General features: G+C 45.7%; 2 protein-coding genes across 5 annotated transcripts; one reads left to right on the top strand and one right to left on the bottom strand.

Annotated features, from left to right (window-relative positions):
* The first annotated feature begins 27,099 nt into the window (after window positions 1-27,099).
* Window positions 27,100-57,746, top strand: PPT1 (palmitoyl-protein thioesterase 1). Of its 3 annotated transcripts, XM_040974289.1 has the most exons (9): window positions 27,100-27,241; window positions 31,691-31,800; window positions 32,378-32,505; window positions 33,492-33,562; window positions 35,353-35,455; window positions 51,698-51,788; window positions 52,519-52,617; window positions 54,397-54,468; window positions 56,437-57,746. In XM_040974289.1, the coding sequence occupies exons 1-9, from the start codon at window positions 27,118-27,120 to the stop codon at window positions 56,557-56,559; spliced, it is 921 nt and encodes a 306-aa protein (XP_040830223.1). In that variant the 5' UTR covers window positions 27,100-27,117; the 3' UTR covers window positions 56,560-57,746. The 3 variants fall into 3 exon arrangements, with proteins under 3 accessions (XP_040830223.1, XP_040830224.1, XP_040830225.1); XM_040974290.1 differs by lacking the exon at window positions 54,397-54,468; XM_040974291.1 differs by lacking the exons at window positions 31,691-31,800; window positions 32,378-32,505; window positions 33,492-33,562.
* Window positions 57,747-57,829: 83 nt separating this feature from the next.
* CAP1 (cyclase associated actin cytoskeleton regulatory protein 1) lies at window positions 57,830-86,284 on the bottom strand. Of its 2 annotated transcripts, none has more exons than XM_040974288.1 (13): window positions 86,057-86,284; window positions 69,758-69,879; window positions 69,059-69,159; window positions 67,323-67,400; window positions 65,678-65,821; window positions 65,496-65,581; window positions 62,813-62,918; window positions 61,862-62,039; window positions 60,408-60,592; window positions 60,112-60,235; window positions 59,891-59,973; window positions 59,409-59,552; window positions 57,830-58,977 (listed from the first exon to the last, which is right to left on the bottom strand). In XM_040974288.1, the coding sequence occupies exons 2-13, from the start codon at window positions 69,867-69,869 to the stop codon at window positions 58,894-58,896; spliced, it is 1,425 nt and encodes a 474-aa protein (XP_040830222.1). In that variant the 5' UTR covers window positions 69,870-69,879; window positions 86,057-86,284; the 3' UTR covers window positions 57,830-58,893. The 2 variants fall into 2 exon arrangements, with proteins under 2 accessions (XP_040830222.1, XP_040830221.1); XM_040974287.1 differs by having other exon boundaries at window positions 86,076-86,284.
* Between the last annotated feature and the right edge of the window lie 57,352 nt (window positions 86,285-143,636).

The raw sequence follows: 143,636 nt of genomic DNA, 5'->3' as shown, positions 1-143,636 counted from the left end.
TCTAATGCTGATTCGAGTCTGTTGTCTATGTGTTACCAGTTATGATCCTGATAGGTTATGCTTCCCGTCTTCTTCACACCTTCTAGGGTGATGTAAGATTTCTCTGATCTCCCTCCCCATTTAAAATTTATTTATTCTTATACAAGGTCAGATATACAGAGAGGAGGAGAGACAGAGAGGAAGATCTTCCGTCTGATGATTCACTCTCTAAGTGGCTGCAACGGCCGATGCTATGCTGATCTGAAGCCAGGAGCCAGGGGCTTCTTCCAGGTCTCCCCACATGGGTGCAGGGTACAAAGGCTTTGGGCCATCTTCGACTGCTTTCCTAGGCCACAAGCAGGGAGCTGGATGGGAAGTGGAGCAGCTGGGATTAGAACCGGTGCCTCTATGGGATCCCAGCGTGTTGAAGGCAAGGACTTTAGCTGCTAGGCCATGGTGCTGGGCCCTTGTGCTTTCTCCTTTTGGTGTCTATGTTTCTTAGCTTCCCTTTCAACAGCATGCTTTATGATCTTTGGAGTGTGGAGATTGATTGGAAATTTATTTTCTCTTGGCATACTGCTTTAACTTGGGGAAGTGTTGGCCTTGTTGCAAACATATTAGGCATTCTATGGTATCTGTTTCATCAGGCTTGTGAGTAGGTGCTATCAGATGCAACATTACAGAATCCAAGGACAGTCCCCCCCCACCCCACCAAAGATGAAATAGTAAGAACCCCACTCCTTGCAAAAAACAAATCCCTGAGTTTGACCTACTTTGACAAAAATTACTTGCTTTTTCTCTCTCGGTCAAAAATTTCGACTTAGTACCAGTTGTATGCAACTTGTGTACAGACCCTGACTGCAGTGAAAAACAGGAGCTTGACCTGGTATGGTAGCCTAGCAGCTAAAGTCGTTGCCTTGCACATATCGGGATCCCATATGAGCATCGGTTCATATCATGGCAGCTCCACTTTCGATCTAGCTTCCTTATTATGGCCCAGGAAAGCAGTCAAGGATGGCCCAAAATCTTGGGACCCTACACCCGCATGGGAGACCCAGAAGAGGCTCCAGGCTCCTGGCTTCAGATTGGCTCAGCTCCAGTCGTTGTGGCCACTTTGGGGAGTGAATCGTCAGATGGAAGATCTTCCTCTCTGTCTCCCCTACTTTATGTATATCTGACTTTCCAATAAAAATAAGTATTAGGGCCTGGCACTGTAGCCTAGCAGCTAAAGTCCTCACCTTGAATGCGCCGGGATCCCATATGGGTGCCGGTTCTAATCCCAACAGCCCCACTTCCCATCCAGCTCCCTACTTGTGGCCTGAGAAGGCAGCCGAGGATGTCCCAAGGCCTTGGGATTCTGCACCCATGTGGGAGATCCAGAAGAAGTTCCTGGCTCCTGGCTTTGGATCGGTATAGCACTCACTTTGGATCGGCTGTTGCGCTCACTTGGGGAGTGAATCATTGGATGGATGATCTTCCTCTCTGTCTCTCCTCCTCTCCGTATATCTGCCTTTCCCATAAAAATAAATAGATCTTTTAAAAAAAAAGTCTTCATGCTTCAGCAAGGCAGCCTGTAGCCCTTGATAGTTTCCAGTCAGTGGCCCATCACCTGGTATTCTCATAATGTGCCCTAGTCCTACATGGTGCTCTGTCCACAATTGCCATCACCTATTCTTGTTCTTTTTATTGGAAAAGGAATGAAAGAGACAGCTTCCATCTGCTGATGAGAGAGAGAGAAAGAGAGACCCCACTTCCTTCTCTCCAAATGCTCACAACAGCTAAGGACTGCAGCCAGGAGCCAAGCGTGAATCCAGGAACCCAGGAGCAGGAAGCTGGAGTCAGCAGCCAGAGCCAAGACTCAAATCCAGGCACTGCAAGGTGGGTGCAGGTGTCCTGAGTGATAAAGTCTGGCTGTCTGCTCCTACAGTAAACTTTCAATTTGTGTTAGCAATAGAGAGCTGAAGTTTGCTTTCTCCTTTAGTTCTAGTACACTGACCTTTTCCATTGGAGATCACCTTTTAACTAATGACTTCCAAGTAGAAGGCATACTTGAGACAAGATGTAGTTTCCAAAAGTTTTCTACTGTGGTCTTTCTGCATAATTTGATTAAAAATTTAATTCACTTATCCAGTTCCTTTTTACCTGTAGACATTCCGCTCTCCCCCATGGCTATAATCAGATCATCTTAGTAACTGCCACTGATCATTGTAATTCAGTTCATCTGTTTATTATGAAGTGTCAATCAACTATTGCTGACAGTTGAGTTCTGAGATTCTGATAGCTGGCATAAAAATAACCCGGAGGGTATCAACCAATCATCAGGGATGGCTGAGAGCATGATAATTCAATTACCTTGAGAAGCCTGCATGTTTTAATAAGTGTTCTTATGGGGAAATAATCTTGTGAGCGTTTGGAAATTCTACTTGGAAATAAAAGTCTTTCTTTGTTCTAACTGAATAACTGATCCTGTCCACTTGAATAGATTCTGTTTATTCTGATGGCTTAATGTATTTAGCCAATATCCGAAACAACTGAGCTTTAAGCATCCCAGTGTAATTCATGGCTGAACTGCCAGCATTTTATTTTGCTTCTCAGCAGATGAGAGCATCCTTGTCAAAGAAAACATTTGTTAATACATTGGCATGCTTTGTTCTGAAAGGCTCCCGAGCAAGAGGGAAGAACAGCCTAGCAGCAATTCTAATTCTTAATCCACCCACTTAAGACAACTGATTAGAACCCTTCTACTGAAGCTAATCAGGGAAAAGGGTAGGCAGTCAAATCTTGCCTTGGAATGCTCACACTCCATATCAAAGTGCCTGGTTTGGGTTCTGGTTACTCCACTTATTTTCTTTCTTCTTTTTTTCAACTTTTATTTTTATTTATTTTATTTTTTAAATGTAAATTTTATTTTTTTATAATGATTAAATAGTGGATCAGCGTGGGAAGGATTGAGGTTTAGGGAAAACCATTGCTTCCAAATTTGCTATTTCTTCTTGTTTCTGGGGGAAGGGGAGAGACAAAGGGGGAAACCACTCATGACTTTCCACACATCCCAGTACCCAGGGATGAGGAACCGCCACCTCATATCAACCCAGAGTCTCAATGTGTACATACTCCGAGGGTTCTGTCCAAGTGGCTTGGATCGTTCTGAAATGCTGCTGATTCCACCATTACAGGATGATGTCACCCTCCCAATGTCCATTGGCTCCATTCACCAAGATTTTTTGCTGTCATCGTTTGGGGTAGTTGTCTAGTTAGTTCTGTTCTGCTATAACATCAAATGAGCTTAAATAGTTTCCTTTTATAACAGGGCCTGTGTCCACTGCTCTGCATTTTTCATTAAGTAGGACATGTTCCTGCAGTTGAATCCAGGCCAAACATCTCGAGCATCGCCAGATCTCCCACCATTGGGGCTCACAAACCCAACACCCACCTAGTAGGTAGGCCCCAGGTCCCAGGCCATGGGACCCAAGTCCCACTTGTTCCCCATCCCCGGGACTCAGGAACCCAGCCTCTACCATGCAGGTGGACCCCAGTACCTGAGCCAAGCTACCTGAGCGCTATCACATCCCTCATCCCTGGCACTCAAGAACCCAGTCCCTGCTGAACCCAGGCTGGCATGACTTGTCTCACCTCAGCATCAGCAATCTTACTGCACAGCCTGGCCTAGTCTAGTCTGCCCCCGTTCCAGCTCCCACTGGTGGGTGCTGCAGCCTATCCCAGCCCAGTCAGATTGCTGTCCCTCTCCTAATGTGAACTGGCTGGTGTTTCAGCCTGATCTGGCTCCTCCTGCCACTTACCTTGGTTCTCAGTGGATGTTATGTGCTGGCCCAGACTGGTGTGTCCCCAGACCTGACCCCCATGTATGCCGTCAGGTACTGTAACCTGGCATGGTCTGGGCTGCTCTTTGCCTTGCTTCCTGCGCTCACTTGCAGCAACTGCATCCCAATGAAGGAGTTTCCCAAGCTTCTCCATCGAGTCTCTTCCCAGTTGCAATTCTTGTGCACACAGTGGCTCGTTGGCCCTGGTTGACTTTGTCCACTCTCCCTGCCCGGGCAAGAACAGTGGTCTTGCTCAACCAGGCATATCCATTCTAGTTCTTGTTGGGTGTTGCAGCCCAGTGATACCCGGTCCATGCCCAGACACAGCTTTCACTTAGTTCAGTGGGAGTCAAGACCTAGTTTGACCTGGTCTATACCCAAACAGGCTCTCATGAGTACCAGTGGGGGCTGGAGTCTAGCTCAAACTAATGCTCCATAGTCCCAGTGCACACTTGCACCAGTGTAGGCTGTAGCCATGTTCAGCCAAGGCTGCTGCCCCCAGTCGTACTCTAACCTCACCAGTGTGAACCCCATACCCTTAGCTCCCCAGCAAGGCCTGTTCCCATCCGCAGTTCTTGGGTGAGCCAGCAGAGAGATTGCAGTTCCACAGGGGAGAGCCCAGATTGCCCCCACAAATTCTGCTACCAAACCCACTTCTCTCACTCTTGTTTTCCATCCAAACCATTTGCTCTCACTCCCCTACATACATACATATGTCGTGGACTTGTCTATGAAAGTCCCTCAGCTGTAATTCCTAACCTGGGCATAAAAACCACAGGTCATCTCTGGCTACCACCTGTGAGATCCCATCATTCATCATTCCCCTATATATCAAGACCCTGCAAACCGTGATGGTGGGCCTTCAGGCTGCCCTTCGTGGGGGAGCCACACAGTCCAGCTAGAAGTACCCATGCGGGTCAAAAAAAAAAAACCCGAAAAAACTACCTTCCAGGATGGGGTGGTCTTGGAAGCCCACTGAGCATCCTTCCTCCTCAGGGAGCCAGTGTGCTCAGTTGTGCTTACTTGCACTGTTTTTTTTTTCCAAAATAATCTTATTTATTTATTTATTTATTTATTTATTAATAATCTTACTTAGTTGATTAGGGTACAAAGGGTCAAGGGTTACAGGATGAAAGTGGATAATACCATTGTTTCCACACTAATATTATCATTTTTTCCCTGTATCTGGGGTCGGGGTGAAACAAAGGGAAAAGCCCCATTCAGCCTCCCGCCCATCCCAGTTCCCCAATGTGAGGCACACTCCGAGGGTCCTGCTCAAGCAGTTTTGATAGTTCAACAGTTCTGGATTGCTGGCAATCTCTCCATTCCAATCGTGATGTAACCTATTCAGAGTCCACTGGCTGACATAGTCTCTTCATGGTTGGGGTTCTGAGATCAGCAGTTCAGTTGGAGGGATCGCCAAAGAAACTTCATCTGAGATGATCCCAAACCTGATTCTTTTTTTTTTTTTTTAAAGACTTATTTATTTTTATTGGAAAGGCAGATATACAGAGAGGAGGAGAGACAGAGAGGAAGATCTTTTGTCCGATGATTCACTCCCCAAGTGAGTGCAACGGCCGGTGCTGTGCCAATCCGAAGCCAGGAACCTCTTCTGGGTCTCCCACGTGGGTGCAGGTTCCCAAAGCTTTGGGCTGCCCTCGACTGCTTTCCCAGGCCAGAAGCAGGGAGCTGGATGGGAAGTAGAGCTGCCGGGATTAGAACCGGCACCCATATGGGATCCCCGTGCGTTCAAGGCGAGGACTTTAGCCACTAGGCTACGCCGCCGGGCCCCCAAACCTGATTCTTGCATGAATTTGCCAGTACAGGGTCCAAACCGTCCATTGCCCCCAATCAGCTTACGCACATGCTGGTTGTTGCTATTGCCGGGTCAGTTCTGTTTCCAGCCCTGTCTTCCAAGTGAACCAATGGGTGTTGTAGTCCAGCTCGATCCTACCCACTTCTTACTCAGTCCTCATGTACACCAGTGGGAGCTGCAGCCTAGTTGGGGCTTGACCCCTTTAACCCTATTAACCCCCACCAGTTCTGCCCCCTACCCTGGTTCCCATGCTTGCCAGTATGTACTGCAGAGTTGTTCAGTTTGTCCCACATCTCATTTAGCTCTCATACATGTCAATGGGCATTGAAGCCTAGTTAAGCCCAATCAATCTACTACCACCCCTGCCCCTGTCCTGGTTTTTATGCTCTCCAATGAGAGTGGTAGCCCGGAGGGAGGTGTCCACTATTTCTCTACTAGGCCACTCCCACTCCCGGTTATGCACTCTCCAGGTGGTTCTGGCATTTGACTTGACAGAATTAGCTCCCAGTGCCAGCCCCTGCCTGCTGATGCTGTGGCTAAGCCCAACCAGTCCTCACACACTCTAATTTTTGCTTGCACCAGTTGGAACAGTCAGCCCACCCTGGCCCTTCACTTATCTAGCTCACATGAGGCCCATAGGTGTTGTAGCCCTGCCCAGTCTGGTCTGTCCCCATCCCGACTCATGCTTTCCAATGGGAGTGGTTGTCCAGCTGGGGAGCCCACATTCCCCTGTTGGCTTTGCCTCCTGCCCCTGGTTTTCACATGTGCTGTTTGGGCACTGCAACCACATCTGGTACAGGTCATCTCACCTTGGCATTCCTTAATGTATACTGGTATGCGTTGTAACCGAAGCTGGCCCGACCCACACTCTATTCTGGACTTGCACTGTTTTGAAAAGCCTCCAAGCATGGTGTCCTGAAGGCCTGTCGTGAGTGCCTCTCCCCCAAGGCAGCCATGTGGCCCAGCTATAGACACCCTTGCAGGTCAAAAACAAAGAAACAAACAAAAAACAACAAAACAAAACATTCGTTGCTCCACTTCTGATCCAGCTTCCTAGAAATGGGCACCCTGGCAACAACAGGTGAGAGCTCAAGTACTTAGGTCCCTGCCACCCATGTGGGATACTTGGATTGATTTCTGGGCTTCTACCTTTGATTTGGATATGCCCTTACTGTTGGGGGCATTTGGGGAGTTAACAACAGAGAGTTGATCTCTCTCTCTCTCTCTCTCATATTTCTAAATAAAAACTAAGAAAAAAAAAAGAAGAGGGAGGGGAGTGTTTATTTGTTGGGGGCCAGTTGGCAAGGACAGATGCCTTGACACCAAAAGCTCGTTCCTTCTCATTATCCATCCTACTCCCGATGGTGCTCTGGTAGGATGGGAGTGACTAGAGGTGCTGCCAGTGCTCTCCACCCTGAGTCACAGACTGTTCCTGGGCTAGTGTCTCTCATTATATATTCAGAACAAAAAAGCCAGGCGGTCACCTGAGGTCTCAGTCACCTGAACATGCAGTAGGCCCCCAGCAGGAATCCAACCTCAGAGCCCTCACTCCTTTTGGAGGGATTCCAAGCCTTTCCCAGGAAAAGCAGGCAAACATCCAAGCTCCTTTCCTCCTCTCCCAGGGCATGGTCACCGCCAGCATAACTTCTAGATAGCTTTTTGAGAGACCTGTGTGCATTTACCTGTTGCAAATCCACTTTTTTTGTTTGTTTGTTTGTTTTAATCTATTTACTTTTATTACAAAGTCAGATATACAGAGAGGAGGAGAGATAGAGAAAAATATCTTCCGTCTGATGATCCACTCCCCAAGTGAGTTCAACGGCCGGTGCTATGCCGAATCAAAGTTGGGAACTAGGAACCTCTTCCAGGTCTCCCACACGGGTACAGGATCCTAAGGCTTTGGGCCGTCCTCGACTACTTTCCCAGGTTACAAGCAGGGAGCTGAATGGGAAGTGGAGCTGCCAGGATTAGAACCGGCGCCCATATAGGATCCCGGCGAGTTCAAGGCAAGGACTTAAGCCACTAGGCCATGTTGCTGGGCCCGCACATCCACTTCCTGTGTGTGATTGTCACAGACAGAACTCTCAGATCCCGGGCTAGGAGGCCCCTGTTCAGGCTGTTTGTATGTTGTCTCCAACATACAAGATGGAACTGCAGGAGTTAAAACATTCTGCATCTTTCAATAAATATCACCATGATGGACAGAGGTGGAGGGGGAACATATGCAATTTCTTCTAGTTGGAGCTTTCACTGTCTCTGAACTGGTGGAATTTCCCAGTCCAAGTTTCCCGTGAGCATTCTGTGGAATTTTTCATAAAGAAGCAGCTTCTCAGAGATGGTCAAAAAGTCTTACAGTGGGGGGCATTGTGGTGCATCCCATGTAAGCATTCAATTGAGCGCCAGATGCTCTATTTTTAAAAAAATATTTATTTTATTATTTTTATTGGAAAGTCAGATACACAGAGAAGATCTTCCATGATGATTCACTCCCCAAGAGGCCACAATGGCTGGTACTGCGCTGATCTGAAGCCAGGAGCCTGGAGTCTCTTCCAGGTCTCCTACGTGGGTGCAGGATCCCAAGGCTTTGGGCTTTCCTCGACTGCTTTCTCAGGGCACAAACGGGAAGTTGGATGGGAGGCAGGGCTGCCAGGATTAGAACTGGTGCCTATATGGGATCTCAGTGCATGTAAGGCGAGGATTTTAGCTGCTATGGTACTGCACCTGGCCTGATACTTCACTTTTGATCAGCTCCCGCTGATGGCCCTGGAAAAGCTGCAGAAGAGGGTCCAGGAAGCTGGGTCCTTGTCTTACATTTGAGAGATATGGATGAGGTTTGCAGCCATTTGGAGAATATTTAGCACATGTAAGATCTCTGTCCCTCTCTCTTTAAAATCACGCAGTGTGTTTCTTTTAGTCTTAAACTGCACCACAGAGCCCTCCTGCCCTCTGATCTTCAGATATGGTTCTCAGCCTGCTCCTTTCTTAGGTTTCTCATTGGCCACTGTGGGCTGTGGAGCATCCTCAGCTCCTCATTACAGCAGAGGCACCAGTTCTGCCCTGAAGGAGCACTAAAGCGTGTTCAGTTTTATTGCAGACAATTCATTGGGTAGTGAGGCCTCTGAAATCTTGTGGCATACAAACCCTGAGTTTAGGGCTCGGCATGGTAGCTCAGCAGCTAAAGTCATTTGCCTTATATGAGCCAGGATCCCATATGGGTGCTGGTTCTAATCTGGGTAGCTCCACTTCCCATCCTGTTCCCTGTTTATGGCGTGGGAAAGCTGTAGAGGACTGCTTTGAGACCCTGCACCTGCGTTGGAGACCTGAAAGAGGCTTCAGGCTCTCTCCTCTCTGTATATCTGACTTTCCAATTAAAGAAAATCTTTAAAAAAATAAACCCTCAGTTTAAGTCCTGGGGTGCATTTCTGATCCAGCTCCCTGCTGATGTACCTGCAAAAGCAGCAGAAGATGGCCCAAGTGCTTGGTCCCCTGCCACCCATGTGGGACACCAGGAGACCAGAATGGAGTTCCAGGCTCCTGGCTTCAGCCTGATCCAGCCTTAGCCATTGTAATCATTTAGAGAGTGAACCAGTGTCTGTTCCTCTCCTCTGTAACTCTATCTTTCAAATAAATATGTATTGGGCCCGGCGCGGTGGCGCAAGAGGTTAAGGTCCTCACCTTGCACACCCCGGGATCCCATATGGGCGCTGGTTCTAATCCCGGCAGCCCCGCTTCCCTTCCAGCTCCCTGCCTGTGGCCCGGGAAAGCAGTCGAGGACGGCCCAAAGCTTTGGGACCCTGCACCCGCGTGGGAGACCCGGAAGAGGCTCCTGGCTTCGGATCGGCATAGCATCGACTGTTGCGCTCACTTGGGGAGTGAATCATCGGACAGAAGATCTTCCTCTCTGTCTCTCTCCTCTCTGTATATCTGCCTTTCCAATGAGAAAATAATAAAAATAAATCTTTAAAATAAATAAATAAATAAATAAATATGTATTTGTTTTAATTGCCATCCTTTGGGTATGGTTATTTTCTCCCCGGGGTTGGCAGCGTGGTCCTCAGTGTGGCAATGTTGAGGTGGTATATAGTGGGAGAATATTAGGTCACTGGGAGTGCTGTCCTTGGAAGATTAAGATAGTTTTCAAGGGGTCCTGGTTGGTTTTCACAAAAGTGAACTATTAGAAAAGAGCCTGATTCTTCCTGCTCCCTGACTCCATGTTTCATCATGTGATCCTTCTCACATGTGCTCCCGCTACCGCATGGTGATACCATCTTCAGGACACACAGATACAGCAGTAAATAAGAAAAACACCATGGTCTTATGCAGCTCACAAAGCAGATAATAAACAAATGCATATATTATGCAACTTCAATAGAAAGTTTAATAGAAAAAAGAGTAGAAAGAATGACAGGCATGAGCATTTTTTAAAAGATTTATTTTACTTTTATTGGAAAGGCAGATATACAGAGAAGAGAGACAGAGAAGAAGATCTTCCATCCGTTGATTCACACCCCAAGTGACCACAATGGCCAGTGCTGCGCCAATTCGAAGCCAGGAGCCAGGAACTTCTTCCAGGTCTCCCATACGGGTGCAGGTTCCCAAAGCTTTGGGCCGTCCTGGACTGCCTTCCCAGACCACAAGCAGGAAGCTGGAAGGAAAGTGGAGCAGCTGGGATTACAACAAGCACAAATATGGAATCCTGACACGTTTAAGGTGAGGACTTTAGCCGCTAGGCTACTGTGCCAGGCCCAGGCATGAGCATTATTTGCAGAAACCTTGGAGTGGGAGATTTTTGAAAATCATTTTAATAAAGCCAGGGTATAAGTCAAATACTTGGGGAAGAACAGTAGGAGCAGTAGGTACAGCAAGAAGCTTTTTTTTTTTTTTTTAAGATTTATTTATTGTTATGGTGAAGTCAGATATACAGAGAGGAAGAGAGATAGAGAAGAAGAACCTTCTGTCCGATGGTTCACTCCCCAAGTGACCGCAACGGCCAATGCTGTGCCAGTCTGGAGTCAGGAGCCAGGAACCTCTTTCGTGTCTCTCACATGGGTGCAGGGTCCCAAGGCTTTGGGTTGTCCTTGACTGCTTTTCCAGGCCACAAACAGAGAGCTGGTTGGGAAGTGGGGATGCTGCCATTAGAACTGGCACCCATATGGGATCCTGGCATGTTCAAGGCGAGGACTTAAGCTGCTAGGCCACCGCGCTGGGTCCATTCTTATCAAATTCAATGCATTTATTTGAAAGGCAGAGAATCAGACATAGACACCCATACAGAGTAAGAAAGACCACCCATCTTTTGGTTTACTGCTCCAACTGACTGTGACAGCCAGAGCTGAGCCACGCTTGAGCCAGGACCAGGAATTCGGGGACCCAATTGCTTGAATCATCCCTGCTGTCAGGCAGGGTGTACATTAGCAGGAAGCTGGATTGGAAGCAGAGCTGGGACTTGAACCCAGGTGCTCCAATATGGGATGCAGGTAACCCAAGCAGTGTTTTCCATCTGGTGCTTTATGCCTGCTCCAAGAACGGCAGATGACTTGAGAGCAGCATCTGCCTGGTGGGCTCATGGAGTAGCAAGAGACGAGGGTGTTGGAGCTCAGTGAATGAGGGGGAGCTAGGTGAGGTGCTGCCTGAGACAAGAGGTTGGAGGAGAGGAGCAGGTGTGGTAGGGCTTTTTCAACCATCATACCACTGTTGGATTTTATTCTGAGTATGATGGGAGCTTACTGGGGGTATGAGAGGAAGACAAAATCACTGGATTCACATTTTCTGAAAGCCACTCTGATTGTGGGGAATAAATTGTGGAGTGAAGGAATAGAAGCAAGAACACTGCCAAAGCGAATTGGCAGCAATTCATAACTGGTGAACTATCAAAACCACTTGAGCAAGACCCTCGGAGCATGCCCCACATCAGGGACCTGGGATGGGTGGGAGACTGGGTGGGGCTTCTCCCTTTACCTCCCCCTTTACCCCAGATATAGAAAAAAAATGTGGAAATGATAGTCTTACCTGCTGGGGTCCGTGCAGTAGGTGTGGATGGCACAAAGGTGTGAAGAGAATAGCTCCCCTGCTTGGCAGGGCCCGGGGGAGCTTCCAGCTGTTTGGCAAGGCCCAGTGGATTTCTCTCTGACCTCCTTGACGCTGTTTCACCCCCTGTTAGCATGGACACTCAAGCATCCCACTGAAAATTCTGTAATTATTGAGGCATTGTTTGCCCCTGTGGGATGGGTTTTGCCACCAACATGAGCTTGAGAGTTCATGTTATTGATAATGTGTTGGTGAGTGGGCCTTTAACTGCACACAGGAGCACAATTAAGCCCATGCCGTTTTTGGACACCTTATTGGGTACTTAACCATTGCCTCAGAATCTGGCCCAGACATGTAGCACACCTTCTGGGAAGGGGCTTGAAACTATCCTAAATATTAATATCCTAATATTAATGCAAGTGATGGGAGTGAAAGCTGAAACTGCGATGGCAATAAATATAGTTATTGTTATTTTAAAGGCTAGCCTGTCTTTGCAATTTTTTGGAGCATAGAAAATGTAACTGTTTTAGCCGCTTTTATAATTTTTAGCTAGAGGAATTAAGGATGCTTTTATTAAAGAAAAATGCTTTTGATTATTGTCTCATTGGTTTATGGGGTTATAGAGTCTGTAGTTGTAGGGGGATTTTATATTTGAAATTTCTATTTTGGATTTTAGGCTTTTTCCCTTGTAACTTATTTTCCCATTAAATGATGAGAAAATTGTAGAAGTAGAAATGTGGTGGGAAAGTACTACTGATTAGCAGGTAATCACATGTGCCTTGGCCTTGGCGTCCTGGCTGTTGCTCCATGGCTACTACTGAAGAATGAATAATGGCTTGCTTTGAAGCATATGAATACAGTATTTTGCAGAATTATCTTTAGGGGCACCTGCTTAGCCTTGAAGTGCAGACAGAGTGACCAAATGTCTGTACATGCCCCCCTAGTCTTGAAATAAAAAATAGAACAATTAGTTGCTTGTGTAGAAGCTTGAGAGGGGTTTTGAGTAAATAAAAAGGACAGCTTTTTCTTGAGCTGTGGTGAGAACACACCAAGTGTCTGTATTTGTGTCTTTCTTTATCGCTGACTCCATGCACCCTTCCCAAGCTCTGAACTCGGCTGGAATTGGACTCTGGCACTTACCCACTTTCTTTGAACCTAATTAACTATGTAAAGAATGTCAAAAATATAATAAAAAGTGAAAAAAAATGGAGAGGCACTGGCAAAGGACTTCTGTGGTAACTCAGGAGTAGAAATGGCAAAGGTGGTGGTAGGCCTGGGAAAGCAGGGAAGGACACCTCAAGCCCTCATGGTCCTGCACCCACGTCATCAACCGGAACGAGCTCCTGGCTTGTAGCTTCTAACCAACCCACTCTGGGCATAGCAGCCACTTGGGGAGTAACCAGGGGATCTCATTCTGCCTCTCCTTCTCTGTCTGTAAAAATATGTTTTAAAATAGAAATAAAAGTAAAACTTTTGAAAAAAAAATTTTAGTTTTCACATATAAGGGAGAACATGGAGTATTTGAGTAGGCAGTTGAAAATACATTTTGTTAAGATTTATTTATTTCATCAGAAAGGCAGTGTTTTAAAGATATATATATATATTTATTTATTTTTTAAAAAAGATATATTTATTTAAAAAAAAATTTCGTTACAAAGATATACAGAGAGGAGGAGAGACAGAGAGGAAGATCATCCATCCCCAAATGACCACAATGGCCAGTTTTGTGCAGATCTGAAGCCAGAAGCCAGGAACTTCCTTCAGGTCTCCCTCACAGGTGTAAAGTGGAGCTGCTGGAATTAGAATCGGTGCCCATATGGGATCCTGGGGATTCAAGGCGAGGATTTTAACCACTAGGCCACGCCACCAGGCCCTGTTGACTTATTATTTTTTTTTTAAACATTTATTTTTATTATTTTTTCATTGGAAAGGCGGATATACAGAGAGGAGAGACAGAGAGGAAGATCTTCCGTCCGATGATTCACTCCCCAAGTGAGCGCAACGGGCCAATACTATGCCGATCCAAAGCCAGGAGCCTCTTCCAGGTCTCCCACGCGGGTGCAGGTTCCCAAAGCTTTGGGCCGTCCTCGACTGCTTTCCCAGGCCACAGGCAGGGAGCCGGAAGGGAAGTGGGGCTGCTGGGATTAGAACCGGCGCCCATATGGGATCCTGGGGCGTGCAAGGCGAGGACCTTTAACCACTTGCGCCACCGCGCCGGGCCCTGTTGACTTATTTTTATAAGGCAGATCAGATTTACAAAGAGAAGGAGAGACAGAAAGATCTTCTATCTTCTGCTGAGTTTCCAGACACATTAGGAGGGAGCTAGATCAGAAACATAGCAGCTCGAACTGGTGCCCTTATGAGACATGGGTGCAGCATGTAGAGGCTTAGTCCTCTATGCCACTATACCAGCCCCCTAATTTGTGTGTATATATATATGTATATATATATAATTATAATTATTAAAAAGGCAGATATATAGAGAGGAGAGAGACAGAAAGGAAGATCTTCTGTTCACTGGTTCACTCCTCAAGTGGCTGCAATGGCCAGAGCTGAACTGATCCAAATCCAGGAGCCAGGAGAATCTCACATGCAGGTGCAGGGCCTCAAGGCTTTGGGCCATCCTCGACTGCCTTCCCAAGTCACAAGCAGGGAGCTGGATGGGAAGTGGATCTGCCGGGATTAGAACCAGCGCCCATATGGGATCCCGGCACGTTCAAGGTGAGGACTTTGGCCGCTAGGCCATGCCGCTAGGCCCAATCATCCTATATAATCTTGACATTGATGCTTTTTATATATTGAACTAGATTAAGTTACACAAAAGTAATTCAGAAGTTCACAGAAAATACAATTGAAAGATGTATTTATTTTAATAGAAAAAAATTTAAATTCATTCATTATTTTCACTATATGCATTTCCTTTATAAAGGCTTTAGCCATGATTTTCACACTTCTCTGGGCCTTGAAGGATTTATACATTTGCCGTGGCTATCTTTAATATTCATTCCATCAACAAGTGGTCATTTGTTGAGCACCAAGTTTGTGCCAGATCCTCTGAACCTTGAATCAGATCTAGTCTTTGCTCTTTTTTTTTAAAGCTATATTCTATTTTATTGAAAAAGGCAGAGTTAAACAGAGAGAGAAAAAGAGAGATTGAGAGATAGAAAGAGAGAGACAGAGAAAAGTCTTCCATTTGCTAGTTCGCTCCCCAAATGGTCACAGTGGGTAGGTCTGGGTTAATTTGAAACCAGGACCCAGGAGCTTCTTCTAGGCCTCCTCAGTGGTGCAGGAACCCAAGGACTGGGGCATCTTCGATTCTGGAGCTGAATTGAAAGTGGAACAGCTGGGACTCAAACCAGTGCCCATAGGGATGCCAGCAGCGGAGGCTGTGGCTTTACCCGTCACAGCACAGTGCCTGGAGTGTTCCTTTCCTCCCTCTCCAGCCCTCCCTCCCTTCCTCCTCTCCTGCCTCCTAAGCCTTTGCTCTTGAGAGCTTGCTAGTCTGGAAATGAGTGTAGACACTTTGAATAAGCTGAGCACAGGGTTGCTTAGGGAGGTCTAGGAAGAAGGCAGGAATGCTGGAGATAAGTATCCGTGGGCACCGAAAGTTCTGCTCAGAGTCAACAATTTATTTTACAATCAGCCAAAGTGAGGTTTAGTTAGTTACTGGGTAATTTATTCAAGGTTTACATTCAAAACAAACAATTCAACTGGGATCATTGGGACCATATTCCTCCATCCTTTAAGAGTATCTGCTCCTGGTACCTTTTGCAGAAAGCTGCAGTGTGAGAATGGCTGTAAAGGCAGCAGAGATTGGCCTGAGGAGGACTGCCAGAAAAAATGTTTGCCTGATAGAAAGCAGGTGTCACCAGACCAACCTCCCATGCTCCTCCCACACAACCTCCAAGCAACCTGCCTGGCACGCTCTTCTGGTTCATCCAGAGCCTCTGGGTAAGGTTCAGGCCTTTTAGAAAAAGCAAGAGTCCTCTGTATAGGCATGTGTGTGGGCAACCAAACATTCAAAGAAGAAAACAAACAAACAAAACAGAAGCACATCTCGTTCCCTGTAAAAGAATGAGGTTCGTCATTGTTAACAGTGACTGTTGTCACAGCTGTGAAGCATAATGTATAGAACTCTGGTGTTGCTCTATAGAAGTAGGTACTAGTCAAGGGCAGTAAAAGAGTTTTATAAAATAGTATGCTTTTATTTATTTACTTTTTTAATTTGAGAGAGAGAATCGATCTTCCGTTCTCTGGTTCACTTCCCTAATGACTGCAACAGTCAGGGGTGGAAGCCAGACTGAAGCCAGAAGCCAAAAGTTGCATGGGTCTCCGATATAGTGCAGAGGGCAAACACATGGACCATCCTCCTCCTCTGCTTTCCCAGGGACTTTAGCTGGGAGGTAAATCAGACATGCAGCATCCAGGACTCAAACTGGTTCCCATGTGGGATGCTGGCTATGCCAGAACGCTGGCCCCTGAGAGATCTTACTTAGTATTGCTTCAGTAAAGAAGGGTAGCTCAGGAAAACTGAGCTCAACTCAATACAGCAAAAATAACTGAATATGTATAGCCAATCTATGGGGTGAAGAGAGAGTGAATGGGAAATGGCTAAGTGCAGACAGCTGGACCAGGGACGTGCTTAGTAAACTGGCTTAACAGATTTCTTGCTAAAGATAAGCGAAAGGCTTGGGAATCAAGGGTGGGAAAAGAACATGATCAGCTAACAAAAATAAAGCTACGAAAATAAAACATGTGGGGGAATTCTCATGAAATTGAATTTAGCAGAATTCTTGCTCTAAAACAAGGCAATGCAAGGTAAGGACAGGGCTTCTCCTTCCAGAGGAATCCACCTAAGGTTTGGTCAGATAGAATCTATCACAAGTCTATACCTGCCCAAGCCAATCAAATAAGAGGGCAATATCAGAAAAAGGTAATGCCTCAAAATGCTTTACCCTACATGCTCTATATGAAAAAAAAAAAAAGAAAATCAGTCAGAAATACACTTCAGGAAAAATGAGAATAGAATCTGACAAACAGGACCATATGGGTTGTAACAGAGGTTCATGACCAAAAGTGGAAACAGCTTGGGGAAAAAAGATGATCCTCAGGTTTGAGTTCCAAAGTTTCAGTGACATAGGAATATATTCCCATCACTAAGGTCTAATAACAGAGAATCAAGATGGCAGACTAGGGTAAGGATGTGTTTAAACAGATAGAGAATCATTAGCCAGGGAGAAGCAAAGAGGGCACATTCCAGGAAACAGGAGAGGACAGGCGATGGCAGAGGGGCACCTGGAGACAGTGGTGTGGTGTTGCAGTGACAAGATACTACAGTGGCAGTCAGCAAGAAGCGATCTGAGGGGCCGGCGGCGTGGCCTAGCAGCTAAAGTCCTTGCCTTGAACGTACCGGGATCCCATATGGCTGCTGGTTCTAATCCTGGCAGCTCCACTTCCCATTCAGCTCCCTGCTTGTGGCCTAGGAAAGCAGTGGAGGATGGCCCAATGCTCTTGGACCCTGCACCCATGTGGGATACCTGGAAGAAGTTCCTGGATCCTGGCTTCGGCTTGGCATAGCATCAGCCGTTGTGCTCACTTGGGGAGTGAATCATCGGACAGAAGATCTTCCTCTCTGTCTCTCCTCCTCTCTGTATATCTGACTTTGCAATAAAAATAAAGTCTTTAAAAGAAAAAAATAAAGAAGAAGAAGAGATCTGAGCTCCACTGGCAGCCAGAGTTCCACCAGCAGCCAAGAGACACATCTCACCAACAAAGATCAACAGAAACTGTATCCCTTGGATTGCAATATTTTTATTTTTGTTTCTTCAAAACAGTTTTTTTCCCTCATTGAATTCTTCACTGACTCATAGGTCATACAGTAGCATAATTTTTGTCAAGAATGTTCTTGATTTTCTTTTTAATTTCTTCAGAGACATTTAGTCATTCAGTAGCATGTTATTTAACTTCAAGGCATGGTAAGTTTCTATTTTTCTTCCTGTTGTTGATTTTGTTTTGTGGGCTTTTTGCTTAAGGGGCTGTATATTAACTATGTAATGGAAGCTATCATATCCAGATGTGAGGTTATAATGCAGTAGGCATTTCTACTTCCACATCAAAGATGAACTACCAATGAAACTGTTACATATATCTTGATAATAGGATGCTGGACTCTCTGCCATTGTCCATGCATGCAATGATGGACTTATGACTATGGTAATGATATAGACAAATCAGTGTGGTGGGGAGGGGATTTGGGGAAGGAGTAAGGGAAATCCCAGAGCCTACAGAACTGTATCATGAAATAATAATAATAATAATAATAATAAAATGGAGGAAAGGTCTTATTAAACCTTTTAATAAGGTCACTGTGACCTTAATAAGGCCACTGTGAAGATATAAAGGGGCAAGTCTTTGGTGCAACCACTGGGGCACTGGCTTGGGAATCCCACAGCCCATTTTGAGTTCCTAGATTTGAGTCTGGATTTTGTATCTGATCTAGCTTCCTATTAATGCATACCCTGGGAGACAGCAGATGGTAGCTCAAATAGTAGGCCCCTGTCACCCATATGGAAGATTTGGATAGTTCCAGGTTATTGACTTTGACCACAAATATTTTTTTGAAGATTAATTTTATTTAGTTTTATTGCAACGTCAAATATACAGAGAGGAGAAGAGACAGAGAGGAAGATATTCCATCCATTGATTCACTCCCCAAGTAGCTACAACAGTCGGAGCTGCTGGAATCTGAAGCCAGGAGCCCGGGGCCTTTTCTGGGTCTCCCACGCGAGTGCAGGATCCCAAGGCTTTGGGCCATCCTCTGCTGCTTTCCCAGGCAACAAGCAGGGAGCTGGATGGGAAGCGGGGCAGCTGGGATTAGAACCAGCATCCAGATTGGTTTCTGGCGCATGCAAGGTGAGAACTTTAGCTGGTAGGTTACCATGCTGGGCCGTGGCCTTAAATACTTAAGGACAAACCAAAAAATATATAAAAAGTTATAGTACAATTTGAATGTTTATACTCATGATTTGGATTTTTTAAAAAATGTATTTATTTTTATTGGAAAGACAGATTTACAGAGAAAACAAGAAAGATCTTCCCTCTGGTGGTTCATTCCCCAAATGGCCACAACTGAGCCATTCCAAAGCCAGGAACCATGAGCCTCCTCTATGTTCCCCATGAGGGTGCAGCGTCCCAAGGTTTTGGGCCATTGCCTACTGCTTTCCTAGGCCATAACTAAAGAGCTGGGTGGGAAGGAGAGCAGTCAAGACATGAAAAGGCACCCATTATGGAATGCTGGCACTTGCAGGTGGAGAATTAATCAGTTGAGTCATTTCACTGGCCCCAGGATTTGGATTTTTAAAAATAGGTACACTTTTTGAAGATTTGTTTATTTTTATTGGAAAGGCAGATTTACAGAGAGAAGGAGAGACAGAGAGAAAGATCTTCCATTCTCTGGTTCATTCCCTAAGTGGCTGCAATGGATGAGCTGAGCAATTCTTAAGCCAGGAGCTAGGGGCTTCTTCCGTGTCTCCCATGGGTTCTGGGTTCCAAGGCTTTGGGCCATCCTTAGTTGCTTTCCTAAGCCACTGGCAGAGAGCTAGGTGGAAAGTGGAGCAGCCAGCACACAAGCCAGTGCTTATATGGGATCCTGGCACGTGCAAAGTGAGGACTTTAGCCACTAGGCTACTGTGCCAGGCCCCGGGATTCGAATTTTTAATTTCTTGTCAATCTGAAGCAAATGAAGATTTTAATTTAGTAACAGAAGATAATGTAATATTCTATTTTTTCATCTCAATTAGCAAAACCTTTGAAGAAAAGAAGCAAAAAGAGGGAAAAAAATGTTTTAGAGATTTATTTATTTGGGCCCAGTGGCATGGCCTAGCAGCTAAAGTCCTCACCTTGAACATGCCCAGGATCCCATATGGGCGCTGGTTCTAATTCTGGCAGCTCCACTTCCTATCCAGCTCCCTGCCTGTGGCCTGGGAAAGCAGTTGAGGACCGCCCAAAGCTTTGCGGTCCTGCACCTGCGTGGGAGACCTGGAAGAGGTTCCTGGTTCCCAGCGCAGCACTGGCCATTGCAGTCACTTGGGGAGTAAATCACCGAATGGAAGATCTTCCTCTCTGTCTCTCCTCCTCTCTGTATATCTGACTTTGCAATAAAAATAAATAAATCTTGGAAAAAAAGATTTATTTATTTGAAAGGTAGAGTTACAGTGAGAGGGGAAGACAGAGAGACAAAGATCTTCTATCTGCTGTACTTTCCAAACAACTACATTGTCCAGGGGCTGGGCCTGGCCAAAGTCAGGAGCCAGGAGTTTTTCTGAGTGTCCTTTGTGGGTACAGGGACTCAAACACTTGAGTCATCTTCCACTGCTTTCACACGTGCATTAGCAAGGAATTGGATCAGAAGTGGAGGATCTGGGACTTGTGCCGGTGCCCCTATGGAACAGTGGAATCACGGGCAGTTTTTTAGCTCACTACACCACAGCATCAGCCCCAAGAAGAAAATTGTTAATTTATTTTTCATTGTGAGAAGCTACAGCTAAAGTTGGAAAAATGGTGGTAAACCTTAGGAAAATGAAGCAGAATTGATAACAGAAATTGCTTCTAGAATACTCAGAAATGGGGTGGAGAGGAGACCTCATGTTTTCTTTGGTGATCTTAAAATCTATACATTGTGTATGTGTGTGGGTACATCTGTATGACAAACATTTTCAAAAACTTTAAGAAGTTGCCTCAGTTCTGCCAGAAAGAGAATGGCGTATTCTTTTTCATTTGGCAAGCAAACAGAAGCTTTTCTCAAAACAGTTTAATACTGTTATAGATGCTATGACCATATGTCTTTTTACTGTCAATATCACTTTCGCATCTCTAAATGATAAACGAACTGAGACATCTTTGCATTGTTTCTATCCCAATTACTGCTGCCAGGTAAGCGTGGAATCTTGGCATAGCCCAGGTGATAGAAAATGATTATATCTCAGCCCAAGTGGCTTTACTACACTGATCAAAACTAATCAAACTTATTTTCATTTATTTTTTGAAAACCTAGTAGGTATCTGGATCGTAATGCTTAATAAATGTCAGCAACACCCGCGTCACCGTGTATCCCCAGCAGAGCGGAGGGACTAGGGTTGAAAAGAAGACAACACGGGCCCGGCGTGGTGGCGCAAGTGGCTAAGTCCTCGCCTGGCACGCCCGGGATCCCATATGGGCGCCGGTTCTAATCCCGGCAGCCCCGCTTCCCTTCCAGCTCCCTGCCTGTGGCCTGGGAAAGCAGTCGAGGACGGCCCAAGGCTTTGGGACCCTGCACCCGCGCGGGAGACCCGGAAGAGGCTCCTGGCTTCGGATCGGCATAGTATCGGCCCGTTGCGCTCACTTGGGGAGTGAATCATCGGACGGAAGATCTTCCTCTCTGTCTCTCCTCTCTGTATATCCGCCTTTCCAATGAAAAAATAATAAAAATAAATCTTTAAAAAAAAAAAAAAAAAAAAAAAAAAAAAAAAGAAAAGAAGACAACACACACTGGGTCATTAGTGTAAGTAGAATGCCGAATGCTATTTATTGAAACTCCAGGCTGCCTTTTAGACTCTGCCTAGTTCCTCCCAGTGTTTATCCAATCCTCAAGTGGCCACCCTAAAATTCCCTGGGGACATAACTCGACAAACAAGAAGCAGGAACTTGTGGTTAGGCTGGGGGGCTAAATGTGTCATGCCAAGATTGCACGCCCTGTTACACCTCTTGAGAAACAAGCTAAGCTGTGGAGTTAACCCTTGGGAGACCGGGCCCTGCAAATAAATATGTTTGAACCCCAGTGGTGGAGGATGCAGAGCCTGCCTGTGGGGTGAGTGCTGGATCCATGAGCCCTAGTGGTGGGAGACCCCAAGGGGCCTTGGTCTCCAAGTCCAGATTGCCAAGCTCACCTGTGTGGTGGAGGCCAGTTCCGTGATCCCCAGGGTGGGGGTTCCAGTGGGTCTTGGGTCACATTACCTGGGGCTTTGGGCCTGCATGTGCAGTGGGTGCTGAACCCATGAAACTCAGGTGTGGGGGTCTGGCCTGACCCTGAGTCATCTGGCCAAGGTCCTAGAACCTACCTAGGAGAACTGGTCCTCTACAATGTAGAAGATAGAGTGCTGGATGACAGATCATGGTGCACATGGAAGACATGGTAGCTCATTGGGGTCTGCAGAGGACATCTGATACAATATCAGAGAATGGAGTACAAAACATATGGACAACTATCCCAGCCAAACAATAACAGCAAATATCTGGGCAATTGGAGACTCTACAGTCAATGAGTCAGCCAATGAACATTGGGAGGGATTCCTCATCCATAGGTCAGCGAGATCGACAGCATTTCCAAGCTATTGCATCCACCTGGGCAGAACCTTTGGAACATGCACCATTGTGACTCAGGGTTGATATCAGATGGCCTTTCCCCATGCTTTGGTACTGGGATGGTTGGGAGGCTGGGTGTGGCCTATTCCCTTATTTCTCCCCTCCCCAGGAATGGGAAGAAGAAATAGAAAGCTTGGAAACAATGATCATACCCACTTCTCCTTAACTCTAGATCCTTCCCACCCTGATCAACTATGTAAACATCATCTAAAATAATTTTTTAAATGTGTTTTTAACAGCAAAAAACTTTATTATAATTTTTTTCATCTAACAGAAATGCTTTCATTTCTCCCTTGCAACAAGAAAACTGAAACCTGAGCATATTCTGAGAATTCTCTCTGTTCCCATTGTTGCTGGAATTACAGCCTATTCAGGGAACTGATAGGTACCTTATTAGTTTTCAGTCCTCTTTGAAGTTACATTGAAATTCAGGCTTGGCAAGTTCTCACTTCCTATTATTAGCTTCATAAGCATCACAGGCTTATAAAACAACACTCTGAGACTGGCGGAACTTTAGAGAATTTGGTTTGTCTCCCACTAAATGGTTCCTGTTGAAATCAAATCCAGAGAAAGGCAGAACCTATTGGCACTTTCTATATGGACAATTTTAATTATTTGATGAAACACTGTGTGGGCTTTTGGGAGGTCACAGTAGAGATGGGCCATGGGCTGAACTACGTGGAATGTGCTACATTTGCTTAGTAGACCAAGGATGGCAAGTCTCAGATGGCAAAGTGATTTGGACAAAAGAAACTGAAAAAGGGATTTTCAATTATGTAAATGTGGGAATTAGAGAGAAAAATCTATCTACTGGTTTACTCCAGTGGCTGCAACACAAACAGCCCACTTGAAACCAGGAGCTAGGAGCTTCCTCCAGGCTCCCACCGCAAATACAGGATCCCAAAGCTTTGGGCAATCCCTCATTGTCTTCCCAGGTCACAAGCAGGGAGCTGGATGGAAAGTGGAGCAGCTGGGACATGAACTGGCTTCCACATAGGATGCTGCTGCTTGGAGGCGGAGGATTGGCTAAATCCTGAGGCCAACACACCAGCCTTCAGATGTATTTTTAAAAATGCTATCACAGTATATATATACATATTTTTTAAAGATTTATTATTTTTATTATTATTTTTTTTATTGGAAAGGCGGATATACAGAGAGGAAAAGAGACAGAGAGGAAGATCTTCCATCCGATGATTCACTCCCCAAGTGAACGCAACGGCCGATACTATGCCGGTCCGAAGCCAGGAGCCTCTTCCGGGTCTCCCACGTGGGTGCAGGATCCCAAAGCTCTGGGCCGTCCTCAACTGCTTTCCCGGGCCACAAGCATGGAGCTGGAAGGGAAGTGGGGCTGCCGGGATAGAACCGGCGCCCATATGGGATCCCGGGGTGTGCAAGGCGAGGACCTTAACCACTGCGCCATCGCGCTGGGCCCCACAGTATATATTTTTTACAATTAAAAATGTATAAAATACAAGTTTATTTGAATTAGTAGAAAAGCTGGACTTCGGGCCCGGTGGCATGGCCTAGTGGCCAAAGTCCTCGCCTTGAACACGCAGGGATCCCATATGGCTGCTGGTTCTAATCCCGGCAGCTCCACTTCCCATTCAGCTCCCTGCTTGTGGCCTGGGAAAGCAGTGGAGGACGGCCCAAAGCTCTGGGACCCTGAACCCAGGTGGGATACCTGGAAGAGGTTCCTGGATCCTGGCTTCTGATCGGCATATCATCGGCTGTTGTGCTCACTTGGGGAGTGAATCATCAGATGGAAGATCTTCCTCTCTGTATATCTGACTTTCCAAAAAAAAAAAAAAATAAATCTTAAAAAAAAAAAAAAGAAAAACTGAACTTTAGGATTTATCCTTTATATGAGTTTTTATTTCTGAAAACATAAATGAGTTTATGAAAAGTGCTTTGGGCGCTATGTTGTCCTGAGTTAACAACAACAATAAAAAAGTCTGATTTTGGGCTGGTAATGTGGTGCATCGGGATGCTGGCAGCATCTCACATTCGATCCCTTGTTGCACTTCTTTGAGTCCAGTTCCCAGCTAGTGCTGCCAGGAAAGCAGCAGAAGATGGCTTAAGTACTTGGATCCTTGTCACCCATGTGGGAAACCCAGATAGAGTTCTAGGCTCCTGGTTTCAGCCTGTCCCAGACTCTGCTACTTTTAACTATGTTGGAGAGTGAACCAGTGGATGGATGCTCAATCTCTCTCTCTTTCCCTGCTTTTAAAAATGAAATAAAATAAATATGTCTTTAAAAAAGAGTTTTAAATTTTTTTGATAACTTTTGTTTTGAATTTTTCAATTTTATGATACAATTTCGTAGAGATTGGGATTCCCTCCCCACCCACCCAAACTCTCATCCATTGACAGGTTTTCCCACGTTGCTACAATGGTGTAGTCCTTCACTGCTGGTGGGAGTGTAGGCTAGTACAAACACTGGAAATCTGTATGGAGAGTTCTTGAAGAATTGCAAATAAACCTGCCATGCTATCCCAGCTACCCTCTAAAAAGGTAAATTAGGTCTGAGGGAGAAGTCTCTGAAAGGACGCAGCATATCCGACTGGAAGAGTTTTGCATTCAACTGCTTCACGTTTCTGTCAGCGCTCCATTTTAAGGGAATCACAGATGATTCATTAAAGATAAGACACACACATCAAGAGACTTCAGTTAGAGTCTCCATAACCAAAAAGAACCTCCTGCAGAAGACTGGTGAAAGAATTCACACGTGTATGTCTGAAGTGGAAATTCACAATAGACTTCTTAAAATGCAAATCTGGACAGCGTGTAAGGCTTCATGATTCACCATTTTCACTGACCACTAAAGCAGCTAATCACTGACATGTGTGTTGGAGTCACTTTTTCATGTCACTATTTGCCTATCCCATCCTGTATAAAATTAGCCTCTATTCATTCTTTATTTTTAAGATTTATTGCAAAGTCAGATATACAGAGAGGAGGAGAGACAGTGAGAAAGATTTTGCGTCTGATAATTCACTCCCCAAGTGACCACAACGGCCAGTGCTGGGCCAATCTGAAGCCAGGAACTTTAGGTCTCCCTTTAGGTGTAGGATTCCAAGGCTTCAGGCTGTCCTTGACTGCTTTCCCAGGCCACAGGCAGGGAGCTGGATGGGAAGCGGGGCTGCTAGGATTAGAACCGGTGCCCATATGGGATCCCTGGGATCCCTGCGAGTTCAAGGCAAGGACTTTGGCCGCTAGGCTACCGCGTCTGGCCCTATTCATTCTATTTTCGATGTTTTCTTTAAAAATGGGAGCAGGAAGCGAGATGATGAAAGTAAATGAGCACTCCTCAGGAAGGATTTACCTGGTGTTAGATGAGGCCCACTGTCCTATAGCTCATCAGTTTGTACTTTTTTTTAAAAAGATTTGTTTTTATTATTTTTTATTGGAAAGGCAGATATACAGAGAGGAGAGACAGAGAGGAAGATCTTCCATCCGATGATTCACTCCCCAAGTGAGCACAACGGCCGATGCTATGCCAATCCAAAGCCAGGAGCCTTTTCCGGGTCTCCCACGCGGGTGCAGGGTCCCAAAGCCTTGGGCCGTCCTGGACTGCTTTCCTGGGCCACAGGCAGGGAGCTGGATGGGAAGTGGGGCTGCCGGGATAGAACCTGCGCCCATATGGGAACCCCGGGGAGTGCAAGGTGAGGAACTTAACCCCTGCGCCACCGCGCCGGGCCCAGTTTGTACTTTTTAAAAATTGCTTGCTTAGGGCCCAGCAGCATGACCTAGTGGCTAAAGTCCTCGCCTGAATGCCGGGATCCTATATGGGCGCCGGCTCTATTCTCGGCAGCTCCACTTCCCATCCAGCTCCCTACTTGTGGCCTGGGAAAGCAATCTAGGACAGCCCAATGGGTTGGGATCCTGCACCAGTGTGGGAGACCTGGAAGAAGTTCCTGGCTCCTGGCTTCGAATCGGCACAACACTGGCCTTTGCGGTCACTTGGGGAGTGAATCATCAGATGGAAGATCTTCCTCTCTGTCTCTCCTCCTCTCTGTATATCTGATTTTGTAATGAAAATAAATAAATCTTAAAAAAAGAAAGAAAATTGCTTGCTTCAACCCCACCAGTAATAGAAGCCTGCTAACTTGTTCTTTTTGAAAGTTAACGGTTAAACTGACCAATCATGACTGTATAATTATATAGAATTGGCCTGAAATGTATAAGAACCCTGTGCTGTTCAACCTTGCTTTTTTTCTGAGCTTCTGTTCCTGCTGCAGCCTCAGCTGCAGCTGTCCCTGCTCCCCTCCCCCAAGCCCTACTTGGCTGGGGAGGGTGGCTGGGAGACCCAGGTTAACCTGAATAAACTGCCTTTATGCGTTAGCATCGACTTCAGACTCCATGATTTTCTGGGTATCTCAAAAGCCGGCACAACAGAAGAAGCAGTGATAATCCACAGCAGGAAGTGCCGGTGAGTTCCCCTCTCATCCACAGCCAGCAGATGCTGTTGTCAGTCAGCCTGCTCCCTGACACCTCCAGAAAAATTGCCGGGCTCTCTCTCCTGAATTCCTTAGCTCACTCAGTCCTATCGAATTTCAAGTTTGCCTGATAACATTCCATCTTTAGGATCCGAGACAAACGCCACAACCCGCCATGATCAGCCCAGGTTGGGAGCGAGCTCTCCCGGGCGTTGTAAGAGAGCCGAGGGCTTGCTACTGCCCCAGACAGTGCACCACGGTGAGGCGAAGCGGCAACGTCCCACCCCTAGGCTCCTGGCCCCAATTCTCAAGCCTCAGGGTCCTTGGAAGGCAGGGCGCAGCAAGCACAAAGCTGTTAAGAGGCCTAAGTCCTTGCGCGCCGAAGAGGGCTTGGACCGGAGCCAGACTTGTGCCCAAGTGCACGACAAATGTTAGCAAACATGTTAATCCTGCCCAGCGGGCAGCTACTTGACTCGACCGGCGCCCGGGGGCGGGCATCTATCCTCCAGGTAGCCCAGTCAGACGCGTGGGTGTGTACTTGTGTGTGGGTGTGTGTGTGTGGGGGGGGGGGGTGTGCCCACGCGCCGGGAGCGCGGGTCCGCTGAGTCGCGCGCCGCGGTCATGTGACCAAGCCAAGATGGCGTCGCCCAGCTGCTTGTGGCTGCTGGCTGTGACTTTCCTGCCCTGGTCTTGCGCCGCCTGGGCGCTTGGGCATGTCGCCCCTTCGGCGCCGCTGCCGCTGGTGATCTGGCACGGGATGGGTGAGCACGAGAGGAAGGTCGGGAGGATGTAGCGACTCTTCCAGTTGGGGCTCGCGTCTGCCGGCTGCGGGTGCGGAGGGTGCGTACCGCAACCGGCTGGTGCAAAGTTCTAAGGGAAAAGGGAAGGAGCTGTGTTCGGTGAGCTCTCCTCGGGCTGTGCACTGGTTTGTTGACTCCTGGCTGCAGTGGCGTCTGGGTGCAGCGTTTGCCATGGAGTCAGGATAGCTGGGCTGAGCCCACCTGACCCACTTAACATCTAGCAGGTGCTGAGGATATAGCAGTGAACTAAGCAGAATCGGTTCTTTTACAACTTGTTTTCCCATGGGAGAGACCAACTCTGCAAGAATAAATAAGCAACTGATATAGTCTGTCAGATGGTGCTGGTGCAGTGGAGAAAAAAACAAGAAGGATAGAGAGTAGAGGTCAGGGCTGAGAAAGTGACAGGTCAATCAAAACCCGTAGGCGATGTGGGCAAGAAAGCCATTGGGTGATTGAGGAGGGACTGTGAGGCACAAGTATGTGGGTTCTTTAGAAAGTTTGTAAAAAGTAGAATTAAATCATGCATTTCTTTTGGTGCAAAAAAAAAAAAGGAATCCTTGTATTGTGTTTATAATACTGATTTCCAAGAACTTTGTGAATACTTGTGTGTCTGGTGTATTCAAGGAATAACATTTGGATCAGTTTGTCTAGAACTGAGTGAGCAAGCACAAAAGTAGAGATTTAGGCTAGGGAAGGATGTGAGGTTAGATATTGTTGGGTGTGCTGACATGAACAGATTTAAGCTTAGACTTAAAATGAGATGGGAAACTTTTTGAGTAGTTGAGTGATGTGGTTTATGTTGAATTGATTGCTCTAGTTGCTTTATTGAGAGTAGTAGATTGTAGGGGGTTTGGGCAGTTAAAGAAACCAGCTAGGAAGCATTCCTGTAATGAAAACAGCAATGGTGATGACTTGGAACTGTACAGTAACAGTAGAGGCATTGAGAAATAGTCCAAGTTTGAATATACTTTTTTTAAAAAGATTTATTTATTTTTATTGCAAAGTCAGATATACAGAGAGGAAGATCTTCCATCCTATGATTCACTCCCCAAGTGAGCGCTACGGCCAGTACTGCACTGATCTGAAGCCGGGAACCAAGAACCTCTTCTGGGTCTCCCACGCGGGTGCAGGGTCCCAACCCATTGGGACGTCCTCGACTGCTTTCCTAGGCCACAAGCAGGGAGCTGGATGGGAAGTGAAACTGCTGGGATTAGAACCAGCAGCCATATGGGATCCCTGTGTGTTCAAGGCAAGGATTTTAGCTGCTAGGCCATGCCGCCAGGCCCTGTATGTACTTTTAAGCTAGAATCTCTAGGTTGAGAGAGAAAGGACTGCACAGGTCTTAAACAATCAGCAGGATTAAGGGAAGCCTGTCCAGGGAGCTGCCCTGGGGATGGGAGGAAGATCAGAGTCAGCTTTGGGCTTAACCATTTGAGATCCTTGTTAGATACCCAGGAGGTGCTATAGAAGTGTTCGGGTGGGCTCCAAGACAAAAATCCAGGCTAGAGGGCCCAGCAGCATGGCCTAGTGGCTCAAGTACTCGCCTTGAATGTGCTGGGATCCCACATTAGAACTGGAATCCCGGTTCTAATCCCTTCAGCTTTACTTTCCATCCAGCTCCTTGCTTGTGGCCTGGGAAAGCAGCAGAGGATGGCCCAAAGCTTTGAAACCCTGCACTCGCGTGGGAGACCTGGAAGAAGCTCCTGGCTCCTGGTTTCGGATCAGCATAGCACCGGCCGTTGTGGTCACTTGGGGAGTGAGTCATCGGATGGAAGATCTTCCTCTTTGTCCCTCCTCCTCTCTGTATATCTGACTTCGTAATAAAAATAAATAAATCTTAAAAAAAAAAAAGAAATCCAGGCTAGAGATTTAAGGTGGATGACTTTAGTGTTTATACAGCCTTGATCCTGCCTAGGTGGGAGTTAATGTACATGGAGTGCTGAACCCTGAGACTGCCAAGCTGAGGTGGAGGTGTCTGTGAAGCAGACAGTGAGAAAACAATACGTGGGATGGGGGGGAAGGCAAGAGAGTCACGTGTTGTGGAAACCCAGCAGAGAGAATGTTTGAAGAGGCAGGGAGTGATCCAGTGCTTCCGAGTTGATAAGCAGGGTGGAGCTAAGGATTAATGTTTGGGTTGAGCAATGTGAAGACCATGAATGATCTTAGCACAAGCAAGTTTGAGGAGTGGTGAGAGTGGGTACTTCATTAGAATGGCTGAAAGAGAATGTTCTGAGAAGAGGGAGCGTCAGCAGTGTCAGAAGTCTTTGGGGCTTTGTGCAGGCTGTGGTTATTAGAGAGCACGCAGAGCCCAGGCCTGGGGTGGAGTCGGGGAGCTAAGTAACCAGCAATTACAGTTCCCGGGGTTAAGCTTGTTACCTGAGAAATGGAAGATTTTTCTAGACCACAGCTTTCCTTTGAAAAACTGGCCCCTGAGCTGGGTCTCAAATTGAAAATGGGATTATGTTGAAAACTGGAAGTCGTCGCTGCTTCTCCCACGCAGAGGCCAGTGGCTTTGCTTCTCATTCTTAGTTTTGTTTTCTGGATTAGCTGTCAAGTTTGTACAAGTTCAGAGTCAGTGCTTGCATAGACTTGGCAGTGAGTGACATTTTGTGCCCTAGGCGCTTCACTTGCCTTACCCTACACCTGGTCTGATGTTCTGAGTAAGGAGACGGTGAGTCTCTGCTTGCTTCTCAGCTGTCATTTTAGTGCTCCAGCGTGTCATGGATTTTTGAAGCTTGCTATTATTTGATGAACTAGGAGCTAAGCAAAAATGTTCAGATTTTTTTTTCTTTTTCTTTCTTGCGGTTTCTATCACATACAGTTAGTTAACCCGTCATAAAGTGACAATGTAATGTATTCACCACATTGGACAACCATTACTTCCCTCTATTTCAAAACTTTGCAACACCCAGAAAAACAACCATACCCGTAAGCCCTCACATGATGTGCTTGCCGCTCTCATCGTGGTACTCCCTGGTAACTTCCAACCTATTTTCTTTCTCTGTGATTTGCCCTTTCTGGATACCTCATCCCAGAGGAATCTGTACCACTTGTGTCCCATTTATTTCACTTAGCATAGCCTTTTCTGGGTGCATCCAAGTAGAGACATGGTCAGTAGTGTGTTCCTTTTGATGGATGGGAGATGCTGCGAAGTATGCATAGTCCACAATTTGTGTAGCCCTTCATCTTGTGGCGGTCACTTGTGTTTTTGCCCCCTTTTGGCCACTGCTGGTAATACAGCAGTAAACATACAGGTTTCTGAATGGAGGCATATAATTTCTCTTAGGCATATGCCCACTGGCGGAACTGGAGGGTTCTGTGGTTATTGGGCACTTTTTTTGAGGAACTGTCAAGCTGTTTTTCCTGGGGACTGTATATATTCTATCGCCATCAACAATGTATGGAGTTTGTTTCTCTCATGCTTGCCAGTACTTTTTAAAAAAAGGTTATTATTAGAACCATCCAAGTGGGTGTGTATTATTTCCTTAACAACCAGTGATAATTGTTGCTGGACATTTGGATAATCTTCTTCAAGCCATTTTCTCATTTAAAAAAAATATTTATTTATTTTTATTGGAAAGTCAGATATACAGAGAGGAGGAGAGACAGAGAGGAAGATCTTCTGTCCGACGATTCACTCCCCAAGTGAGCACAAGGCCAGTGCTGTGCCGATCCAGAGCCAGGATCCAGGAATTTCCTTCCGGTCTCCAACATGGGTGCAGGATCCCAAAGCATTGGGCTGTCCTCGACTGCTTTCCCAGGCCACAGGCAGGGAGCTGGATGGGAAGTGGAGCTGCTGGGATTAAAACCAGCACCCATATGGGATCCCGGCATGTTCAAGGTGAGAACTTTAACTGCCATGCTATCGCCCCAGGCCCCTTTTCTCCTTTCTTACTGAGGTTGTTTGTCTTGTTGAGTTGTAAGTATTATTTATATATGTTAACTATTAAATTCATACTAGTCCTATATCTTGCCAGTATTTTCTCTTGATGATTCCTAGAGGCACAAAAGTTTTAACAAATAGGGCCCGGCACGGTGGCGCAGTGGTTAAGGTCCTCGCCTTGCACACCCCGGGATCCCATATGGGCGCCGGTTCTAATCCTGGCAGCCCCACTTCCCATCCAGCTCTCTGCCTGTGGCCTGGGAAAGCAGTCGAGGAGGGCCCAAGGCTTTGGGACCCTGCACCCGCGTGGGAGAACCAGAAGAGGCTCCTGGCTTTGGATCGGCATATCATCTGCCGTTGTGGTCACTTGGGGAGTGAATCATCGGACGGAAGATCTTCCTCTCTATCTCTGCTCTCTGTATATCCGCCTTTCCAATAAAAATAAAATCAATCTTTTAAAAAAAGTTTTAACAAATAAATCAAACGGTTTGAATTCATTACTTTTCATCCTTGTTTTTGTTGGGCAGGAGACAGCTGTTGTAATCCTTTAAGCATGGGTGCTATTAAGAAAATGGTTGAGAAGAAAATACCTGGAATTTATGTCTTATCCTTAGAGATTGGGAAGACACTGCTAGAGGTAAGGCCCTTTGCAGATCTCTTCCTTAGGAGGTTTGCTGACTGATTTTTGTACTATTGGAATGCTTGGGATGGGGCTGCATCAGGTTGGGTCAAGTCAATATGTGGGATGCACATATCTGAGTGACTGGTTTGAGATCCAAGTCTGTCAGAGGTCCAGCTCCCTGCTGATGTGCCTAGGAGGCATCAGGTGATGGCTCACGCACCTCGGCTTCTGCCAGCCACCTTAGAAACCCAGAAGGAGTTCCTAGATTCCATCTTCAGCCTGGCCCAGCCATGACTGTTGTGGGGCATTTGGGGTAGTGAAGTGGTGGTTAGAATATCTCCGTGTGTGTGTGTCTCTCTCTCACTTAGCTTTTCAAGCAATTGAAAAGAAACGCTTTTTAAAGTAGAACAAGGGAATGCTTCACAGTATGCTTTCAGTAGCAAGTCATGAAGGGATACCTTCACTTGTGTCTGATGGCTTATGTGAGGTAACCACGGTAACCACTGAAGCAGGTTCACCTTTCAAGAAGATGCTGCTGGTGATCTTCAGTTCCTTCCTTTTCCTTCTCTTTGGCTTTTTGTATTTTTTTTAGGACATGGAGAACAGCTTCTTCTTGAATGTCAACTCCCAAGTTGCAACAGCGTGTCAGATTCTCGCCAAGGATCCCAAGTTGCAGAAAGGATACAATGCCATGGGCTTCTCCCAGGGAGGCCAGTTTTTGTAAGTGTCCTTCGTGTCACCATCATTTTACATGACAGATCTGATTTTTTTTAATCCCTGTAAATTCGCGCTGTTTATTCTTTTGAGTTCTTCCACCTGTCCTGGAAGAAGAAGTTATTCTAAAATATCCCCATATAAGAAACTAGTGGCTGGTGCGATGGCTCCACTGGTTAATCTTCTGCCTGCAAGTGCTGGCATCCCATATAGGCACCAGTTCATGTTCTGGCTGCTCCACTACTGATCTGACTCCCTGCCTATGGCCTGGGAAAACAATGGAAGATGGCCCAAGTCCTTGGGACTCTACACCCAAGTGGGAGACCTGGAAGAGGCTCCTGACTCCTGGGTTTAGATTGGCTCAGCTCTGACTCTTGGGGAGTGAACCAGTGGGTGGAAGATCTTCCTCTCTGTCTCTTCTCTCTGCAAATCTACCTTTCTTTTCTTTCTTTCTTTTTTTAAATTATTTTTTTTATTGGAAAGGCGGATATACAGAAAGGAGAGACAGAGGGGAAGATCTTCCATCCGATGATTCACTCCCCAAGTGAGCGCAATGGTCGATGCTATGCCGATCCAAAGCCAGGAGCCTCTTCCAGGTTTCCCACGCGGGTGCAGAGTCCCAAAGCTTTGGGCCATCCTCAACTGCTTTCCTGGGCCACAGGCAGGGAGCTGGATGGGAAGTGGGGCTGCCGGAATTAGAACAGGCACCCATATGGGATCCTGGCACGTGCAAGGCGAGGACCTTAACCACTGCGCCATCGCGCCAGGCCCTAAATCTACCTTTCTAATAAGAATAAATAAATATTTTTTTTAAAAGATGGTTTATAAACTTTAGTAATTTATTTTGTACAAAGGAATGGAGATTTGTATTTGCCTGAATGAGAGGAGACGCATGAGGCTCATTGGCTTTGCGTCACTTCTGTGGAGCAGGTGGTTGATGTTGCTTATTTCTGCATGTCAGCCAGAGCTCATAACCCCCTTCCCTCTCCCAGGAGAGCAGTGGCACAGAGATGCCCATCACCTCACATGAACAATCTCATCTCTGTTGGTGGACAACATCAAGGTAATGTTGACCCTTGTACCTCTTCTTTGAAACCCACAGGACAACTTGTTTAAAAACCCAAAAGCCAGCAGCCCCACTCTCATAGAAAATCAGCCATCCTTGCAAAACCCATTTCGTTGAACACAGCAGGATGAGCAAATCGAGGAAACTTAGGATTCCAGAGACCTGTAACGTAGGCCACCCACTCATCTTTCAGGTCATGGTCATGGTTCTTGTGGCTGTCTGAAACTGTGTGGCAGGTGTGCTGGAGGTGTTTAGCAGACTTTCCTGTTGTTTAGTGTCAGTGGCGTCCTGTTGAACTCAGGCTCACACAGGGAATAGTGTGGAAGCTTTTGTTGACACTAAAAGTGACAGGAGTTGTGAAACCCTTTGAAAAACAGCAGGGTTCCTGTTTGGACAGAATTGCCTACTTTGGGAAGAGGCTGGAGTTGGGGGACAGAATTTTACCTCTGTCAGGTGCAGGGGTATTTCCCAGCTGGTGGAATGCAGCCGTAGAGGATTCTGTTTGCAATCAGGAAATCCAGAGCCAGGGGCAACCTGTGAGTCACTGGGAAGTCATGGGGAATCTTACATCCCTTTCACAGATAAGGGAACTAAAGTATTTCCTTGCTCATCTCCTGGGGGTTTTTCCAGAGGGTGAAGTGAAGGGATAGGTGGCAAATAAAAACACAAATTGGTGGAACTTTTTTTTGATTCCAGAAGTGGGAAACTCCACCTGCCCCCATCAATGGCTATTTGCGTATTTGTAACAGGCTGTACAAAATCATCAACTTAAAACTTAGCCTTCTAGAGATAATGATCAGTAGTTTTGAATTTCAGGTCCCACCTGCAGTTCCAGTGGCAGACCCAGACCAAGTGACTGTGTAGGCGCTGTCTGGCCTGTGGAGTGCACATTCCCCACCCCTGATCGTCACCCTGCAGATATTCAGGGAGTGAGGACAGTGACTGTAGTTCTTAAGCAGGCTGCAGAGCCAAAGCGCATGCATTCAGATCCTGGCTCACACCCTTCCAGCCTAGCCTTGATGAAGTATTTAGCCTGTCTGTGTTAAAGTTCTCTCCCTGTGATGTGGGGCAAACAGCCTTCTGTAGCCTTCCTTCCTTCCCACATCGTGAATTTAACCAACCATGGCTTGAAGATATTCAAAGAGCAAATTACGACTGTCCTGAAATATACAGATATTTTTCCTTGTCATTATTCCTGAAAAATGCAGTGGCATAGCTATTTACATGTCATTTAAACGGTCTTAGGTATTACAGGTAATCTAGTGGTGACTTAAAGTAGACAGGAGGTTGTGTGTAGGTGTCATGCAAATATTAGCCCCTGCTTTACATAAGGGAGTTGAACATCACTGCAGACTGTGTATTCACAGGAGATCTTGGGCCCACTCCCGTGCGGATAGCAAGGGCCGACCTTAGAACTGTGCTTGACACTTCCAACAGTGTTAGCCACAAGGCTGCTTGAAAGAGGATGAAAGAAAGGGGAGGAGGGGGAGGGCCTGGGGCCAGGCACCGCTTGGTGTGAGTGGTCAGATGGGCCTCCCCTGATGTGCCCTGAGAGCTGAGACTAAGTCCAACTTAATGTGGAGGAAGCACATGCCCAGGAAAGAGCAGTTGTGCAGACCTGGCGGCAGCGCCAGGAGGAAGCTTGCAGTAACATCTATTCTCAGTGCTTTATTTTCCTGGATGAAAAACTGCAGGAAATCAGGGGTGGACTCCCAGTGCCTTCCGTACGGTAGGTCCTCAGTGTATGATTTCTCAAAGGAATGGATTTCTGTCTCTAACTGTTCTAGGTGTCTTTGGACTCCCACGGTGCCCAGGAGAGAGCTCTCACATCTGTGACTGGATCAGAAAGGTGCTGAATGCTGGGGCGTACTCCAAAGCTGTACAGGAACGGTATGTGCGGGCAGCTGGGCGGTGGGTGCCCTGTCAGTGTGGAAGGATGCCCGGCTCACATTAGCATGCCAGCAGGGCTACCAGGAGCAGTCATTACTGACATTTAAATGAGAGGCTTCTTAGAACTGCCCCTGTACTGTCTGCTCAGTTTTATTGTCAACTCAAAACTGTTCTAAAAATGGCTCATTAAAATTTTGAAAAGATTGATTTATTTTTATTGGAAAGGTAGCTTTACAGAGAGAAGGAGATACAAAATGAAAGATCTTCCATCCACTGGCTCACTCCTCAAATAGTCAGTCACAATGGTTAGAGCTGAGCCAATTTGAAGCCAGGAGCTAGGAACTTCTTCTGGGTCTCCCACAAGGGTGCAGGGTCCCAAGGCTTTGCGTCGTCCTTGACTGCTTTTCCCTGCCACAAGCAGGGAGCTGGATGGGAAGTAGGGCAACCAGGATATGAACTGGTGCCCATATGGGATGCCAGCACATGCGAGGCGAGGACTCTTTGCCACTAGGCTATAATACCAGGCTCTGAATTTTTTTAAAAGGACACTTTTCAGCGTTGGAAAAATGTAATGATAGCAGAAGACATTTCTGTACTTGAGAGTTATAGCCGGTGGATTCTGGAGAGATTTCATTGTGCTTGGAGTGGTGAGATCAGCAGTAATTCAGAACTGTTGAACTATCACAACCTCTTGGGCAGGACCCTCAGAGTATGACCCACAGCAGGGACTCTGGGGTGGTGTTGGATGTCTGTTCTCCATCCCAGGGTATGGCTTCACCCAGCTTCCTGTAGACCTTGACCCTTATCACCCTAATCAATTATGTAAAAATCCTCAAAAAATAAAAATAATTATTGTAATAATAGTAATTAAAAAAAAAAGTCAAGCAGGAGCATGCGCATGGCCTGGTGGTTGAGGTGTTTGTGTCCTGTGTAGAGTGGGTTTGATGCTGGTTCCACTCCTGACTCCAGCTTCCTGCAAGCATGCACCTGGGAGGCCCCAGCGATGGCCGCAGGGACGGCGCTCCTGCCATGCACCCGGGAGGCTTGAGCTGATCTCCAGGCTCCTAGCCTTTAAGCTCCTAGTGCTCCCAGAGCTTTGTTGGTGTTGGAGGAGTGAGCTAGCAGGTGGGAGCTTCCTCACCTGCATTCATTTCTGTCTCTGTTTCTGCTACTCGGTCAGTGAATGCAGCCAACAAACAAGGCTCCAGAAAGTTCTAAGCCCAGGGAATCACTCTTAGTGTTTGAAGGGTGGATTCTTTATGTTGTCAGCAACACTGGGTTTGCTACTTCTACATCAGGGTCCCCCAACTGTTCAAGTTTTCTTTCTTTCTTTCTTTTTTTTCTTTCTTAATTGGAAAGTCAGATATACAGAGAGGAGGAGAGACAGAGAGCAAGACTTTCCCTCTGTTGATGCACTCACCAAGTGACCACAATGGCCAGAGCTGCACCGATCCAAAGCCAGGAGCTAGGAAGCTCCTCTGGGTCTCCCATGCACGTGTAGGGTCCCCAGGCTTTGGGCTGTTCTCAATTGTTTTCCCACGCCACAAGCAGGAAGATGGATGGGAAATGGGGCTGCTGGTATTAGAACTGGTGCCCATATGGGATCCCAGTGTGTATAAGGCAAGGACTTCAGCTGCTAGGCTACTGCTTTGGGTCCTGGACTTTTAAAAATAGGTCAGGGTCCTTTTGGAGCATGTTCTTGCTCAGTTATTTCCCAACTTAATTATATATCTTAAGTGTTGGGAAAATTCACTAAAAATGGACTCTAAGCCTCTAAATTCTAGTTTAGAGAAGTTTAGTATTTTAGGTAACAACTGTGGTGGAGATCAACTAATGTGGCTATTGTATCCATCCTGTGAATTTCCAAATTTATCACTTTTTCTTTATTTATTTGAAAGGTTTATTTATTTGAAAGACAAGGTGGCAGAGAGAGGGGGAGACAGAGGAAGGGAGATTTTCCATTGGCTGATTCACTCCCAGATGGCTGCAGTGGTCAGGGCTAGGCCAGGCAAACGCCATGAATCAGGAGCTTTATCAGGGTCTCCCACTTGGGTGACAGGGTCTCAAGGATGTGGGCCATCTTCCACTGCTTTTCCCAGACCGTTAACAGGGAGCTGGATCAGAAGTAGAGCAGCCAGGACTTGAACTGACACTCTGGTGTGGGATGCCATCGTTGTTAAGCATTGGTTTAACTAACTGTGCCACCATGCTGGCCCCTACTCTTAGCCTTTGTAATCCATGTCCTATATATGCTCAGTGCTTGTGGAGATATGTAGCTTCTTTAACCTTGAATGTGTATTTCTTTGTTTTGTGAACTCAGCTCTTGGCAGTGATTGCAAATGCGGAGTCAGTGGGGAGTAAGAAGAGGAAGCTCAAGATGATTAAAAGCAGTAGATCTGTGGGCTTTTTGTCATTTCCTCTTTAGACTTCAATGTTTAAATTTTCATTTTATTTGGAAGGCAGAGAGACAGGGAGAGATCTTTCATTTCCTGGTTCACTTCCAAATGCCTGCAACATCCAGTGTGGACTCCGTTAGAGCCAGGAGCCTGAAACTCTATTCAGATTTCTCTGATGGGTGGCAGGGACTCACATGCTGGAGCCATCATCTGCTGCCTTTCCAGGGGGCTCATTAACAAGAAGCTAGATCCAAAGTGGAGCTGGGACTCCAGACCCTGCATTGTCCCAAGCACTCACCGAACAGCTGCCTCTTCTTAGACATCAATAAAGTAAGAATACATGGGGTCCGGCGCGATAGCGCAAGTGGTTAAGGTCCTCGCCTTGCACACCCGGGATCCCATATGGGCACCGGTTCTATCCCGGCAGCCCCGCTTCCCTTCCAGCTCCCTGCCTGTGGCCCAGGAAAGCAGTCGAGGACGGCCCAAAGCTTTGGGACCCTGCACCCACGTGGGAGACCCGAAAGAGTCTCCTGGCTTCAGATCGGCATAGCATCGGCCGTTGCGCTCACTTGGGGAGTGAATCATCGGACGGAAGATCTTCCTCTCTGTCTCTCTTCTCTGTATATCCACCTTTCTAATAAAAAAATAAATAAATAAAAATAAATCTTTAAAAACAAAGTAAGAACACATAAGACAATGGGACAAATCCTCAAGGACAAAGAGGACAGGAGAAGAGATAGGAGATAGTAAAAATATCAGCATGGTTTCCGAAGTCAGAAAACAGATAGGTGAGTAATGCTTCAGCAGAGAGAAGGGGTTGAGCTGTTTAGGCCTGCAGCGGGACATACTGATGAGGGGGCAGCTTCACTCTTTACAGTTCCACACAGCTCAGTAATTGGAGATGTGGGGAAGCCTTGGGAGGTGGAATGAAATGACTCAGGCTAGAAACCGGGATTTTGTTGGACGTTTGAAGAATGATCATACTGTTCATTTCCCTATGTGCTCACTCACATGTCTGCTGTGTCTCCACCCTGGCAGGAGAAACATGGTGAGAAACAGGGGAGCAGCTGATCTAGAGAAAGCCAGCTTTAAGGTGACCAGTCTGCACCGCACATTGAAACCCCTGCTCCCAGAATGAGAACAGCAGCTCCCCTACTAGTTTCTCTCACAGAATCCCAGGCACAGGCTGACTGTATAGAGCAGAGGGGTCTGTTTAACTCTCAGTTCTGGAGATTCAAAATTCTGATGAATCAGCACAGAGCCTGGCTCCCCACCGCCATCCATGGCATGACCCAAGCATCTACTAGACTCTGCCTTCTTGCAGATTCTGTAGCAGGGGTCAGTGTTGCAGTGTGAGTAAAAGCTACAGCCTAAAGTGCTGGCAGCCCCACTGGTTTAAGTCCTGGCTACTCCACCTTTTTTTAAAAAATAAATTTATTTTTGATGGTGTTTATTTAGTTGTGAAGGATGTCTGCCCGTATGGATCACTGGTTAGAATGGGAAGGGTCAAGGAATGGGGGAAAGTGGATGAGACCCTGATTTCCAATTGTGTTTTCTTCCTGTATCTGGAGGAAGGGAGGAGAGAAGGGAGAAGGCTGCTTCCAGCAGTCTAACTGCATCAGTACCTGGGATTGGGGGATGGCCACTCCCTGTCTTCGTGTGGTCCCCAGTGGGGAACATGTTCCAAGGGTACTGTCCAAGTTGTTTCAAAGTTCTGAGATGCTGTTGATTTTTTGCGCAAAGGTTGGAAATCTTCCAAGGTCCATTGGCTGACATAGTCCACCTTAGAGTCTCACTTGCTCAGATGCTTGCTGTCAAAGCTTGGTTGGGAGAGTTGTCCAATTTGGTCAGCCCTCCATCCTCTGCCATGATCCTAGATGTCCTCTGCAGGCCTCAATGAACGGTCATGTCCCTTGTGTGTATCAGCTGCTACACTTCTGATCCAGCTCCCTGCTAGTGTGCCTGGGAAAGCAGCCACTTGTTTGGGTCCCTGTACCCATGTGGGAAACCCCAGAAGAAGCTCTTGGTTTCTGGCTTGGATTTGGCCCAGCTTTGGCCATTGCTGCCAACTGGGGAGGGAATCAGGGATGGTAGAACTCTTTCTCTGTCCATCTGTCTCTGTGTATCTCTGTCTTTCAAAAAGCAAAACAAAATACACAAACAAAAACCAGCCCAGTACTGCCCTAGGAACCAGACCTTCAACACCCATGCCCTTGGGGGCACATCTATGCCTTTTCAAACCTGGGGCAGTTTATTTTCTGCTCTGTCTCTGCAAACACTGACCAAGGGAAAAGACCTTGACATTGATATTTCGGGATCTGACAAGCCAGGATGCCTCCTGTGACTTACTGTTGAAGCCACCGGTAGACACACTGTGCTATACCTCTGCCTTTTCCCAGTCTTCCCAGTATAAATACACACACTAAGGCAAAGGCCTTTGGACCTGGCATGGCAACTTAGAGGTTAAAGTCCTTGGCTTGTGTGCACTGGGATCCCATATGGGCATAAGCTTATATCCTGGCTGCTCCACTTCCACTTCCCTTCTAGCACTCTGTAGTGGCCTGGGAAAGCAGTAGAGGATGGCCTAAGGCCTTGGGACCCTGCATCCTCTTGGGAGACCCAGAAAAAGCTCCTGGCTTCAGATTGGCTCAGCTCTAGCCGTTGCGGCCACTTAAGGAGTGAACCAGTGGATGGAAGATCTTTTTCTCTGTCTTCTCTGTAAATTTGACTTTCCAATAAATTAAAAAAAAGTCAAAGGCCATCCCAGACAAACCTTTCAGAGTGAATAACTGACCAGAACAGACTGGATGAAAAGGAACGTAGAGAAAAGCAATACAAGGAGCAGAGAAAGACTTAAAAAAAAGAAACTTCAATTATTGTCTTCGGAGAAGTGAAAAGAGATCCATATCCATGGCACTAGAACAGAATGTGAATAAAAGCAGCAATCAAAGAGAGCTCTTAGAATAAAAGATACTCTAGAGGGGTGACTGTAATGTTAAGGAAATCCCCAATATTGGAACAAAAATCCACAGAATTAGAAAAAAAAAGGAGAGCAAATAAAGTTAGAGACGCGGCATAAGGAGGCTTATGTCTGATTAACAGGAGTTTCAGGAAGAGAACACGGGGAAAGGTGGCATGGAATCATCAGAGCCAGAAAAATTTCCTGCAATGGCTGGACATAAGTTTCCGGGTTGAAAGGGCTCATTGATTAACCAGGTCATGGATCACAGAAGGACCCACAGCAAGGCATAGTCATATCAATTTCAGGGGTTGGGAGCCATGAAGCTACACATAAAATATAACACACCTAAACACAGTGGAGTCTATAAGCACGACAATGCTGGCCAGAGGCAGTGAGGTAGAGCCTTGTCATCTAAGGGAAAGGAATTTCCAACCTTGGGCTCTCTGTACCTCACTTTCACATAGCAGTCTAATCTGCAAGAAAAATAGGATACCTAGAAAAGTTCATGGGGACAGGACTTGTGATGCCACAAGTTATGCTGCTGCCTGGGATGGGGTCCCAACTGCTCTGCTTCTGATCCAGCTTCCTACGACTACAGCAGATGATGGGGTTAAGAATTGCTTGCTGCTGCCCATGTGGGAGACCTGCATGGAATTCTGGGCTCTTGGCTTCAGCCTGACCCAGCCCTGTCTCTTGTTCATATTAGGGAATGGACTAGCAGCTTGCTATCACCTTGCCTTTCAAGCAGTTCGGTAATCATTTATCTATTTATTTGAAAAACAGAGAGAGAGAGGGAGAGAAATTTTCCACCCACTGTTTCATTTCCCAAGCAGCCACAATGGCTAGAGAAGGGCCAATCTGAAACCAAGACCTAGGAGCTTCATCTGGGTCTCCCACATGACTGCAGTGACTCAAATATTTGGGCCATCCTCTGCTGCTTTCCCATGCACATTAGCAAGGAGTTGTATTGGAAGTAGAGCAGCTGGGATATAAACCAGTGCCTATATAGGATACTGGTGTCATAGGCAGCAGCTTAACTCGTTACACTGCAATGCTGGTTCTAAATTATTTGCATTGGCTCAGCTCCGGTCATTGCAGCCATGTGGGGGGTGTGAACTATTGGATGGAAGCTCTCTCTCTCCCTGTCTCTACTTCTCTCTATAAATATGCCTTTCAAGTAAAAATATATATTTTTAAAGTTTATTTTATTTATTGATGGTGATTGCAGGGTTGGTCCGGGAGGGAAGGATCAGGGAAAAGTGGGTGAAATCATTGTTGCCTAATTCTCCATTTCTTCTTGTCTCTGGGGGAAAGGAAGAGATAAAAGGGGGAAGCCACACCCAGCCTCCCAAATGTGACAGTACCCAGGGATGGGGAACCGCCATTCAGTATCAACCCAGGGTCTCACTATAGCGCATGTTCTGAGGGTTCTGTTCAAGTGGTTTGCACAGTTCTGAAATGCTGCCGATTTCACTGATCCAAGGGTGAGGCAACCCTCCCAGTGTCCATTGGCTGCCATAGTTGACCTCAAGTCTCCATTCACCCGGATTTTTGCTGTCATCCTTTGTTGGAGTAGTTGTCTAGTTTGCTCCGTTCTCCTTCCTCTGTTACAGTACCAAACGGGCTGCTCCATTCTCCATGTGCATCAGTGTCTGCATCCACTGCTACTCCCTTTTCACTCATGGGCAGGACCAAGGACCAGGGCCAGGCGACTTGAGCCTCGCTAGATCCCTGCCCCAGGGGCTCATGAAAATGGAATAAATTGAATAATCAGAATGATTTGAATAATTTGAATAAATTTTTTTAAAAAAAGAGACAGTAAATGGAATTAATAGTATGAGTTTATTTTGCTGTCAAAAAATTGGAGATACAAAAATATACTTAATATGTGAAGGAATGCATAAATTTCAAAATTGTTTTTATACCAAAATAGCTCATATTTCATTTTTAAAGAAATTATCTTAAATGATTTCTTTTTTTAAGATTTTTTTTTTTTATTACAAAGTCAGATATACAGAGAGGAGGAGAGACAGACAGGAAGATCTTCTGTCCAATGATTCACTTCCCAAGTGGGTGCAACGGCCAGTGCTGCACCAATCTGAAGCCGGGAACCAGGAACCTCTTCCGGGTTCCTCACATGGGTGCAGGGTCCCAAGGCTTTGGTCAATCCTCAACTGCTTTCCCAGGCCACAAGCAGGGAGCTGGATGGGAAGTGGAGCCGCCAGGTTTAGAACCAGCGCCCATATGGGTTCCCGGAGCGTTCAAGGCGAGGACTTGACTGCTAGGCCACGCCGCCAGGCCCTATATCCAATTTTCTTAATCATCAGAATAGCCCTGTAGGAAAACTACATGGGTTTTAGCTTCCTGCTAACCACTCCCTGGGAGACAAGATGAGGGCTCCACTAACTGGGTCTCAACCTCCCTCAAGGGAGACCAGGATGTAATTCCCAGTCTCCAGTTTCAGCCCAGCTCAGATCAGCTGTTGCAGGATTTGAGGAGTGAACCAAAGGGTGGGAGTGCATTTTATCAATAAAAAAATCATTTAGGTCATTGGATGGAAGATCTTCCTCTCTGTCTCTCTTCCTCTTTGTATATCTGACTTTGTAATAAAAATAAATAAATCTTTAAAGAAAAAGAAAAGAAAACTGGATATAAGGCATTTAGTGCATTGCTCAGTTCATATTAAGTCATTGTGTTTTTGGCTCTGTTTAACATATTTATTTAATATTAGTTTACTGTGTATTAGTATTGTAATAGTTTTGTTTTTTCTAACTTGTGAAATATTTCAGCCATCATTTCATCAAACACCGGACTACTGCAACTTTCCGGGCCTTCCATAGATCCCACAGATACTGCAGAGCACAAGGCAGCTCAGGTTGCTGCTCCCTTAAGTAGCATCCTGGGAAGGAAAGGGGTCTCCAAGCGAACAGGTGCACTAGGTACTCTCTAGGAGGCCATGTGGGAGTAAATTGGGTGCAGTGATGGAGAGCAGCTGAGGGGGCTCCTGTTCTGGATAGAATGGGCTTTGAAGAGGAGGTGTTGAAGCTGGGGACCTGAGGGTGAGAAGGAACGAGCATGGGGGAGAATGAGGGAGAGAGGGATCAGGCAGGGGAACAAAGCACAGAGGTTCCGAGGCTGGGACAAGGTGACTGTGGTTCAGAGAAACGAGGGAAGCATCTGGCAGAGAAGCAGCAGGTGCATCAGGCTGGGGCTTGCATCGCAGGAGGGGCCGTGGTTTCCTTCTATATATCCTGCAAAGCTGCCAGGAGTCTCTTGTTTATTGTTATTGATGTTAATAGAGAGACAGAGACACAATGTGAGAAAGAGAGAGAGTACTTGCTCATTTGCTGATTCACTCCCCAAATGCTGTTAATGGCCGAGTTTGGGCTGAGGTCAAGGCTGGGAGCTGAAAACTCAACCTCGGCAGGAACCTAACCACTTGAGCCATTGCCTTATGCCTCTCATTAGCAGAAATCTGGAATGAGGAGCTACCACTGGGTCTTTAGCTCTGGCCTTGGGGTGTGAGATATGGGCATTCTGCCTGGCATCTTAACTGGGAGGGCAGGTACCCCTTTTATTGGGAGGTTTCAAGCAGGAGAATAGCAGGTGTGAGCTATCTTTCTGGAAGATCTCTTTTGTGAACAGTGGATTGTAAGAGGGGTGCAGGAGGGCCCAGCATGGTAGCCTAGTGGCTAAAGTCCTTGCCTTGCATGCACCGGGATCCCATACGGGCACTGGTTCTAATCCCGGCGGCCCTGCTTTTCATCCAGCTCCTTACTAGTGGCTTGGGAAGGCAGTAGAAGACGGTCCAAGGCCTCGGGACCCTGCACTTGTATGGGAGATCTGGAAGAGGCTCCCAGCTTTGGATCAGCGCAGCACCGGCTGTTGCGCTCACTTGGGGAGTGAATCATTGGACGGAAGATCTTCCTCTCTGTCTCTCCTCCTCTCTGTATAGCTGACTTTGTAATAAAAATAAGTAAATCTTTAAAAAAGAGAGAGAGGTGCAGGGGACAGTGGAAGCCCAGTTTGGGGCTACTATGGTGGTCTAGGTGAGAGGTGCCAGTGGCCTGGGCACCAGGGTGGTCACCAAGAGATGCAGAGAGGGTTGGCTTGAGATGCATCCTGTGGGGTTGTAGGTAAACTAGATCTATGAACCCACGTAGAGCTCCACATTTCTCACAGTTTCCGGGAGAAACATGTCCCAGTTTCCTAACAGAATCCCTTTCTGATTTTGTAGATTTGTTTGCCTTTTCTCTTTAAAATGCCTTTGGGAAAAAACTTTTGAGAATCAAAAATGATGGCCAGTGTTCAAGTGGTCCACGTGAAGTGGTGAGAAGGGGCTGGTGAGTGCTTAAACAGAGAGCAAGCAACTTCTCTGCTGTGCTGTCTCTGGTCGTCCTTCATGTTAGGGAGAATTCTGGCTGCAAGAGGGAAATCAGACTAAGCCACAGGCAAAGTCATGTGACCCCAGAGGTCATGGGAGTATTAAAGTGGGAAGCAAGGAGTCCTCGTGGCTGTCAGCGATTCCTCTCTGTGCTGCGGCTTCTCTTCTCTTCACGCAGCTCCACTTCTCTGGCTACTCGGGTGGTGAAAGGTGACCTCATGCCAACAGCGCCTAGCTGCTGCATCTTCCGTGTGATGATATTTGTTGTCTGGTAGTCCTGGGTCAGATTCTCCAGATGAGACATGGATGGCCCCACTCAGGCTGCATCTCTGCCTCTGCTGTCATTGGTCACAACCTGAGCAGTGGGACCACGCTGTACCCACCACGGCCACTGCTGTGAGCAGCAGGTGGGGGCTGGAAGGGCACAGTCCCAGAGCTGGTAGAATTGTTTTCATCAAGTTGAACAGAGAGGTTCCCCACCTGCTCCAGGTACTTTAACCTTCGCACAGCAAATGGGCTGTTCTGATCGCCTCTCTCTTGGCTGTGAAATCTGGCCTCCACTTCATTTCCAACTTTGCAGACCCTGTCAGCCCTTCCTGCCCTTCCTCTCCAATTCTCTCCCTGTTCCCCTTGCACTTCCTGCCACAGCAAATAGAATTGCCTTGGCCTTGGCCGCTGGTCTATCCCTGTGTGAGCTCAAGGGGAGCTAGAGGGCTGCACATCTTTTTATTTCTCACAACAGCTTGCCCTGTGGGGTCCCCACAGGCCTTGGCTCAAAGCCTGCACATCCCGTAGCTTGGTGGGGCCTGTGTCCCTCTCTGCCCTCAGTGGATGTCACAGTGCTGTTGCTCAGTTGCCCTACTTTCCTTCAGCTTTTGCTCTTGGCTGATGAACTTGCCAATGCTTTGCTGGAAATGTTGAGGCAGAGACTTCAGCAATGCAGAAGAGCTGGAGAGTAATGTAATGGATCACCGCGAGCTCAGAGCCTGGAATTAACGTTCCAACCTGTTTGCCTTTGCCTTTGGTGAAACCCTGGAATCTGTCAGATAACATTGAATTCTACAGCTCTCACGTCGATTCCGTTTTCTTGCTCTCCCACTAGAACTTTTTTTGTTTTTGCTTTTTAAGATTTATTTTTATTGGAAAGGCAGATGTACAGAGAGGAGGAGAGACAGAGAGGAAGATCTTCCATCTGATGATTCACTCCCCAAGTGGCAGCAATGGTTGGAGCTGAGCTGAGCCAAAGCCAGGAGCCAGGAGCTTCTTCTGGGTCTCTCACGCGGATGCAGGGTCCCAAGGCATTGGGCCGTCCTTGACTGCTTTCCCAGGCCACAAGCAGGGAGCTGGATGGGAAGCGGTGCCGCCGGTATATGTACTGGGGCCCATATGGGATCCTAATGTGTGCAAGGCGAGGCCTACTGCTGCAGGCCTCACTACAACATTTGTGAAGAAATTATAGCAAGTTCTTTCTGCATATTAGAAAAATACAGGAGTTATTCCTAGGAATTATCATATATAGACATATATATACACATATGTGGACATTTATAGTGTTAAGTTGTGTGTTTAAATTTTCTTTCTTTTTTTGTTTTTTTTTGAGATTTATTCTTACTGGAAAGGCAAATTTACAGAGAGAAGGAGAGACAGAGAGAAAGATCTCCCATCTGTTGGCTCACTCCCCAAATGACCACAAAGGCTGGATCCAAGCCAATCTGAAGCCAGGAGCCTCCTCTGAGTTTCCCACGCAGGTGCAGAGTCCCAAGACTTCTGGGCCATCTTTTCCAGCCACAAGCAAGAAACTGGATAGAAAGTGGAACAGCTAGGACACAAGCGTGCCCATGTGGGATGCCTGCACAAGCATGGGGAGGATCAACCAATTGAGCCATTGAACCAGGTCCCTGTATGTTTAAATTTTCACATTATGGGTATCTTTTTAAAGTTTTTTTTTTCCAAGATTTATTTTTATTTTCATTACAAAGTCAGATATACAGAGAGGAGGAGAGACAGAGAGGAAGCTCTTCTGTCCGATGATTCACTCTCCAAGTGAGTGCCATGGCCGGTGCTGCACCAATCCGAAGCCAGGAACCAGGAAGCTCTTCCAGGTCTCCCACGTGGGTGCAGGGTCCCAAGGCTTTGGGCTGTCCTCAACTGCTTTCCCAGGCCACAAGCAGGGAGCTGGATGGGAAGTGGAGCTGCCGGGATTAGAACTGGCACCCATATGGGATCCTGGCATGTTCAAGGCGAGGACTTTAGCCGCCAGGCCCACATTATGGGTATCTTATTGTACAAGCCTTTCTGAAGTTTATTTCTCACTTGATATTATGCCTTTGGGATTGGAGTCTATTTTTGCACATGCGTTCTTTCATGTTAGCTGCTGTGTGGCATTCAGTGATGTGGCTACACCACAGCGTGCTGATTCCCAGTTTCGCAAGACAACAGTTAACCTGAACAGGGTGTCTGCGTAAGAAAACAAGTGTGAGTAGAATCCACATCGCCAACAGTTAATTAGTTTCTGAACCAGCTCCTTTCCATCGGCACAGTAGGGCAGTGGTTATGGCGCTATGGGATGCAGCGAGAAATGAGCTCTGACCATGGAGCGATGAGAACATTACTTGAGAAACACTCTCAGCCACGTTAGCTGTGAGCAGTACAATACTCAGGAGTGCCCAGGCACCTCCAGGAGTTCATGCAAAGAGGGAATTCAAAGGTGTTTATTTTAGTTAAAAAAAAAACAACCCTGAAGTCTATACATAGTGTTTTCATATTACTCATTTCCCATGAACTTTTGAAGATCCCTCGAATGTGCATTTTAAACTTTATTCGGTGTTGCCAAAGTAGTTATCCCAAGTTTATATTCCCACCGACAGGGTGTGAGAGTTCCTGTTTGCGCCGTTCTTGCTAACCTTTGATCCTGGGCCTTTTAAAGCTGTGCCAGTCAGAGGCGTGTGGAATGGTTCCCCTTCCTGACTGTGTGGCCTTCATGTTTATTGGCCACTAGGGGTTTCCCTTTCTGGAATTGTCTGTTTATAGCCTTTGCCCATTTATCTCTTGGGTTCTTTGTCTTTTCCTCATTGGTCTGTGTTCCACACGTACACGTATATTTTGAAATTGACTTATTTTCTCTTGATTTGAAAAGCAGAGATACAGAGGCAGAGAGATCGTCCATGTATTGGTTTATTCTCCAAATGCCCACTGCAGCCATCACTGGCCAGGCTGGAGCCAGGAACCTGGGACTCACGGCGGGTCTCCTGGCTGAGTGGCAGGTTCTCAAGTACTTGGTCCATCAACTGGTGCCTCCCAAAGCACACGTGAGCAAGAAGCTGGAATTGGAGGAGCCAGGCCTTGAACCAGGCTTTCTAGTATGGGATGTGAGCTTCCTGTGCACTGACTTACCTACTGCACCATACACTTATCTCTCACTTGGGGCTTTTTAAAAAATTAAAAAAAAAATTTTTTTTTAAGATTTATTTATTTTTATTACAAAGTCAGATATACAGAGAGGAGGAGAGACAGAGAGGAAGATCTTCCATCCGATTATTGAATACCCAAATGACCACACTGGCCGATGCTGCGCCGATCCGAGGCTGGGTACCAGGAGCTTCTTTCCAGGTCTGTCACACAGGTGCAGGGTCCCAAAGCATCGGGCCATCTTTGACTGCTTTCCCAGGCCACAAGCAGGGAGCTGGATAGGAAGTGGAGCTGCCGGGTTTAGAACCGGCGCCCATATGGGATCCCTGCGCGTTCAAGGCGAGGACTTTAGCCACTAGACCATGCCGCCAGGCCCGTGGCTTTAAAAAAAAAAAAAAGACTTATTTATGTATTTGAAAGGTAGAATGACAGAGAGAAGGAGATTTTTCATCTGTTGATTCACTTCCCAAATGCCATAACAACCAGAGCTCATCCAGACTGAGGCCAGGGACCTGGAATTCAATCCAGGCTTTTTCCAGGTGTGATAAGGAAACCAACTAATTGAGCCACCACCTGCCACCTTCCAGGATGTGCACAGCAGGAAGTTGTAATTAGGACACAAACCTTAACACTCCAGCATGGGATGCAGGTGCCCTACGTGCGGTCTTCACACCTGCCCCAGATTTTGCATTTAAAGCATTCCAAATTGTACCAATCAGTGACATTAGTTCCAGTCACATTGTGTGTAATGTGTAATTGTGTGTAATGTGTAACTGCCATCCAGCACACTAGCCTTTAATCCAGGTTCATTCAAACTTACACCAGTCCTGATGCTTGTTGCATAAAGCTGGTCCCCTGTCTGTATTTTCCTATAGTTTTCTTCAGGTTCCAAATTGCATTCTCATGCTTTTCATCTGTCTGGGGGTTTCCTGTGTTGGAGTATCTTTCTGGGTCTTTCCATTCAATTGCTTTGTCTGTCTCTATCCCTGTTCCTAAAGTGTTCTTGTTACTATGGAAACTTCCAAGTCATGACTCTTCATGGACTTTTACAGTCTCATATGAATTTTACAATTACTTTTTTGTTTTAAGATCATTTAAAAATTTTTTATTTGAGGGCCCGGGGTGATAGCATAGCGGTTAAGGTCCTTGCCTTGAACGCACCGGCAGTCCTGCTTCCCATCCAGCTCCCTGCTTGTGGCCTGGGAAAGCAGTTGAGGATGGCCCAAAGCCTTGGGACCCTGCACCCGTGTGGGAGACCTGGAGGAACTTCCTGGCTCCTGGCTTCAGATAGGCGCAGCACCGGCCATTGTGGTCACTTGGGGAACAAATCATCGGACGGAAGAACTTCCTCCCTGTCTCTGCTTCTCGCTGTATATCTGCCTTTCCAGTAAAAATAAATTTTAAAAGTCTTAATTTTTTTTTATTTGAAAGGCAGAGTTATAAAAAGAAGGAGAGACAGAGAGCTCTATCTGCTGATTCACTTTCCAAATGGCTACAAGAGCCGACACTAAATTGATGTGAAGCCAGGAGCCAGGAGCTTCTTCTGGGTCTCTCACGGGAGAGTGCAGAGGCCCAAGCACTTGGGCCAACCTCTGCTGCTTTCCCAGTCTACAAGCAGGGAGCTGAATCAGAAGTGGAGCAGCTGGGACTAGAACTGGTGCCAATATGGGATGCCATCACCACAGGTGGATGCTTAGCTTACTATGCCATAGCACTGGCCCCTAGAATTAGTTTTGTAAATCCCATCAAAAATCCCCTTGAAATGTCTAGTGGAGTGTCTTTGGAGGGGTTGATATCCCTTGCACCTGCTTATGCATTGTGGCTCTGCCTGAGGGGGCTCTCTCCTCTCTCTCAAGCCAGGCAGCATTTTCCCATTCATACCACACCACATGGGTACCCGCACTCAAGAGGCACAGGAGGGGGACTGTGGAGTTGCCGTCGGAGGTTGAGTGTGTACCCCATGTGCACCCAGCATGGCAGCTTGACTTGTCTTGTTTAATGTTTACAGTACAGGCTCTGGGGGGATTGTGTGGCTGTGATCGCAAACCCAGGTTTGTTTGACTTAAAACTGGTTCTGCTCACATCATTGCACAAGCAGAGCGAAGATGACAGCCTGGTGGCAGTGCAATGCCGTCTGTCCCCATGCGCTGGCTCTGGAGCACAATGGGACCATGGTATACTGCTTGATCTCCCTGGCTGTCAATGTGAGGCCCATGGCGACACCTCCTGGGTGGAGGCTCCAGAGGACTGAGCAGGTGTCCATGTTGGTACATGCGGTGTGCTATGTTGGCATTGTGTTAGCACCTGTCAGAGCCATGCTGGCTGAACAGGCAGGTGGCGGCGGCCCTGTCACCATGTGTGGCCTGTGGTTGGGGAGCTGGGCCTCCAGACCTGTCCTTTCCCACTTGTCCCGCCCCCATGCTCTGTCTTCCCTTCCTTCCAGAGGCCAGTGGTCAGGGGGTCAGTTTCTGTGATGGTGAAGGATGGGACCGGAAGGGAAAGGGAAAAGGAGACTGGAGAGAAAGTTGCCATGAAGCCAGGGGCGGAGCCGCATCTGTCTGTCCTAACTGCTATTGTAGCAGCCACACATCCGCCCTTTGTTCTGGAGCACAGTGTCACATGCCAGGATTCTGCAAACTGGTGTCACCGCTCCATGCGGGGGTGAGTGCTTTGTGGGTGAGAAGGTCAGCTTCCTTGGCAAAATGACCGTAGGGACAGATGACCGGATGGAGCGACAGAGGCAGAGGTGAGGTTCTAGCCGAGTGCTGCAGGATGAGTAGGAAGCAAAGGGGAGTGAGGGCACCTGGGTTGTGGCCATGATGCACCAGAATGCAAGAAGTGAAACAAGGCTGCATACCACAGTGGAAGCAGGTGCCAGGGAGCCCTCTGTCTCTCTCAGGCTTTTTGCACCATGCTGACCAGCCTGTCCATGTCTTCACACACTACCTTGCTGATGAGCTGTTTCACAGGCCCCTGTCTTCCCTGTTAGTTTGCAAAGCCCAGGCCTGAGGGCTGTGGCTTTGGCCCTTTACAAGGTGACCTGCTCACTGCCGACTCACCTATGGCCTGGTCACCTCTTTCTCCCTGTGCAGCCTGGTGCAGGCAGAATATTGGCATGACCCCATCAAGGAGGACGTGTACCGCAACCACAGTGTCTTCTTGGCAGACATCAATCAGGAGAGGGTAAGCCTCCGGCCCCACGCTCAGTACTGTGTGTTTGTTTTTCTGCCCTGGGAATGGGGAACAGGTTGGTGGGGACTGCGTGCCTCGGCTGTGCCAGGCAGCACCCAGTACATGAAGTTCTGTTGTTACAAGGCAGGGCTTATGAGACTCGGTCTCTGTGGGGAGGCTGGCGCTTGCCTGGCCACCTGCCCTTCTGTCCGACCCCTTCCTTGCTCTGCCTCATCTGCATATGCTGGCAGGTTGGGGGTGAGCCTTGGGACTCACAGCTGCTGTCTTACATGGGGGAAGCCCTGTGGGGTTTTCTCAGAGAAGACAGACCACAAAGGACACTCACTGAACGTGGTCTGGCCACGAGCCTGGGTGCGAGGCCTCATTAAACTCTGTTGCTCCACTTGCAGTAGGCTCATCTAGAAGGTTCTTTTTGTGTTCAAACAAAAATTTTGAAGGGGAAAACAAATGGAGAACACAGACTAGGATGACAGAGTACACAAGTTCTTATTTTGCCATAGTGTCCTGTGGCTGGAAGCCTATGGAATGGGGTGATGGTCGTACCTGTGTGCCAGGGTGGGTGGCACATCAGCCTGATAGGAAGGGAAGGGAAAGTTGAGTGAGGCACTCTGTGGGCGGGAATGCCAGGGGAAGCAACATGGCGGCCTACAGCTGGCCTGAGAGTGCTGTGAGGCTCCCAACCCCGTGCTGTGATCCTGAGCCTCCACGGCCTTTCTTCCAGGGGGTCAACGAGTCCTACAAGAAAAACCTGATGGCCCTGAACAAGTTCGTGATGGTGAAATTCCTCAATGACTCCGTTGTGGACCCTGTAGAATCTGAGGTGAGTCACTGGCCTTAGGGCCAGGACACTGCAGAGGGGGACAGGAGCTGAACCACAGCTGGCTGCTGGGACAAAAACCCTCCGATCACTTTGCGTAGAGCTGGTTCTTTGAGATCCATCATCGGGACACTCAGTTGGCTATACCCTCCCAGTTCTACTCTCCATCCCCCAAAACTGCATGTATAGTTACATAATTGCATTTTTGGTGGTGGTGGGTGGAAAGAGCCCACAATTGTAATCAGATTTTTTTTGAAGACTTTTAAAATTTATTTGAAATACAGAGGTACAGGTGGAGAGAGAAAGAGCCAGAGCTGGCTCAGGGTGAAGCCACTCCTTTACCCCACATGGCAGGCAGGAACCCAAGTCGTTGGGCTATTGTCTGCTGCCTGTGACCATGTATTAGCAGGCACCTTGGTCTGAAGTGCAGAGTAGCCAGGACTCGAACCAGACACTCAGATAAGGGACTCAGATGTCTCAGGTTGTGGCTTAATATGTTACACAACAATGCTTGCTCTTGCCCCATTAGTTTCTTCATTAAGATTTACTCGGGGAGATAGTGTCATGGCATAGCAGTAAAGTCATCACAGTGCCAGCATCTTGTATGAGCTTTCAAATAAATAAATCTTAAGGAAAAAAAAAAACTGTTTGAAAAGTAGATAGAGAAGCAGAGGCTTCCACCTATTGGTTCACTCCCCAGATGATGTCAGTAGCTGGGGTTGGGCTGGTGGAAGCCAGGAGCTGCTTCTAGATTTCCCTTCTTGGGTGCAGGGACCCAGTGATTGGCGGGGGCATCTGCTGCGTTCCCAGGTATATTAGCAGGCAGCTCGATCAAAGTGGAACAGCAGCATTGGAACCAGTGCCCATAGGGGATGCCAGCCCTGCAGGAAGCAGCTTAGCCTAGCTTGCTGTGCCATAACACCATCCCTGCTTTGTTTTTAGTCTGCCACATTTTGGGATGGCCCATGGCCCATGAGCTAAGAATTTTTACATTTCTAAATGCTTGGTTGGGGGAAGGGAACATTTTTCAATTTATTTAAAATTTTAATTTCTCTTTGCAGTATTTTGGGGATTTCATTGTTGAATTCTTGCACACTTTTTCTTTAAAAGATGTATTTATTTTTAAAATCAGAGTTTCAGCAAATGAGAGAGAGAGAGAGATTGGCTGTGCCACAGTGCTGGCCCCTCATGCACAACTTTTTAAAAATTATTTCAGGGACAAGGTGGTGGCACAGCTGACCAAGCTGATGCCTGATACAACCCCAGAATCGACCATGTTTAAATGGTTGGGAAAAAGTCAAATAATTTTTGACATGTGAAAATTATTTAAATTCCTATTTGTGTGTCTGTGAGGTTCCTCAGAAACAGCCATGTTGCTTGCAGTGGCAGCAGAGTTGTTGTGACCACATGGCCATCAGAACCCCCTCAAGTTGTATGTGCTATGTACACAAAGCTTGCAGACTCCCATCCTACACCATGAGCCGTTTCTGTGCCTCACTAGACTGGGAGCTTCTTGGCAAGAGGGCCCACTCTTCATCCTTGAATGTCTAGGTTTTAGCTCAGGGCTTTTCACAGGGTAGGCCTGCCGTACACACAGATGGCAGAAAGCCCGGGGAAGGGCAGAGCTGCTGTCCTTGAACAGGAAGGGACCCAAGGGCTACCCTTTGCAGCTTGCCGTGCTGCTGTGGTTTCATGATAGTTTGTTAGTGGTCTTAGTGACTTAGCCAATTGCCAGTAGTTTGGTGGTGACCTTCTGATGTGACTTTTTTTCCTTTCCTGCAGTGGTTCGGCTTTTATAGAAGTGGGCAGGCCAAGGAAACCATTCCCTTACAAGAGACCACCCTGTACACACAGGTAACTGCAGAGCTGGGTCCTGGGGGCTTGGTGTGTTCTCATCCCCGCCCAACTTCTCGAAGCTGCCAGGTGTAGGCCGCTAGGTTCTCTTGTGGCAGATGTGCCCGATATGGTGCCATTTTATAGGGACCTCTACAGCTTGAAGGTACTGTACCTCAGTTTTCAGCATAAACTAGAAAAGCAGCATTTGATGGAAAGGTTTGGAACTGGCTTCCTTTGCCCAGGTGAAGTCTGCTATAGATTCAAGAAACCCCTGTGTGTAATGAAAACAAAGCAAAGGTTATGAGAGCCCCGGCATTAGGTGAATGGACTGGAGCTGTCAGTTCTGTTTAGCATCAAGTCTTGTCTCTCAAGCAGAGTTGCCCTATTTCACCACCCTCAATTCTAGGACCTTCTACACTTTAAGGAATTTCTACTGAAGACACCCTCAAAGGCACATGGGGTTACATCTGAATCAATCACCTTCTCCTTGGTGACCATCCAAAATATGAAATTCAAACTGCTCCAAAATCCAGAACTCCTTAGGTGCCCACATGATGTTTCCAGTGGAGAATGCCACACCTGAGCCCATATGATCAGCTGTAGTCAGAACACAGGCACACTCAAAATATTTTGGTAAACATTTCTTCAGTTGCTTCTTGATGTTTTGGCTAAGAACAAGTGTAAAGTGAGCTTTAGGCTGTGTACAAGGTGTATTTGAAGAATGCAGATTTTGTTTAGGCTTAAGTCCCATCCCTGAGATATCTATGTGTCAGCAAATACTGCAGACATATGAGGCCCCAGGCTTCTGGGTAAGGCATACCCAACTTATAATAACCTTTTCAAGTATTTTTTTTTTCTTTTAAAGATTTATTTATTTTTATTGAAAAGGTAGATATATAGAGAGGAGGAGAGACAGAGAGGAAGATCTTCCATCCGATGGTTCACTCCTCAAGTGACCGCAATGGCTGGAGCTGAGCCAATCTGAAGTCAGGAGCCAGGAGCTCTTCCGGGGCTCCCACATAGGTGCAGGGTCCCAAGGCTTTGGGCTGTCCTCAACTGCTTTCTCAGGACACAAGCAAAGAGCTGGACAGGAAGCGGGGTGGCCGGGATTAGAACCAGCGTCCATATGGGATCCCAGCACGTGCAAGGCGAGGACTTTAACCACTATGCTATGCCGGGCCCTCTTTTCTTTCTTTCTTTTTTTTTTTTTAAGATTTGTTTATTTTTATTGGAAAGTCAGATATACAAAGATCATCTGTCTGCTGATTCACTCCCCAAGTGACCACAATGGCCAGAGCTGAGTCAATCTGAAGGCAGGAGCCAGGAGACTCTTCTGGGTCTCCCACATGGGTGCAGAGTTCAAAGGTTTTGGGCCATTCTCAACTGCCTTCCCAGGCCACATTCAGGGAGCTGGATGGGGAGCAGGGCTGCCGGGATTAGAACCGGCTCCTATATGGGATCCCAATGTGTAAGAGGTAAGGATTTTAGCTGATAGGCTACCATGCCGGGCCCCTCTTCCCAAATATTTTCAAAGACTGTCTCTTTTCATTTGCTCTCAGGTTGGGTAAGGTAAAGAGAAAGGGAAGCTAGGGTCTGATAAAGAGTGGCGAAATTCTAACTTAGAACTTCCTGACTCTGTAACTCAAGCCAGTGGCAGCCAGGGCAGGAGTGGCTCTCTGGCGCTGCCGCGCCTGCTCATCTTCATGACCACAGGATGCTTCAAGCTCAGGGCTCGTTATCCGAGTGCTGGACGTGTTGAGTTACCTGACACTCCCATCTTTGAGAACAATCTATTTGCATTCACATTTCTTAATACTTAGGAAGAAAAACTTGGAAAGAGGTATCCTTTCTGGCATTTCCAACAATACATTTCAGTTTTAATACTAAGGAGAAAAAATTATACTTTGAAAATATAGCTCGATGTCACATGATGTTAATTTTACTGTTTGTAAAACTTTTCATTAAACTTATGGTCTTTCTCTGCAGGACCGCCTGGGGCTAAAGCAAATGGACAAGGCTGGAAAGCTGGTGTTTCTGGCTACTGAAGGGGACCATCTCCAACTATCTGAAGAATGGTTTTATGCTCACATCATACCCTTCCTTGAGTGAAACCGCTGCTGAGCTCTGGCATCCCTGGCTCTTCCAGACCACCTGGGGGAGTTCCCTTCACATCTGAGCTCAGAGCCTGCTTGCAACTAACCCTTCTCACCTGTCTTCCAATGTGCCCTGCTTGGAAAGATCAAGATGCGAACCTTATCCTTTGTGGCCTCCTATCACCATATGGTGTTGAATGAAGGTTTCATTAGTTAATAACCATGGGGATTGCTTTACAACCGTCTTGATGTGTTCAGGCTGTCTTGAAAGGGAGTTGCGCTATAGCTCAGTGCTGATGCTGACACTGAGCCCACTCTATCCCCGGAGACAGACTGTGAGGGCAAACATCCTTTATCAGTAGAGTCTTACCAAGCTTCATACAAAGCAAAAGCTGGTACCCAGGCCAGAGCACCCACACGCCACAGATGCTTTTTCAGTTCTGCTGGTAGGCTAGTGCCTAGATAATGTTTTTGCATCATGTGGTAAGGCTAGACAAACTCCCTCCATCCAGCAGCTTGCTTCTGCAGTACTCCCTTTGTCTCCTCAGGCAGAAATTAGCTGCTCTGTTGCAAAAGCATGGAAGCAACACCCATTTGGGTTGCTTAAAAGAGGAAGTGTACTTCTTGCCTCACCTAAGATGGGAAGGGGGCTGTGCACAAAGAAAGCACGGACTGAAGGTTAAACTGAGGCAGCTGGTTCTTGCCCCGCCATGCCTGACTAACCTGCCCTGCCCTGTGGACTTGTGTTCCGGATGCCCTGGCTTCCTCCGAGAACGGGAGGAACAACAGGACGAGTTCCTTCTGTGTAACCTCTGACCCACCGCCAGGGAGCCGAGATGGCATTGCCCAGCGCACTCCCGAGCTGTCAGAGAAGGGCTCTGTAGTCACAAAGCTGGACAGCAGGGCAATCCCTTTCTCGGCTGAGGCTAGCCCACATGAGAGAAGTTCTGTTAGAGAAAACTGACACTGGCCTGTGTTTCTCACACCACTCGAGCCTGGGGATCCTAGGCTGCACTGTGCAGAAACTGAGCAACACTGAGGAGTTCTGTTTAGAGAAACACATAGCTCCGCTCTGAAGCAGCACCTGCCAGTACTGCAGGGCTTACCCTGTGGGACTCCCCCCACCCCTTAGGGCCTTCTTCACAGTGATGAAGATAACGGCAAGAAGTGGAAGGATATGAAAATTTATGAGGTTGTCTAAAATAAAAAATAGTCTTATTCCTGGTGTCATTTTTCCCCCCCAATATTTTTATATATCTTTACAGCAGATATCATAGGAAAGCAAGTTTGGTATTAACTTTATTCTATTTTCTGTATAACTTTAAGTACATAAAGGTTTATTTCCACAGGCCTCAGGAAATGGGTAGAAGTCACAGGGCAATCTCTCTTCCCACCAAAAAAAATGTTGCATATTTTGGTAAGTGTTTGTTCTGGAGAGAAAAACTGAAATCTGCATTAGAAAAGCTGTGCAAGATCCTTACGCACACCCAGACTCAGAGCTGGCCTGCAGTGGAAGCCCGAGTCCTCTGCTCAGGGGCCCAGACAGTAGCCACACACTGTTGAGTATGGCAGGCAAACGAGGCAGTGAAGGCAGGTGACACTTAGTGGGGAGGGAAGAATGCCATGTTCCTTGGAATGGTGTGGTGGTCTTTTTCTTTTCTTTTTAAAGATCATCTGTAGGAAGGTGCAGGGCAGGGATCCCAGAGAAAGTAAGGGTCCAGGTGCCCTCAGCTGATACTGAGAACCCACTGTCCCGTGGCTGAGGTGGACTTAGAATGGAATGCAGGTTAAAGGGAATGCTTACAGGAAACAGTTTTGCTTGGAATGCTGGATGGCCGGGTCCCAGCCTGTGCTCCAGTGCCACCCTTGCCTCACTTGTCAACAGTGAAAGATTAACTTGGTTAGAAGAACTGTCTGGAATCAACGGCTTCTGCTACCTGTATGCTTGTGGTTAGGAAAAAAGGCTCGCTATTTTATGAATATTTAGAATATTTATGAATATTCTAGTCTAATTCCTGGGACTGTCCTTCCCAAAGGACCGTCATTGGTCGAATGACCCCAAAAGCTGACAGCAGAGCTGTACCAGTGCTGTGTGCGGTTCCTCGGGAAAGGCTCGGCGGAGTGGCTGCGCTGAGAGAAGCAGCTGCCCCGTCCGCAGGAGATCGACTGCCCTGCTACCCTACCCCGGATCTCAGCCTGAGGTATGCTTCAGTGGAGGCAGGTAGCTCTGCTTCTCAGCAGAGAAGCAGTGTAAGAGCAGAAAGGCGGAGGAAATCTAGAAAAGAACCGTCTTGATACAGAGTTATCCCATGGTGTGCGGGGAGAGGGCAAAGACCCAGTGGCACTTCACTTAACCGGCAATTTCTGTCACTGTGGTGACCAACTTCTGGCCGTTCCAAATGGTCTTGAACTGCTCTGGGACTGGGAACTCATTCTGCAAACAGAGAAGACAGGGTGGATCTGAGTCAGGGCTAGAGAAGGAACTGCGGCCAAAGTCCACACTTTGCTGCCAGTGCTTCCACTTACCCCTGAGAGCCAGGGAGGAAGTCGTGGGACAGACAGGAGGCAGGGAGTATACAGCTAGTCGCTGCTTGGTGTTCGGGCACCTTGCACTGACTGTACGTGAAAACGCAGCCCCTGCTCAACAGGGCGCCCGGACTATTTCTACCCTCTGGTCAAGGTAAGAAAGGCCAAAGCCACCTCCTTTGGAACTCCACCATGGGACATGACTCCATTTCTGCGAGCTTTTGGTGTGTCCTGGTGGATTTAAACTTCACAGTGCAAAGTGTCCCTCAAACAATGTTTTCTAATGCAGCCTTCCATCTCTTTCTGGTTTGAATACCAAACTACTACAGAGAAACTTACGAAGTCCCCGCCTTCTGTAGGAATGAGGATGTTCATCTCCGATGATTTGGCACTGACGATCTCACAGTCCAGGGAATTCTTGCTCAGGTAAGTGTGGCAGCCATCTGTTTTGTTGATGGAAATGGTTGGCACTTTACCCATTACCTGCAGAGAAAACCAAGAGAACTGAGTCCCAGCAGCTGGTGGAGCGGACAGTGGTTAAGTTGCAGGGAAGGCTCTCACAGGTTCCCGTGACTCAACAACTACAGGACAAGTGCCCAGATGCTTGACAGATACTGGATACCAGGGGCTGGGCAGGGATGGGCGCTATGCAGAGCTCCCTTGAAGAGCCAGCTCTCTGCTGCATCCAGAGCAGCTCAGCTTACATGCTTTGTAGAACCTTGTAGAATCGGATTCCCACCAAAGCGGCATCTGTGGGTCGGTTGTGTTGCTTTCAATTAGTTCCCCAGGGATTGAAAGACAGAGCCAAGATATCAAGTTACCTGAACTTTAACATCCCTACTGTTGATGATCTCCACAATGCCCACCACGTCATCGAACACCAGCCCGAGTTTCTTACAGTTATCTAGGAGAAGAGAGGCAGCAAGCAGGTCAACAGTATAAAGGCAGTATGTTTCAGAATCTTTAGGAAGAGGAGGGATAAAATAATTCTAGTGCTCTCTGGTTCTAGGGCAGAGTTTGCCCAGCAGCCACAAAGACTCACCTACTGTAATGGAGTTAATCTTGCCCTTGATTTGCAATGTTGTGTTGACACACTTGTATATGTAAGCCACCTGTTTCAGCTCTGTGTCCTCAATCACCAGGTTAGAAACATTCTCTTGATTTTCCTGTTTAAAGAGACACCCCGGGATACTCATGACCAAACACATGTCAACTAAAGTAATAGGCTTCCCCAGACATCTTAATAATCTGAGTCACAACTCTGCACTCATTTGAGCTCTATGTAAACCCCTCGCCTCCTTGACTCCTCGTTCCCCCGACCTGGGTATGTTAACTCACCACTCTCCATTTCTTGCCCTCCAGTTCAAGTACAGCTGGCTCTTTCTTTGTGGCTGGCTTGGAGGATGGGCTGGTTTGGGGTTTAGGCGCAGAGAATGGTTTGGGGCCACTGCGCACTGGACCACTCTGAGCCTTCAGGGCAGGGTTCTTGTGAGTCTTCATATCATCAGACACGTGTTTCAGGGCTGCAAAAGCAACAGCTGCCTCGCTCCTGTCCTTCGTACCCGGGCTCTGGGCTGAGGCAGTAACGGATCCCCCTCTGTGTCAGGGGATAAACACCTAGCAGAAAATTCAGAGCCCAAAGCCAGCACCTTTGAGATGCTGTGTTGCAGAAGTACTTATATAATTTCCTCCCCCAAGGTCCAATTAGGTGCTTCCATTTAAAAAGGAAAATATGAAAAATGTATTTGAGGTCAAGGATAGAATGGATATGTAAATGCACAGAGAAAGATCTGAAAAAGACATCTGCCAAATATATACTCACAAAATATGTGACGTTTTTAAAGCAATAGGAGAGGGGAAAAATGTGATAGGAAAGAAAAATAACAGGAAGTATCATGCACAGCAAACCCTCCCGCAGTCAGTGCCGGCATTTCAGTCTCTTAATGCTTGTTTTTAGTTTTATTCAGTCGTAACCATATACTATGCCAAGAAATTTGGCCCAACCAATTAACACTAGATAAAAACATTGTCATGTTAACCTAGTTTCTCAAGTTATTTCTTGTGCATTTTAAGGGAAAAGATCCCATCATTTCCTTCAGCAGGCTCGCACACACCTCACTCCTGAACACCATCAAATCTGTTTACTGCATAACCAACACCATGTGGCCTCTTTAGTTCTACCACCTATGTGCCCGTACTTAAAATGCTAGATTTTATTTTTAAGGCTATATGGGTCATTGTAGAAAAAAAAGTACAAATGGCTGCCATTAAGAGGACATACCATCAACAACTTCCAATCTCCCTCACTGTTGGACATTAAGGTGATTATACCATGTACAGCTACTACAACAATGTCTAAAACTCTTAGATGCCTGTATGGATAGACACCCTGCAGAGTACTTGCACCAGCTGCAGAGAATGGTGTTCACTTTCTCTGTAACAATTTTAGCTTATTCTCAGGCAAGTTTTCTATGTGACTGCTTATTTGTCTTCTAAGGAAGTAAACCCCGTGACACAATGACTTGCCAAAGTCCATGGAGACAACTGTCAGTTCTGTGCCTTGGTACAGTGTATATAGCACCTAAGTCACTATCTCATGGGACAGATGGGTTCCCCCAGTTGTACTCAATGTCCAGGTCAGCCAATTTTGCTGTCCCTCTGGGCAACCTGAAGGGACCTGACATGCAAATGAATTCTCTCCAAGACTGGTTTATACTAGCTGTTTGTGTCTCTGGCTGGGGAAGTCTACTCAAGTAACTTGTGCTGTCAACAGTTCAGGACAGAGGACTCACCATGTGTGATGCTCTCTCCCTGATTAATCTGCGCAAACAGTGCTGAGCGGGAGGCAGAATCATCAGCGCCTGAACTAGTAGGGACTGGTGGGGGAGGAGGGCCAGGCGGTGGGGGAGGAGGGCCTGATCCAGCAGAGGGTCCCGATGGCAGTCCACTCAGTTCTTTTGCCACAGGCCCCTGGAACAGTAAGTACAGGCAATACAGTCATGCTTTCTCTTCTCTGTGCCCTTCCCAGTGGAACCCTATAAGTGTCCAGCCATACCTGGGGTCCTCATGAAGGCAGTGCTTAATGCTTCTTACCCACGTTCAACCTGGCTTTATTCTCATTTTTTTCCAGGGATCCAATTCTCAACATCCCTCTTTTTGTGTGCCCTTACCTGACTGCAGCTGTAAGCCTGAATTCCGCAATACTTGACATCTTCCTTGCTCTATTACTGGTACCTCAGACTCAACAAACTCAAAAATGATTTCGCCATTTCCTGCATGCTCCCCTATCTGATAATCACCTCCTTATTTCTATTTCTGTGAAAGGCATTAGCACCCAGGCTTGAGTATTTCATCTTTGAGGCTTTCAGCTGCTCCAACTTTGTACACTCCTTCTATTACTTTGGTGATGATCTCCTACCTTCTTTTCTGTCTATAGCCAGCCCACAGTCACGTCCAGGGTTTGGGCAGCAGTCCTTCCCCCTCAGCCTCTAGACTGAGATTCTGTTCAGGACAGATTCTATCAGTAGCACTCCCTTGGTTCACATAGTCTCAGCCTATTTTGCTTCCTAGGCTTTTCTGTCCCCTTCTTGACAACACAGACGATTAATCTTGACATCGATGATTTATTTCCTCTCTCCTTTTCCCTTCACTAAGAAAACCCAGCATCCCTTCTTTGTGGTAGTAAAGAAACCTATGCCGCTGTCATGGATAAAAGGGGAAAGCAGGTGGGAGGACCCACTCACAGTTTTGCTCCAGGCCAGGCCGGTGGTATGGAACTCCTTAATGTAAGCCTGCAGCTCCGTCCATATACTCAAGTAAGCTTTGACCCAGTCCACATGCTTCTTATCCCTGGGGGAAGATACATGGAACTTGTCACAGCAGACATGTGATTTATGACAGCAAATGCAGAAGCCCTCCAGCCACACACTCTGGCTTGTGCCTTTCTTAAGCTTTGGTCAACAGCAGCTTTTCTATCATCACTGAGCTTTTTGTAAAAGGTCTATCCTATTACATCAGCTAGACCAAACTCCATTAGCACAACGACACTGGACTACTTCTATTGTAGCAGTGTTTCTCAAACTATTCTTAAGGACGAAAATAATTTTACTTAATCAGACATTCTGCATATCAAGCTGTTGTATAGACTTCTCACAAGGTGTCCATGTGAAATTTGTCAAGGGCCTCAGACATGACCTTCTGTCCAAATAAGCCCACCTTGCCCTTATAACTTGAAAATGTCCATTTAAGGGAAATAATCACTAATTACAGAAACAGCACTACACCATGATTCAAATTTCCTTCTCTATTAGCTGGAGGGTTTTAAGGTTATTAGCCTAAGAGTGAGTTTCGGCTACTGTAAAATGATGGTGCTAACCTGTGGGCCTCACGTGGACTACATGAGGGAAAAATCAGGCTGGGTTGATTGTTCCTACTGGTGCAAACTAAAATTAGAGTGGGTGAGGGTGGGTTGGGCTAACCTGCAGCATCAGCTGGCAGAAGCTGGTAATGGGGGCTAATTCTGTCAAATTAAACCACAGAACCACCTGGAGAGTGGATAATCCACGAGTGGGAGTGGCTTGGGAGGGAATTAGTGGGCTCCTCTCTCTTGGGTTACCACTCCCATGGGAGGGCACGAAAACTAGGACAGGGGCTGGGGTGGCTAGACAGAGAGGCACTTGACAACATCTGTGAGAGCTGGATAATTGAGCTGGTTAGATGGAACCAGGCTTTAATACCTATTGACATGTACGAGAGCCAAATGGGGCGTGGGACAGACTGGATTACTGCTACACATACTGGCAAACCAGGGTAGGGGGCGGGCCTGGTGGGGGTTATTGTGGGTCACTCTGACTAGACTGTAGCTCCCACTTGTTTATGCGAGGGCCAAGTATGTTCTGGGCAGAACCAGGCTGGACTGCAACACCCATTGGTTCCAGTGGAATTCCGAACTGGAAACAGAACCAACCCAGCAATTGCAACCACCAGCTGATTAGGGCAATGGACTGTGCTGGGGCCTGTACTTGCTAGTACATACAAGAATCTGGTCTGGGAACACCTCAAACAGTTTCTTTGGGGATCTCCCCAATTGAAATGTTGGACTCAGAACCCTAACCAAGAAAAGACAGAGGACAGAAGGAGTTAATCAACCACCTCAGCTATATGTTGGCAGTGAAAACCTGGGCAAATAGAGACTCTAAGATGGACTATGTCAATCAGTGGATTCTTCAACGACCTCATCGTGCTTGGAGTGGCGAGATTGGCAGCAATTCATAACTGTTGAACTATCAAAACCACTTGAGCAAGACCCTCAGAGCATGCCCCACATGCGGGACCAGGGGTGGGTGGGAGACTGGGTGGGGCTTCTCCCTCAATATCCCCCTTTACCTCAGATACAAGAAGGAAACAATGTGGAAATGATAGTCTTACCCACTTTCCTGTAGCCCTTGAACCTTTTTACCCTAATTAACTATGTAAAGATTGTCACAAATAAAAAAAAGTAAAAATTAAAAAAGTAAAAAAAAAAAAAAAAGATGGTGCTATTCAAGGACACGGTGATGCTTAACCTGAAGTCGCTAGAGAGGGCAAAGAAATGCCTGGTTCTTGGGAACATATTTCACTTGCATACAGAGACTCCCTGCACAGAGGAGTTACTCAATAAATGCTGGCTGCCTGACGGAGGGGAAAGGTTTAGGTAGCTATACAACTAAGCAACTGTTGCCTGCAGCTGCCCCAACTCACAAGAATAGTAATGGAGAAGTCAGGACTGGCAGGTGGATGTGTCTAGATATGGAATGACTGACTCCTTATTGACTCCTGTTCTAGTTATTAGTGGGTGATTTTACTCCCACTACCTGACTGGCCGATGGTGAGGGTCACAGGAAATTTAGTAAGTCCTACTGAATCTTTCTGACAGGGGAAAGTGAGAAATTCTCAAGAGAGGAGCGGAATTTTGCAAAAACAGACAAGTTAAAGGGATTAATACAAACAACCTTCAACTGAACTTCTTCAATCTGGAATGGTAAGAACCGGAAGACTAAAAAACAGACCTCTGCCAACCGGGGAGAAATTGCAGAGGTGGCTGCAGAGACGTTTCCTGCCTGTAAATATAGCTTCCCGGGTCACCCTCTATATTGTTTTTCCAGAAAGCCACCCTGAGACAGGAGAAGAGCCTAGAAGCTGAGCGCTGTCTTACTTAACCCAAAGTGCCACTCCAGGCAGTAGCAGTTAGCTGGTTTCATCCTTTCCCATTGAGAAAAGGCTACACTTACACTTTAAAAAAAAAAATGATTCAGTTCCATAGGTTCTGTGATTTCCTCTCCCCCCACTGATTTAAAAAACAAGTCCATCATTCTGCTATTTAAGTATATCCTGACTTTTTAGTATTTTTTTATGATACAGTTCTACAAGCTCTGGAATTTCACTTACACATCTTTATATTCCTTGAGGACTCGGTTTGTATAAAACATGGCAGCATCATTCATTTCTTTCACATAGGGGCCAGGCTTGGGAGCCTAGGGGAGGACAGAAGCAGTCACTCAGCGCCTCACCACCACATTCGTGTTGCCCCTTCAGGCTCCCTCCTCCCCCCTGGAGGCTGTGTCGCTCACCATTGCCACCCAACCCAGGGCCTGGATGCTCTCGCTGACAGCTGACAGGTGATTGAACAATTTGCTACCTCGGTTTTTCTCCCGAAATGTTATCACTTCTTGGATCTGCTCTGAGATGGGTGCCAACAAATCAGAGAGCTTATTCTAGGGAGGAATACAAGAGAAAATTCAAGTTAGAATCTTTCCAGTGAAGGTGTGTGTGTTGGTCTTGTTACTGACTAAAATAAGCACCGAACCCTGCTCAAACACCTTACCTCCAGACTTCCCACTCCTCGAGTGAGATTCTGTGGTTCTTCCTGCTCAGGACCTAAACTCCTAGGCATACCACCAATCACACCATCTCAGTCACTGTCTCTTCTCTGTTCCGCTAACAGGAAACTAGCTCATTTCTGTGCCTTTCCTCATGATGTCTCCTTTTCCATCCATCCAGGTGTTTTCATGAGGAATCGTCCTCTGACCCCCAGCTCCACCAGTCTCCTACAGCATTCATTACGGTCACAGTCATTTTGGCCCTTTATCACATATGTCAGCATAAAGCCATTAATGGACCCATATTTCTATTACTTATGAATTCCTCAAGGACAAGGCTTTGTCTTAGCCCTCTTTTGTTAGCTGTACACAGCTGCTGAGTGGAGAGCTGAAGTATCAACTGGGGGAGTTGGCAATCAGGTAGGCAGCTTGGCAAAATGAATGGGTTTTGTGTTTGTGTTTTTAATCTTTCCTCCAAAGCTCAGTTTCCAGACCACATTAATTCTCAGGTCATGGTATGAACACTTTCTAAAACAGGAGTCTGCCCATTTTGTTTCTGAAGGACCAGACAGTAAATATTTGTTCCCCAAACTCTTCATTTACAAAAATAGGCAGGGAGCCATATCTGGCCTTCAGGTTGTGGACTGTCAATCCCCGGTCTAAAAAAAAGATAAATGTAACAGGGTCTACACTATTCAATTTGATGTAGAAAGCATGGGTTTGAGCAAAAGATTCAAATAAAACCCTTCATCCACTCAAGGTAGATTAAAGATTACAATGTAATATACTAAAAATTGCCTTGTACTCTTTTTACCTAGCAATGGCAAAGGTGAATGGCTTTAATAAATGTTAGCAGGAAAACTTGCTCTATTACTTCTCCATGCTTAGGAAAATGAAATAAAAACAAAACAATCAAAATACTTGAGAAAAATCTAAATTTCTACTTATATTTTTTTATATCTTGTAGCTTGGTTTTGAGTTAGAAATTAAACAGAAAGCCCTCAACTAGTGAAAAATGAGGGGAGAAGTAGTACTGTAGAGGTATAGGGCCTCCACAGTAGCTTCCCAGAGTCACCCACAGTAATAGAAAAGGCTGAAGGGGTGATATGATAAATTAGGGCCCAGCCAAGAGGCTAGAAGAGTTTATTGAGACAAACAGCACAGTCCCAGGGGTAACTACAGTCTAAGCAAAATGACACAAAGATAGCCAACAGAGACCAACAAACATCCAGTGGCACATTCCCATTAAGGCAGCTGAGTGTGATTGTACCCCTGGGAGCTGGTATGAACATCTTCTTGGCAAGTCTATTTAAGCATGTTATGCTAGCTTCACAGAAATCTCTCCACTTGTCCTAAGCATCAAACCCAAACCAAACCAACTAGTGACACAACTTACACCTGCTGGCTGCTGGCACTGAGAGGCGGTCACCAGGAGAGCTCGCTCCAGCTTCAGACCTGTATGTACCATCTCTGCCTGCGGACAGAAGAATCAGCTATTGATGACACATTACAGAGGTCCTGATAAGAACAACCTGAAGCTGCCACTTCCAGCTACTGTGCTAACAACATAGGTTTTTCATGCCGTCCAGATTTCAGGGCCTGGTAACAGAATCAGACACACTACTGTCCCAGTTGGAACTAATCAGGGAGACATACCCAGGATTAGAAATGAAAACAATCAGGACTATCCTGGCCACTACACGTATGGTGTTCTGACATGCAATGGAAAATCCCCAGCTCATATCTCAGAAAAAAAAAAAAAAAAAAAAGCCTCAAAAGAATGTAGGAGCAAAGGTAAAGGCCTATATTTAGGCTTCAAATTTTCAAAGTATTTACTTGTTTAAATTAAAACTATTTTTGTTTGGCTAAATCAATGCAATGAGCCAAAAGTAGCACTGTTACATGTAAAAGAATAGGAAAAGTATAAGTACAGAATACCGGTTTCAAATAATTTTCAGATAAATAGTTTAAATAGTACAGGCATGGTTTTGTCTAATATCTCTCAGATACAAATGTTATTTCTTGTCAAGGGTCAGAATCAATAAAGTTGAAGAAGCAACAGGCTGTAAAAACTATTAAAATACAGGCACCAGTCCATGCCTTACTTACTCCACTTCTGATCCAGCTCCTGCTAATATACCTGGGAAGGCAGCAAAAGATGGCCCAAGGACCTGAACTCCTGCACCCACATGGGAGACCTGAGTGAAGCTTCTGGCTTAAGCCTGGCCCATCTCCAGGTGCCACAGCCATTTGGGAAGGTAAACCAGCAGATAAAAGAGCTTTCTTTCTAGAACTCAGCCTTCCAAATTAAATAAGTCACTTTTAAGTATATATATATATATATATATATATATATTTTATATATATAAAGTGAAGCATGTTAAAATTTTGTGAAAAAATGTTACAGAACTGTGCAAAGTAAAAATGCCAGGCCTCAGTTAGATTTTATCAAAGTCCCAGTTCCACTCCTTAGTGCTAACACCTCTGCCCACAGATGGTAGATGAGAAACTCAAAAATAGATTTTCCAAAGGCCAAGTAATCAGTCTTGAACGGGGTTAGGTGAGGAAGATCCTAATTAGGATCTTCAGCAGAGCAGCAGGAAGGCTCTGGGTCCCAAAGAGAGAGGTGAGTGGGGAGTGGTGGTGGGTGATGACGACAGCGTAGGAGCCAGAGCCTGAAGGGAGGTGGGTGGAGAGGTCCCTGTCAATGCCTGCTTCACATGCCTGCTGTGGGCTAAAGTGTGAGAATAACTCCTATTAGCATAACTAATAACTATCGAGCACAGTTCTATAAATGCTAACTCACGATAATGATTCCTTTGAATAACCCACCGTGTGTCTGGTTATGTAACATGTCAGAAACAGACTGGTGACATGTTCCTCACTACAGAGATGAACAGAGCCCTATTTTATGTACCAAGTAAGCTTTCTGTCTAAGAGAACCCACACAGAATATGTCATAAATGTAGGGGACTTAGAAAAACGAGGGATCCTTCCCTGCCAGGATTGACCACCTCCGAGAAGGCAGAGAAGGAGCCGGAAGCCTCTCCAGGGGTTCTTACACCAAGTGGGTTCTGAAGAGGAAGCTACCAGGTCACAGAGAAGAACAGAGGAAAGGTAAGGCATCCTTACGTGTTTCTGCACATCTCCTCCAATCTCTTTACTGATCTTCAAGTATTCTGTCACAGGGCCAGCAAGCAGTGAGTCAAATGCCTGCACGTACAGAGCTGCCCCTGGTGAAGACAGACACATCATGAACAATCAGTCACACATCAAAGGTTGCTTCCTTATAGTGCACTCACAGGTCAAAGTAGGACGCCAGGTAATACAGGAAATAGCATGTGGAAACAGGGGGCCCAAAACCTGGCTTCTTAGTTTAATGCCACCAGGAATGGCAGTGTGCCCCAGTAAGGAACTTTTCCTCTCTCACCTTAATTTTCTTTATAAAATGAAGATAAACAAAACGACTCTACAAGAATCCATTTAGCTCTGACATTCCATGGTACATGTGCAAAATGGCTGATCTGACAATCATTTGGAGACAGGAAACTTTAGTATCACTTGTCATTTGACTTAACACTGGAGTCATCCGCCAAAGAAAGAACAGGAAACATCACATAAGCAGGAAGTTCTCATGTTAAAATAACTTAACCGCAGGCCTCCCTGTACAAGTCACTTCCTCCCTTGTCTGTTTTAGCAATATAAATTACTAGGCATGATCTTTCCAGGTTAAATGCTTTGAGAAATGAACTCCAAAGAATTAACATCGATATAAAAATTCTGGGCGAAGACACTCCAACAAAGCCTTGTGTTGGGCTCGGGGCTGTTTACCTTTGGAAGGACTGTCTCCGTACCCTCGGTGCATGTCAGAGGTGTGGGACACTGCCTCCAAGCGGCCCACTACCCGCTCCAGTCTTTCTACCAGGTTTTGCATGTCAGCCATAATGTACCACCTGTTGGAACACAATAAATACCATTTGTTATTTTAATATTACAAAGTGTCTACCAAGAAAAAACAGACCACTCCTTGGAGTGAAGGGAATGCCAAATCTGAGGAACTGAATAATTTAATAACAAGATGGAAAAGTCATCATGTAGCATATTTGTTAAATCACCTACACTTCATTAAGAGATAGACTACTCAGGAAAAGATGTTCACAAAAGCCAATGCTTATTCATCCAGATACTTACCGAATACTTACTACAATACTAACAAATATCTGCGTAAGAATTAAGGATTTACAAAGTACAGTCAACATATATGAATTCCCTCAGTTACAAATGGAAATATTTAGAAATGGAAAGATTACTACTACACTCAGAGTAAAAAACTTAATTTCGAGAAACTGAATGACTTGCTACAGTCACAAGGCTAGTGAAGGCAGGACTCAAAGCCTTCTGGCCCGGGATTAAGTGTTCGCATGTTTTGACCCTCCCACATCCATCTGCCTGAATGTGTATGATTACATATTTGGGGTTTTGCCCACAAGTTCTTGGTTTGTAACCCCCTCCCCGAGGCTGGTCACAGAAACTCATCTTCCTATGTCTTTCACTAACCACGATGCCAACAGTAGGTCTTAAGATGCTTTGTACTCACTTCCAGCTCACAAGGAAGGAACGCTGCACAGTCTAGGGAGATGTGAATGGACAGCTCTTTGCTGGGTTTCCCCTATCCAGTCTATTAGCAACCGCTGTGCAACAAAGTCTATGAAATCCCCAAAGGCCAGGCATTAGCTTCTGGAAAGCCGAACACATGGAGCTCCCGAAGCTTGGCATGCCCACAGGGAGCATAGAAGCACCACGTCCTTTCTCCAGCACCTATGCATCCCTTCATTTGTAATCTCTGCAATGTCCTTTATAACACCCTGCAATGTAAAGACTTCCCTGAGGTCTGCAAGCAGCCCAGGCAAACTAATGGAACCTGAAGAGGGGTTATGGCCAGTTGATTAAATGCACAGGAAAACCTGCCCGGGGACTGTGCTTGGTATCTAAACTGTAGAGTGGAGAGAGCGATCTTAGGGACATAGTAGGACTGGACACAAACTCCAGGTGGACAAGGTCAGAACAGAGTTGGAGGACACTGAGCTGGTGGTGTCTGCTGCAGAACTGACTGCTTGCTGGGCCTGAGTGGGAAACCCTCGGCACATCTGCTATCCGAAGGGGGTCTATGCTATGGCAGGGTTTAGGAGAAACAGTCTGAGTATGACGTGATGTTTCCTTCTGTATCTTCAGAATGTGGAATGCCCCAAACCAAGATGAGCAGGATACTTACCCTGTCCTCAATAAGGTCTAATCTAATAGCGGGAATCTAACATGTGCACTAACAACTATAAAATAGAGTGGCATGGGATTTCAGAGAGGCGAGGAGTGTGACACATGGAAGGATCAGGTAGACCTGGAGAAGCTGCCATTCGAGCCAGGATTCAAATGAAGATTGGGAGGATGTGGACATGCAGTAAGGAAGCAGACCTGTTCCAAAGAGCGTTCACAAGTACTATCTTATCAGAATTAGCCCCACTCAACATCTAACATCCTAAAGAGAGTGAGGGTCCAAGCGACAGGACCTTATTTAACTTGCTACACGTGAGACTCTACCATCTAGACCATCAGCTGGCAGACACTATGTAGTCAATGAATATTAATGCACTTAGTGAACAAGAGGTGTAGTGTTCCAAAACCACAGAGGAACAAGGGTTCTGGAAGTTGCCCATACAATACACATAAGTCTAAAATGTTACCAATACACACCTACCTAAAGTACTTGTCACTGGAAGTGATCTCACAAAAACCAGACAGTACAATTTCAATCAAAGCCTGGAGTTGAAGAGACTCCTTTAAGCATTTTTTCGTTTAGGTAACTAGAGCTGAATGAACTTCACTCCCTGGAAGCTGCCAAAAATGACCATTTCTTCAAAGAATATCTGAGCAACACACTGTCCTCCCCGTGGAAGAGAGGCAGCTCACAAACAGACAATGCAATCTCTGTCTGTTCTTTTCTATGTGCAAGCTCTGGTTGCTCAGGGCTATCACTAGCCAGAGAATGTTGTATTACATTGAATCAGAGAAAAGAAACGAGAATGAGAACCAAATAAACCTTTCTATTCCACGGGCTGGAAAAAGTGCCCAGGCCTATGCTTCACTCACAAAAGCAGCAGATCACAGCGCCATCTCGAAGTGGCCGAGATCGCCTCCCTTGTAGTATGACACCACCAGCCGAGATCTGAATTGCTGGCCTGTTCCATTTTGAGTACTGGCCAGGGACAGTCTCACATATAACCCACACTTTTTAAAATTAGGCAGAAAGGCAAAGAATATGATAAATTTCCATGCTTGAATATACCATGCAGTTTTCTCATAAAAAAACAATCTTTAGGGTTCAGTACGATGGCTCAGTGGCCAAATTGTAACCTTTTAAGTGCCGGGATCCCATATGGGAACCAGTTCATGTCCCAGCTGCCCTACTTCCCATCCAACTCCCTGCTTGTGGCCTGGGAAAGCATTTGAGAATGGCCCAAAGCCTTGGGACCCTGAACCCATGTTGGAGACCCAGAAGAAGCTCCTGGCTCCTGACCGGTCATTGTAGCCACTTAGGGAGTGAACCAGCACAAGGAAGGCCTTTCTCTCTGTCTCTTCTCTCTGTAAATCTTTCTAATAAAAATAAATAAATCTAAAGAAAAATTTTTATTGGTGTAGGCATTGTGGTGCAGTAGCTAAATTCCTATATGGACAACAGTTTGAATGGTGACTGCTCCATTTCCGATTCAACTCCCTACTGAAGACCTGAGAAAAGCAGCAGCATACGGCCCAAGTGTTGGGACCCTGTACCCACATGGGAGGCTCTAATGTAGCTCCTGGCTCCTGGTTTGAACTGCCCCAACTGCACCGGCCCTGGATATTGTGGCCATGTGGGGAGTGAACCAGTGGCTAGAAGATCCCTCTCTGCCTCTCCCTCTCTCTCTTTCAAAATGAATCTCAACAAATAACAAAACAATAAATAAAGAAAACATTCTTCAAAGAGGAGATGCTACAGGCTGAGAGCAGTTTTAATCATGGAGACACAATACAAGGGTTTCTAAAGACTGTCAGGATTGTTGACATCTTATAAGTTAACTAATTTAGCTTCAGGGAATTCTGGTCTTATAAGTTAACTAATTTAGCTTCAGGGAATTCTGGTCTCCTTTATTCTGCATTTTATTTGTACTTATTAGCTCTCACTCCTAAATAAGCTAAAGTTCTGCTCTCTGGCTTTAGCAGAAGGGGACAACACAGCCCTAGTTACAGCTAATCTCATTTTACTACTAACCCAACAAGGAAGAGAGGGTGAGATTTGAGATGTAAAGGAGAGAATATACACCCAAGAGGACAGGAAGAAACACCTTCTCTTATTCTCCACCACACATGCAGTCTGCAGGTGGTCATGTTTACTCCCAAGCTGTTGTCATAGCAATACCCAACCCACATGATCAGTGGTACCATGACAAGCACCTACAGACTAAATATTCCCAAAGCAGTACCTCCAGCTTAGGCCATACTTCTGGCATACAGAATTTAACAATCCAGCTTCCAACCAAATATCTACACTGGATGTTCCTGAAGTATCTCAAAATGAAAACATCCCAGACAGGACTCCTCATCTTCTCTAACATTGCTTTCCCACACCCCATTTCCGCTGCTTCCGTGACCCAGCACTACCTCCAGTCACCTAACTGATCCACTAGGTGACCTGGAGGTAAGCAATATAGTATATGGATAAGAATGGTCTTGGGAGAAGTCAGATGGGAAAGCTCAGAAACAGCACTCACTGGCTCTATGAACATGAGCCGTTACCAAACTTTCTGCATCTCAGTTGCCTGATCTGCACAATGAGGCCAACAACATTACAAAACCTAAAGGACTTCAGTGAGAATGAGGAAACTCAGCCTTGGAAATTAGAAAGGATTCCATAAACGTTAATTAATTACCTCCCTCCTAACTCACATCTAATCTATCATCAAAAGCTACACAAGCTGGATCTTGTATGACAAGAAGGATGTCCCTGGCCTCTAGCTTCACTGATAAAAGCTGGGTCACAAAGTCTTTGCCTACTACAGTTACTTCTTCGCTAGTCTTCTCCATATATGGGCAGAGAGTTTGGTTCCGAATGCAAATGTAATTATGATAGCCTCTTATTTAATAACATTCAACACTCCCGAGGACATTCAGGGTAAAGTCCAAACACAGGTTTTCTTAGTCCCGCTTTTTCTCTTGCCACATGCACTGGTTTCTTCTCTTGCTACACCTTTCCTAAGCACACTACAGCAATGAAGGACTACTACTTGCTACCCACTCTGCTTGAATGCTTTCTCTTTCCCTTTTGCCCCCTCTGGAACTACTACCAGCTTTAAATCTCAGCCAACGTACTACTTCCCTAAGAAGTAATTTCCAGTATGTGCTCCCATACATTGTGCATTTTTCTCTAACACAGCACAAAACCGTTTAAAACCATTTGGCCGGCCTGGCGCAATAGTGTAGTGGTTAAAGTCCTCTCCTTGAACGCACCGGGATCCCATATGGTTGCTGGTTCTAATCCCTGGAAGGTGGCCCTGTTTCCCATCCAGCTCCCTGCTTGGGGCCTCGGAAAGCAGTTGAGGACGGCCCAAAGCCTTGGGGGCCTGCACCTACGTGGGAGTCCTGGAGGAAGCTCCTGGCTCCTGGCTTCAGAATGGCTCAGCTCTAGCAGTTGCGGTCACCTGGGGAGTGAATCATTGGATGGAAGATCTTCCTCTCCGTCTCTCCTCCTCTCTGTATATCCGCCTTTCCAATAAAAATAAATGAATCTTAAACCCATTTGGCCTTGGGGCCAAAAAGGTAGATAAAAGGCTAATCCTTAGCCTGCCAGTACTGGCATCTTATATGGGCATTAGTTTCTGTCCCAGCTGCTCTACTTCCTGATCCAGCTCTCTGTTTATGGCCTGGGAAAGCAGTGGAGGATAGCTCAGATCCTATACCCACACAGGAGACCAAGAAGTTCCCAGCTCCCAGCTTCGTACCAGCCTATCTCTGGCCACTGCAACCATTTGGCAAGCAAACCAGCAGATGCAAAAGCTCTCTTTCTCTCTGTAACTTTGATTTTCCAAGTAAAATAAATAACCTCCTTTTTTTTGCCTCGTAGTCAAGCAGCCTGTGTTCAATACATAGCTCTACCTCGATCCCAACTTCCTGCTACTGCAAGTTACTGGGTCCCTGCCAGCCACACAGGAGGAACTGGGTGGAGTTCCTGGTCAAGGGGCACTTGGGGAGTGAACCAACAGATAGGACTTCACTCTTTGTGCCCCTCCAATAAAAAAAATAAATAAAAATAATTTGCTTAATAGTCAACAGGCAATCAGAAACTTCCTACCCACCAAGGTGCAGACTGTCTTACTTTCATAATTCCAGTACCATTAAATGTAATAGGCACTAAATTACAATAGCTTATTAGGGGTCTTTAAGTAAATAAGTAGACAGCTAAGATAAATGAGGGTCCTTGTCCAACCTGTCCTTAACAGAAATTTGGCTATCACCTCTCTGACAAATCTCTTCTGTGGGACCTTACAAACATTCCCATCTTTCTAATAAATACAGCCATCTCAGGCACAAACACATTGATAGAGTTATTCAAACTAAGTACCATAAGGAAAACAACTGTATTAAACTAGATTTTAATTAAGAAGAGCATGTTGTTCTGCATGTTATTAATGCTTACATTATCTACCTGCTCCTTCTTTTATAGAGAGAAAGAGAGAGAGATTCTTCCAACTGCTGATTAACTCCCCAAATGCCCAAATAGCCAAAGCTGAACCAGGCCAAAGTCAGGAACCAGGAACTCCATGCAGGTCTCCTAAATGGCTGGCATGGGCCCCAATGTTCCAGCCATCATCTGCTGCCTCCCAGGATGCATTAGAAAGAAACTGGATCTGAAACACGGTAACCAGGACTTGAACTGGCACTCTGATTAGGGATGTGGGCATCCCAAGTGGTAGCTTAACCCACTGGACCACAACATCTCTCCATTGCTTTTTTTGAAGACTTAAAAAATAATTCTGCAACATATATAATGTAGGTATTAATCCCCGCAGAACAAAGAAACTGACGTTCACAAAAATTAAAAACCATGGCAGAAGTTAGTAAATGGGTAAGGTACCTGGATCTTGAGCATAAACTTTTTGAATCCAGGTTCGGAGCAATGGCTCAGTGCCTAATCTGCCTGGTATTTGCCAGGAACCCATATAGGCACTGGTTTGTGTCCTGGCAGCCCCGCTTCCCATCCAGCTCACTGCTTGTAGCCTGGGAAAGCCGTCAAGGATAACCCAAAGCCTTGGGATCTTGCACCCATGTGGGAGACCCAGAAGAAGCTCCTGGCTTCAAATTGGCTCAGTTCTGGCCATTGCACCCACCTGGGAAGTAAACCAGCAGATGGAAGATTTTTCTGTCTCTCACTTTGTAAATCTTCCTTTCCAATTAAAATGAATCTTTTTAAAAAATACAAACATACCAACAACCCTTTCTGACTCCTGACCTGTGGCTCCTCCTAGCATTGCACGAGGACTTCTGAACAACAAAGTGTCCAACTGGTTCATCAGAGCATCCAGCACTCACTGTATGGTACGCACAGAAGTGGGGGCTCGAGATCTCACTATCGTCTTTAGTTACATTATTGGCATGGAAGCCAAATTCTTTTCTGACACATTCAGGATGGATGACACATATTTGAAAAGCGAATATTATAACAAAAAGCTTCTCCCAAAGAGCAGAGAATTGCCAGGGCAAAATGTAGCTCTGCCTCACCTTATTCCTGGCCATTTCTAGTTGACAACTGACAAAAAACTCCCCAGAGAGGAGCAGACAGACTGCCAGCCACTATTTCCCAGCATAAAGGCTTCAGGAAGAAGGGCGGTTCTGATTACACAAGTCTAAAATAAAATCACAATTCAGGAGACTAGGTCTAAGTCACAATTTGTCACATATTCACTGTGTATCTTCGGGACAGTCACTTAATGGACTGCAGTGTTCACTTAGCACACACAGACATAAAGATCAAAAGAGTCGATTTGATAGATGAGAATAATCACTTTGGAAGCCTTAAAATACAATTCAAATGTTAAATGTCATCACTACATATCATTTAATGAAATAGGAAGAAAGGTATTTATTTACACATTCTCTCCATTTTACCTCTTTTCCCAGTACCTCGCACAACCAGGCACACAGAGAATGCTCATGAAGTGAAATGCTAACTACTGCAGGGTTCCTGAGCAAACAGAGGTCCTTCCCTCCAAAAGCTTTTGTTCTTCTTGGGTGTGAAGGACAACAAAATGAAATGAGAATGCAATATTATGACTAATTTTTCAAGTTCAGAAAATTATCTCAGATTGATTAGGAAAAGTTAAAGTATCAGCCTCTGTAACATAATTTTTTTTCTTTGCAGGATACTATTGCTGTGGTTGAATTATACAGCATAAATGACTCAAAGCTCAGAGTTCAAAAGCCACTGGAGATGGACTTCAGGATAGTCAAACTCCTGGTGGAAAGGCAAAGGGGGAAGAAAAGAGAACCCATCCCAAATCAAAAGCAAAAAGAGACTAAGCAGACCATGCATAGGAAGCACGAGCAGGCTGTCCCACACAGACAATGGAGGATCCTAGGGAAAAAAGAACAGCTAGACATGCCGGAGGTTAGGGTGAAACTTGCTCACCTGGGTAAACTAGGAAGGCTGCTGCAAATGACACTTCAAAACAAACAATCCTTTTCCCTTTGATGTCTAACCAGATACTGAAAGAACATGAATAAAACCAATAAACAAATAATCACCTTTGGGCAACTAAATGGCTAGCACCTTGATTAAGTGCCATGGGGACCATCAATCAGAAGGGGAAAACAGCTTCTCTGCTGTCTCTTTCAAATTAATTCATTAATTAAAAACAAATAGGGTGGGCATTTGGCACCACCATTTAGGTTACCAGTTGGGATGTCTGCATTCCATTTCAGAGTGCCTAGGGTAAAGTCCCAGCCCTCTCCACAATTCCAGCTTCCTGGCAATGTGTACTTTGGGAGGCAACAGATAATGGCTCAAGTAATTGGGTGCCTGCCACCACTGCGGGAAACATAGATTGAGTTCCTGGCTTCAGTTGTTACAGGCATCTGGGTAGTGAACCAGATAGAGGAGAGGAAGATCTCAGTCTGTCTCTTTCAAATAAAGTTTAAAATAAAAAAAAAAGGGGGGGGGGTGGGGAGAAGGTCCGACACAGTGGCCTAGAGCCTAAAGTACTTGCCTTAAACGTGCCAGGATCCCGAATGGGCGCCAGTGCTAATCCCAGCGGCCCTACTTGTCATCCAGCTCCCTGCTTGTGCCCTGGGAAAGCAGTCGAGGACGGTCCAAAGCCTTGGGACCCTGAACCTGCGTGGGAGACCCAGAAGTTGTTCCTGGCTCCTGGCTTTGGGTTGGCTCAGTTCCAGCCATTGCGGTCACTTGGGGAGTAAATGATCAGACAGAAGGTCTTCCTCTCTGTCTCTCCAACTCTCTGTATATTGGACTTTGCAATAAAAATAAATAAATTAAAAAAAAAATAGGGCCCAGCACAGGAGTCTAGTGACTCCTTGTCTTGTACGCCAGGATCCCATATTGGCACCCCAGTTCGTATCCTAGTGACCCCACTTCCTATCCAGCCCCCTGCCTGTGTCCCAGGAAAGCAGTCGAGGACGGCCCAAAGCCTTAGGACCCTACACCCACATGGGAGACCCAGGAGAGATTCCTGGTTCCTGGTTTGGATCGGCTCAGTTCTGGCAGTAGTAGCCACTTGGGAGTGAATCAGCAGATAGAAGAGCTTCCTTTCTGTCTCTCATCCTCTCAGTATATCTGCCTTTCGAATAAATGAAAAATAAATCTTAAAAAAAATTTTTTAAGATAACCTCTGTGACCTAAAGGTAGAAGTAGAGCAGGACTGACTAATCCACTATCCACTGAAACGCTTGTTTGCTAGATTAGGAGGAATTCTAAAAATCATTTCTAATATTACAAGAGTCCTTTCAACATTCTTAGCAATTAGGCAGTCTCTGCTCAAACACCTGAGACTTCAGACGGTTCAAAGTATTTCAAAGTTCTTCCTTATATGGAGGCAAGTCGGCCTCCCTGAAACTTCCACTTGCCATTCTTTGTTCTGTCCTCAGAGATCCCATGGAACTGAAAACAAGCATTAGCTGTGCCGCTGCCTGTGAGCACAGCAGCTCAGAGAAGGGAGGTACAGGTGTGAGGGCCCTAAGAGTGATGACAGTACAGGCAGAATCAAGCTTTGGCATGTGCCAGTTACGGCAACAAGATGAGGTCAGTTTTGGATATGCTAAGATGGAAGATTCAAAGTGGAAATGCCCAGCACTTGTTTCAAAAATAAAGCCTGGGAAAGGATCAAGACTGGAGACAGTGTTTACAAATGAAGTCATGAGAATGGAGAGGCTCCCAGAGGCCCATCATGCCCTGCAAAAAGAAATTAGGAGCCTGACTCTCCAGCAAGTTCTTCCGTGGTTTAAAACCAAGAAAACAAAACCAAACAGAAATGACTAGTGACTCCTTCCAAAGCTGCTTCACACTCTGATCATTCTAACAACTTGACCCAATTTCTTCCACCTATTCAGTCATTTACAAGTTAATGCCACCCTCCTCCCCTACATTGTCCGCACCCTGGCGTGTTTGCTAAGCCTCTGCCTATGGCACCAGCATCCCATAGGTGTGCGGGTTTGTGTCCCAGCTGTTCCACCCCTGTTCCAATAGAAAGGTGAGTCAGATGTGTCTGGCAAAGCAGTGGAAGATGCCCGAGTGCCTGGGCCTCTGCATCCATGTGGGAGAACCAGATGAAAGCTCCCAGCTCTGGGCTCCTGGTTTGAACTGGCTCAGCTCCGGCCATTGTGGTCATTTGCAGAGCGAACCTATGTATGGAAGATCTCTAGCTCTATTTTCCTCTGTGATTCTGCATTTCAAATAATAATAAATAAACACTTAAAAAAAACACCACCACCACAACAACATAACCTAAATGGGAATCCTGTACTTGTCTCATCTCACCAAACCAGGAGTAGGAATTTTTGCTTGGGTGGGCACTGTGGCACAGCACAGTAAGCTACCCACATCCAGTAGCAGTGCAAGCTTGAGCCCCCGCTTTGCGTTGGTGGTCCAGCTCCCTGTTAACGCTCTTGGGCAACAGTAAATGATGGCTCAAGTACCTGAGTCCTCCTACTTAAGCAGGGGATCCAGATGGAATTCGTGGCTCCAGGCTTCTGCCTTGCCCATCCCTGGCTGTGGCAGTTATTTGGGGTGTGACCCAGTAGATGGAGGACCTCTCTGTTTCTCTCTTTTTTCAAATAAATAGATCTTTGAAAAATAAAAGAAAGTTGTTATGCTGAAAATGTTTTCTATTTTTTCCATAGACTACTAAGAAGTCATCTTCTTAAGTAAAATTAAGAAGAAAGCAACCATGAAAGTTGGACTATATCCATGATAATCCAATGGATTTGGTTCATGAAAGATCACTTTCCCGGCTATGAAGCACTGTTCCTGAAATTCTACCCTAAGAAAATAAATCCAAATGTGACTAAAACAATAGTTTCACGGCGAGTTAGATCCATTACCTACCTGTATCTATATGTAATCTTAAACTTCTAAGCATCTGTAGAAAAAGTCTGAAGAGAACACAAAATTTACAATTTGCATCTTTAGGGTAAGGGTTTTTGGACAGTTCTTTCCTATTTTCTAAATTTATAATTCTTTAAATCAGGAAGGCCAATATCAATCTCCACTTGGATATACTCCCTAAACTACCACTAAAGTATATATTAGTTCTACCCCTAAAAACACAGGCGTTCTTAGCAGCAGGTTTAATATGTCACAAAGTAACCAACACATGTTACTAAGAGACTTTTACAAGTTGGCTGGCTTAACCCAGACACCAAAACAGACGCCACTTTGCTCCAGAAAGGATGCCATCTAAATCTAACCCAAATCAGGAGCCGCTGTTCTTCTCCAAGCATTTGGTTTCCTGATGAAACCAATGACATTTAGTGCTTGAGTCACTGCCACCTGAGGTTTAGCTTAAAAGATAAAGAAAGGCCTATTCTCTTGACAGGAAGGAATGCAACCCATTTCCAATGCTTGTCTTCTGTTTCTCCCTTTTGCATAATTTTCAACCTAAAAATCCAAAAACAAGTAAAATAAGCAAGTCTACAAACTGAAGTTGTATTCAGGAACTTGCTGCTTCAATGATCTCAGGCAACCATCACTTTGTGTGTTGGCCATGGATCCCCTTCTCTACATTCTAACATCATATGGACTAACTGCACAGAGTTCTCCTACTTCTACATCTTTTATGTTGTGCATGTTTTTTACTGCATGAGGAAAAACTTTAGGCTGGCACCGTGGTACGGTAGGCTAGGCTTCTGCCCCGAGGCTGGCATCCTATATGGATGCTGGGTTTGAGTCCTAACTGTTCCACTTTCCATCCAGCTCCCTGCTTATAGCCTGGGAAAGCAGCAGAGGATGGCTCAAGACCTTGGGACCCGGTACCCATGTGGGAGACCCAGATGAAGCTCTTGGTTCATGGCTTCAGATCAGCTCAGTTCCAGGACTTGGGTCATTTAGGGAGTCAATCAGTGGATACAAGATCTTCCTGTTTCTCTGTGCATGTGTGTCTCTCTCTCCTCTCTGTAATTCTTTCAAATAAATATAAATCTTTAAAAAAAAAGGAAGAACAGCATTGTCTGATTTCTTATACATATAGATTCAAGGACAGCTGTCCTTACCCATGATTCTGCTATAACTAGAGATATGAAAAGATCTGTGAGTCTGAGTCTATAATTAACTTAAGTATAGGAATTTGAATGACCTTTGGGGAGGTAGGGAACAGAAAACAAACCAAAAAAAAAAAAAAAAAAAAAGCCAGCCTGTTCCTCCCTCCCACTAAATATTTTCCAGCCAAATGGGAAAGTTTGGCACAGTCTGTCTGGTAATACCAGGCAAACAGAGCCTCACTGTGGCTATGATGTATTTTTAGAGCTTCAACTGTTTTTATTAGGTTCACACAGTGGAATAACAAGAAGTAATAGTTTCATGGTGAATGTGATAGCTGCAATATAAAGAGGCCAAAGTATGACAATGTTATCAATTAAAATAAACGTGAATTACCAACTCTATAAATTATATAGAACTTAAAAAATGACTGTCCCTATCTCACTTAAGCCAAACTATCTAAACGCAGGAAACGTGAATGTGAACAGACAGCAATCTATTTATCCCCATTAGAGAGGCCAGGGAAAGCTGCTGACTTGCACTGCCACCTAACACAAAGTTGGCCAATCAGAGTCTAGCATTTCCAGTGACAATCACAGCGTAGCACTTCTCTATTAGGGTAACATTCTCTGGGGGTGAAGGAATGGAGGAGGCAGGTTCTTGTAAGGACCACCCAGATTCCTTAAAGAAAACACTCATTTCTTGTTACCACAAGGAAACAAACGATTCATTCATTACAGCATACTGAGTGCTCATCATGTGCCATACACACTGTGCTAAGTATGGCCTTGGGGCCTACCCTCAGAGAATTCAGTTTGAAGGAGAAAAAAAAAAAAAAAGAAGAAGAAGACTGAACAGTTACAAAACTTGTGAACACAGTAGTTCTCCATGGCCAGTTCTGCCTTTCAGTAGACATTATTCAGAAATGTCTGAAGATATTTTTGGTTGAGGAAGTACTACCAGGATCTGATGGGTAGAGGCCAGGGATGCTGGTGAAGCCCACCACCTATAACGTTAGCCCACCAGCATTCCATGTGGGTGAGGCTCAAGTCCTGGCTGCTACACTTTCAATCTACTCCCTGCTAATGGCCTGGGAAAAGCATTGGATGACAGCACAAAGTGGAGACCAAGAAGAGGCTCCTGGCTCCTAGCTTCGATCTGGCCCAGCCCCAGCCACTGCAGCCATCTGGAGAGCGAGCCGGGGATCTCTTTCTCGCTCTAAAAACAAATAATTAAATCTTTAAATACTCTGCAATGTACAAGCCAGTTCCACAAGAATTACCTGGCTCAAAACATCAAGCATGAGATCTCAAACTCCTATTCTAGGGGCTACCTACAACACCAGCATCCTATATGGTTCCCATTTATTTCCCTGCCAATTGCCTGGGCAAAGCAGCAGAAATGGCCCAACTCCTTGGACCCCCTCCACCCATACGCAGGAGCCCCAGAGGAAGATTCTGCCTTCAGCCCTGGCTATTGATGCCTTCTGAGGAGTGAATAAGCAGATGAAGATGTCTCCCTCTTTATCTCTAAATTAACCTTAATTAAAAAAAAAAGCGCTATTCTAAATAAGGAGACATAAGGAACAAGTAAGGAAAACTGGAAATATTCAGGGTCCAAGTAAAATGCTAGGATAATTAACTAAATTAGAAAGGCAGCCTGTATCGCATCCAGTGAAAAGTAAACTAAGGTTCTAACTGTGGGGAATTCTTTAAGTTGGAAAAAGCAGGTTAGACTCGATTCTTTAAGGTAATGAGATGAAAACAGCTCTTCTCAAACAGCTTTAGTCTAGTTGTGCTAGAGAAGTTGAAAGCATAAATACGAAAGTCAGGTTGGTGGAAAATAAAGCAATGGTGGCATTTCAAAGGAATATTCACTAGGACTGGGTAAAGCATAGCTTAAAAATCCCCAGATTCCAAATCTCAGTATTAAATTGCAAACCAGAAGGTTCAATTTTCAAAGATACTTTGCATTTGCTTGTTTAAACAAAATGAACTGGACGCAACATGCTTCAAAGAAAGGAGGAAGTCACTTATTAAAGGTTCAGTCCTGCTTGAAAAAAATAACTGCAACTAAACAAATGTATATAGACCCAAGAAACGAGGTGAGAGAAAAGATCACTCCCCAGGTTGGAAGCAAAACATTTTAGAAATAGCTCAATAGCCAACCTCCTTGAAGCAAAAACACACTCACTGAATCTCAACACCACCACCATTTCTGGCAGGCTGCGGTTTACAAAACATTTTTCACTGCTGCTGCTTTATTTAAACCCCTCTAAGACATCAGCTATGTCCATCTGATGGAGTGTTTCCAGCAAAAACAGGAGATTCCTACAAAAATTTCTATATGCTGAGCCACTGCAACTCAATTAGCAAACCCCACGGCCACAACATTGAATCCAAGCGCATTCAAGCACCCAGCAGATCCCCTTCTTTTTCTTTCTGCTTAAGTCTGGGCCTCGGGTACTTTGCTGAAATATAGTCATTCTGCTCCCACATCCGGCTCTCCCTGGGACACCTTTTTAAAAACTGTTGTCTGGATGTGCTACAGTAAGCACTTCAAACTGAAACTGTCCACAATTCTGTTTCTGTCTGTGTCACTCCCTGCTTGATCTCTTCCATTCCCTATCTGAATGGCATCACCCAGTTCCCTAAGTCAGAAAATCAGGCAATCATTCAATTACTCCAACTGCACAAATTCCATTTTCATACTGCTGAGATCTGATCATTTGCCCTTCTCCCCACTGCCCCTCCCTGGGGTCAGCTCATCACTACAGCAGGACAAAAAGCTCATTCACTTCCCCTACAGGGTCTGATCCCTTTCCTCTTGACGACTAACATTCAAAAACATAAATCCAGTTGTACCATTTTCCTACATAAAATCCTTTTAGGGCACCCCCATAGCTCTCGGTGTACAATCCCAACTCCTTAGCATGCCTCCGAGTTCCTCCATATTTGACCTCACCACAGCTCATTCCCTCCACTTCTCTAAGCATTACTGGGGTTCCAGTTGAACTGAACTAAGTTGGGTCCTTGCACCTGCAGTCTTCTCTGCCTGGGAATCCCTTTTCTAGATTCATCCTACGGGTAAGTAACTCTAAAGATGCGACCGCCTTCCTCCCCCAGGATACCTGGGTTCTGGGTCCTCTCATGGTGCTGGGCTCACACAGTGCATGCTAACAGTGTAAGCCATCCATCATACACTTGTCTGCTCCTCGCTCCCTCCTCATCATCCAAAGAATACTGCGCTCCTAGCCACTGGGGCTAAATACCGCATCTGTGCTGTGCTGCCCCCGGATTTTCTCTTGGAGACTCCTGCAGAGTCTTTTTCTCATTCACCCTTTGAAAGGCATCTTAAACTCTCCCAAAAGGAGAGCCCTTGGTCACACATCCTTTCACAGCACCCTCTTCTTTCTAACTCCGTAATGACTTCAGCGTTTCTGCCAACCCTGTCAGCTCCTTGCAGGTAGGGTCTTGGCTTCTGATTTTACAGTTGCATCCCTTGGAAGGGGCAGAATGCCAGCACAGAATCAACACAATTTGTAGCCTTGAATGTATCCCTGTGAGGGGAACCAGAGACATCCGTCTAAAACATGAGCAAGATACCTAGCAGTGGGGCCAGACCCAAACCCAGCCATCTCACTTTGCTCCGGGACATACAAAGCACCTCCAATAAAGTTGGAGGAGCTTTGCGGAGCAAGAGCAAGCAGACTAGGAGGAGGGGGAAGCCATCTGATTGCAAATACAGAATTTGCTCAACTCACTTTGAAAAATTCCCTAGGCATCCGCAACCGTTGAATTAAAAAAAAAAGTTCCACACAGCGGGCGGCCTTTAACCTGCAGCTGCCGAGCCCAGAAGATGACCCCCCAAGTTAAAGAGACTCCAAGGGAAGCAGCGTGGGAAGAATCCGGGCTTGGATATGGGGTCCTGACTCCGGTTCTTTTTCTCACTCACTGTATGATTTTCGGTTTTTCTCACCGGGGATTCATTTATTCATCTTTTCAATGGAAAACGAAAATGGTAACAGGGAAGGCGCTTAAGACCCTGTAGGTTCCTTTCAGCTAGGACACAGGCCATCAGGCCTCCGCCGAAGCAGAGCGGCAGCGCCGTGAAATCGAGCGAAGGGACGTCCCGACCCCGGGACAGCCAGGCTCAGCCGGTCACTCCCGCCCCACCTCAGGAGACCGCACCCAGGAGTCCGATTGGCCCGAGGGCCTCTTTCCGCGACCCCCTCCGCAGGGGTCCGCTACAGGCACCGCCGCCAGAAAGCCATTCACAACACCAGGACCCGATGGGCCCAAAAGGGCAGCCCTCGTCCCCACCCAGCAGCGGACCCTCACCTCCGGAGCGGTGCCTCACCTCGGTACTGCGATCAGCCGCTCTCCACTTCCGGCAAGAACCGCCCAGCAATCTCCGCGCGACCCACTTCCGGGCCCTCACTAGGCGCGGCGCCCCCACCGGAAATGAACGGCCAGCTGCAGCCCTAGGCCGGACCCGGACTCGGTGCTGGCGGGGTGGGAGGTGAAGGTCGGGTCCGCCGGCTCGTAGCTCCGCCCTCTCTCCCCTCGAGCCTCCAGGGGAGAACGCCGCTAGCGCTGGGGGCACTTGGAAAAGAGCCCCGCCCCCTGGGCGGAGGCCACCTGGAGAGGGCGTGGCCACATGCTGCGTCACACCCCCGACCTATCCCACTAGGCCCGCCCCCTGCGAGCCGAACCAATGGGGAGAGCGAGAACCGGAAAGGCTGCCAAAGAGTGGCTCGTTCTCTTGTCAGTTTGATCTCAATGAAAAAAGACCGGCTCCTTTTTACCGCGTGCTGAGAGGGTCTTGAAAGGACTGGAGGGCGGGAGTCTCTGAGGGCCGGACTGGAGGGCGGCCAGTCATCCCTGTTGGGGGATAGAGGTCGGGTTCCGCCGCCCCCTGGGCGTGCATAGAGCCGTTTCCTGGTTTGTGTGTCGTGGGGAGGCAGTGGGTGGGGACGGTGTTCGGTGAGGATTTGCGGAGGCTGGGCGAGAGGAAGGTGGTCGGTGAGGCGTGCTGGGGACCCAGCCCTGAGTGGCTGGGCGTGTCCGCCCCCTCCCACCTCGCCCTGCCTTGGCTGTGAAGGTGAAGGAAAAAAACCCTCCACTCTCGCCCACTTCCTGTTTGCTGGGCGCGCTCTGTGACCATAGATGGTCAGGTCTGGGTCCTCACAGAAGCCTCCGCCCCGCGCCTGTGGAATCCTTCCTCCAGTCACGCAGGGTGTGGTCCAAGAGCGAAACAAGCGGAATAGAGCAGATGCTGCCCTACTCTGCTAAAATCCCGCTTCTGGGGCGTCCTGGCTCCCGCGGTTACTCTGCTCCTGGGGGTTGTAGGCTCCGCGTCTTCACCGCTGCAGCTCACCAAGGGGACCGCTTCCTTGGTCTTGGATTCAGATCTTTGTTCCCTAGAGACTCGCTCTCCAACGGGTCATTATCCTCCCACAGTGATTTATTTCTAGAAGAAAATAGGCGAAGGCTACGTTTCCCACAGCTTCGCCTGAAAGCCCGAAAGCTCCGGGTTTCAAGTAGAATGCCAGAGTCACTCACTCAACAAAGATCTTAGAATAACAACTACCATTTACGGTGCACTGACTGCACACCAGGCCTGTGTCGCGGGCTTCAAGCACGTTTTCATTTCATCCTAATAGCAGCTCTCCGTGGTAGCTACCATTATGTCCTCTGCGGTTTTCAAATGAGGAAGCTGAATCATCTATCTACTAGGGTCACAAAGTAACTGTTGGAACTTGGGAGAAAACGCATCTGTCTCACCCCTAAGCCCCATGAGCTTAATTAACCCGATGTCCTAGACCACACTGGAATTGCTGGGTCCGTGAAGGCAACTGGGCCAGGAGACACTCAGGGCTCCAGTCAAACTGGTCGGCTTAACTTGGATGGATCACAGGACGTCTTTCCAATTTTGTATCTTCCAGTAAGTTTTCAAAAAATGACAACGTGACAAAAACTGGTATCCAAATTGTAATGTATTTTAAATATTTACACTTGGAGTCAGCGCTGTGGCATAGCACAGCTAATGAGGTCTGCATCCCAATGGACACCTGTTCCGGTCCCAGCTCCTCCACTTCTGCTCCAGCTCCCTGCCAATGGCCTGGGAAAGCAGAGGAAGACAGCTTAGGTGCTTGGGCCTCTGCACCCAAGTGGGAGTCATGGAAGAAGTTCCTGGCTCCTGGCTTTTGACTGGCCCAGCTTTGGCAGTTGTGGCCATTTTAGGAGTCAACCAGCAGATGTAAGAGCTCTTTCTGTCTCTCTCCCTCTGTAACTTCACTTTTCAAAGAAGGAAGTAAACTTTTTAAAAAGCAAGCATTCACACTTAACAAAAAAATCATCCCACATGCAAAAACATCCTAACCCTATTTGGGCACAACATCCCAAGGTTTAATTTACATGCTTCATGTGTGGGAAGCCCAGGGCATATGGTTCTCCTGGCTCTTTTAATCTTTGCCTCATCTCCTGTGAGTGCTGGTGCAAAGTCCAAGCAGCCGACCTTGCTAAGGCACGTGAGAGAATAGTAGAAGGTGACCCGTGTACTTGGGCCCTCACCATCCAAGTGAGGGACCCAGCATTCCAGGCTTCTGCCGCCGATTGGGGGATGAAGCAGATGCAAGATCTCTTCCTTCCCTTTATAACTGTGCCCTCCAAATAGGTAAGACAAAACTTTAAAAATATATATTTACATAATATACATTATATATAGAGTTTACATATGACTAAGTCACAATCTCTACCTTTAAGAAACTTCCAATCTTTGAAGGAGTCTAGACACATGCACTGTAATTCCAATGGGATATCATTTAAGAACAGCCAGTGTCACCTTTATCCATTTTTTATATTTGTATGCTGAAACTCATTGAGCTCTTCCTGTGTGCCTTGTGCTATGTTGTTTTGGACTGGGCACAACTTGAAACACAGAAGTGTAAATCAGACCCTGTCACTGCCCTCACAGAGCATACAGCCTGTTTTAGAAACAGGTTTGACCATCCAAGGTGGCCACCAGAAGACATGCTGACTTCTGACTTCCAAATTTTTCCTCCTCATTGGTCTTGCCTAATGGTCAGTACCCAGTGCCTCATCCATGATGAGCTGTCATCTGGCTTGTGTTCCCCAGAGTGCCACGAATTCAGAATGGTCATTTCCTGGGCTAAGATGGATGGGTGGAATATGGCAGAACAAGAATGAATAGACCTTTGTGGAGATGAGGCTCTGTGCCAGGCTAAATGAGAGATTCCTATATATATACATTAAAATAAAGGACTCAGGGATAAGGCTGAAAAAAAAATGGGCAAACTGCCAGGCAAGAGAGGTGAAAACTAAATGTGAAAGCACAGAAAAGTCTATTCCAATTTTAGAGATACAATTATAGCCACAGAGGCGAGCATGGGCTTATGTGGGAGGCAGGGAATTCTGTTAAGAGATAGATGCAAAGCTATGATGAGGATCTGAGTCAAAGCCGTGGTGTGGGAATGCAGCAGTGGGGGCAAAGCCAGACATCAGCTTTCGCTTTTTGTCTGTGTATTGTTTTTTTGAAAAGCAGAGAGACTAAAAAGCTTCATCCACTGGCTTATTCCCCCAAATGCCCACAAATAGCCAGGGCTAGACATAGCCCAAGTAAGAACCAGGAACTCAAGTTGGGTCTCCCCATTTGAGTCACAGGAGCTTAACTGCCTGTGCCACCACCTGCTGCCCCCCAAGAGTGTGCATCAGCAGGAAGCTAGAATCAAAAGTGGAAACAGGACTCAAACCTAAGCACTGGAATATCACCCTAGGTACAACAATATGGGATGTGGGCACAGACAGCTGTGGCTTAAACACTATTTGTGACTGTCAGTCTCTGCTTTCAAGAAAGCAAAGTAAATAAAAATGTAAAAGATAAGTTTATAAAAGTATTAAATGCTTGAAGATACAGATGTTATTTACTTTCCTTGGACATTACACAGTATATTTATATCAAAAAGATCTTCAAACAAAGATCTGGAACCAGTGCTGCTTGTAACACTGGCATCCCATGTGGGTGCCAATTCATATCCTGGCTGATCTACTTCTGACTCAGCTCTCATTTAATGGCCTAGGAAAGCAACAAGAGATGGCCTGCCACCCATAAGGGAAACCTGAATGAGGCTCCTGGCTCCTGGCTTCGACATGGCTCAGTCCTGATTGTTGTAGCCATCTGGGAAATGTACCAACAGATGAAAAATCTCTATTTCTCCCTCTCTGCCTGTAATTTTGACTTTCAAGTAAGTAAATACATTTTTAAAAGGTTTGTTTTGAACATGAGCCTTCAGATTGTATCTAAAACTCCCAAGGTTCTATAGTTTAAATATTTTTTTGGCCCCTCCAAAATTCAACTTGGGAGCTAATGTTGTAATGCAGCAGATCAAGTTGTCACTTATAATGCCAGCATCCCATTTTGAGCTCTATTCAAAATCTAGCTTCTCTGTTTTTGATCCAGCTCCTTGGTAATGTGCCCAAGGACCCTAATACTTGGACCCTTCTACCAACATGGGAGATGTGGAAGGAGTACTTGACTCCACACTTCAGCCTGGCCCAGCACTGACCATCATGGCCTTTGGGTAGTGAACCAATGGATTAAAGATCTCTTTCTTGCCTTCTGTCCCTCTCTATTTATCATTCTGCCTTTCAAGTTAATAAATCTTTTTTTAAAATTCACTCTGAGACTTACTTCCTAATACAATATTACTGGGAGGTTGGGCCTTGAGCAAGAAATTAGACCATGAGGGCAAAGTCAGTGCCATGAAGATAAATTGGAATTAGTGCTTTATACAGACGCTGAAGGACCTAAGTGGGCTCCCTTCTCCTTCTACCTTGCATCATGTGAGGATGCAGGAATAAAACAGCAGCTTAGAAGCAACTTGGAGGGTCTCACAAGACACTGCATCTGCCAGCCTTGATCTTAAACTTTTATAGAGCTTCCCATATTCTAGAAAACAAATTTATATTGTTTACAAATTATCTACTCTCAGGTATTATAGCAACAGGAATGGACGAAGACATCAGGTATACTCAGTCAATTAATACCATTTTTCTTTTTTTTTAATACCATTTTTTGTTCCTGGAAGATGTTTGTTTGCAAGATTAAATTATTGGGCTCAGTGTGGTAACAAAAGCATCTAACGTCCTCACCTTGCATGCGCTAGGATCCCATTTGGGTGCTGGTTCTAATCCCAGCAGCCCCACTTCCCATCCAGCTCCCTACTTGTGGCTTGGGAAAGCAGTCGAGGACAGGCCAAAGCCTTGGAATCCTGCACCTGCATGGGAGACCCAGAGGAGCTCCAGCCCTTGGGGCTGCTGGGGGAGTGAATCAGCAGATGGAAGATCTTCCTCTCTGTCTTTCCTTTTCTCTGTGTATCTGGCTTTCCAATAAAAACAAAATAAATCTTTAAAAAAAGGATTGAATTATTTATTTGAAAGAATAACAGAAAGAGAAAGAGCAAGACTGTCCATCTGCAGGTTACTCCCCAAATGCCTGCAACAGCCAAGGCTAGGCCAGGCCAAAGCAAGGAACCAGAAATTCCAGCTGGTTCTCTCATGTGGTGCCAGGAACCCAAGTACTTGGGTCATTATCTGTTGCCTCCCAGGTGCACTAGCAGGAAGCTAGATCAGAAGCCTATAGTTGTGAGGTCTCAAACCAGGCACATGGCTATGGGATGTGGATGTGCCAAGTCGTGACTTAATCTACTGCACCACAGTACCCACTCCAGGCATAACAATCTTAGTTTTTTGTGCAATTATCTTTCAATGTCTTTTACCCCATACATGATATTTGTGTGTGTGTGTGTGTGTGTGTGTGTGTGTGTGTGTGTGTATGATTATCTTTCAATGTCTTTTGCCTTCTCTATAAGACCTGGCCTGGCTGGCACAAAATTGACACTCAAAAAATATTTACAAAAAAAAGTTGACTAAATGATAAGGGCAAAGGCAGCCCCAGGTGGCTCTGAGAGTGTAGGTAAACAGAAGGTGGGAGGGAGCCTGAATCTGGATTTGGGGGTTCTGTGTCTCAGACCTCAAAATCCAGCCTGAGAAGCAAAGGAACGTGGTTAATGAAAGGAATGTGGTTAATGAAAGGAATGTGGTTAATGAAAGGAAGATGGCTAAGTGTTTACAGGTGAGAACTGTACGCAGAGTTGTCAATGGATTCTCACCAGCACACAGCTTCGTGTGAATCGCCATCTTCTTACTTCCTCTGGACGTCAGCACTTTCAAAAACTGGCAGCACAGCTTTGTCTCTGACAGTGCTACCCAAGTTCCCTTCTCGTTGCTCAGGGTTTCAGACACAGAAGTCTGGCAGCTCATCTGGAGCGTTTCCCAGCCTGGCTGGGAGGCCTGCATGCGTCTGTGCAGCCTGGCTCACAGCCTGGCAACATTTGGGCAGATTCTATAGCCCCCTGCTGGGGAGGGGCTGATGACAGACAAGTATGCCAGAGTCTCGTCTTCAGCTCCTGGGGAAGTATCCCAGGCTCTAGCCCGAGCGAGGGTCTCAGGATCAAAACATGGGAATTGGCTCAAATGATATTGGTCGTATGACATAGAGGTGAAAAACTGGCTTTGAGATCACTCTACCTCACATTGACTCTCAGCTCTGCTGCTCACCGACTATGATCTTGGAGTTATCCTTATGTAACCTCAGAGGAGGATGTTAATACCCATCTTGAATGTTGCTTGTAGAGTAGCAGATAAAATATATATGCAACACTTGGCTCACAGCAAATACTCAGTGAGTGGTAGCAATTATTATTCAATGCAGAATATTCATTCTCTGTGTCCCTGAGAAAGCAAAGACAGAAGAGTCAGCCCCCCAGGTGGTGCCACCAGAGCCACCACTGTTCTCCCCATCACAGACCACTTCCCTAAGACCCTGCTTCTTTCATACCTTTTGATTCAAAGTCTTGGTCTGTGGCCTTTGTGGCATGAGAGACTAGATAAATCATCTGGGAATGTGACTGTGTCTGCAGGTCACAGGCAACTTGATGACAGTGAGACTTTTCAACACCAACTTTTAACACATAGAAGAAAAGTGGAGGCCGGCAGTTTCCCAGGCACAAGAATCAGAGCTGGTATGTGTATCATTTTATCTCACCCTTCTAGTGGCAAGCTGCCTATTGCTGTCCGATCCACCACACTGAGGTTAAGGAAAGAGGAAAGACCAGAGCATACAAGATCCGAAATTGAGAAATGAATGCTTCCTGAGGAACTTACAAAACATACCCAGCTTGCTAGGTCACAGCCAGACCTAACGGTAACCAAGCAGTTCAGCTTTGATGCCCTGTAGAGTGACCTTTTTGAGGGGAGCATTTCACATGTCTGAGGATCCCCAAAAGCCCTGGGACCAGTTTCCCACAGCAGTAACCATTCATTAACAACCTTATATTGTTTTATTGATTGTTTGTTTTGTTTTAATATTTATTTGTTTTCATTGGAAAGGCAGATTTACAGAGAAGAAGAGATGGGAAGATCTTCCATCTTCTGGTTCAGTCCCCAAGTAGCCACAATGGCCAGAACTGAGCCGATCTGAAGCCAGGAGCCAGGAGCTTCTTCCAGGTCTGCCATGCAGGTGCAGGAACCCAAGGCTTTGGACTGTTCTATACTATTTTCCCAGGCCACAGGCAGGGAGTTGGATGGGAAGCAGACTGGCTGGATCATGAACTGGTGCCCATATGGGATCCTGGCATTTACAAGAGGAAAATTAGTCAATTAGGCCATAGGGTCAGACCCAGCAACCCAATACTGACATTTCTCCTTGTCTCAACTCATTCGTCAGGGTGCCCAGCCTAAAGAGATTTGGTAGAGTCTGCTACACTAGGAAGAGTCACAGCATCGTGATCTTTGACAGTATTAGGTATGTATTCTTTCTAGTGTTTGAGATACAAAAAGGAGGCAGATGCGTGGGAGCCCTAAAGGAATGATAGATATCCACTATAATAAATTCCTACAGCCAGCTTTGTGGAGTAGAAGATGGGTTAACCTGCCACCTGCAATGCTGGCATTCCATGTGGGTGCTGGTTCAGATCCCAGCTGTTTCACTTCCGATCCAACTCCCTGTTAATATGCCTGAGAAATTAGAGAAAGACGACCCTAGTGCTTATGCCGCTACACGCACATGGGAGACCTGGATGAAATCCCTGGTTCCTGGCTTCAGCTTGGCACAGGACTGGCTGTTCTGGCCTTTTAGGGAATGGCTAGCAATTGGAACATCTCTATCTCTCCCTCTCTCTGTTACAATGCTTTTCAAATAAATAAATACATTTAAAAATATTTTTTAAAATCCCCGTCACTCTCCAACACCAACACATGTACTTCTTTCTGCACTTACATTTCAAGAAATGGAACAAAACACAATCCAGATGAAAACAGCTCTGCCTGGGATTATACTCATTGCACCCGTTGCCTACCTTAAGAAAGAAATGAAGCAGAAGTCTCATCAGTTACTCCATCCAGCAACAAATCCAAGATCTCTGACTAATGTTAATATTTCTCCAGGCCCATAATGATCCCACCTCAAAAATCTATAGCCTGTGGACTCAACTTGAGAGCAAGCCACTACAACATGCTACACATACTTCAGAGGAGCAAAGGGAAAGAAAAAGGGAAGAAAGTCAGGTGCAATATATAAACATTTAGCTGAAACAGCAAGAAGCTCTTCTGTAACCCAGAAGAGCTCTGGGTAGCTCTGACTTCAGACAGCTACTGTTTATTCCATATTCTCTTTGTCTTTAGTCGGCATCAGAATTACAGAGATGGAAAGAGAAAGAGGGACAGAGTGACAGAATGAAGAACAAGTGATCTTATTCATTCAAGTTTTGATTCTGCTGAGGCTACCACTGAGTTTTCTGCAGGTGACAAAACCTTTTCTTATGGAGTTGGAGACCCTGGTGGCCTAGTCTATGGAGTATTGTCACAATGTTCCACTAAAGTTTAGCCCTGACATAGAACTAGACAGTACTGCTGGCATCCCCTGGCTTATATTCATCCCCTGCCTTCCCCTGTTGAGTACTGATAATCCTTTTGAGCTTGGTAATAACTCTGCATCAGTCAGCCAGTAGGATTCAGGTAGAGTGGAACAATAGGTTTTCCAGAAAGAAAGTTCCTCACTTGTAGCATGCACCAATAACTGTGATAGAAATACTCCCACTGGGTCTTATTTTAAGCTACAAATATATATTTGAATATAGAGTTGAGAAAAACACACTATGGTATGCAGAATAATGGCTTAGCCAGGGTGTCCATATCCTGATTCAGAACCCATATACATGTTCCCTTAAAAAAAAAAATATTAGAGACCTGGAGTGATAGCATAGTGGCTAAGGTCCTCGCCTTGCACACACCAGGATCCGATACGGTTGCTGGTTCTAATCTCGGTGGCCCCACTTCCCATCCAGTTCCCTGCTTGTGACCTGGGAAAGCAGTCGAGGACAGCCCAAAGCTTTGGGACCCTGCACCCGTGTGGGAGACCTGGAAGAAGTTCCTGGCTCCTGGCTTTGGATTGGCTCAGTTCCAGCCATTGCGGTCACTTGGGGAGTGAAACATTGGATGGAAGATCTTCCTCTCTGTCTCTCCTCGTCTCCATATATCTGCCTTTCCAATAAAAAAGAAAAAAAGATTAAAAGAAAAAAAAAATCTTGGGCCCAATGAGCAATGGCTCAATGGCTAAATCCTCACCTTGCAAGCACTAGGATTCCATATTGGAGCCAGTTCTTGTCCCAGATGTTCTACTTTCCATCCAGCTCTCTGCTTGTGACCTGGGATAGTGACAGAGGATGGCAGTTGGGACCATGCACCTTCATGGGAGACCTGGAAGAAGCTCCTGGCTCCTGGCTTTGGATCAGATCAATTCTGGCCGTTGCAGCCACTTGGGGAGTGAACCAGCAGATGGAAGATCTTTCTGTCTCTCCTTCTCCCTGTAAATCTGATCTGCCTTTCCAATAAAAATGAATAAATCTTGAGACCGGCACAGTAGCCTAGTGGCTAAAGTCCTTACCTTGCATGTGGTGGGATTCAATGTGGGTGCCAGTTAGTGTCGCGGTGGCCCTGCTCTTTATCTCTGTCTCTCTTCCTCTCTGTATATCTGACTTTCCAATAAAAATAAATAAAATAAATAAATCTTTTAAAAAATATATCTTGGAGCTGTGATTAAATTAAAAGTCCTGAGATGGGGTGATTATCCTGAATTATATATGATCAAATAAATCCCTGAAGGGAAAGAGAAAAAGCAGGAGAGTCAGAAGAACAGGGACAATGAAAGCAGAGGTCTTAGTGATGTGGAAAGAGTCTAGAGGCTGGGCAAGACAAGAAACAGGTTTTCTCTAGTGAGTCTAGAAGGCACACTGGAGCTTTGTTGTGGAGCTGCGGTTTTATGAGGATTATAGTAGTGGTTGACTTCTGGTAATGGTTTTTAAAGTTTTAAAAACATAAATGGTAGGATCAGGTTAGCTACCAGTTCAAATATTTGTCAACCCTAACCTGTGGTACAGGGAACTACATTTGGCCACTTTCCCTGACTATTGTGTTTACATCCTAAATGTTCAGTCCTAGGTCCTAAGTCCTTTATTGCTTGCTTGTCCAATGATGGGTTTCTCCTGTATCATGTTTTTGATTATTGTCTTTAGTTCAATGTCTCTCTCACCTGTCATTCTTTAGGCAGCTGCAATTTCGCCATACATCTTGCTTCAAACATACGCAATGGCATTGGACAGTGTGCTGGTAAATTGCCACAAGATGGCAGCCTTGAGAATCTAGGCTGCTCTAGCCATCCACTCCTTCAAATTGGAGAAGAGGCTTCTTGAATAAGGCTTTAATTTTACTGATTTAACATTTCTTGACAGTCTGCTCAAAATTGGGTCTTTTAATATGTTAATGTTTTTTAAACAAAATTTGCTAAAGTTAAATTTGATTCCCTTTAGAGATGAGAAAACTAAACTTGAAAATGCTTCATTTGCTCAGGCAGAACCTAGATTTGAAACCAGTATTTTCTCAGCTCATCACTCAAGGATAAGGTTTCTTTTGTTACACATTATTATTTAAATTTTATTTTTAAATTACAAACAACAGAAAATCAACTTAAGCCTCACCGACACAAGGCATTGGAAAGTGTTTCATGGAAATCTAGGTCAGAAATGATGTTCTGGCTTTCAGAGAAAGAATAGAGGCCGGAACTGGAACTCCTCCAAGGTTTGGGGGCAGAGGAGCAGAAAAATGGGGGAGGGAAAATTAAAGAAAAAGCTTGAGAGGCCAAAGACACTAAGTTCTGTCCCATCCCTCATTCATCCAGAATTCATTCATCCCTCATTCATCCAATCTAATACATTTTACATAACAGTGCACCTTGCCATGTTTTATTTTAAAAATAAAGATTCAATTTATTTGACAACACTTTTAAACCATTGGTATAATATGCTGAGCCTTTTCCTATTATTGGGCAGTTGTGATCTTAGTTTCTAATTATTTGCTCAGCTAAATAAAACTGTGATATAAAACTGCTTCTAACTGTAGCAGCCTGTGAGTGAGGTCATAGAGCACTTCAATTTTCCTCTGCCCTGACAACATCCCTTCTGGGAGGAGCGAAGGAAGTAGCCTTGGATGGTTCTGGGCTGTTCCCAATGTCTAGTGCTTCTTTGGTTTTCCCTGATTGTCATCCAAGCCAGAAGCACTTAGTCTGCACCTAACTGTATTGTAGGCAGTAAGCTCCCGGGCCCTGTGGATACAACGGTGAATAACGTAGGCATAGTCTGTCATTATGGATGGAGCTAACAATCTAGTGACAAATAAGGACATGAACAGATACTCTCCTATGTAATTACCGAAGTCATTAGGAAAGTGGTTCAGAAGGTTAAGGAAATCGACACCAAGTGAGCTGACTTAAACAGGGAGGATTCGGGCAGGCTACTCTAAGGAACCACTGTTTAACATGACATCTGCGGGCTGAGTCTGAGTTAATGAAAAAAGTAAAACAAAGGAGAGCTATTTGAAGTGAGGAAAAAAGTGTGAAAACTCAGAAGGGAGAGAAAACACAGCGACTTTAAGGAATTGAGTAAAGATCACTGCTCAGAGAGAATAAACGGATAGTGATTCTAAGGTCTAGATCATGCAAAGCTTTATATGCTATGTTAAGGATTTGGAGACCTAGGCCTAGGAACATCACTGAAGTTCTGCAAGCTAAGAAAATTTGTAGTCCTATTTGTGCTTGAAAAGCACTTTCCAAGGATTATAGTGGCAGCAATAGAGATGCGAAGAAATGGACAGATTTGGGAATGAGTGATCTGGAGCGTGGAAATGACAGGAGCTAGTGATCATTTATAGAAACGTGAGAGAGGGGACGCGGTGTGGTAACTCAGCGGCTCAAGTCCTCACCTTGTAAGCGCCGGGATCCCATTTGGGCACTGGTTCTAGTCCTGGCAGCTTTGCTTCCCATCCAGCTCCCTGCTTGTGACCTGGGAAAGCAGTTGAAGCCGGCCCAAAACCTTGGGACCCTGAACCCGTGTGGGAGATCTGGAGGAGTTCCTGGCTCCTGGCTTTGGACTGATGCAACTCCGGCTGTTGTGGCTGCTTGGGGAGTGAATCAACAGGCGAAAAAACCTTCCTCTTTGTCTCTCCTCCTCTCTGTATATCTGACTTTGCGATAAAAATAAATAAATCTTACAAAGATAAAAAAGAAATGTAAGAGAGGGGTACCAGGCCAAAGAAGAATCAGCTTTCTGGCTTGGGCAGCTGGGTGTTGGTAGATTTCTCTACTTGGAATACTGGGGGAAGAGCAAGTCTGAACAGGTAATGCGTTCTATTCTGGATATATTCAGTTGGCATTACCTTTCGGAGATCCTGAGTAGGCAGGTGGACATAGAGGACCATAGCTCAGAAGATAAATCTGGCCAAAAAATGTGGATTATAGAATTCTAGGATTGAAAGACTATAGAGTAATACAGAAAAGGAGAAGCTAGAATTACTGAGAGCTCCATTAAGAGCAAATTATGGTTTTGCCTGTTTGTTTTGACCCACACTGGTGCCTATAGCTGGGGCACATGGCTGCCTTGGGGGAATGACACTCGTGCTGGGCCTTCAAGAACCCCTGTTTTGAGGCTTTTCTAACTGGCACAGGTTAGGAATTACAGCTGAGGGACTTCCGTAGACAAGTCCATGACGTGTATGTAAGTAGGGGACTGACACTGAATTGGTTTGGAAGGGAAAACAACAGCCTGAAAAGTGGGTCTGATAGCAGAATCTGTGGGGCAATGTGGGCTCACCTCATGGAACTGCAATCTCTGCTGGTTTGCCCAAGAACTGTGGATGGGAACAGGCCTTGCTGGGGAGCTAAGGAGGTGCCCCAACTGGGTTGGGGTTCCCACTGGTGAGGTTGAGAGTAGGATTGGGAGCAGCAGGCTTGACTGGACATGGCTACAGCCTGCATCAGCATGGGTGTGCACTTGGACTGTGGAATGACAGATTGGGCTAGCTCCAGCCCCTACTGGTACTCATGAGAGCCAAGCTGGATGTAGAACAGGTCAGGCTAGGTCTTTTGTTGTTGTTGTTATATTTTTTATTTTGAATTTTGTGGTACAATTTTTTATAGATTAGGATTGCCCCCCAAACTCCTACCCCCGACAGGTTTTTCCATGTTGCTACAATAGTATGGTCCTTCATTAGGAGTTATAATTCCATCAGTCTCTTATTTAAGTGTGCCCCGACATTGCTGGTACAGACAGTTCAGCATCCCATTGTCTACACAAGTCCAACAGTTTCATTGGGAATCCATCTTCCGTTCGGAAGCAGGAATGCATGTTGCATTGTGCCCCCATGTCTTGTTATCGTAGACCCCAGTACTCCATCACTATACATTTCCATAAATGAGAAGCCATGAAAAAAGGTCAACAACTGGTATGAATTAGAACAACAGCCACAACAACAATAATAACAACAGCAACAAATTACAGTACCATGAAAAACGCACCACTGAGTAACCAACACATGGGTGACAAAAAGGAAACATAAAAGTCTCTTGGGAAAAATAATGCCACCGTGTAATCCATGACAGGCTAGGTCTTGACTCCCACTGAATGACATGAATGCCGTATCTGGGTGCGGACCAGGTATTACTGGGCTGTAATACCCAACAAGAACCAGAATGGGTATGGGTAGTTGAACAAGGCTACTGTTCTTGCCAGGGCAGGAGGTGGACAAAGTCAACCTGGACCAATGACCCACTGGTGTGCATGAAAATGCCTCTGGGAGGAGACCTAATAGAGGAGCTTGGAAAACTCCTTCATTGGAACACAACCCCTGCATGTGAGTGCAAGAAGCAAGGCAAGGAGCAGCCCAGACAATGCAGGTTACATTACGTGACGGCATACATGTGGGTCAGGTCTGGGGACTGACCAGTCTGGGCCAGCACATAATACCCACTGGCAGATCTGAGAACCAGGGCAGAGGGCAGGAGGGGCCAGATCAGGCCAGATCAGGCTGCAACACTAGTGAGTTCACATTAGGACATGGACAGCAATCTGACTGAGCTGCGATAGGCTGCAGCACCCACCAGTGGGAGCTGGATTGGGGGCAGACTAGACTGGACCGGGCTGTGCAGTAAGATTGTGGATGCTGAGGTAAGACGAATCATATCAGGCTGGGCCCAGTCAGAACCGGGTTTGTGAGTCCCAACAGGGGTCTGACAGGGCTTGGGTCACCTGGCCCAGATCCTAGAGCCTGCCTGCGAGGTGGATACCAGGTTTATGAACCACAGGGGTAGGGGTTCTGCAGGGCTTGGGACACCCGGCCTAGGTCCTTGAATTTGCCTGCAAGAACATGTCCTACTTGATGAAAAAGGCAGAGCAGTGGACACAGGCCCTGTTATAAAAGAAGAATATGGCAGATCATTTGGTGCTGTAGAAAAGAAGAATAGAACTAACTGGACAGTTATCCCAAACAAACAACGACAGCAAAAAATCTTGGTGAGTGGGGCCAATGGACATTGGGAGGGTGGCATCATCCTGTAATGGTGGAATCAGCAGCATTTCAGAACGATCCAAGCCACTTGGACAGAACCCTTGAAGTATGTACACATTGAGACTCTGGGTTGATGTGAGGTGGCAGTTCCTCATCCCTGGGTACTGGGCTGTGTGGAAAGTCAGGAGTGGGTTTCACCTTTATCTTTCCCCTTCCCCCAGAAACAACAAAAAGAAATAGCAAATTTAGAAGCAATGAGTACACCCAATTTTCCCTAAACCTCAATCCTTCCCACCCTGATCCACCATGTAATCACTATAAAAAATAAAATTTATATATAAAAAAGAGCAAACCACAAGATAAGCCAGAAAAAGAGATTTAGAAGAAACAAACAGATAGTAGACAATCAGAGGAGTACATAGTTCAGAAATACTAAGAGGGTCAGCTGGCATGATGGCTTAACTGGTTAATTCTGTGTCTGCAAGCACTGACACCCCGTCTGGGTGCTGGTTCATGTCTTGGTGCTCCACATCCCACCCAGCTCTCTGCTTGTGGCCTGGGAAAGCAGTGGATGATGACTCAATGCTATGGGACATTGCATCCTCAGGGGTGTCCCGGAAGAAACCCCTTTGCTCCTTGCTTTAGATTAGCTTGGCTCCAGCCTTGCAACCATTTGGTGAGTGAACCATTGAACCTAAGATCTTTGTCTCTCCTTCTGTCTGTAGATATGCCTTTCTTGTAGAAATAAATAAATATTTTTTCCCCATCTGGGAAAATACGTATCATAAGTGGGCCAGAGAATTGCCTGAAGGGAGCAGGTGTTGGGGTTGGGGAGAGACACCAGGCAGCACCTCCAGCTGTGCTCTGAGGAGAAAGAGAGGGCACCTCCCAAGTGTTGAACTCTTTTATAAGGCCGTAGGTCATGCCCCTCCAGGTGTGAAGCCACCTGGCAGTTATATGGCACCTCCACAATTTCCAGGTAAAACTTAACATACACATTTTCATATTCATATTAAGATAGGTCCAACATAAAGCAGATACTTCCCAGGAAATGGGGACATTTTGATTGACGAGAAGGTAAGTATTAGATAAGGAGGCTTGCAACTTCTAGCTCAGCAGACCTAAACTATCTGCCTATTTCTACCACATCAGTAGCAGGCAAGACTGGCTAGAAATGGGATGAAAAGTGAGGGTTGAGAAAATAGAGACAGCAATCCAGGCCACTTTTTGAAAATGTTGCTTTGAACGGAAGCAAAGGAATTAGAGGGAGACCTTCATTCACTCACTTCTCAAGCTAAAGACTGCTGAGTCATAGTCAGCCTTTTCTCTCATGCTCCGTTTCCTTCTTCTTCTTTTTTTTTTTAAAGACTTATTTTATTTTATTGGAAAGGTAGATCTTCAGAGAGAAGAAGAGACAAAGAGAAAGATCTTTCATCTGCTTGTTCACTCCCCAAGCAACTTCCATGGCTGGCGCTGAGCTGATCTAAATCCAAAGCCAGGAGCTTCTTCCAGGTTTCCCATGCCGGAGAAGGGTCCCCAGACTTTGGTCCATCCTCGATCGCTTTCCCAGACCACAAGTAGGGAGCTGGAAGGGAAGTGGAGTGGCCAGCTGGGGCGTGAACTGTCACCCTTATGAGATTCCTGCAGTTGCAATGTGAGGATTTAGCCACTAACCCATTGTGCCAGGCCCCCTCATGCTTCATTTCTAATACATCAACTGTGTCTCAGTTTCAAAATGCAACCTGAATCTCACCACTTTTCATCATTTTATCCACTGCTACCGACTCCCAGCCAACATCACCTATTGCCTGGATTATTTCAAGAGCCTTTTGATTTATCTGCTAGTGGGAGGAACCTTCTTACAAAGCAAATCTGTGAACTAAAGATGCAGGGATCTGTCCCCTGTTCACTCAACTGCCTACACACAATACTGGGGCGGCAGAGGATTATCTCTGTGGTTACTCCCCTTAAAAAAAAAAAAAAGGAACTTGAGAGGCACACTGCAGAGACAAGTTTGAAATCCTGCAGGCATAGGGCTAGATTAGATTAGGACATAGTTTAACTGCCTGAGTCATTTACTGGAGTTTTGGCATCAGTATCTGGGCTCTTGGTTCCACCCTCTGAATCATTCACTAGAAAAGTGAATTTGCATCCAAGTAGCCTTCTCAGATGCTTCCTGTTTGAAGTGGGTAAAGGTGCCACAGTTCGTTCTTTGTGCACTCTCCCTGTTCCTGTTCATCCCAAAGAGGATGCTTCTGCCAAGACAAGTCTAAATGCTTTGTGGATTTTTTTTAAAATGTATTCTGTAACCTACTCCATTCGATGAAAGCCACTTTTTTCAATCTCTTTGAGATAAACTTCTCACAACCTTGAGACTACTGTAAGAGAACATCCTTAAGAATTCAGGAGAACTTAGTTTAAGATTTATTTTATTTGGTAGCCCAGCACAATAACCATGTGTTTCCGGCAAATACAAGGTGAGGATTTAGCCACTAAGCCATCATGCCAGGCTCAAGAACCATATCTTAATTTTAGAAATATTTGACCATTTGGAGAGACTGGTGATGTGAAATAGTTTTATGTTCAAAATCCATTAAATCCTGTCCCAAATACACATATATCTGAGCTTCTCTGAGATCTAGTTCATGCACCATGCAGTTCACTCACTTAGAGCCCACGTCCTTGAGTGTCAGCATACTCCCAGAGCGGAACAACTATCACCACAAGCAATCTCACAAGATTTCTATAACCCCCAAGAGGAAGCCAGCACTGGTCAGCAGACCACATTCCATTCTCCATGGCTTAGTCTTTTTAGGCTGCTAACAAAATCCCTCGGTCTGGGTAACTTAGCAGCAGCAGAAACTTACTTCTTATGATTCTGCAGGCCAAGAAGTTGAAGACTGAGGTGCTAGCATTCGGTGCCTGGTGAGGGCCTGCCTGTTGCATCCTTGCAAGCCTGAAGGATGGATGAGTGAAAGGACTAGATGCCGTGTCCTCACATGGCAGAAGACCTGGAACCCACACCCTCACAACTTTCTCCAAGGCACCTTCTTACCCATGAGGGCTCTACTGGCATGGCATCATTAAAACCCCCTGTCTCAACACTGCAACATGGAGATGAAATGTCAACATATAAATAATGAGGGAAACATTTGGATCATAACACCTCTCACCCCAACCCTTCCTCCAAGGATTTGCCCTTTCTGAGCATTTCATTTAAATGTATTCATACTCTGGGCGATGTCCTTTTTATTTACTTGTTTGTGTTCTAGTTTATCTCTTTCCTTTCACATTGTATCACAGGTAATGTATAAAAGCCAGGTAATCTTTTGAAGAGGCAGCCTTGAAATCCTGGCTAGATCATCCAGCTCATTAGCAAGTTCTCTTCTGCGTGACCTCAGAGGACCATACTCCTGCCAAGTCCCCCTTCCTCCAGCTTCCGATAATTTTCTTTACTTGTTTTTGTGCTTTCATCCACAGCCTCCCTGAACATAGAAAACCTTGGTCCTTCTCAGCATCCTTCTCACCTTTGATGAGGAGTTACAAAGCCCATGCCACACATTTTAGGCTCTTGTCATGGCGGTGGCCATCTCAAACTGTTTGTAAATTCAAGTCTGCTCACAAGCAATGCCAAGGATGGAACACAAAGATCACCATACCTGGCAAAGATGAGAGGAAGCAAGATTCAACTAGGAGGTCCTTCATACCTTGAGGCAGCAGTGACACCTGTGAAACGAGTAGAGGGAAAGAGGATGGAGTAGTGGTAACTGAATGTGAAAGTTGTCAGAATCAAAATAGAACTGCTTGTATCAACCCAAACAAACAAACAAAGGAAATGGAGTCAGGAGGTTACATGGAAAGGATTCTTACTCATGATTGCCTGGTAACAGTTATCAGAACCACAACCTAGCAGAAACCACCTTTGACAAACACAACTTCGATGAGCATATCTGCCTAGCCCATGTCCATTTAACCTAAAGCTGATATCACTCTGGTTTTTAACAATTGTGACTAAAGATTATTTTCAAAATATCTGGTGTTGTTGTCTTCATCTTTACCATTGCAATTGTCCCCTTGCTTCAGCCAGTTGACTACACCCAGTTTGCTGTGGTACACAAAATCCCATTGCAGTGCTTTGCTATTCCTACATATTTCTCATTCCTTGGAGAATTTTTCTCTTGTTTATATTTGATTGACAATTGGAAGAAGCTCAGAGCGCATTGCAGCTCTGACAGAGTCTTGGCCATGGGCCGGGTGTAGAGGCTCCATGGCTAAATCTTCACCTTGCAAATGCAGGGATCCAATATGGGTGCCAGTTCAGGTCCCTGCTGCTGCGCTTCCCATCCAGCTTCCTGCTTGTGGCCTGACAGGACAGTAAAGGATGACTTGGGACCCTGTACACATGCGGGAGCCCCAAAGAAGCTCCTGGCTCCTGGCTTCAGATTGGCAGAGAGTAAACCACCGGATGGAAGATCTTTCTCTCTGTCTCCTCTCCTTAAATCTGATTTGCCTTTCCAATAAAAATAAATAATTAAAAAAAAATCTTGGGACTCTATTGTATGTAACTGGTTTCAGTCATTGACTAACATTGATTCAGGGAGAATGCCAAAAATTGGAACTAATCCAGGGGGGATGTCAGTTTGTTGGGAATGCTGTGGCAAATTCTAAAGGACTTGGAAGCTCTCTGCTACCTACACTCCACACAGCAGATTTTCTCTTTGAGGATCCAGCTGAAAAACTGTGAGCACAACCCCCACCTTAGCTGGCCATAGCCCACGCCTGACACCACTCAGACCCTCTCTGCCATCATCTGGGGAGCTGATTCTCCACAATGTTCACAGGCCTCTCCTCCAGAGGGGACACAGAGAAGGTGATGTGCAGTAGGCTAAATGCTCGCCCTGTTGCTGCGCGTGTTGGTGTTGTCAGTTGATAGACTCTTGCTCTATATGACAAGTGTTAAGCCCTTTTCCATTCCATGTCTTACATTTTCCCAGTTTCTCATTTAGTCATTTTTTAACTTTGTTATTTTGTTCCTAATAAAAAATAGATTTTTAGGTCAAATTTAAAAAGCTAAACTTTACTCTGCCATTTTGAGCTTTTATCTTATTTAAAAAGGTTTTCTAACTCTATTGCACAAATAGGTTTCAAAACTCTATTTAGTTTTTTTTTTCTATTTAAACTTTGATGCATTCAGAATTCAGTTTCTTCGATGCACATGGCTAATTGTGCCAGTGCCATTCACTAAGCAAGCAATATTTTTCTTATTGAACTAAAATCTGTTTTTACGGTTTTGAAATGCCCATAAGGGGTGGTCATTGTGGCACAACAGATTAAGTGACTGTTTGGTACAAGAGTATCATATCCTATCCAAGTGCCTGGGATCCAATCCTGGCTGCTCTGATTCCAACCCAGCTTCCTGCTGAGGTGAGTTCTGAGAAGGCAGCAGGTGATGGCCAATTGCTTTGAATCCCTACCACCCATGAGGAAGACCCAGATAGAGTTCTGGCTTTGGCCGAGCCCAGTCCTGCTGTTGAGGCATTGGGAGGGTGATCCAGAGAAAGGGTGATGTCCCTACCATTCTGCCGATTAGACAAATATCAATAAATAGATTTTAAAAAGAGCCCGAAAACTGCAGCAGCATCCGTCTTCCTTTAAAAAAATACATAAATAAATAAAATTCCCATGAATTCTGGCATATACATCTGCGTTCCATTTCTATGCTAATATGTACTCTCTATAACCAATATTTTATTATTTTTCAAGTAGAACACAAACATGATGAATAATTCTTAATCTAAACCATGTGACTTACACATATTTCATCAGATGGTTGTAATTCTTTTCAAAATAATTTTGCAACGACTTTCCAGTTCAAAAATCTGTTCATATAAAGAGGGTATCAAATAGCATTATCTCAAAATACTGACAAAATGTTAGGTGCAAAACTCCACAAGTTTATCGCTTCTTGGCCTTTTGGCTAAGATCAAGTGTAAAACTCCACAAGTTCACAGTTTAGTATCAACCGTATTGCATACACCATAAAATTTCCAAATATTTCACGTCATATTAACAAAGAAAGGAGGAACTGGATGATTCTTGCCAAAGAGGTCCTATATAACAGTGTTTTGAGAGAAAAAATTCAAAAGAAATTTGATTTAATAGATTTGATTTCGAAAATGTTTCCCAATATTTGACAAGATACTTTTCAACAAGCATTTTCATGATTTTTTATAACTCTTGACCACACTCTCGGTTATCTTTTTTTTTTTTTTAAAGATTTATTTGTTTTTATTGCAAAGTCAGATATACAGAGAGGAAAAGAGACAGAAAGATCTTCCATCTGCTGGTTCACTCCCCAAGTGGCTGCAACAACCAGAGCTGAGCCGATCAGAAGCCAGGATCCAGGAACTTCTTTCAGGTCTTCCTCACTGGTGCAGGGTCCCAAGGCTCTGGACCATTCTCGACTGCTTTCCCAGGCCACAAGCAGGGAGCTGGATAGGAAATGGAGCTGCCAGGATTAGAACTGGCACCCATATAGGATCCCAGTGCATTCCAAGCAAGAACTTTAGCCTCTAGGCTACTGCATCAGCCCTTAGATTATAATTTTCTTTTTTTTTAAGATTTTATTTTTTATTTATTTATTTATTTTATTGGAAAGGCGGATATACAGAGAGGAGAGACAAAGAGGAAGATCTTCCATCTGATGATTCACTCCCCAAATGAGCGCAAAAGCCGATGCTATGCCGATCCGAAGCCAGGAGACTCTTCCGGGTCTCCCACGCGGGTGCAGGGTCCCAAAGCTTTGGGCTGTCCTCGACTGCTTTCCCGGGCCACAGGCAGAGAGCTGGATGAGAAGTAGAGCTGCTGGGATTAGAACCTGCGCCCATATGGGATCCCGGGCGTGCAAGGCGAGGATTTAACCACTGTGCCATCGTGCCGGGCCCCTAGGTTATAATTTTCAAACACCAAAGAATCAGCACACAATTTACTTCATATGTCACATGATACATGGAGAACAAAAGCAACAGTAGCGACAACCTAATATGTTTGGCATATCTGGAAAAAAAATCTAAAGTACTACTAAACTATTCAAAGAAGACATTATACAGGAAATCAGAAAACACTTAGAACTGAACCATTTAGGAAATACTGTAGGAAAGCATTTGATCTAACGGGTAAGACACCTATGTCCCATATTAGAGGGTATGGTTTGAGTCTCAGCTCTGCCATTGATTCCAGCTTCCAACTGCCTTGTACCTCGGGAGGTAACGGGTAATGGCTCAAGCACGTGGGATTCTGCCACCCATGTGGGGAGCTAGCTACCAATTCCAGCTCAGGTCAGTCTCAGCTGTTGGAGGTGTCTAAGGAGTGAACTGGTGGAGGTGAACTCTCTCTGTTTTTCTCTGTCTCTCAAATACAAATGATATCAGTCTGTGATGAAACTTATAGGGTATACTTAAGGAGATAGGCATAGCCCTGAGTGCTTAAGATACAATTCAAAGGTTCATGGAAAAATACAAAACAAGTTTACTTTGGTGCAAAAAAAGCTTTCAAACATGGGTATTATGAAAAAAATACTATGAATGGATTTCAACAATTTTTACATCAAAAATAACAAACAGAGCTCCCATCTGTTGTTTCACTCCCCAGGTACTCTCAAGAACCAGGGACCAACGCAGGAGCTAGGGACACAATCCAGGTCTTCCATTGGCAGACAGAGATAGAAACCCAGCTACCTGATCTATCATCTGCTGCCTCCCAGGATGTGCACTAGCAGAAAGCTGGGTCATGAGAAGAACCATGACAGACCTCAATATTCCAACATGAAATGCAAGTGTCCCACCTAGTGTCTTTACTGCCACACCGAATGCTCCCTTTTAATTCTGCTTTTTATAAATGTCTTGATCTCAACTGAATTTGAACTGTGGTAATGCAACAAGGTGGAGGAATCCACCATGGGGGGAATCCCAGTGCCTATAAAACTGTGTCACATAATGCAATGTAATCAATAAAAAATAAATAAATGAGTAAATAGATGAAAAATAATAAATGTCTTGAAGTTCCCCACATTAACAGACATCTGAAGAGTTAAGTTGTTTTTCTTTTTAATTATTTTTATTGCAAAGTCAGATCAACAGAAAGGAAGGACAGAGAGGAAGATCTTCCATCTGATGATTCACTCTCCAAGTGATGGCAATGTCCAGTGCTGAGCTGATCTGAAGCCAGAATTCCTCCAGGTCTCCCATGTGGATGCAGGGTCCCAAGGCTCTGGGGCATCCTTGACTGCTTTCCCAGGCCACAAGCAGGGAACTGGATGGGAAGTGGAACAACCAGGATTAAAACCGGCGCTCATATGGGATCCTGGTGCATTCAAGGCATGTTAGCTTCTTTTGGTCTTCCACACAGGTGCAGAGTCCCAAGACTCTGGGCCATCCTCTATGTCTTTCCCATGCCATAAGAAAGGAGTTGGATAGGAAGTGGAGCAGCTAGGACACAAATCAGCACCCAGAAGGGATCCTGCCACTTGCAAGATGAGGATTTAGTCATTGAGTCATTGTGCCAGGCCCTCGAAATCTGGATTTTTAAAAAAGATTTATTTGTTTGCAATGACAGCAAATGACTATGCCATTGATTTATGTATTCTTATATTAAGCTTTTTTAAAATCATTATTCTAAGGCTTACTTTTTCAACTTTTAGCAGCAGTTTCATTTATCTCCCGTTTACTGTACCTCGTATTGCATCAAGAGGCCACATCAAATGACCTATATCATCCAGCTTTGTGCAGGTACACTCTATGGTGTTCACACTGTGACAAAATTACCACTGACACATTTCCCAGAAAATATTCTGTTAACTGAAGCATGATCGTACACCTAATGACGCAGTAAATCTGTTCCTGAATCTACATTTCCATGAAATTCCCATACAAGTTCATAAAAGGTCATGACCTAAAATGTTCCTTGTAATGTTTGGAAGGGAAACAATCTGGATTTCCATCATTTGGAGAGTAAATCTGTAAAATGTGTTCAGTGTACACCCAGAGCGCCCTACGGCAGCTGGAACAATGACTTAAATGTGTGCTTAGCCTGGCCAGGTCTTGAACTTTTAAATAGTGCTGGTTTTTAAAGTAAAATACAGAGCATAAACACAAACAACTGGCACAAACTTAAAACATATGCACATAAAACATGTTACAAAATATGCTGTGAAAACACAAAGATACACATTGAACACACTGTAGTTATTTTGTCCAAGGAGAGGGAAAGGAAGCAGGCTACGGAATGAAAGGGAACATCTGAGTGGAAGGAGGAGGCATTACAAGAATCAGTGGTGACAACGTACCGTGAAAAATCAGGAGAAAAAAACCAAGGGATCATTCACAAAACCAGCGAGTAGGAATTAGGAGTTAAGAAGGTTGTTCCACAGGAAGGGAACCCTCGCTGTACAGAGCCTCTTCCATTCTGCTTACTCAGAACCAGCCCTCACCACAGGTTAGATGTGAGAGTGTGCTGAATAGTACCCGAGCTAGCATGATTAACAGTATGTGATGTCAGCTGGAGATCTCGAAGGATTGAATCAGTGTGTTCTAAACTCTGAATGCGTAGGATGACAACACAGAGCAGATTACATCCGAATCAGCCTGTCCACACGTAAGATCCAATATGCAGAATGCGATTCCACTTCTGTTTTTTAAAATGATACCACATATTAATATGTGCTTACCAAAAAATATTGGAGGAGTTCAAATGACCAACATAGTTTTCACTAGGATGTGTGTGGCAGGGACTGGGCAACAATTCAGCGGATTTCTTTCTTCTGGCTCCTGGACACTTGTTAGCTGCCCTGTCTCAAGTCTCTCTTGTAGATAAGCTATGGCCACATGCTTGAGATCTGGCCAAAGGATTTGCAGACAGTTCTTCATGTTCTTTCTGCTTTTTGCTCTTACAATTCTTTCAAAATCCATTTGGAAGGCACACAGAGAGATAGAAAAAGATCTCCCATCTGCTGATTTCCCTGCCAAACACCCAGCTGAGCCAGAAACTGGTCTACCAGGCAGGTGGCAGGACTTGAGCCATCATACCACCTTCCAGGGTTTGCAGCTGGGAGCAGAGCTAGGCCTCAAAAGCTGGCTTTTCAACCTGCAGTGTAGGCAATTCAAGGAGCCTCTTGACATCACACCGAATACCTCCCTCTGCTCTTGTCCTTCTGTGGTAACTCTAGAAACTATGTTCAAGATGCAGGGAAGCTGGAAGGAGCTTGGGTCTGTGAACCATCCCTTAAGGCAGAATAATTTGATGACCAACTGTGGAATTCTGTTTTGGATGTCAGGAGTAAAAACTACGTTTATTTTATGAGGCATTTGAGATATTAGAAGTGATTGGCTCAACTGCCTCAACAGGATTGTAGGAAACATCGACTTTCTACATTATGTATTTACACATTGTTTGCATTTTGTAGAAATTTATATTGCATTCATAATCGGCACTGCATGCAATATAGATTTTTTAAGTTAGTTTCATAATTAGTATTCAAGTCTTTCTTCTTGTTGTCTGAATAATTCCTTAACATTTTGGTGAGAAATGAAGTTGGATGGTATCACCAAAAGATTATTCATCCAAATTCTGTAAGTATAGAAAACAGCTATCATTTTTGGCTTTCTTTATTGATACATAATTTATATTCTAGAAAAGTCACTCTTCTGAGTGTACTGTTTAGTTCTTTTTCTTATATTTTTAAGTGTGTGAAGCATCTAACACTACCGAATCTCAGGATATTTTGATCTCCTCAAGATGAAGTCCTATCCCCATTAACAGTCACTTCCTATTCCCTCCCTAGCATCTGACAAACACTCCCCTCCATTTTCTCATTATACATGTGCCTATTTTGTACATTTCATATAAATAGAATCACATAACATTTGAGTTTTTTGCTAAGTATAGCAGCTTCAAACTTCTCCATGTTGCACATAACTAGTTTATCATTCCTTTTTGGCTGAATAATCTTTCATTTATGGATATACCACTTCATTTATCCATTCATCAACTGATCTGTGTTGTTTCCATATTTTAACAACCATAATTGGAATTATTATCAACACTTGTGTACCTGCTTTTGTATAAATATGCTTTCAGTGTTTTGAGTATGTACCCAGGAGTAGAATTAATAATCTCGTGATAACTCTGTTTAGCTTTTTGAGTAACCACCCAATTGTTTTCTACAGTGACTGCATTATTTTACATTTTCACCAGCAGAACATCAGGGTTCCAATTACTCCATATTCTTTCCAACACTTGCTATTGCCTTTTCATTATAGCCTTCCTGGTGAATGTAAAGTGATATTTCATTGTGGTTTCAACTTGTATTTCCCTAACGATTAACATGATTCCTGTTTAATTGTGTATTGTGTGGGTTTGATGTGGTAATGACCTTGGTTATAGTGACAAGATATTTATTGATCACATATTGAAGAAAGTGTGTGGTCTGCTATAATGGGTCAGTGGTTAAATCCTCACCTTGCAAGCATCAGGATCCCATATGGACAGCCCCATTTCCCATCCAGCTCTCTGCTTATGGTTTGGAAAAGCAGCAGGGGATGGCTCAAAGGCCTTGGGACCCTGCACCCTCATGGGAGACCCCCCAAAAATTCCTGGCTCCTGGCTTCAAATTGGCTCAGCTTGGCCATTGCAGCCATTTGGGGAGTGAGCCAGCAGATGGAAGATCTTTGTCTCCCCTTCTCTCTGCAATTCAGATCTGCCTTTCCAATAAAAATAAATAGATCTTTTAAAAATGTGTAATAAATGTAAATTTGGTACTTTCCCCTTCCCTACCTTTCATTCCTCTAACCTCCCCACAACAAGCACTCAAGAGCTGGTATTTGGTTTAAAGGTTAAGCCACCAGTTGGAATAACTGATTCATTAGCTGCCTGTCTGGATTCAATTCCCAGCTCCATCTCCTGATTCCAGCTTTCTGATGAGGTAGACCCTGAAAATCAGCACTGAGGGTTAAGAGATTGGGTTCCTACCCACCTGCCTGGGAGATCTGGATTGATTTTGCAGCTACTTGCTTCAATCTGACTTAGTCCTATCCAGAGGGGGTGGGGTGAGAATGAGTAGATGGAAGCTCTTCCATCTCTGGATGTGTGTGCGTGTGTGTGTCTCAGTTAAGTACATAAATAAATACCCAATCAATGATTTGTCACTTCTTCAAGAAGCAAGGTGGCTAAATTGGATGCAGCTTGGGAACCAGTGCTTCTGATGTATGGAATTCAGTAATAGCCTCTGTCCAGCACCACATATCTATTTAAATCTTTCTTCATCTGCTTGGGCTGCCATAACAAATATCACAGATTGTGTGACTTACACAACCAAGAACTATCTTCTGAAGGCTGGAAAGTTTAAGATCAAGATGCCAGCCAGGTTGGTTCCTGATGAGGGCTCACTTCCTGGTTGCAGATGGTTATCGTCACACTATGTTCTTTTATGCCCCTGCGTCAGCTCCTGCCTTATTCACACGTGTGGAGAGTTTTCTGGGCTCTCTCTTTCTTTTTAATTATTTCCTTCTTTAAAAAAAAACAGATTTATTTATTTATTTTCATTGGAAAGTCAGATATACAGAGAGGAGGAGAGACAGAGAGAAAGATCTTCCATCCAATGATTCATTCCCCAAATGGCCACAACAGCCAAAGCTGATTCGAAGCAAGGAACCTGGAGCCTATTCCTGGTCTCCCATGTGGGTGGATGTCCCAAGGCCTTGGGCTGTCCTTGACTGCTCTCCCAGGCCCCAAGCAGGGAGCTGGATGGGAAGCGGGGCTGTGGGGACATGAGCCGGCATCCATATGGAATCCCAGTGTGCATAAGGCAAGGACTTTAGTCACTAGGTCATCGTGCCAGGCCCTAACTATTTCCATTTGTTTAAAAGGCAGCATTACAAAGGCATGGAAATATAGAGCTCTTCCATCAGGTGATTTACCCCTCCCAGCCACCAGTGGCTACAGTGGCCAGGGTGGCCCAAGCTGAAGCCAGAAGTTAAGAGCTTCATCCCAGTTTCCCATGTGGATACAGTGACTTAAGGAGTTGAGCCATCTTTCATTGCTTTCCCAGTTGTCTCAGCAGGGAGCTGAATTGGAAATGGAACAGCAGGGACTCACACTGGTCCCATATATATAGGTTGCCAGTATTGCAACCAGGTATTCTACAATGTCAGCCCGTCTGATATATCTTATATAGACATTAATCCTATTAGATCAGTGCCCCAAATTTATGACCTTAATTACTTTCTTATAGATTTCAGCTCCAACTTCACTTACCCCAAGGGTTAGAATTTCAGCACTTGAACTGGAGTGCATACACTGACTTCCAGGAAATTTCCTGTGAAACAAAGCTTTGTGCAATCTAGACATATACAAGCTGACTTGATGCAAAGGTATGGCCCTGAGCGATTGCAGGGAAGCTCCACTTGTGTGCTTGAGAAAAAATCCAGGAGAAAGAGAGGGCTGCCTGGGGCTGACACAGAAAGCCAAATTCAGCAACAAGGACCAAGTAGGATAAGGGAGTAATATGTCATTGCACCATACAAGGTCAAGGGCAACATTCACATCGCAGTGTATGGGAGCGTCATTTCCTGGAGTTATCTGTAATGTGAAACCTGTAAGGTCATACCTTAGGTAGTTTTGAGTACAATGTGTCAGAAACTCCTGGAACCCTTCACCAAACCTTTTCCAGTTCAGACACAATAGAGGTGCACATAGACGTCATAAGAAAAACTGCTGCCTGCCTATGTGGAAAAAGCAGGATCACTAAGAGTCATCTTATTGTGGCATCCTTCAGGCTCAGGTGCCCTCTTGATTGAACCGATGCCAAGAGAGCAACTGGTCATTAAAGCGCTTAGAAACGGAAGCCAGCTCTGACCCATTTAAGGAGTGTATTGAAAAAAAATGTTGAGTAGTCAAAGAATTGAAAGGCAATCTGGAAAAGTGTTCATCTTAGCAGCCAAGTATTGATATATTCAGACATCAGGACAGCTCTGGACATGCAAGTTATAGAAATGAATAGAAAAAGCCCTTCAGAAACCTCCTCCAAGAGCTTGTTCTCCTCCTGCTTCCTCTAACATTTTTTTTTCTAGGAAAAGCACTTCCAGTTGGCTTAGCTGGGGGTTGAATGTCATTCCCTGGGAATGGCATTGCGCCTTGACTGACAGCCCCATCAAGCCAGCATGTAGTGGAGGAGGGGGCGTTCTCCAAAAGAAAGAAGTGGAGTGCTGAGAGGGGAAAACAACAGATGTCCTCTGCATTCCATCCCTTAGGTTGCCAAGCAACGCCCTCCCACTTTTTAAAATACCATATACAATTTTTCAGACGCCTCTGCCTAACTATAAGCTAATTACCTTGCATACAAACAAAAGACACACTCAGCTCCCTCCAAAATGACCCAGATCCAGTTATGGCATTCATTTTGTCCCCGTTGCCATCACAGTCCTCCTTCATATTTTAATAACTTGTGGACGAAATGACAATTTTAACCATCACCTACCTCACCCACAATGATACTGGGACAGAAAAGGGAAGAAAGGATAATTAATGTTCAAATACATTGACTCTGCATGTTATTGTATATAAATTCTACCTCAGTAAAAGAGAAAAAGTATCTGTGACACAGGATGGAAGCCAGGCAGGCAGAGGCCACAGTCCTGGTGTTCGTGCCTGGAGTAGTTCCCTCCCACGTGAAGCACATTGTGGTGTATTTTCTACTGTTGGAAATAAGCCCGCTCCGAGCAGAGCTGCCGCCTGCGTTCTCACATGTCCCACCCTGGTTCTCTTCACTTGGGATGCTAGAGATGACTTTTTCTTCTTACACGTTCAGTTCTACATGTTAGCTGGTTAGCCAGCATTTCCAAGCATTTCCCACAAAGCCTTTTTCCGGAATGAGAGGTCTTGTGTGTGCTTTTCTGACTCTCCAATTTGACTGTGAGCTCCCGAGGGACAGGGAAGGTGCTCTGGCCATTAGTATGTTGTTCCCGTAACCCAGCCCTGTGCCTGCTACGTGGTAGGCATTCGCTATGTATCTGCTGATTAGGTGAATGAATGGAATCATAATTGGACATGACTGGTCTCCTTTTGGAAGGTGTTGGGCTCATTTCTGCTTACATATGGCATGCATTAATGCGTGAGAGGGTGCCTTTGCCTACTTAACAAGGTTCTTTTTTGGAATTATCTGCCTCTGGACTGACGATGAGCTTAGCCGTGAAGATGCCAGTTCAGATACCTGTGTTCCATATCAGACTCCTTGAGTTCAATTCCCTGTTCTACTTCTGTCTGATGATTCACTCCCCAAGTGACCACAATGGCCGGTGCTATGCTGATCTGAAGCCAGGAACCAGGAACCAGTTCCAGGTCTCCCACGTGGGTGCAGGTTCCCAAAGCATTGGGCCATTCTCAATTGCTTTCCCAGGGCACAAGCAGGGAGCTGGATGGGAAGTGAGGCTGCTGGGATTAGAACTGGCACCCATGTGGGATCTTGGCGCATTTCAAGGTAAGGACTTCAGCCGCTAGGCCACACTGTTGGGTCCCTAAGGTAAATTGTTAATAGAGTGCAAATTGCTAATAGGTGTGCTTTTGGGAGGTCATTGAGATGACACGAGATTAGGAGAATATGGCCCACATGATGATGTTCATGTCTGTATGAGAAAAAGAAGAGACCCAAGCTGGCACCTTGTTCTGTCACCAGATGATGCTCTCACTGCGTGAGGATACAGCAAGAGGGCTGTCACCAGACCCTGAGCAGGTGCATGGGCCAAACTGTTGGACTGCTCAACCACCAGAAACATGAACCAAAGGTTTTATCCTTGGCAAATTACCCATAGGAGTGCTTTTAAAACTTATTTATGATTTATTTGAAATCTAGAGCAAAAGAAAGAGAAACAGATCTTCCATTTTGTGATTTACTCCCAAATGGCTACAATGGCCCAGGCTGAAGCCAGGAATCTGGAACCGCATCAGGCTCTCTCACATGAATAGCAGGGACCCAGACACACGGACCATCATCTGCGCTTTCTGAGGCACATTAGGAGGGAGCTGGATCATAAATGGAGCAGCCAGGACTTGCCCATATGGGATGCTGGCATTGCAGGTAGTGGATTTGCCCCCTGCTACACCACAGCACTGATCCCTGCTTAGGTTCTTGTCATTTCTGCTTGTTTCTCTCATTTCAAGGTTGACCATTGCTCTGTAAGGATACACGCCAACTGCTCTGGTATCACGCTGTCCACTGAGCAGGAGTGAATATGGTGGCTGCATACAGAGCTGAAATCAGGAAACTGGAATACCATGTGGTGCTCCCAGGTGGGTGGCAGGGACACAAGCATTCAGACAGATTCGCAAGGAGTTAGATCAGAACTAGAATGGCTAAAACTTGAACCCGAGTACATATGGTATGTGACCTGCAACTAAGTTTAGATATCCTTTTCTCAAGCTTTGTGACAGCGATCAGGAATTGAAGATTGAGAGAATGGATGAGATGAGGATTTGGAGAACAAGAACAGAATTCCCATGTTCTTCCTCTGTGCTGAACTGAGATTATTCCATATTTTCATCCAAACATTCAGCATCAACATTGGTAACTGCCTGCGCCGCTGTTTGTCCTTCCTAAGAATCCTGACAAAGTGACAGCCACACGAACACTGGGCAGGCCTGCTGGGAAAGATGTTTCTAAATATCTTGATTATAAAACTGCTGTTGACTCATTGCATGTCTTCCCCGACAGAAGAGAGAGATGATCCAAATGCAATCGTAAGTCCTGTTCGGCCTCACCCCTAAACACGAGCTGTGAGTCATTGAAGTCTAGGCGTGAAGCATTTAAATTCTTGGAATATAGCAGGCTCTGGCTGGTTTAACTTCGTTGGAGATGAGATCCTTTGCTTTGATCTCTAAGACACAGACAATCCAGACATTGAGGATCTGTAGTTACCCTGATAACTCCATCTTCAGGCAAAATTGCACAAGATGACTTAGCAATAGCAGCTCCCAGCTACTAACCACCCTTTCCCCTTTCATGTCTATAAAGCTGGATATTAAAGAATTACACAGGTACACTTTTTTAAAAATATATTTTATTTATTTTTATTTATTTATTTTATTTTATTGGAAAGGCAGATATACAAAGAGGAGGAGAGACAGAGAGGAAGATCTTCCATCCGATGGTTCACTCCCCAAGTGGCTGCAATGGCTGGAGTTGAGCCAATCCAAAGCCAGGAGCCTCTTTTGGGTCTCCCACATGGATGCCAGTCCCAAAGTTTTGGGCCCATCCTTAACTGCTTTCCCAGGACACAGATAGGGAGCTGGATGGGAAGTGGAGCGAGCAGGTCAGCCGGGATTAGAACCGGTGACCATATGGGACCCTGGCACATTCAAGGCGAGGACTTTAACTGCTACGCTATTGAGCCAGCCCACACAGGTACACTTTCAAAAATCATTATTTTTTTACGATGTTTAAGACTCAACCTAAGGACATCTTCTGTAATACAGTGAGTTAAACTACCATTTGGGATACCCACATTTGCTTCCACATTCCTGGGATCAAATCCTACCTCTGTTTCCAAATCCAGCTCCCTGCTAATACACACCCTGGGAGGCAGCAGATGATGGCTTAATTACTTGTGTCTCTGCAACCCAAGGTGGAGACCTGGATAGAGTTTTGGACTCCTGATTTTGATCTGCCGAGCTCTGGCTATTGCAGTCACTGGAGGGAGTAAGCCATAAAATAATCTGTTTTGTCTTTCTCGCTCTCTTCCTTTGTCTTTCAAATAAATTTTTAAAAATTTAAATTAACATTAAAAACACACCCCTCACATTATGTAATGCTCAGACCCCCACAGAATCCCAAATCAAGCTTTTTTTATACTTCAGGGAGTAGCAAATTTAAGATCTCATTGAGAGATCTGAATTTCTATTGAGAGATCGAACTAATAAAACATTGGTAATATTCCTGATTAAACTAGATAACATAACATCGCACATTTCCCAGGAGTGTGGAAGTCAATATAACAATTCAAGTTTCAGTATGGCTAAAAAAAAAAAAAAAAATCCCTCTGCTTTCAACTTTAGCTAGTATCCTCTGCTTCTCTTACCATTAATAAACCAACAGGTTCACCAACAAGTTCTGTGGCTGAGTGAGGCTAACATTTTCCTAGAGTAATAAAGAGATGGAGAGGGCAGAAAGGAGTGAGCCAATTCTCAAAGTCTGAAAGTCCATAGGGTTGAAAGCCAGTGAGCAATCCCTAGATGATGGGATCAACAGAAAAGAATGTTGAGGACAGGAGTCCTCCCTACGTGAAGCACTCCCTTCATTGTCTCCTGTCCCCCACCCGAAATCCTTTAGAATATCTGCTAGAAAAGCAAATGTGAGTCACATTTGTAAAACTTGGAGAGAGGTGAAATCATCCATGTGGAAGAAATGTGAAAACCAGAGAAATCAGAAGAGAAAGTAATCCTTGGAAATTCAAAGCATTCTTAAAGAGGCACTTGCTGGATTGCCTCTCCAGGGTTTGGGTTTTGGAGGGTAAAGGCAATTTGAAGTTATCTCAGGATAAAGAGCTTGGGTCACTTGTACACTTGATCTTTCCTTTCCTCATTCCATAGGATGTCTGCAGGTGTGGGATGGGGGCCCACCACATGGGAGGATGGAGGGGGACATTGCCATTGCCCTGTCTTCACTTCACCGGTTGGCAGATGTCTCTTGTCATTTACAAGGAGAGTTGCCATGCAGGGACGCTGGGCAGGGTCTTGGAAATCGTGCAGTGAACAAAATGCTTGCCCAATATTCTTCTCACCAAATGTGAGAGGTACCACTCAGAGAGGGGTGTGTTTTGGTTTTTATTTATTTAAAAATGTATGATTTAGCTACATATTTGAAAGACAAAGCAACAGAAAGAAACAGAAAGAGAGAAATCGCATCTGCTGGTTTACTTCTTAAATGCCCAGCCTGAGCTGGACAGAAGCTTAAAACTGGGTATTGTTTATAATGATTACATAGCTGATCAGGGTGGGAAGGATCAAGGTTTAGGGAAAATTGGGTGAACTTCTTGTTTCCAAATTTGCTATTTCTTGTTGTTGCTTCTGAGGGAAGAGGAGAGACAAAGGGGCAAGCCATACGTGATTTTCTGAACATCCCAATACCCAGGGATGAGGATCTGCCACCTCACATCAACCCAGTAGAGCAGTTTTTATAAACATAATTCAGTGCTTACTAGAAAATATATTAAATGCTTCCATTTATTATACAAAAAAAATTAAAAATGATAAACATTATTACAAATGTTAACAAAGATTACTTATTCGTTTGAAAAGCAGAGTTCTATAGAGATGGGGAGAAACACAGAGGGAGAGATTTTCCATCTGCTGCTTTCCCAGATGCTTTAGCAGGGAGCAGCACTGGAAATGGAAGGCTGGCATTGACGCACTGGGTTGCAGCACTGGCCCAACAGCAAGCCAATTTCTTGAGCCATCACCTGCTACTACATCTCACACAGTCTGCATCAGCTGGAGAGTTGAAGTCAGGAACAGGAGCTGAGTATCAAATCCAGGCACTCTGAGAAGGGATGTTGCATGCCTTAACCACTAAGCTCAACACCCACCTACACATTGTATGTACTTTGCCAAGTAACCCTGGGGCATGGAAGTTGCTCTTTTTCTTCTTCTTTTTCAAGATTTATTTTTATTGCAAAGTCAGATATACAGAGAGGAGGAGAGACAAAGAGGAAGATCTTCCGTCTGATGATTCACTCCCCAAGTGACCACAACGGCCAGTGCTGCGCTGATCCAAAGCCAGGAGCCAAGAATCTCCTCCAGGTCTCCCACATGGGTGCAGGGTCCCAAGGCTTTGGGCCGTCCTCGACTGCTTTCCCAGGCCACAAGCAAGGAGCTGGATGGAAAGTGGAGCTGCTGGGATTAGAACTGGTGCCCATGTAGGATCCTGGCACTTTCAAGGTAAGGACTTTAGCCTCTAGGCCACTGCGTCAGGCCCAGAGTTGCCCTTCTGCTACTGCCAGTGCCTGAATGGAAAGGGAAAGCATTCCTGCTACACCCACCAGTGTCACAGCACCTCACCCACCTAGAGCTGTGCACAATTCTCCTCGCTGGGGTTTCACCGGTTGTTCTGCCCCGCTGACCTCATTCCTTCTACCCCCAGAAAGCGCAAAGCTGCCTCTCACAAGGGAGTCAGGCTTTTTCTTTGCAAAGAAGACCAATTTTATTTCTTTGATCCTTAGTCTTTGAAACTGCACTCTTAGGCCTGCTGGGAATAATGAGCCAGTCCATTGAAAAGAATCAGGTACCTCTTCATGCAGCTGAAAGGCGTAGATGCACAAAAGACCCTGCCTGAGCTTTGAAACCCAACCCTGAGCCTCCTCCAGTTGGTGCTTGTGCCCCTCACATGAAAAGGAGCCTGGAGAAAGACAGAGACAAAGAGTGTGGGTTTCTTTTTCTAGTTCAATTGTTTGTATGTTCTTTTTTTTTTTTTTCCCTGAAATGAGCACGTAGGCTTAGGGAGAGTCTACAACTTGCCTGAAGTCACACAGCTCATAAGTTGGGGGCTAGAGGTAGATCCCAGGACAATCCATTGCTGGACCTGGGTCCTGCCACTTGGGAAGGCTGGAAGTCACACCTGCAGTAAGGGGAAGCTTCTCCTGTTAGGAAAGACACGTGTTACAGCTCGTGAGAAAGTGAAACAGACAGCACAGGATCTAAAATGTCACAATTGGGCCAGTGATATGACACGGCAAATCATGCCCCTGCCTGTGAAACAGACATCCTGGCTGAGGGTCAGCTTGAGTCCCAGCTGCTCCACTTCTGATCCAGCTCCCTGCCAGCATGCCCGGGAAAACAGCTGAAGACCGCCACCTGCACCCCTGCTATCCACATGGGAGACAAGGAGAAAGTTCCTGGCTCCTGGCATCTATCTGGCCCAGCCCCAAGCATTGCAGGTGAACTAGCAAACAGAATGTCTTTCTTTCTCTCTCTGTAACTGTCTTTCAAGTAAAATAGAATTAATTTCTTTTGTAAGCATATAGTAGAGGAATTTTTTATGCAACCTCAAGAGAAAGAAAGTTGTAATTAACAGGGTTTGAAGAAGGGGGTAATTATGGGGTGTTGCTTAAAAATATATTCAAATAGGGTCGGGTGGGGCAGGGCTCAAAAATGCAGTCCATTTCTGTGCCCTGGTTTGGAAACCTGTGAGCACCATGGTGCATGATGGGGACTGGGGTTTGGGTGGTGCACACAGAGTTGCACAATCCTAACCTCCTTTTTGCCTACCTGCCTACCACATCAGGTTAACTGCTTTCTGCCTGCCATTTGGAGCAGGATGCTAAGTGTTGGTGTACAGAGAAAGGAAGAATGGCATATGAGAGGAAAAAGCAGAATGCCTGCTGAATTCAACTCATGGTTCCAACAAAGTCTAACTTTCCTTGAAGAGTCCAAAGAACTTGAGACAAGGGCTACTAAATCCCAACCACTCATTTCCTAACTATAAGTCAGTATCTACTTACCATGGCATTGCTGTGCTGTGGGTTAGACTGCCACTTCTGATGCCAGCAGCCTGTTTGGGAGAGCTGGTTCGAGTCCTCACTACTTCACTTCTCGGCTAGTTTCCTGCTAACACCTCAGGGAATACAACAGAAGATGGCCAAAGTGCTTAAACCCCTGGCACCCAAATGAGAGATCATGATGAAATTCTTGAGTCCTGCTGTCAACCTAACTCAGGATTGGCTGTTTTGACTACTTGGAGAGTGAACTAATGAATGGAAGATTTTTTTTTTTTTGGCCTCTTCTCATTAAAAAAATTTTTTTATTGTATTTTTGACAATCTTTACATAGTTAATTAGGGTAAAAAAGTTCACGGGCAATAGGAAAGTGGGTAAGACTATTATTTCCATATTGTTTCCTTCATGTATCTGAGGTAAAGAGGGATATTGAGGGAGAAGCCCCACCCAGTTTCCCACCCACCCCAGGTCCCGCATGTGGGGCATGTTCCGAGGGTCTTGCTTAAGTGGTTTTGATATTTCAACAGTTATGAATTGCTGCCAGTCTTGCCACTCCAAGCACGATGAAGTCGTTGAAGCATCCACTGATTGACATAGTCCATCATAGAGTCTCCATTTGCCCCGTATTTCGCTGCCAACATATAGCTGAGGTGGCTGATTAACTCCTTCTGTCCTCTGTCTTTTCTTGGTTAGGGTTCTGAGTCCAACATTTCGATTGGGGAGATCTCCAAAGAAACTTTGTCTGAGGTGTTCCCAGACGAGATTCTTGTACGTACTAGCAAGTACAGGCCCCAGAACAGTCCATTGCCCTAATCAGCTGGTGGTTGCAATTGCTGGGTTGGTTCTGTTTTCAGCCCCGACTTCCAGTGGAACCAATAGGTGTTGCAGTCCAGCCTGGTTCTGCCCAGCACATACTTGGCCCTCATATAAACCAGCGGGAGCTACAGGCTAGTCAGAGCGACCCACAATAACCCCCACCAGGCCCGCCCCCTACCCTGGTTTGCCAGTATGTGTAGCAGACTAGTCCAGTCTGTCCCACATCCCATTTGGCTCTCGTACATGTTGATGGGTATTGAAGCTTAGTTCCATCTAACCAGCTCAACTATCTAGCCCTCACGGATGTTGTCAAGTGCCTCTCTGTCTAGCCACCTCAACCCCTGTCCAAGTTTTTGTGCCCTCCCACGGGGGTGGTAACCCAAGAGAGAGGAGCCCACTATTTCCCTCCCAGGTCTCTCTTACTTCCGGATTATGCACTCTCCAGTAGTTCTGTGGATTGACTTGACAGAATTAGATCCCAGTGCCAGCTTCTGCCAGCTTCTGCCAGCTGATGCTGCAGCTAAGCCCAAACAACCCTCACCCACTCCAATTTTGCTTGTACCAGTAGGAATAATCAGCCCAGTCTGGCTTTTCCCTGATCTAGTCCACATGAGGCCCACAGGTGTTGTAGCCCTGCTTAGTCTGGTCTGCCGGCATCCCAGCTCAAGCTCTTCAGTGGGAGTAGCTGTCCAGCAAGGAAACCACCCCTTATTCTCCCTGCCAGCTACGCCCCCTCCCTTTCTGGTTCTCAAGTGTGCTGGTTGGGCGCTGTGGTCACATCTGGTACAGGCAACCTCACCTTGGCATTCCATATTGTGCACTAGTTTTTGTCGCGACGGAACCTGGCTCAACCCACTCTCTATTGTGTTGCTCGGATTTGTCAGTGGATAATGTGAATTGATTCAGCCTGGTCTGCCCCCCGACCCATGCCAAAAGTATGCCAGTGGGAAACTTTCCATGGCCTGTTCTGGGCTGTTTCCTATCATGCTTCTTGCACTTACCTACCAGGTCTGTGTCCTGCCAGAGGAATTGCCCAGGTTCCTCCAACAGAACCCCTCCCAATGCCAGATTTCGCACATACCAGGGGGTCCATGAGCCAGCACTACTTAGTTCACCTCCTGTCCTAGCAGGAACAGTGGCTTTTCCTGACTGGCCTTCAACCCAAACTGGTCCTTGCTGTTTGATGTTTCAGCCCAGCCATGGCTCGTCCATACCCACAAAGGACTCATACATGGCTCAGTAGAGGTTGAGACCTAGCCTAGTCCATCCCATATCTACCCTGGTCCTCCAGGACACGAGAGGGTGTTGGGGTCTCCCCAGGTTGGTGCGTCCAGTCCCAGTCCACACTTGTGCCAAAGGAGACTACAACTATTTCCTGATCAGAACGCAGCCCCATTCCAGTCCAAGCACCCATTGGTGGGAACCTCCACCCACTTAGGGTGTCCCCTTAGCTCCCCAACCGGGCCTGTATGAATGGAAGATTTCTCTCTCTCTCTCTCTCTCTCTCTGTGCCTGTCAAATAAATAAATACATATTTTAAAATGTCTACGTATTGGGCCCAGCATGGTGGCCTAGCAGCTAAAGCCTTTGCCTTGAACACACTGGGATCCCGTATGGGTGCCGGTTCTAATCCCGGCAGCTCCACCTCCCATCCATCTCCCTGCTTGTGACCTGGGAGGGCAGTCGATAATGGATCAAAGCCTTGACCCACATGGGAGACCCAGAAGAAGCTCCTGGCTCCTGGCTTTGGATATTTGCAGCACTGGCCATTGCAGTCACCTGGGGAGTGAATCATCAGACGGAAGATCTTCCTCTCTCTCTCTCTCCTTTTTCTGTATATGTGACTTTGCAATAAAAATAAATAAATCTTTAAAAAAGTCTATGTATCACACATTTTCATGTAATAAGAGGCCATATGGCTAAAAGCCACAATGAGGATACAAACTGCCTGGTGAGCTTCTTATTACCTGTATCCCTAAGTATAAGATAAGGATTTATCTTTCTCTTATAGTTTGAAATGAGTGGCTATAGTAAAGTCCTCACAATGATGACTAGAACGTAAAAATGTAGATGTTAGCTATTACGCTTTATTTCTTCACCTTTGTCTTTTGTTTTTCGTTTTGTTTTGCACTTCCCTAATGCCTGCAACAACCCATTGCTGGACCAAATATGGGAGCCAGGATCTCCATCCAGGTCTCTCAAATGGGTGGTAGGAATCCAGTTACCTGGACCATCACTGTTGCATCCAAGGGTCTGCAGGAAGATGGAGTGAGGAATTGGAGCTTGGTGTTGGCACTCCTGCACTCCAACGTGGGATGCAGCTGTCTAAACCTCTAGGCTAAGCCACACCCCTCCGTGCTCTTTTATATGTAGTGAAACAAGGACCTGAGGAGTTAAGGTTTTGCCCTTGACAACAACTATACAATGTGACCGGGCCTGGGGCTAAGGTCCCCTGATTTCAGTGTTTGGCATTTAGTGGGTCAGCCTGTGTGTGACACAGCCAAGCACCTGCTTGGGAAGAGTGTGAGACCGTGACCGCTGCAGGTGTGTCTGAGTGTGTTTCAAATACCACAGGCTGAGTGATTTGTAATCAATAGACATTGACTCAGCCCAGGTTCTAGGAGCTGGAAAGGCCAAGACTATAGGGCTGTGTCTACAGAGGGCCTTCTTCTGCCTCCTCCTGGGTCCGGCAGAGGCATCTGGCGGGAGAAAGAAGGCCCAACTTGCTTTTATAACAAACCAGCTCTCACCATTATCAGAACCATCTCTCCTCGGGAACAGAGGAGTGCTGTTGCCTTGGGGAATGATTGTTTCCAATGCATGGACTTTGGGCACACAAACTGGGTGTTATGGGAACCAACCAGAAGGCCACCCCATTCATGTCTCTTATCCTGATTGGAAAATAAGATTCCTTATCCAGGGGCCCTTGTGTGGTAGCCTAGGGACTAAAGTCCTCACCTTACATGCGCCAGGATCCTACATGGGCACCAGTTCTAATACCAGTGGCCCCACTTCCCATCCAGCTCCCTGCTTGTGGCCTAGGAAAGCAGTCGAGGACAGGCCAAAGCCTTGGGACCCTGCACCCACGTGGGAGACCTGGAGGAAGTTCTTGGTTCCTGGCTTTGGATCAGTGCAGACCAGCCGTTGTGGTCACTTGGGGAGTGAATCATCGGACAGAAGATCTTCCTCTTTGTCTCTCCTCCTCTCTGTACATCTGACTTTGCAATAAAAATAAAGTAAAAAAAAAAAAAAGATTCCTCATCCAACCTGACTCGCTCATAATGAAGCTTTCAACTCCCACTCCTGTGTCACTGAAGGAGGAGAAGGTTCAGGAATACCGTAATATTTTGAGAACTTATTTGCAAAGAATTTCTCAATAAATAAATGAATATTCCTGCTTAATATTTTGGAAACTAGAAAAGGCAGGAATCACTAGGAGCCACTCACTACCAAGGAGCTCACCCAGCAGAGGCACCCACGGGGTGACTCACAGGGAGTAGCTGCCTGGAGGTTTCCCCAGCCCTCTTGCTCTCTGCTAAGGCCGTTCAGAGCATCAGAACAAGCTCTCCTTTCCTTCCACCTTCCCAGTCTCATCCTCTCATTTGCAGAACCGTCTAGAGTTTAGGACTAGTTCCAGGACTTCTAGGCCTCCCGATCCTGGGGAATGCTTAGAAGGAAGTGAGAATTCTGAAACTCCAGCAATCTGATGAGAGCCACACGATTGGCTATTCAGTGAAATGGACATGTGCTCCTCTGAATGTGTTTACCTTTCAAACACTGTTTTTTTTTGGGGAGGGGGAGGTATTTATTTATTTTTCTTTCAAACACTGTTAAGGCTTCTATCTAACTTCCTACGAATGAAACATTTGCTATGATGTTCCTCACAATTCATTGTTGAAACCCTGGCTCCAGGCATTTCAGAATGTGACTGTGTTCTGGGAAAAGGCCTGTAAAGAAGCAATGAAAGCACTGAAATTGTGGTGTAACTGGTTAGGCTACTGTCCATAGCGTCACATCCAATATGCTGATTTCTTTTCCTTTGGACATACGGAGCAATGGGGTAGCTGAGCACCTGACTGAGCTTGTTTTAGTCTTTGAGAAACCTCCTTATTAGCTGAACTAATTTATGTCCTCACCAGCAGCATGCCACTGTTTGCTTTTCTCTACTTCTTCAGCAGCACTGGCAGCCTTTCGCTCTTTGGATGACAGCCACTCTGCCTGGGGTGAGACAGTGCCTTGTCGGGTCTTTGATTTGCATTTCCCTAATGGCTAGCAATGTTGAACGGTCTTGCTGCTTATTTGTATTCAGTCAGTTCATTTTTTTAAAAAGATTTATTTATTTTTATTGGAATGGCGGATATACAGAGAGGAGGAGAGACAGAGAGGAAGATCTTCCGTTTGATGATTCACTCACCAAGCAGCTGCAATGGCTGGAGCTGAGCCAATCTGAACCCAGGAGCTCTTCCGGGTCTCCCAAGCAGGTGCAGGATCTGGGCCATCCTTGACTGCTTTCCCAGGCCACAGGCAGGGAGCTGGATGGAAAGTGGGGCAGCCGGGATTAGAACCAGCACCCATATGGGATCCCAACGTGTGCAAGGAGAGGACTTTAGCCACTGCGCTATCGCTTCGGGCCCCAGTCAGTTCATTTTTAAACTGAATGACTTGAGTTTTTTGTTGTTGAGTTTTTTTAGTTCCTTGTGTATTCCTTGTGTATCCTTGTGTATTCTAGATATTAATTCCTTTCCAGATAGTTTGCAAATATTTTTCCTAGTCTGTATGTTGTCTCTTAACTTGTTGTAACTTCCTTTGCCATGATGAAGTGTCTTAGTTGATATCATTCTATTTGTCTATGTTACTATCTTTCTTATGCTTTTTGTGGGGGAGTGTGGGGGACTGGTTCTCATTCAAAAAAAAAAAAAACCCAACATTGGCCATACTGATGGCTTGAAGTATTTGCCCCTATATTTTCTTTTATCAGTTTCATGCCTTCCATTTTAGTCTTTGAGTGATTTTTTGTAAATGGTGAGAGAGAGGAATTGAATTTCATTCTTTCTTCTCTGAATGTCCCGTCTGTCCAGTATCATTTACTGAAGAGCCTGCTCTGCCTCTGATATATGTTTTGGGCATCTTTGTTGAGTGTCTGTTGGCTGCAGATGTATGATTTTATGCCTAGAGTTTCTACTCTGCTGTACTATGTGCTGGTTTTGATGCCAGTACCATGCTGAATCGGTGAACTAAATCTTGAGATTAGGTGTTGTGATGCCTTTAGCTTTGTTCTTTTTGCTCAAGATATCTTGTTTATTGCAGCATTGTTCACAATAGCCAAGATATGAAATCCACTGAGGTGTTCACTGATGCATGAATGGATGAAAAAATAATCTGGTATGTATACATGATGGGATATTATTCAGTCATTTAAAAAATGACACCTGTTACCCGTAGCAAAATGGCTGGAATCAGAGGGCATTACATTAACTGAAGTAAGGCAGATATAGAAAGTCAAATGCTACATATTCTGTCTCATATGGAGAACTCAAAAAGTAGATCTTAAAGAAGAGAATAGAATAGGTTAGGAAGGGTAGAGGCTAAAAAGGAAACAGTAGAAGATAGGTGGAAAAGAGGGATAGAGGCAGGTTAGCAATAGGTACCAAGCCCCGTTAGATAGGAGTGGTCAGTGGAACATTCCACAGTACAGGTAATCATTGTTTACAACACCCTCTTGTATATTTGAGAAGAACTAGAAGAGAAAAGCTCAAAGGCTCCAAACATAAAGAAATGATGTGGAGATAGAAATTCTAATTACTCTGACATTATCAGCACCCACTGTTTGGTGTACTGAAAGATAACACTGTACCCAGGAATATGTAGATTATATGTACATTAAAAACAAAGTATTATTTTTAAAAAGAGGGAATTTGGACACACAGAGACCCAGGGCTGCCTATGTCCAAAGGCAAGGTCATGGAAGCTGCAACATGAAGGCTCCATTTGCAAACCAAGCAGAGTGGCCTCAAAAGAACCAAACATGTGGGCACCTTGCTGTCACACTTCATCCTGCAGAATGGTGAGAAAATAGATTTCCGTAGTTTAAGCCGAACTTCCTGTAGGGTCTTGTGCTGCGGTTTGAATGTAATCACCGCTGCCAGAACTCAGAATGACGCTTCATTCCTGGATGTGGCAGCGTTGAGAGGGTTCCCCTGCTCCCCCTGTTTGGGTCATGGAAGAAGAGCCTTCAGGAAGAGAAGAATGTCGCCTCCAAAAGTGAGGTCTTTCTCCAGTGGCTACCACAAGAACAGGTTGCACTAAGCAAGGTACTCCCAATATTTTGTTTCTCCTGCAGGGACTAAAGTCTCCACTTCTCCAGCCAAGATCCTCCCCCAAGAAAAGCCAAAGTAGACATGGCTGCTTCATCATGGACTGCCAAATTCCAGATTATGAGCCCAAACAAGGATCTCTTCCTTTTACAGCGACACGAAAGAGACTCAGACATGGCTCCAGCGAACATCAGGTATGCTCACAATCGCTGTCAAGATGGTCTTAATCCACCACATCAGGTGGTCTCAATCCCTTTGGTTGAGTCACAATCCTACCTCCATCATACAAGAGAAAGATCACTCACAAAATTAACCACTCTCACCTCTCCCCTCAAGTTGGTGAAGAAAATGAGAGGGAAAACATTACAAATTGCAACATACTTGCAGTGTATACAAATATGAACATATATGCAACAGAGTAAAGAAGAGATGCAGTTGTAATGGTCTCTTAAAATATATATTTATTTTTATTGGAAAGACAAATTTACAGAGAGAAGCAGAGAGAGACAAAAATCTTTCATCCACTGGTTCATTTCCCAAATGGCCGCAATGGCTAGAGCTGAGTCAATCCAAAGCCAGGATCCAAGAGTGTCTTCTGGGTCTCTAAGGTGGATGCAGGGTCCCAAGGCTTTGAGCTCTTCTCTACTGTTTTCTCAGAGAAAAGCAGGGAACTGGATGGGAAGTGGAGCAACCAGGACACAAACTGGCATCCATATGGGATCCCAGCACTTGCAAAGTGAGGATTTAGTCACTGAGCCATCACCCAGGACCTGTAATGGTCTTCCTTTCTGCATTGAGTCATGTGGGTGCAATCAGGATTATAACTTACTTGTTCTACCTCCCATTCGACGTGTCCTTTGCTTTCAGTCAGTGGCATCCTGTAGGATCCTGACTTAATACTCCCACTCTAAAAGTGCTCCAAACTGGAACAGAGAAATGGCGCCACCTCTCAAGAGAGGCTTGGCTTTTTAAAATATGGATAATATGTCAGTTTGTTTCTGCACTGATGAGAGGAGCCTGTACTGTGTGCAAATACTGTGTGCAAAGTAGACATTGTAGAATAAGAATTACTTCAGAAGCAACGCCCTTGGCTACAGAGGAGGAAATACAGGCCAGTGCCCAAGTGGACAGATTAGCCACTCTGTTTCCTGCTGAGAAGCAGAAAGGAAGGCTGAGTAGATGGGTAAAGAAGCCATGGTAAGGGCCCAGCACGGTAGTCTAGTGGCTAGAGTTCTTGCCTTGCATGCACCAGGATCCCATGTGGGCACCAGTTCTAATCCCTGCGGCCCCACTTCCCATCTGGCTCCCTGATTGTGGCCTAGGAAAGCAGCCGAGGACAGCCCAAAGCCTTAGGAGCCTGCACTGGCATGGGAGACCCAGGAGAAGCCCCTGACTTCTGGCTTTGGATTGGCTTAGCTACAGCCGTTGTGGTCACTTGGCGAGTGAACCAGCAGATGGAAGATCTTCCTCTCTGTCTCTCCTGGTCTCTGTATATCTGACTTTCCAATAAAAAAGATAAGTAAGTTTTTGAAAAAGAAGAAGAAGAAGCCATGGTAAAATGCTTGGGCTTCATTCTCTGGATGAGAGGCAGTGACCAACCAAAGTAGGAGACGAGTGGATGTCAGCTTGGCTGAGTAATAAAGGTGCCAGACTCAAGTAGCAGATGGCCTTGTGATTGGATCAGTGTTGAAGCAAAGTATCTCTGGGTATCCTTCAGAAAACAGGTTCCAACAGGCAAGGTGAAGGGCAAGGAGACACTGAGGAGATTATTGCATGGAACCAGGTCAAAAGTGAGAACAATCTGTGGAGAGGGAGGTGGACAGAGTTTAGAGATAGGGAGAACAACAGAAGCAAGCTCAAAGCCCCGAGAGGAAAAGTGACTCAGCGCTTGCGCAGCCACAGCAAAGATTTGGGCAGTAAGTTTAAGTGAAACGAAGAACTATCCAAACAGGGTTTGGAGTACAGGCATAATCTGACTAACTCCCATTTTTATTATTTTAAAATCCAGTTTATTTATCTATTTGAGAAATAGAGAAAATGAGAGAGAACTCTCACTTGCTCTCCCAGCACCTCCAAGTACTCACAATGGCCAGAGGGCCAAAGCTGGGAGCTGGGAACTCAGTTCAGGTCTCCCATGTGAGTGGCAGAAACCCATCAGTGACATGAACCGTCGTTGTTGCCTCCCAGGGGCTGAACTGGCAAGAAGCCAGAGCTGGAATTCAAATCCAAGTACTCGCTAGGAGATGTGGGTATCCTCACTTAACGACTGAATGACTAGGCCAACCGCCAACCCTTCAACTCACCTCTTAATCCTACTGGGACCATCATGCAAATAGGAAGAAGAGACCAGTGTGAAAGCAGAGAGATCATTTTAGAAGCTGTTTGTAACAGTTCTGGGAGAGATATTTGTAGCGTGCACCAAGGGGATAGTGAAGGTGGCTGTGGTGGTCAACTGGTTCAGGCTGTGGAGTGTGTTATGAAGGTAAAGCCTTCATGTCAGAATCTTCCAGCAGATCAGATGTGAAATGTGAGAAAAACACAATTCTCAGGAATGAGCCTCACATTTCTGGTCTAAACAAGTAGAAAAATGAAGTTGTCATTTACTGAACTAAACTAAATCTAGGTGACTAGAAGAGTAGGAGTGTATGGGTTGAAGGACTCAGTCCAGGTCTTGGTTTTGACATGTAAATGTTGAGAAGTCAGTGAGTGATGGAAATAGAGATGTCAGGAAGAGATTCAATGTATCTCTGTGTATTTAAGAGAAAGATGGCTCTGAATAAATAACGTAGAACACATCAATCTATGGAAGCCCATGCCACCAGGGAAATCGCCTACGTCAATAATTCACTACTGATATGACCCACCCACAATGGGAAAATTCTGGAGAATTACCAGCTCATGTTTTTGGAAGAAGGGTAGAAATTTTCATGATGATTAGGGTGGGGGCATTACAGGGATTTCTGGAGTGGGGCCAGGGCTACTGGACATCCTGCAGGATGCAAAGCAATCCTGTCCCCTCTCCACCTGCAAAAAAAAACCCAAACCAAACCAAAACAACAACAACAACAAACTGTCCTATATTACATGTGGTTTTCAAATTTCCTATCAGACCTTGTGTAGACTGGAAAACGCATTCATTCTTTGTCTCAGCCTAAATCTGTTTCACACATGAACAGGAAGGGTTTTGCATGGTTTTCACATACACTGAGAGCCTCCAGAAACACTCTGGCTACGTAACTAACTGACCATCCCTGGTTTTGCTGAGAAATGCCATAGTGCAGCTGCCTGCTCTGTCGGAGGTGCCATCCCCACAACTGGGGCCACTGGCACTACAGCTTTGGTGGGCAAGGTTTTCACACCTTCAAGTATACAATATCTTATGATGTGTTAATTTCCTGTTTTTCTTTGCATCACTTTGAGGGGATTAAATTCCTTCCTTCATATGAGTTGACACATGTACATTCCCTCTGTTCTTCTAAATTTTGCTTCCTACCACAGGACTCTGGCGTTTAAGGGTACCATCAACAGGCTTGCTTACCTAGGGGCTTCCATTGGATGCAGCCAAAGAGGGAAGCCATTCCTTCATCTTAGCCCATCGTTCCTTGTTGGGTCCCTTAACTCTGCCCACGTATTTGGCAAGGAGCCCTTCATGAAACTGATCTCAGCTGGACTCCATCTGAATGTGCCATCTGTTTCCTGCCAGACCTTACCGAACACAGTAGTTACATTATTTCTGAATTGTGTTTCAGGGGAGAAAAGGGGTCAAGTTATAAAAGATCTGTTATAGAAACAGAGTCAAGACAGACCAGAGAACATTTTACATAATAATTGGACTTGGTTCTATAATAAAGCCAGGCAGGATATGAAAGATGAAATGAGAACAGCTACAGGTTGAGAAGAGTGGAGGAGCACAACAAAATGTAATGGGGAGAGCTTTCATGGAAGCAAATTGGACCGAATCCACTGTGGTAAGACATATCTAAAAACTTCAGGGGAAAAGTACGTCAAAGAACTGCTTCATGTTCTGTTAGTGTGATCATGGCATAGCAGATAATAATAAAAAAGTTCATGTTGGGAGTATTTGCTTAGCCTAGCAGTTAAGATGCCTGTATCCTGTACTTCAAGTTGTGGCTGCTCCACTTCCCACCTGGCTCCCTGCTTCTGGGCTGGGAAAGCAGTGAAAGATGGCTCAAGTCCAGAGACCCCAGTACCCACATGGGAGATCTGGAAGAAGCTCCTACCTCCCAGTTTCAGCTCAGATCACCTCTGGGTCTTGTGGCCATTTTGGAAGTGACCCAGTGGACAGATCTCTCTCTGTCTGTCTCTCCTTCTGTTTGTAACTTCGCCTTTCAAATAAATTTTTTTTTTTAGATTTATTTTTATTATTTTTTATTGGAAAGGCGGATATACAGAGAGGAGAGACAGAGAGGAAGATCTTCCGTCCGATGATTCACTCCCCAAGTGAGCGCAACGGGTCGATACTATGCCGATCCGAAGCCAGGAGCCTCTTCAGGGTCTCCCACGCGGGTGCAGGGTCCCAAGGCTTTGGGCTGTCCTCAACTGCTGCTTTCCCAGGCCACAGGCAGGGAGCTGGAAGGGAAGCGGGGCTGCCGGGATTAGAACCGGCGCCCATATGGGATCCCGGGCGTGCAAGGTGAGGACTTAACCACTTGCGCCACCGCGCCGGGCCCAAATAAAATTTTTTTAAAAGGTGCCTCTGTTCCACATCAGAGTAGCTAAGTTGGAATCCAAGCTCCAGCTCCTGACTTCAGCTTCCTACTAATGCAGACACTGGGAGTTAGGTTCCTGTCATCCATGTGGGGGGGGGGGGGGTCCTGGATGGAGTTTCTGGCTCCCAGCTTTGATATCAGCCCAGTGTGGGCTGTTGTGGCATTTGGAGAGTGAACCAAGGTTGGGAATCCAGTTCTCTCACCCTCTCTCTCATTCTGTTTCTCTCCATCTCTGTCTCCCAAATAAATAAAATTTAATAAACAGTTCAAGTTTTTAAGAAACACTTACTGAAACATACCAGTGACATGGATCAGTTGAAACAGTCAAGAATGACAAGACCAATAATGAACTCTGCCAAAGTGCCAGTTCGGGCGAGGCTCTTTAAATGCAGAAAGCATTGGACTTATTTAATGTTATTGTCTGTTTAAGGGCATGCTGACCTCGGTAACTTTCACTTTGCGTGCCTGAGATGTTATTGTTCTTAAAATTAACAGATTTGCTATCGGTGACCCTGCTGTTCTGCACGTATCAAGACTTTTTGTATATTCACTTTAACTATAAAACCCTTTTTTGCCTTCCCCTGATCCATGATAAACTTCCATTTTCTTTGAAAAATTGAAGATTCTTCATTCTGATTTACAGCACACCAGCATCATGACATCATGCTTGGGTTTTGCTTTCCGATTCTTCAGCAAAGAAAAAGGAAAAAGAGATCAACCTATGGCTTAAACACTGTTAAATATTGAATACAAATGATAGGTGTGTGGGAAAAATTGTACTGTTCTATTTTTGCTTGCATATTTTAATCCTTTATGATAGGATGTTTAAAAACGAAAACAAACTAAAGGGAGTTATTGCTTCTGATAAGATTGAGACTTAACACCAAAGCGGACTGTAGACTAGAGAAGACAGCTAACTGTGTGTCATAGGCAGCCCATGGAGTTTGTGAGAATGGGGGAAGAAGAGAGTGGAGTCCCTGCAAGATCAAGTGGGAGTTTCAAGGCAGACACTGTTATCTGGCCTGTAGACAAAGCAAATTAGGGGACAATTGTGAACTGACCATTGGTTTTAGTACCATAGGAGTCATTGGTAACCTTGACAAGAGCACTTTTGGTGTAGGTGTATGGGGTAAAAATCTCTGTGAACTGGAGTGCAATCATCCCATTCTATACTGTTCCATTCCTCTTCTCCCTTTTACAGCACTCTGTGTGGCTAAAGTAGATTGGAAATGGCTCAGAGGGACTGGGAGCAGGCAAACTAGAGACAGAGGATAGCTCACCAATTGAGATGTTTCATTGAAGTAGACAAATGAGGGGAGGGTTCTACCTGATGGCTAAGTAACTAAATCCTCATTTTGAAAGTGCCAGTATGGGTGCCAGTTGGTGTCCTGGCTATTCCACTTCCCATCCAGCAACTTGTTTGTAGCTTAGGAAAGCAGTAGAGGATGGGCCGGAAACTTGGGACCTTGCACCCACACGGGAGACCAGGAAGATGCTCCTGTCTCCTAGCTTCGGATCAACTCAGCTCTGGCCTAGTGGCCATTTGTGGCCATTTGGGGAGTGAACCAGCAGACAGAAGATCTTTCTCTCTCTCTCTCTCTCTCTCTCCTTCCCTGTAAATCTGACTTGCCTTTCCAATAAAAGTAAATTATTTTTTTTAAATAGTAGACAAATAAGTAGCAGCAATAAAAGTTGTGTTTCAAGGGAAGCATTTAATTTAGTTTGGTTTCCAAGATAGGATTTATCGTAATATGTAAGTTGCCAAAAATGCACCATCAGGGAATGAAAAATGAGAGAGTTGATAGAAGAAATGTTCTTTTTTAAAGATTTATTTATTTTTATTGGAAAGGTAAATTACATTAACAGAGAGAAGCAGAGACAGAGGATAGCTGCTGATTCACTTCCCAAGTGGCTGCAATGGTTTGAGCTGAACTGATTCAAAGCCAGGAGTCAGGGCCTGGTGCTGTGGCCTACCAGCTTAAGTCCTCACCTGGAATGCCCTGGAATCCCATATGGGCACCAGTTCTAATCCCGGCTGAACTGCTTCCCATCCAGCTCCCTTCTTGTGGACTGGGAAAGCAGTCAAGGATGACCCAAAACCTTGGAATCCTGCACCCATGTGGGAGACCTGGAGGAAGAAGCTCCTGTCTTCGGATCAACTCAGCTCCAGCCCTTGTGGCCGCTGGGGGAGTTAATCATTGGACGGAAGATCTTCCTCTCTGTCTCTCCTCCTCTTTGTATATCTGCCTTTCCAATAAAAATAAATACATCTTTAAAAAAAAAAAAAGCCAGGAGTCAGGAACTTCTTCTGGGTCTCCCGCTGGGCTTTGAGTCATCCTCTACTGCTTTCCCAAGACCACAAGCAGGGAGCTGAATGCAAAGTGGAGTAGCCAGGACACAAACCAGTTCCCATATGGGATTCCAGTGCATGCAAGTTAAGGATTTAGTCACTGAGCCATTGCACTGGGCCAGGGATGTTCTTGGGTAGGGGAGAACTGATGGCATCTTGTGCTATGATGCAGGAGTTGGTCCTTGACTAGGAGCAAGATCAGTTCCATCACTGTTGAAGAAGCAGAGGTGTGGGCGGACTCTAGGGGAATAGGCAGAGGAGGCAGTGGGAGGAGGATGGAGGCTCTCTGCTGACTGCTTTCCCCATGAAATAAGAGGCAAGACTGGCAGGGGAGAGTGAAGATGGGAAGGGACCCAGGAGGAAAGAGTTGGATAGGCGAGTGAGCGATATGGCGAGTGGGACAATCGGAGGCCTCACTGACCCATTTAAAGGGACATGAGTCAGTGCCTGTGGTGGCCACTTCCTGGAAGGTCCTGTCACATGGAAACTCCTGCATGGGAGACCCAGAAGAAGCTCCTGGCTCCCTGCTTTCAATCAGTTCTGGCTACTGCAGCCACATGGGATATGAACCAGCAGACGGAAGAACTTTTTCTGTTTCTTCATTTCTCTGTAAACCTGCCTGTCCAATGAAAATGAGCAGGGAGCTGGAAGGGAAGCGGGGCTGCCGGGATTAGAACCAGCGCCCATATGGGATCCCGGGGCGTGCAAGGCGAGGACCTTAACCACTTGTGCCACCGCGCCGGGCCCATAAATCTTTAAAAAAAAAAAAAAACGGTAATTGAAATAAGGACCTGTGCTATGGCATAGTAGGGTAAGCTACCACCCTGAGTGCTGGCATCCCGTATGGATGTTCCTGACTATTCCACTATTATCCAGCTTCCTGCTAATGTGCTTTGCAAAGCAGCAGAGGATAGCCCAACTGTAATATGGGAGACTCAGAAGTTCCTGGCTCTTGGCTTCAGCTTGGATCAGTTCTCGCTGTTTCAACCATTTGGGAAGTAAATCAGCAGATAGAAGACCTCTTTCTCTTTCTCTCTCAATCTGTGTGTGTATGTGTGTATGTATAACTCCACCTTTCAAATAAAATAAATATTTTCAAAAAGTCAAAATAGCATCTGAAACTTTAAGATCAGTGATGTTGTCTAAATTTAAAATGTACATGTTTCATTAAGTAAATAAACAAAACTTTAAAATATATATTAAAAAAGAAAAGTCAAGGTTTGAAGGCAGGTGTTTGGCCTAAAAGTTAAAATTCCAGTTAAGGCACCCTAATCCTATATTGGAGCAACTGGGTTCAATTCCAGCTTCTGCTTCTGACTCCAGCAGCCTGCTGATGCAGACCCTGCGAGGCAGGGGAGTTGGCCCAAGTAATCGGTTTTCTGCCGCTCACATGATAGACAAGGATGCTGTTGCAGACATTTGGGGAATGAACGAGTGAATGGGTACTCTCTCTTATTTCTCTCCTTCCTTCACTCCCTCCCTCTCTATGTAGTTCTGCCTTTAAAATAAATAAAATAAATACTAAAGAAAAAAATGTTGCCAAATAGGACACCCATATCCCACATCTGCACACTTGAGTTTAAGTCTCCGCTGCTCTCCCAATTCCAACTTCCAGCTGTGCAGACTCTGAGAGAGCCACAGGAGAGGGTGCACGTGGGACACTTGGCTAGCACTCATGCATCCTGGCTTTAGTCTGGCCCAGCTCTGGCATTGTGGTCATTTGTGGAGTAAACCAGCAGAAGGGAGCTGTCTGTCCCTCCTCCACCCCCAAGTGCCAGTGTCCCAAACGGGTACCAGATCATGTCCCAGCTTCTCCACTTTCCACTCAGTTCCCTGCTTATGTCCTGGGAAAGTAGTAGAGGATGGCCCAAGGCTCTGGGACCCTGAAACCACATGGGAGACGCAGAAGAAGATCCTGGCTTTGGCTTCGGATTGGCTCAGCCAAGCTGCTGCAGCCATTTGGAAAATGAACAGCAGATGGAAAATCTTTTTCTGTCTCTTCATCTTTTCATAAAGCTGTCTTTCCAATAAAAATAAATAATGCTTTAAAAATTAAAAATATATTTGGGCCCGGCGGTGTGGCCTAGCAGCTAAAGTCCTAGCCTTGAACGCGTCAGGATCCCATATGGGTGCTGGTTGTAGTCCCGGTAGCTCCACTTCCCATCCAGCTCCCTGCTTGTGACCTGGGAAAGCAGTCGAGGACGGCCCAAAGCTTTGGGACCCTGCACCAGTGTGGGAGACCCGGAAGAGGTTCCTGGCTTCGGATGGGCGCAGTACCAGCCGTTGCGCTCACTTGGGGAGTGAATCATCAGACGGAGGATCTTCCTCTCTGTCTCACCTCCTCTCTGTATATCTGCCTTTCCAATAAAAATAAATAAATCTTAAAAAAAAATTAAAAATACATTTGGACAAGAACTTTCATAGCAGCTTTATTCATAAGAGCCAAGAATTGGACAAAATCACTAAGAGAATAAAGTAATTCAGGATCCATTCATACAATGAAGCATTGCCAGCAAGAATAAAAATGGGAATAGTGAGTACACAGAACAGCAGCAATGAATCATTGTGCTGGGAGAAAGAAGCCAGACCTAAAACAATACACTCTACATAATCCATTTACGTGGAGTTCAAGAACAAGCTAACCAGTCTACAGGAGCAGAAATCAGAAGAGGCATTACCTCTAGTGGGTTGGATGCTGATTAAATAGGACACAGGGCAAGTTCCAGAGAGAGGGGAAAGTTCTAGACCTTGACCTGGAAGTTGGCTACCTAGGTGTGTATCTATTAAAAAATTGAGCTGTGTGGTTAGCATTTGTGAACTGTCCTGAATGCAAATTATATCTCATGACAAAAACTGTAAATGAGGAGTTTCTTATTCAATTAGAAATGCAAAGTCAGTGCCTGCTATTTACATAAAAACAGGTATAACTGAAAAAGTGGCAAGCCTGGGTCTATCTTTAGATGGCACCCGCAAGTCCTTGCTGGAACAGAGGATGAGATGTTCTGCGCAGATGCCAAAGAGCAGGATGTAGGGACTTGGGGGCAGAGCAGGGGGAGGCTGGCTCTGGCACGTGCAGGCACAAGGCAGCCAGCCCGTCACAGGCCAGGAAGGGGGGCATTCGAGCTCACAGTGGGGGTGGAATCAGGCCACCCAGGCCTCTTGCCTGTGTCCGTGGTCCCCTTAAGGAACAGCAGGGAGCAGAATAGCTCCTCTTGTACCCTGTATCTCTGTGTGTGAGGAGGGAAGGACATGGAACCCGGGCTCTAAGCTTCACATCAGGGACACGGGATGACACCGAGTGGCTGTCCCGCATCCCCAGGTGCTGATGTGGCTAGGTTGTTGCATGCAGCCATTTATCCTCCTTCCCCCATATACAGGAAGAAGAAAGGGAAAATTGGTAACAAAGGTCTCATTCACTTTCCCCTAATCCTCTACCCTTCCCACCCTAATCAGTGGTCCACGAGGCAGGTATGCTGCTCAACTATGTCAGCATCATCAAAAATAAATCTTAGGGAAAGAAAAGCACCAGAAGAAGAAGAACCTGGGCCCTTAGGAGACTGAAACTGACACCTTTAGCGGTGTAGGGAAGATAGCTGGGCGAAAGAGCTTGGCTGCTCTCCTGTTTGGGTTTCCTCCATCTGGCTGTGAGACATCATGCGGCTCCCTGGCCTTTTCTGAGCTGGAGGTGGAGGTGGGGGAGTGATCACTCTGCTTGCTCATTCCTGCACCTCCTGCATCCCTGGCAGGCTTTGTTTGAGGTTACTAGAGGGCAATGAACCGGGTAGCTTGTCAGGATTCTAGCAGAGTCAGAAAGAGTCTAGGACTCTTGCCCCATTTTTTTTTTTAAATGAATCTCCCTGCTTCTTTGACCCTAGGTCCTCCTAGGAGAGCCTCAGCTTCCCTCTCAAGCTGTCCAGGCCACCGTACTACCCTGGGGAGGAGGACCCTGTCCCCTGACCCCAGGGACCAGTTCCAACTCAACAGAAAGGTTACTTGCTGTCAAGTAAGCATGTGAGGGCTCCCTCTGGGCGGGACCTCTATAGAGCTGGGCCTCACCTCTGTAGAGCTGGGCCTCACCCCAGAAAGGGCCTGGGGCCTCAACAACCTAGGACTTTCTGATTGCCCTGGAGATGGGAGCCTCACCCAGCTCCACCCAACTGCCCTGCTGGAGAGAGAGGAGGATCTGGCTCCAGTCCAGAACACCCAGCTTACTGCTCCCTCTGCATCGCTATTGCTGACTTCTTGTTCGGGCCTTCCCTTTGCTTATTTATTTGAAAGGGAGAGAGATCTTCCATTTTACTGATTTATCCCCTAAATGGTCGTAATAACTAGATCAAGGTTAAGAGCCAGAAATTCTATCCAGGTCTCCCATATGAGTGGCAGGTGGCCCCTTCCACTGCTCTCCAGGGTGCATCAGCTGAGAGTTAGATCAGAAACAGGGACTTGAACTGGTGCCCTGATACGAAAAGCCACAAGCAGTGGCTTCACCCACTGCATCATAATGCTGACCCCGCCTGGCTCCCTTCTCTCCTTCAAGCATATGTCACTTGACTTCAAGGGACTGTGGTAGCTCCTAGAGACACACAGATTCTTGACCCTCACAGGTCAACAGGAAAGACGGAGACAGGCCAGTGCTGCTGCTGGCTTTCCTTATTTGCATTGCTTACATCCTGAAGTCCACCCACATTGACCTAGCAAACACAAGAGCATCCATCCTAGGCAAATCCAAGGTTAAGTTCCTGTGAGCCTCTGAGTATGAGGTCAGCTGATTGCTACATAGTCTGGTTTTCTGTGCATTCCATTGAATCACATACAATTCACATGATTCAATCACATGCAATTGATTCTTTAGCATGGTACTCATGGTCACGAATGCTCTAGCTGGTGGCTCACTGAAGCTTCTAGAACACACCTGCTCTCTTTCTAATGTATGTCATAGCCTTTTCGTGCTTCAGAGTGCTAGCAGGCAGTTCACATTGTGCTTGGGGACCATTTTAAATAGTAAATTGCCAATATGGCATACCAAGTAAAGCTGCTGCCTGCAATGCCAACATTCCTTATGGTCCCTGGTTCAAATCCCATTTCCAATTCAGCATTCATGCTAATATGTCTGGGAAAAGCAGGAAAAGACAGACCAAGTGTTTGTACCCATTTTATCTATAGAAAGACCTGGTTGAAGCTCCTGGCTTTGGCTTGGCCCTGTCCAGGCTGTTTGGTTGTTTGTGGAGTGAACCAGCAGATGGAAGATCTTTCTCTAATTCTGACTTTGAAAATAAATTAATAGGGCCTAGCACAGTGGCCTAGTGGCTAAAGTCCTCGCCTTGAAAGTGCCAGAGTCCCATATAGGTACCAATTCTTATCCTGGCAGCTCCACTTCCCATCCAGCTCCCTGCTTGTAACCTGGGAAAGCAGTCGAGGATGGACCAAACCCTTGGGACCCTAAACTTTTGTGGGAGACCCTGAGGAGGCTCCTTGTTCCTGGATTCAGATTAACGCAGCTCTGGCTTTTGAGTCCAGCTATGGGAGTGAATCAACAGATGGAATATCTTCTTGTCTGTCTCTGCTCTCTCTGTATATCTGACTTTCAGGGAAAAAAAAAAAAGTAAATATTAGAAAGAGAGAGAAAAGAAGAAAAAGAAAGAAAATCTTTTTTTTTTTTAAAGAAAGAAAATCTAGGCATCATCTCCCCTCTTATCTTTCCCCCAAGTGTCTCCAGTGCCCCCAGCTGCCAAGCCTGCCCACTCCTTCGTCTCCTCTGCTGCCACCCAGGTATGCACTTTCTGTCTTTCATTTTTGGAATCTTTAGGAACATCCTCTCCATCCTTCCCCCCCGGTTTCCCCTCCTCCTCCTTCCATGCACACAGAGTGGCTGAAGCGCTCTCTTCAAACTTTCACAGGGCTCGCCAACTTCACCTGCATCACCCGGGCTTCCCTGTACTGTCAGGATGTGGATCAAAGTGCTCAGCAGGGTCCTCAAGTGGGCGCCACTGCATCCGCTGCACCAGGAACAGCACCTCCCTCACTGTGTGTCCTGTAAACTGACATCTCTTGCCCTGGAATCCTGACGCAGCCCTGGCTTCTGCGCATGCCTCACCTGTTTTGAAGGCAGCAGGGCTCTGGTGCCCATGATCTGTAATCGGGAAACCCTCAGACAACAAATTGGTGTATCTGCCTTGCCTTTTCTGGAGCCACAGACAATTTCCCCCATTTTTTTTTTTTTAATCTTTATTTATCTAAAGGCAGAGACACAGATCTGTAAGCAGAGCGCTCCTGGCAGAATTCAGCTGAGGAGAAGCTGGCAGCCGTGAACTCCATTCAGGTCTCTCATGTGGATGTCAGGAACTTAAGAACTTGAGCCATCACCCGCTGCCTTCCAGGAAGCTGGAACTGGAAGCCAGAGGCGGGACGGTGCCCGGGGCTGTGGACTGATCGCTTCTGTTGGGTCTCACCTGTTACAAGAGCCTCTGCGTGTTCTTCACTCTCACCCTGCCACTCAGTGCTGCACATGGCACTCAGGCTAATGTGAACCTTCTGTCCTGCCTCAATATCTGATGGCTTTTCATTGCTCCTCAAATTAAAAATCAAATTCTCAACCCAGTGCAATGGTTCAACTACTTAATCCTCTGCCTGCCAGCACCAGCATTTCATATGGGCACTGGTTCTTATCCCAGCTGCTCTGCCAGAGTCTAGCTCCAGCCGAGTTCGAAACTTGAGAAGGGTGCATGGATGAGGCATAAAGAGGAAAGAAATGGACCACTACAATTTCAGGATCATAATGGACAATGAGCGAAAGCTGTCTGCTTTATTTATACACAAGCAGTCAAACTCTGGCTCAGACTTTTTACATCAAGGTCAAGTGGGTGTTTCCAAGGATTATTCTGCCATTTGTTTCACTTTAAAGCAGGATGTTATCCATCCTAATCCTGTGGTCAGGAAGTTCTCAATAGGTATTGCCTATCAATCAATAACACATTCCTACTACAATCCTCATCCTATAACTTCGTCTTGAATCAGTTAAGGAAGGAAATACATCACAGACGAGGGAGTTAAAGATCAAGAAAAGAAGGAAGAATAGATTCCCACTACACCTGGGGACTTAACACCTTGATTAGCATAAGGTCAATGGGGGCAGCAATAATAAAAGGCCCTTTTGCTAAAATGGTATCAGCAGCATCAACTTCCAAGCTCACATTGATAGTAAAA

This window comes from Ochotona curzoniae, unplaced genomic scaffold (genome assembly GCF_017591425.1).
Source record: "Ochotona curzoniae isolate NIBS_2020 unplaced genomic scaffold, NIBS_Ocur_1.0 contig_2404, whole genome shotgun sequence".
Lineage (NCBI taxonomy): Eukaryota > Metazoa > Chordata > Mammalia > Lagomorpha > Ochotonidae > Ochotona > Ochotona curzoniae.
Note: the sequence above shows the minus strand (reverse complement) of the source record. Positions and strands in the feature narration are given on the sequence as shown.

Coding starts and splice junctions, on each gene's coding strand:
- PPT1 (XM_040974289.1), top strand. CDS start 27,118: ATGGCGTCGCCCAGCTGCTTGTGGCTGCTGGCTGTGACTTTCCTGCCC. Junction 27,242..31,690: donor GGTGATCTGGCACGGGATGG/GTGAGCACGAGA, acceptor TTTGTTGGGCAG/GAGACAGCTGTTGTAATCCT. Junction 54,469..56,436: donor AGACCACCCTGTACACACAG/GTAACTGCAGAG, acceptor CTTTCTCTGCAG/GACCGCCTGGGGCTAAAGCA.
- CAP1 (XM_040974288.1), bottom strand. CDS start 69,869: ATGGCTGACATGCAAAACCTGGTAGAAAGACTGGAGCGGGTAGTGGGC. Junction 69,160..69,757: donor CGGAGACAGTCCTTCCAAAG/GTAAACAGCCCC, acceptor TGTCTTCACCAG/GGGCAGCTCTGTACGTGCAG. Junction 58,978..59,408: donor CTACAGAAGGCGGGGACTTC/GTAAGTTTCTCT, acceptor CTCTGTTTGCAG/AATGAGTTCCCAGTCCCAGA.